Source organism: Phaseolus vulgaris, chromosome 9 (genome assembly GCF_000499845.2).
Source record: "Phaseolus vulgaris cultivar G19833 chromosome 9, P. vulgaris v2.0, whole genome shotgun sequence".
Taxonomy (NCBI): Eukaryota; Viridiplantae; Streptophyta; class Magnoliopsida; order Fabales; family Fabaceae; genus Phaseolus; species Phaseolus vulgaris.
Window position 1 is genome coordinate 6,899,010 of NC_023751.2, and position 144,179 is coordinate 7,043,188.

At 31.4% G+C, this 144,179-nt stretch overlaps 11 protein-coding genes and 1 non-coding gene across 13 annotated transcripts in view; 9 read left to right on the top strand and 3 right to left on the bottom strand.

The window, feature by feature from the left end:
• LOC137820930 (TPR repeat-containing thioredoxin TTL1) overlaps positions 1 to 1,322 on the bottom strand; it is a 4,383-nt gene extending 3,061 nt beyond the window's left edge. Inside the window, exon 1 of the mRNA XM_068625273.1 lies at positions 1 to 1,322. This exon is cut by the window's left edge and continues 315 nt beyond it. Coding sequence (XP_068481374.1) covers positions 1 to 599 — 599 coding nt within the window. The 5' untranslated portion in view covers positions 600 to 1,322.
• A 24,241-nt stretch (positions 1,323 to 25,563) lies between these two features.
• On the top strand, positions 25,564 to 27,558 carry LOC137822584 (uncharacterized). Its single transcript, XM_068627494.1, has one exon. The coding sequence runs from the start codon at positions 26,136 to 26,138 to the stop codon at positions 27,192 to 27,194; it is 1,059 nt and encodes a 352-aa protein (XP_068483595.1). The 5' UTR covers positions 25,564 to 26,135; the 3' UTR covers positions 27,195 to 27,558.
• Positions 27,559 to 36,637: 9,079 nt separating this feature from the next.
• Positions 36,638 to 40,639, bottom strand: LOC137821367 (uncharacterized methyltransferase At1g78140, chloroplastic). The gene is made up of 8 exons (XM_068625922.1): positions 40,321 to 40,639; positions 40,110 to 40,213; positions 39,872 to 40,012; positions 39,478 to 39,562; positions 38,231 to 38,424; positions 37,980 to 38,091; positions 37,491 to 37,598; positions 36,638 to 36,943 (listed from the first exon to the last, which is right to left on the bottom strand). The coding sequence occupies exons 1-8, from the start codon at positions 40,564 to 40,566 to the stop codon at positions 36,803 to 36,805; spliced, it is 1,131 nt and encodes a 376-aa protein (XP_068482023.1). The 5' UTR covers positions 40,567 to 40,639; the 3' UTR covers positions 36,638 to 36,802.
• TRNAK-CUU (transfer RNA lysine (anticodon CUU)) lies at positions 40,577 to 40,649 on the top strand. Its single transcript has one exon. It is a non-coding gene; the product is annotated as a tRNA-Lys (tRNA).
• Positions 40,650 to 46,676: 6,027 nt separating this feature from the next.
• On the top strand, positions 46,677 to 50,533 carry LOC137823119 (uncharacterized). Of its 2 annotated transcripts, none has more exons than XM_068628246.1 (6): positions 46,677 to 47,682; positions 47,811 to 47,946; positions 48,030 to 48,103; positions 49,056 to 49,182; positions 49,295 to 49,567; positions 50,037 to 50,533. In XM_068628246.1, exons 2-6 carry the CDS (start codon positions 47,827 to 47,829, stop codon positions 50,304 to 50,306), a joined length of 864 nt encoding a protein of 287 aa, XP_068484347.1. In that variant the 5' UTR covers positions 46,677 to 47,682; positions 47,811 to 47,826; the 3' UTR covers positions 50,307 to 50,533. The 2 variants fall into 2 exon arrangements, with proteins under 2 accessions (XP_068484347.1, XP_068484346.1); XM_068628245.1 differs by having other exon boundaries at positions 46,816 to 47,687; positions 47,816 to 47,946.
• Positions 50,534 to 63,242: 12,709 nt separating this feature from the next.
• LOC137821710 (uncharacterized) lies at positions 63,243 to 66,471 on the top strand. Its single transcript, XM_068626436.1, has 5 exons — positions 63,243 to 64,819; positions 64,954 to 65,116; positions 65,484 to 65,647; positions 65,843 to 66,098; positions 66,178 to 66,471. Exons 1-5 carry the CDS (start codon positions 63,438 to 63,440, stop codon positions 66,280 to 66,282), a joined length of 2,070 nt encoding a protein of 689 aa, XP_068482537.1. The 5' UTR covers positions 63,243 to 63,437; the 3' UTR covers positions 66,283 to 66,471.
• A 5,300-nt stretch (positions 66,472 to 71,771) lies between these two features.
• On the top strand, positions 71,772 to 75,305 carry LOC137823067 (sugar transport protein 5-like). Its single transcript, XM_068628181.1, has 4 exons — positions 71,772 to 71,958; positions 72,403 to 72,722; positions 73,984 to 74,613; positions 74,779 to 75,305. The coding sequence occupies exons 1-4, from the start codon at positions 71,817 to 71,819 to the stop codon at positions 75,217 to 75,219; spliced, it is 1,533 nt and encodes a 510-aa protein (XP_068484282.1). The 5' UTR covers positions 71,772 to 71,816; the 3' UTR covers positions 75,220 to 75,305.
• Positions 75,306 to 78,630: 3,325 nt separating this feature from the next.
• LOC137822172 (uncharacterized) lies at positions 78,631 to 79,246 on the bottom strand. The gene is made up of 2 exons (XM_068627074.1): positions 79,091 to 79,246; positions 78,631 to 78,981 (listed from the first exon to the last, which is right to left on the bottom strand). Exons 1-2 carry the CDS (start codon positions 79,244 to 79,246, stop codon positions 78,631 to 78,633), a joined length of 507 nt encoding a protein of 168 aa, XP_068483175.1.
• Positions 79,247 to 81,277: 2,031 nt separating this feature from the next.
• LOC137822098 (sugar transport protein 5-like) lies at positions 81,278 to 84,377 on the top strand. The gene is made up of 4 exons (XM_068627003.1): positions 81,278 to 81,558; positions 82,003 to 82,322; positions 82,986 to 83,615; positions 83,781 to 84,377. Exons 1-4 carry the CDS (start codon positions 81,426 to 81,428, stop codon positions 84,219 to 84,221), a joined length of 1,524 nt encoding a protein of 507 aa, XP_068483104.1. The 5' UTR covers positions 81,278 to 81,425; the 3' UTR covers positions 84,222 to 84,377.
• Positions 84,378 to 86,093: 1,716 nt separating this feature from the next.
• Positions 86,094 to 90,939, top strand: LOC137822173 (uncharacterized). Its single transcript, XM_068627075.1, has 8 exons — positions 86,094 to 86,280; positions 86,376 to 86,713; positions 86,927 to 87,881; positions 88,132 to 88,271; positions 88,533 to 89,093; positions 90,380 to 90,478; positions 90,532 to 90,594; positions 90,823 to 90,939. The coding sequence occupies exons 1-8, from the start codon at positions 86,094 to 86,096 to the stop codon at positions 90,937 to 90,939; spliced, it is 2,460 nt and encodes an 819-aa protein (XP_068483176.1).
• A 24,660-nt stretch (positions 90,940 to 115,599) lies between these two features.
• On the top strand, positions 115,600 to 120,168 carry LOC137821224 (sugar transport protein 5-like). The gene is made up of 4 exons (XM_068625716.1): positions 115,600 to 115,923; positions 117,705 to 118,024; positions 118,882 to 119,511; positions 119,618 to 120,168. The coding sequence occupies exons 1-4, from the start codon at positions 115,785 to 115,787 to the stop codon at positions 120,053 to 120,055; spliced, it is 1,527 nt and encodes a 508-aa protein (XP_068481817.1). The 5' UTR covers positions 115,600 to 115,784; the 3' UTR covers positions 120,056 to 120,168.
• Positions 120,169 to 131,966: 11,798 nt separating this feature from the next.
• Positions 131,967 to 135,576, top strand: LOC137822030 (sugar transport protein 5-like). The gene is made up of 4 exons (XM_068626910.1): positions 131,967 to 132,353; positions 132,994 to 133,313; positions 134,272 to 134,901; positions 135,010 to 135,576. Exons 1-4 carry the CDS (start codon positions 132,215 to 132,217, stop codon positions 135,442 to 135,444), a joined length of 1,524 nt encoding a protein of 507 aa, XP_068483011.1. The 5' UTR covers positions 131,967 to 132,214; the 3' UTR covers positions 135,445 to 135,576.
• Positions 135,577 to 144,179: the final 8,603 nt, after the last annotated feature.

Consider the following 144,179-nt stretch of genomic DNA (forward strand, 5'->3'; position numbering starts at 1 on the left):
ACGCCTTTGTTGCCGTTACTACTGTAAGCAGAGGAACCGGACTTGAAGTTCGACTCCTTGCTCTTGGTAACACTAGTTCGGGGGCTGCTATTCACAAGCAAATTCCCAGTTATTGGTAACACAAATTCTTTGGCTGGGGATTTGGTCTCGTTGTTCTGATGATGACTAGCACTTGTACTTATCCTAGCAAGTTCCAGAGAATTACCAGAGTTCTCTTTCTGTTGCTTACTCTCGTCATTTGGGTCATGGGCTTGTCGAATTGAGGTTCTTGCAGCGTCTGAGGGTCTCTCATTTGGAGTGTTTCGGTATGCAGAAGGTGCACGGTGACTAGAGCTACTCTTTCTCGCAGGATTCTGCTCCCCCTTCAGTGTAGGATTGATTCCAATGGCGCTATCCCGTGGAACCTTTGGTTCATGGTTTAGAGGGGATTTGAGCTCGTTTTTAGCCTGCTCTCTCTGTTGTGCAGTGTTGCAAGCCTTCATGGGTAGTGAATGAACAGAGGATTTTCTTGGCCTGTTATTGGTTTTGAGGTGGAAAATTTTCCCCACCAAACCGCAACCCACATCAAAGTCCACCCTGTCCTTGGTTTTCCCTTCCATGCTTGAAGATGATTCTGAATAGAGCAAATACGAGTTTCACAGAAAGAAGTGAACGTATGCAAAGAAGCTGAGAGAAATTTGAGAAAGGTTATGAAAATGAAACAATCAAGTAGTGGCTTGCTTGAATACGATGGAGTTTATGTAAGACGTGTCGTTTGCGGGTGGATATATATAAAGGTGTAGAAGCCTTCAAGAGTGGCTTCCAAGAAACCTACTTGAGCTCTTTTTGAGTCTTTGGAGAAACAATGCCAAGTGTTGTCGATTCAAAAGAATAGTAACTCACGCATGAATTTGTATCATTACAATCTTCTTCATGCTTTCTTCAATTGCTATAAAAAAATATAAACCCACAAATTTTAGCTTAGATCTCCTGTTCTTAACAGGATATGATCCTGCCACAAAAATAGCCAAATATAATTTTTAACCATAAAAAAGTACACCTCGTGATTAATTATCGTGGCTTCTACGCCCCAAAATTGTGAATTAAAGAGGGTTCTTTTAACAAGTTCATAAAACATATGGAAAGAAATTAAAAAAAAAAACAATGTTGAGATTTATCAGTGTAGAATGTTTGATGTAGCATTTGAGTTACAAATTTACATCTAGGGATGGATGAAAAATAATTTGAGAAATTTTAGCATTCCCTCAAACTTTTAGCACAAGCTTCTGAAGAGAATTAAAAAAGAAAATGTGCGGAGAGGAAAAGAGAGCTTAAAAATTTACAGCTCACGGTATTGCAATCCGCGGGATTTAAATGGTATGGTTGGTCCATAATTACTGGCCTATTTTAACACAAAGCAGTAACTTTTAATGACCACGTAAGTATATGTGTGTGATGTCACAAATGCAGAAAACTATTATTGTATTTTGTAGAGTTAATTTGACTTCCATTGTCTGTTAGAATCAATTGGTTAAAATGTACCCTCAATCCATCTCAAGGGCCCACCCTAAATTGATTTAATTCTAATTTAAGAGCAAAACTTTATTGGATCATAATAATTGAGTCTAATACCGCTATCATTAGGACCAAATAGAAGTAAACACATTTGACGTTTTATATTAGGATCCATAGAAATATATAATTAATCGTCTTATCAAGTACCGGTAGCACCTTATTTTCTTTCCACCTTCTCTCATATAAAAACAAATACCTAGTATTTCCTGCGTCTATTGTAACTAATCTGGATAAATAAATTATTTATTGTTATGAAACAAATCAAAATTTAATATAACTATGAAAATAAAATCAAAACTTACGGTTTAGAGGAAAAAATAAAAATTGATATAAAATGAAACTATAAAAAAATAGATAATAGCGGAACCATTTGCCATAAAAAAACAAAGAATCGAGAAAATGATTGAACGATATGTAACAAGTTTTACATTTAAGTACCCCATCTCGCCTTTTTGGATTATATATTATAAATTTTGGAAGTTAAATTTCTTTTTAATAATTAAGATATTGACACGTCGGTTTTCAATTAAAAAAAAGTGAGTGCAAATAATCTAATACAATGTCTTGGATCGGTTAATGTTTGAAATAAACGGTAATGCATCAAAACTTAATAGAATTATAGTATAGATAGGTTTATTCAATTCAATATTCTTCTAACAAATTCAATTATAATCATGTTTAAAAAAAATTCATGTCTTGTATTAAAAGAATGTTAATTATAAAAATAAATGAAAATGAGTTCTATCGTTGAAATTAAAATAAATAAGAATAATGAATTAGAAAATAGATTCATTCTCGAGTTCATTTATTTTTAAATTATTCATTAATTATCATATAATTATCATTCATTAAATGTTAATCAAATTTAATTAATAAAATAAATATCAACAAATTCATTTAATTAATACCTCACTCGTCTTCAAGTATCTATTCATGAGATTTGTAGTCTTTTACATCTTGAATTAAGAAAAAAATACATTTTTTATAATAAAGAAAAATAAACAAGAATTCTAATTAAATAACATAATTGAATTATCAACGGGTGTTCAAAAAATAATTCAAATAACAAAAATTATAATTAAAAAAAAAATCATAACGTTTAGCATAAATGGTTACAGAAATTTAAGAACAAAATTAAATTGAGCAAAACCTTATAATTTAACGTGAAATTACAAGAGAATCAACTAAAAAAAAGTTTAATCTTTCATGTGGATGACAAAAGGAAGATTACAAGAGAAGAAAGTAGAAAACTAAGAAAAACATTCAAGCAATGATAAAATGTCTCTAAGAAATGCCCTTCTCCTCTTTATGTATCCATTTGTAAATTTTTTTTCTTTATAATTTTCATATTGTGATTAAGTTTCAAATATTGTTTTTAATATACTTTTTATCAGATTTTCTTTGTGTGAATTTGTTTCCAATATTTTTTTTTTGATATTGTAGATTTGATTCTTCAATTTATTTCTCAAAATTTTACTTTTAGGTTTCATGATTTTTTAGTCTACCATGTCGATGGCAAGAATACTTTCTCATAAGATAAGATTGTCTATTGTGTCAAGAATTAGACCATTTGCTTATGAAAAATTTGAGATTAATCAATAATTACATTTAAAATTCAAATAAATCTGATTAAGTAAATTCCAATAAAATTATTCATAGTTATAGGCCAAAAAGACTAAAATTAAATGCTCTGAGTGTGAGTAGAAATCTGTTAATAATATATATATATATATATATATATATATAATCCAAAAAAATTAATAAGAAAACTGTTGAAAGTCCTTAAAATTGCTGTGGTTTAAGTAGTTTGTTAGTTACTCTCATTGAAGTGGAACCATAATAAAAAACGATGGAGGAGATGGCTCTTCTTTGTTTTAAAATTGAATAAATTAATTTTAAATTATTAAACACGATTGATAAATGTACTTAAACTATTTTCAAACATAAATTTGCATCTAAACACTTTTATTAAAAATTGAATGAATTAATTAATTTTCTGACTATTGAGACAGTCTTAGGCGCCTTACTAGAATTGAAAATTTAGATTAGCTTTATCGAAACTTTTATCTCTTCCCCTGGATCACAAGTTTCGAATCCTAAAACATCCACTGTTTCAATTATGTTTTGTAAAATAATAGTAGTGAAATAAATAGTAGTGTTGTGGTTTCCTTTTAGTTATTCGAGAACCATGCTGATGTTTAAAAATCACTAATGATTAAGGATTTGTCCTAACGCTGAAATAGAAAGAACCTTACTTTAATAACCATATTAAAAGAATCGCATGTCTGTCCCATAAAAAATTATATCTATTATGGTTTTTAATGTACTGAATGCGTGTTTGGTTCAAAGTTGTGAAACAATTTATCCATAACAAACTAAAACTATCATAAACAACTACTAAAATGTTCATGTGACTTCAATATAAAAACTGACGACATCAATCTAAATACACGAATAATTTAAAGGAAGAATAATCAGTTGTGTCTCCACATGTGTTTTTTTAAACAATGATCTCATAACTATTTTTTTTAACACTTAACTGATCACCTTCTATGAAATATCTTTTCTCAGCATTTTCATATTCAAGATTCGAATTTAAAAATATTTGGGTCATAAATAGAATATAAGGTTATTACTTACATTTTATAAGATCTCTCTGAAATTTAACACCAAAATGTTTTAAATAAGACTCTAAGTTATAAGAATTATTATTTTGTTTAGAAATATATATTTATGTAAAAAATAAAACAAAATATTAATTAGAGTATTAGAGATCATCTTCAAAAGTACAAAATTGAATGTTTAATCGATAATCTCTATTTAATTCTCTATTAAATTGATTAAAATAAATTAAACTGGTAGAGAAAACTTATGTGTGGTCTACGTTTGGTAGGTATATTTATATACACTGACTTTGAAACAGTCACAGTGTAGATGCTGGTAGCTATGAAACTTAAATTTGAAGCATGAAAAACTTGGGTGTAAACTATTACACAATTGTGTGCATTTGACATACCTTTGTGTTTTTTTTTCTCTGGTTAGAAGACATATATAATCATGTGTTATATATACTAATAGACGAAATTAAAAATACGTTTACGTGTAAGTTGGGGGACAAACCTTTTTGACCACAAATAAAGCATTGAAAAGCAAATATAAGATTCTCGTAATCACGGAAAACAATTAATTTGTTAGCATACTAAAGTGAGTCTTTTCAATTGTTGTGAAAAAAATAGCATCGCCATCCATTTGAAAATGTGGGTTAGTTGTGGGTAGAATATATATTGAATTGATATAATGGACACGTTGGCGAAACCATCAAATATGATTGCACATTTGTATCTTTCCTCGGAGGGTAAGAATCGATGAGAAACTTTGTTATAATAGCTGGTAACAACTTCCCCTATTGAAAAGAAAAGAAAAGAAAAGGGTCTAGGTTTGGTAACATCGCTGAATATGATGGCTGTTTTGATTTGTTGCCAAGGCACAACTACAGAGCCCTTTCCCAAATTCAACTTTTACACACATTCATTCATTCTTGTTTAATCTATTGCATAATAACTTTTCTTTTTCTTTCCATTGAATTTGGCAAGCAACAAATAAATTTTGTTTGGCCTCAAGACCCCACCAAAATATATAGGAGGAAGAGGGCCTGAAGTTGCATCCACATAAACTATTTTGGTTACTTTTGCTCCTAACTATTCCATTTTGGTGGTTGGTGAGGATTCTTGTTGCCTATTGATTTTGTGCGAGATTTAGGCGCGGAGGAGTTCATTCGTTTTCATTAGTTAGAAAGTGTTTGGGGCCATCCAATTACAGACAATTCAGATCTTATCTGAAGCAATTTGTCATACAGTTTACCCACATCCTGTCCCGTTTACTGTTCGTCGGTGCCGGCTTCTAAATGCTTGGCACCACCCCGCACCAGACGGCACGCCATATAATTCAACATTCTACATGCACTATAGCTAAATTCCAACCGTGCATTATTTTTTAGGTTCACCAAATTTCAGACTGTAATCATTGTAAGGGCTTCAAAACACTAAATTATGGCATGTTGAATTAGACTAGAAAGGAACTACAACTGCACCCAACTACACCAATTCAGATGGACATTCCTCTCAATTTTCTAAAATTACAATAAAATATATGAAAATTTTAAATAAACTCGTATGTTAACATAAAAAGGTATAATTATGCAAAAGATGTAGCAAATTTGTTGTTTATTACTTAATTTGATATATTGGCCACGTACGTTCTAACTTTTATATATTGGCTACGTATGTTTGGGGAGTGATTTGGGTTGGTGTTGTGAGTGGAATTTGAAGACATAGGAACTCGGTGACCTTCGATAGGAATAGGAGTTTGGTTGTTCCTTATTTAAGTTGGAAGGTGTTCCTTGGTTGGAAGTGGTAAGGCGCTAACTCTTTATGTATAAGGATTTGACCACCTCTAAAGTGGTTTCCATTTATTTATATTTTATTACTGATAAAAAAAAGGACGAGATACTTTTTTTAAAAAAAAACAAGATATTTCCATAATCGCTATGCATCAAACTAATGTTTTGCATGAAGAGATGCTCGATTTTATCTTTTTCAATAATTGGTTAAAAAAGGATAAAATATATATATGAATAATACCTAAAATAAAGCGATATTTAAGAGTATTGTTTTTAAGTTTTATTCATTAATAAAAGGTGCCGGAATCTGTTACTCATTTATCACGCGGCTTGAATTTAATTATTGGTTGACACCATTGATGTAAAGATGAAAGTCAGAATTGAATGCTAGAAGAGCTCATATATGCTTTTCAGAATCTTATTTCTCAGTTAGTTCTTCTGCTGTTAGGGTAAAAAATATGGAAACACGACGAGACAAACTGATTTTCTCTGATTCAGTGAAGTGGAAAGATGAAGTACACGTATCCCAACAAGGATCACGTGTGCATACACTTCAACACAGCATGTAGTCAAAGTTCTACAACGATCAGATATACATGTTCTTCTTCAAGATTTTGTCATTTGTTTAAAGGAAAATGAAGGTACATGCTATAAAGTTTATAGTATCAGTGTTGAAATTATAAATAGAGAGGAGAAACAATGTGTAGCCATAGGGCATATACGACGATGATACGCAAAAAGAAAACGAGAAATTTGTGGATAATTTAGGTTGTTCCTTGTTGTAACCTAACATAGACGGTAAGCAACAAAACGACACAGGAATATTGCAGTGTCGTCGGTGGGCATGATAATAATTGTGGTGGGTCTGTTTGTGAAAAAAAAGAGGTGTGGGGTAGGAGAAGGATGGGGGAGGAAAAGACACGAGTGATTAGAATATTTGAAGGTGAAGGTTTTGTAGCCATTTGTTTACTCTCTCATACACAGTCATTGAACCAATCAACTCACTTAATGCCTTTCCCAACTCCTTCTAAACCTCTTAATTCTTCCTCCTATCTCTTTCTATAAATTAATTCCAATGACGTGTCAAACACCAAAACCCTATTAAATAGAGAGTTAGAAGGTATTATCACAAATTAAAACTCTGAATTGCAATATAATCATAAAAATTTCTGAGCCATCTTTTCTCTCCTTTGCATTATCATAGAATTACAAATAAAATAATGCTCGTGTCAGTATTCACTGTACTAAATAATTAATCAAGACCTGACTCATCAAGACGTCACTGTGTCTCCATTAATAATCACTATTAGTTAGAAAACTCCTTATTATGTATGTTTATGGTAAATAGATATGTTAACGTTGTGGCACTTTTGGGTTTATTTTGTGGACTAGCTAGATAGCAAATATTATAATCATGTGTGTTACTAATTAAATGTTAAATTACATAATTACATTTAGGAACTACAACTTAATTTATAAATTTTTAATAATAAATTTAAAATTAATTTGAGGTTTTCAAAATTAAATACAATGAAATAAGAATAGATCTTTTTTTTTTCAAACCAATCCATTCTTTTAGGGTGTGGTTGGATTAGGGAGGGATTTGAGGGAGAGGATTTAGAATGATTTGAGAGTAAAGTGAGGTTGTTTGGATTGGGGTATATTAGAGTAGATTTGTGAGAAAAGTTTATTGAAGTTTGTAATGGATGTGATATTGGGAAAGATTATTTTAATTTTTTAAAATGTATAAAATATAAGTTTACAAATTTAATAAATAATAATTTTAAAAAAAAATTATTAAAGAATTTATTATAAAAGAATTTATTATAAAAGAATTTATTATAAAAGAATTTTAAAATATATATTAGAATTAAAATAATTTAAAATAAAAAATTAATATTAAATTAAATAAAAATATACATTAATAATTAAAATTAATATTTTATTTATTATTTATTTTATTATAATATGAAAATTAATATTAATAATTAATAAAGAAATTATAAATGTTATATATATATATATATATTAAGATATAATTTACATACTTAATTATATAAGAATTATTAATTTTAAAAAGAAAATAGTGCCATGTCATCTTTCTTAGCAAATCTTCTCATAGAGAAAGAAAGAGAAAATTTTAAGACATAAAAATTACATCGTTTTTTGTGTTTTTATTTTTATTTTTTTTGTTTTTCTAACTTTTTGTGCTCTCCTCCATTCTCCGCTTTTCCGCACCACGATACAAACAGACCCTTAATTTTCACAACAAACAAGTCTTAACATGAGATAATAAAATGTGTTGTAAGGACGCGTTTTTATAAATACATATAAGAAGATTCAAGATACTTAAAAAATAATATTTTAATTTTATAAGATTCTCTCTCTATATATATATAAAAAAAATTCATTCTTTATTTATTAAAATTCTTTTTTTCTTTAAATTTTATTTTATAAGTTGGCTAATTTATAATTTATTCAAAGAGAATCATTTCATTGATATAATAGGCTTCCATCCAATTTGTTCTTAGAATTCTTTATGAATATGTATAGTCTACCTTTGTATCGTTTTTGTTAATATATGTGTTTTTGTCTAGTCTCCCAATATTTGTGTATTTTCTTTTTAATAATATTTTTTTCATATGATGACAAATGATTGTTGTTACTTGAGGTGTCAATCTAGCTGAGATATCAAGTTGCATAGTGATGTCTAACATGAAAACTTTTATAAAAATAAGTGTAATTTTATATTACAAATAAGTTTTCTAAAGTTTCAAAAATTTATTTTAAAAACTCAGCAAAATAATCTTGAATAATAAGTATTTCAACAGTATTTGCATATTTTTTATGATTAATGGTAGATGATTTATAAATTCCTAGTTATTTTTTATTACGAGCTCATACTTCAAAAAACTTGACTTATTTTGTTTTAGTTTTTGATATATGTATATTTTATGTGCAATTTTAGTTTTAGTTATAATTGTTAATATTTAATTCTCATAATTTTGAAATATTTTAAATTAAGGCCTTTATTTTAAAATGCATATAATAATTAATTCACTGTGAAAGTGAGAAGTGATAAAGTTAATTTCTCCTTGCAATATGTTCTTGCAATCTTTAACCAAGAACACACATGTCTTTGAAGCCTACATCTGATAGATAATGCAATTATTTAGGATATATAAAGCAGTGATAAACATTAGTTGTTGTCGAGTTAGGTAACAGTGGCTTGTGACCAAGTTGAGGCAGTAAGGTGATGGAAGAAGCAATATTGGAGTAAGAAGAAGATAATGTCTTATTTAGTGTTTATTCTCCTTAGATATAATAAACATAAGTGTAGCTGAATTGTGATTCTTGATTGATTATTGATATTGTTGTTTTACTTTTAACTTTCCGTGACAAATTGAGAATCTTAAATCTGACCGAGAGGTATTTTTAGGGTTCGGACCTAAACATCAATACTTAGCATATTTGAGTGCTAGAGATAGACTTGAAATGTTAATTGTCATTAACGTCTGATTGTGATTTCTAAGTTGTTTTTATAAGTATGTGAGAGATCGATATTTAGGAAACATTCTTAAGAATTTTATATGCGAGAGATCGATATAAATGAATTTTCTATGGGCATCAATTTCAATCAAAGAACTTAATACTAACATGCTAATCAAAATACAAAAATACATGAGAGTGAGAGAGATGAAACCTAATCCTTATTTTTTTTCAATTGAAGCAACTAATTCTTTGTTTGTTTTCTTATTGATCAATGTCAACATAATCACTTTAAACTCTTCTTTTTATTGTTTTGTTGTTATATTTAACGAGTATTGTACTCGATAATTCACTGTTCCTTGTGGGATCGATATCCGTCCTTAGGGACAATTATTACTTTTGACAAACACGGTGCACTTGCCATAAAAAGTCATCAGGGGTGTCACAAGAGGGAAACTTTTTGAGATGGTGTGGTTGAAAGAATCAAATCCAGATTGGGGAGATGGAAAGGTAGATGTATCTCGATAGCTAGAAGGATTTGTTTGATCAAGTCAATTCTTTTGACTATCTCGTTGTTCTATCTTTCTACATTTAAGTTGCATGTAGTTGTGTTGAAAAAGATTGTGAATCTTCAGAGGAACTTTCTTTGGAGGTGGGGATCTGAAGAGAGGAAAATCGCTTGGGCTTCTTGGGAAAATTAGTTGCTATAATGACTAAATTATATATCATTTTAGAGACTAAAATAATTTTTGGTTTCTAAATTAGTTTCTATTATTGTTAAATAGTTTCTAAATTGGTATCTAATTAGCTACCAATGTTTTAACTACCAATTATTTAGATTATAAATTTGGTAGCAAAAACTTTGGTAGCTAATTAGATACCAATTTAGAAACTATTTAACAATAATAGAAACTAATTTAGAAACTACTTTTTAGTCTTTAAAATAGTTTCTAATTTAGTCATTATAACAACTAATTTTTTTTTAATCTCTAAAATGGGTTCTATTCAATGATTTTATTGTAGTGTTTATATATATAAAAAAATTGAAAGCATACAATTCAAAATATTATATCAATCATCTAACCAGAGAATATTTAGGAAGGCATGATATAAAAGATAGAACTTAATACTAGTAAATTAGTTGATTTATTGCTGATAAAAAAATAAAATAATTGATTGCATAAAGGTAGTCTCCACCACCTAGTATTGGTCTTCTTCTATAGTGTAATTGTTTTCAATCAAAAAGTTTCTCATTTTTTTTTCTTTTAAATTATCTCTCATAAATTAAATTAGATCAAACTTATACTAATATATAAAAATACATGTTATGCAAAAAATAATATTTCCTAACTTAAAATCTCCTTTCTAAAATGTTTCCAGAAGCATAGGACAATTCACAATCATCCTAATAATTTTTTTCAAATTTCCTTTATTCATTCTATTTGATTATAACTGTAATGTTTCTTCTTTATATTTCTTTCGAATCATAATTTCTGTTATTAAAACATTTGCTTACAATAATTTATCCAAAGTAAACCAAAAGATAAGGACAAACATGATAAAATAAATCAATTATTGTAATTATATATGGGTAAATAAACTAAAGTTGACTATGCATATGCATGTATATTCACACAAATTAAACACACATCATGGAACTAATGCTAGCTAGTTCTTTCACTATTAGTAGAATATATATATATATATATATATATATATATATATATATAAACATAAATAAAAATGGTAGAGGTGCTCCTATCTTTTTTACACTATTGTTAAGTTATTTTATCTTTGTGTATATTCTCTCTTAGAACAAAAATAGCCTACATCATCCTTTGAGGGTCTCAAAATTACAAACATATAAATTTATCTCCTATGGATACAATCCCAAAATTCCAAATCATGTTGAAACTATTCATTTTATTACCAAAATGTATATGTAGTTGTCCAAACTTCAAAAGATTTCTTTCTATATATTCCAATGTAAGCATGTGTTCTTAAACAATACTGTCTGGTTATGAACTTGTTGAACCTTGAACCTGATTGATAAAAAAGAAATGATGTAATAAGATGTATTCCTTTTTCTTCAAACTTGTGAAAGTAAAATATATAGACTAGGAAGATCGGAGTGTTAAGGATGCCATGCAATCACATAACTTGAATACATGTAGAAAGACACACAAATCAATCAGCATAAAAGAATGAAATATTTGATTTGTTAATTGTTATGCATGTTCATATTTTTACCAGAACTATTATAAAGATTTATTCATGATCTAAAATATGGTTATTAAAACTTATATTATTTATATGTATCCAGATATTTCACATAATTATAATCCAAACAATTTTCAAAATCTGATTTTGTTTTCTATTAAAACTTATAAACTCAAACCCCAAAATGTTGGTTAACAGTGGTCTAGAACATATATAATGATATTGATTAGAGTAAGTTTGGGATTTTTTTTTTGTCAACGTGGGATGCTATGTTGCAGAAAGGATACAGTCAAATGTAAACGGTCAACGATGAATGAAATGGAATTTTAAATTTAATTAGAGTGCACGATAATGGATATAAATCATTTTTACATTGTCATATAATTTTTGCATCCTCATATAATTATTTATTATTGTATCTAATAAAATTTATAATAATTTCTTTAAAAGTTAAACTCATTCTCCGTTATATAAAGTAGGTTTCAGAATTTGAAGAATTTGAAGGAGATGAATCTAACTTTAGATACTTTCACTAGTAGAGACCCGTGATCTTTATTCATTATGACAATTCAAACACTATTTCCACATGTATAATAAGCCCATGTTTGTTTCCAACCACGGAAAGACAGAGGAGCAGATTTAAGCAGAAAGTACCAAAAATGAGATAATTTCTTTTTCTTTTTGGTAACTTTCTGCTCAAAACAGCGACAAAAGTTTCAAAAAAGCATACATAGTTCGATTACAGGATAATCAACTATGCATATATATTTTATTATATTTATTTTAAAATTATAATATAATAAATATTTTAAAAAAATAATATTATAATAGTGAAGAATAATTTAAATTTTAATATTTAACAATTAATCTAATATAAAAATAAATTAATTATATATTTTATATTAATATATAATAATTAAATATTTATAAATATATTTTATTGTTATAGTAAAATGAACAATTAAATTAAAAAATTAAAAAATAATAAAATAAAATATTTTGTTAATATATTTTTTATATTAAAACAATTAAATAATTAAAATGAAAATAGTAAAATATTTAATAAAATAAATAAATTTTGATAATTTGTTTGAATATATTTTTATTGTAAAATATAATTTTTATTTATCAAAATTTTGTAATGATTTTGAATTTTAATTTTAATTTATATTTTCAAAACATATTTTAACATTAAATTATTTTATATATTATTTTGTAAATATATTAATATGCAATTAAATTTATGCCATTACATAAATCACATACACAAACTTCAGTATCACTTCTCATTCAAATTAACTCACTCTCTAAATTCAAACAACTTAATTCTCATTTTTTTTACTTCTTTTCTTTTTCTAATTTTACTCTCCCTTTAATTGAAAGACACAATAAGAGTAATTAGTAAGAATGTCAAACCACTGAAGTTTCTTTTCTTCCTATCTTTAATTTTGATATTTGTAAATGCAACTAAGTAAATTGTCATTATATTACAATTCAAAAATTATTTATTAAAAATCTACAATATATTTATATAATTAAATATATTTTTTATATAATGTACACTTATGACATAATTTTATACTAAAAATATTTATTTATAATAAATCGTATTTTACAAAAAAAAAATTATCCAGTACAATAAAATAAAACTACAATAGTTAAAGTTTTTTTTAAAAAAAATTCATATTAGGCATCAAAAATTAAAATTAATTTAAAAAATAATAAAGTACTAAATTGTAAGGTTTAACATTTGATACAAATTAAAACAAACCAACGGCTTATTTTGATGATGTCCAAAAACAAATTTGTACCCTGTAAATTATGATCACCATCTAAGCATGTATTTTTAAGGAAAAGATAAATTTTGAAGGAAAATATATACTTTTTTTCACTTCTACGTATGTGTTAAATTAACTAATATTTTTCCTATACAATATCGTGGAAGCTTTTAAGAAAAAAATATCTGTTTGAATAGACAATAAGCCAAGTATGGATTACTAGGGGAATTAGAAATTGTGTTATATTAAAAAATTGTATAAAAACTCACACAATTAAGTGGAGAAATAGAGAAAGAAGAGAGATGTAATCAAATTTATTTATTCAATACTAGTTTGAGAGGGAATAATACATTTATGGAATCTTTAATCATTAACATGAGTAGAAGTCCAACAATATTCAGTGATTAAGTCTATAAATGAAAGAGAAAGAGAGTATTAATTAATGTAGAAATGAGAGAATTTTTTGGGGGTCTATAAAAGCTATTTATATTATTTACTTATTATATGTTATATATAGCCGTGATTCTTACATGATGTAGTGTGAGAAACAGCATTGAGTAAATGTTGTGCTAACTTAATAAAGTTTGGCGTCAGATTCAGTGTTTCCTAAGTATATTGAGATTAGTGTGACACCAAAAGACCAGATAAAAAAGTTAATGATAAACTAAAAGATAATTAAAGCCTAAAATTTGGGCTAATGAATAAGTGCAATTGGATTTGCTTGGTATCGAAGTTGGAATCGCAAAAAGGAGGAAGATGGTTAGATTGGGGTGACAGTTGTAGCCATGGGGGCATTGCATTGAGATCCAAGTTAGGGTTGAAGGGTTGAGTGGGAAGAGGGTATAAAAATAAGCAAGGTAAGGCTTTGGATTCAAGTCTTCTAATCTTATTACAAACTCTACTGTTTGCAGAGACGCACATGCAATATTTTACGTAAAGAAAACCCAGGTGCTCACGTGATTCAAGCTCACTAATTGCAAAGCTGCTATACATACTTCCACTTTAAGCCTTTGCTGCTGCTTATGTATGTAGTTCACTTCATATTTCGATAAACATTTTCAATTTTCAAATAAACATTAGATTAGATTGGACATTATATAAATATTCCTAATCAACTAGTCAAGTGAAATTAATTTCTTCTGCTGCAGAAATGATGACAACAATTTCATCACATATTTGTTCTACCATTAGTGTATTTTTTTTTTTTGTTACCATCACTTCCTTTTTCATTACCTATGTGTTTTATAAATTTTTGTATCAATAAAAAGAATATATTTTAAGAGTGTTCTAATCCTAATAAAAAGATAATACAATTTTATAAATGCAGTTTCTGCACTCAATTTATTACACATATATGCTAACAACATTAGAAAAACTATAACGGTGCATATTGATACAAAAATATTTAACACATTTAATATAGTGCTCTCCTATACCAACATGATAGATATAGAATTCCTGTGATCATCCTTAGAAGTTTATGTATTAATCAAACTCCAAGTTGAGTTCTAAATCCATCATTCCTGTATTTTGTTGACCAAATTGCTGCACTTGAGACCATAAACCTTGAATTGAAGAAATTATATTTACTCATGTGTCTAACTCATGGTGTTTGTGTTATAAGTGGCTTGGAGTGTCGTTTGTATTTCACATTGATCCTATGTCCAATTTTGCTCAATTTAGGTTGAGTCAGACTTCTGACTCGATTAATGTTGTGTGGAGTACAATTTGGGCAGGGGTTGTGAGTGAAATTTGAAATCACAATAATTTTATCATTTTCAAAAGGGGGTGACTGATGTGTCAAAAGTGTTTGCGTTAATGCAAGTAAATGTTTGGTATTGGATTTCTGCAAAATCCCGTTTTGCTTCGTTTTCCTTTTTTGATTGGTATTTGAAACCTTTGGCGTGCATGAGGATGGTTTCTTGATGTTTTCAGGTTGTGATTTTAGTTTATGCTTTTGTTTGATTAGGTAGGCGGTTCTAGAGGATTGAATCACCCCTGAAATAGTTCTCATTTATTTATTGTTTATTGTTGATAAAAAAAACACCAACCAATGAACTACATCGTGCATACTTATCTCTCACACTAAGAGAAAACACTCTCACTATACTTTGGAAGATATTTGAATTACACATAACAAAGCACTAATGATGACAGTTAATCTCTCATATATTTGCCTCAGAATATGAAAACTTAGCATTACAAAAAACTTATAAACCATCTATTTTTCCTTGTTTAAAGATAATCATGTTTTTACGGTTACAAATCATGCTGACAATATCTACACGGACACTTTCAAATTTTATTTTGTTTCTCATTCAAATCCATTAAATTAAAATTTAGAAAATGTTGCAGCGGGCCATTATAGTGAACGAATTGAGTTGCAACCTATTACACAGATGGAATAAGATACCTTACATGTTAATAGCAGATGTGAATCCGTTTTTTGTGCTTGGTTACATAATTCACAGAGTATACCATGTATCCCCACCCTACTTACCAAGTCAACCTTTGTTTATACTCTACCCTTAATCAACCTCCATGGCACATGTGTAGCTGCTGGGGACAAGTTTATTTTTCAAACTAGGGTAACAACTACATGTTTAGCACTAGTGCATTGCTTATATGGTTCGCATATTTTCAATCAAGTGAGTTTTTGCAAGGTTTATTTCTTTGGTTGAGATGTTTGTTGTTTTAAGTTTATAAGAATTAGATTGGTTAGAAGGGGTTATGAGGGTCCGTTGTGTTATGATTATTTATAAGAGTTGAGTCACTATAAAGTGGTTCATATTTATTTATTTTTTCTTGTCGTTAAAAAAAGGGTAACAACTACCATCACTAAAATAAAATCATTAAATAGTAACTAAATTTAAACACACAAAATAGTTAGTCACTCTATTAACTAAATTAGATACTATTTTAGAAACTATTTTTTTTTATCTAAAGTGGTTTTTATTATTAATAAAAATTTATAAAATGGTTTCTAAAATTGGTATCAAACCTAGGTTTTAGTTACTAATATTTTAAATTATAAATTAGTCTCTAAAAGTCTAATAGAGACTAATTTAGAACATGAAGAAGTAGCTAAAATCTTGGCAGTTAATGATTAGATACCAATATAGAAACTATTTTACAAATTTTTATTAATAATATAAAATATTTTAGATATCAATAATTTTTTTAGTTTATAAAATAATATTTAATTTAGTCAAATAGTAACTAATTATTTTTATCTCTAAAATTAATTTCTATTTAATAATTATTTTTTAATAAATTCTTTGTTCAAATTTGATTCAAACATCACGTTGACTTTACATTATACCTTTTATTTTTCTCCCACTTGATCCAGACAATTTTATTTTCCTCAACTCCCGGTACCCATGAAAAATTTCTTTCTAGTTTTACAATCTTCCTCTTTGTTAACATTTGTATCATACTTTGACTTTGGAATGAGTATACTAATGCATTAACCCAAATATTGCAATATGATTGGTTTATCTTTCGATCACCATTAGATCATCGCGGAAGAAAATTTGTGAGAAATCCCTGCAAAAGAATTTTCAAAAGGAAATATAAAGAAGAAAAAGTAAAACATGCATAGATAAAAAAAAATCATCAATGGTCAATACGAAGGCACATGAAAATTGCCTGAAATGTTTAAGATGTGCTGCTAGCTATGACATTGTTTTTTTTTTTCTTCTATCAGCAATAAAAAATAAATAAATAGAAATCACTTCAGAAGTCACTACAAGAAAATCATGAGATAAAAACTAATTTTTAAATACCAAAATAATTAGTTGCAATAGTAACTAAATTAGAGATCATTTTATAAATTAAAAAAAATTATTGGTTTTTAAATTAGTTTCTATTATTGTTAAATAGTTTCTAAATTGGTATCTAATTAGTAACCAAGGTTTTAGAGACCAAATTTAGAAACTAAATAATTGGTAGTTAAAACATTGGTTGTTAATTAGATATCAATTTAAAAACTATTTAACAATAATAGAAACTAATTTATAAACCGAATTTTGTTTAGTTTCTAAAATTGTATCTAATTTAGTTACTATTGCAACTAATTATTTTGGTCTCTAAAAATTGGTTTCTATTTCATGATTTTCTTGTAGTGAGTGGTCCAACCTTTTTACTGGAATACACAAAATCATTCTCCTAACTAGACACGCCTACCAACTTGACTAAGGAACTACCAAAACAAACACTAACAAACTTTAAAGAATCAGTCTCACACAAGCCAAAGGATCCAAAACTCAACTAGGATAGAAAAAATAAGCAAAACGAGACTTTGCAAAAATTCAAGACCATACATTTACTTGCGCCGAAGCGAATACTTTTAACACATTTGTCACTCCCCCATTAAATAAAATTTCACTCACAATTCCAACTCAAATTGCGCTTCAAACATCATTAACCGAATACTAAATAAGTTTTAAGCTATAATCCCAAAAATAATGATATTTATAAAGAGAAAAACAAGTGGAAAGAGCAAACAAACCTTGGTGACTCTATTGGAATAACAAACAATAATGATTGAGCTAGACTATATAATGGTCTTTGTTTTTATTTATTTTGTCATTAACTGAGGTAACGCCGTGATTTGTAGATCTCTTATACATGAAGCCTTTTCTTAGCTGGATATTTATGCTATGTTGCCAAAGTTGACATTCTGTGTGCTTTCAAATCCTATAATAATACTAATTCACTACAACAAAATAATAAAATAAAAACCAATTTTATAGATAAATAATAATTAATTATTTTAGAAACTAAATAAAATTAGTTTCTATTAATAATTTTTAAATTGGTATCTAATTAGTAACTAAAGATTTTTCTACCAAATTTACACTACAAGAAAATCATGAAATAAAAACCAATTTTTAGAGACCAAAATAATTAGTTGTAATAGTAACTAAATTAGAGACCATTTTAGAAACTAAAAAAAATTGTTTCTAAATTAGTTTCTATTATTAGTAAATAGTTTTTAAATTAGTATCTAATTAGCAACCAAGGTTTTAACTACCAACTATCTAGTTTCTAAATTTGGTAGCAAAAACCTTGGTTGCTAATTAGATACCAATTTAGAAATTATTTAACAATAATATAAACTAATTTAGAAAACATTTTTTTTTAGTTTCTAAAATGGTTTCTAATTTAGTTACTATTACAACTAATTATTTTTGTCTCTAAAAATTGTTTCTATTTCATGATTTTCTTGTAGTGTTAGAAACTAAATAATTGACAGTTAAAACATTGGTAACTAATTAGATAAACTATTTAGTAATAATAAAAACTAATTTATAAATCATTTTTTTTAATTTTTAAAATGGTCTTTAATTTAGTTACTATTACAACTAATTGTTTTGGTATCTAAAAAAACTAATTATTTTGGTATCTAAAAATAGGTTTTTATTTGATAATTTTTTTGTAGTGATTAATGCTACACTTTTTAATGGTCCGTTTAACTCTTTTGGTAAAAATATTATTTAGTTAAAGTTGAATGAAATAACGATAATGTACAAAAGAAAATGCTTGTATATTTGGCTTTCTAGTTTTCTAAAATTAAATAATTGTGGTCTACTGCTATTAAGTTCTTCAATTTTAAAACAAAATGTTAATACACTGGTTACTGATAACAATGTTAGTTAATTATTTATACAAAATATTAATCCCAATGTTTAATTATAAAGTTTTATTATTGTTATCACGAAATATATATTGGTAATTTTTTGTTAGTGATTAAATAATATATATTATATTGAATTAAAATTATTTAATTTAAGAAATTTAGAGAACTAAATGTGATATTAAAACTTTTATACAGGCAATAAATTTACGTTGACCCAATTATGACGATTAAAATTATATTAAAGTCAAATAACAATAAAAAAACAAGTATAATATTTGTCATGGCTATACTATTTTTCTTGCCTCACTGTTATAGCGGTCCCATGACATAATATTCTGATTTATTTTTCTTGGCTTAGTGGATATAGGTTTTTTTTTTATATATTTTTGCTGTTATTTCTGAGGGTTTTTTTAGGGTTGTACTACCTGTTGGGTTTAATAGTGTCAAAGTTCAAGAGGGGTGAATTGACCTTTTAAAACTTTCTCGCAGAAACAGAGTTTAACACAGTTTACAGAAAATAAATCGATTTATGTGAAAATGAACAGATTTATTTCAGCACTGTTTTTGTTTGAAAAGCGTTTATACAGCAAGGTTAATCACAAGATTATGCAGATAGATTTTCCAGATGCACACACACTGATATTAGAACGAAAACCAGTGAAACACACAACAGCAAACTTCAATTTCAAGCAAGTGATTAAGGTTCGATTGATAGCATGCCAATTAATTGAGTAACCTTTACAATCAACCTGTTCCAGTGACTTTTAACAAATTATAAGTGTTCTTCTTGAAACAAAGAGTTTTCCAGAAATTAAGAACAGTGAATCACAGAACAGCAAGCTTCAATTTTAAGCAATTGTTTAAGGTTCAATTAATAGCTTTGACAATTTCTTGAGCAACCTATCACAATCAATCTGTTCCAGTGGCTTTTAACAAATTTTATATGTTCTTATCAAAATCAAACAACTTTTCCAGAAATTAAGAACAGGATGAAACGAGCCCAGAAAGAACAGATTTATTAATGTTTGAACAAATTTATTTCTTTGCTGTTCCAACAGTTATGCAGAAACTTAAGTGCAGAGATTAAGAGAGAATGAACACAACTGGTTTACTCAACTGAGCTACATCCAGTCTTCACCTAAAACCAAGGTGAAATTCACTAAATCACAGTACACACAAACACAATTCCCACTGTTCTTGAAACCTACAAGAACTTAGGTACTCTTGCTGAAAAAACCTATTTCAGCTCACACACACTCTCCAAGAAAACCTATCAAGAAGAGCGTTCAACCAAACTATTACAAGAAGTGAAAAGTGAAACGACTACACCTGATTGAGGAAACAAAGATCTGCCTTAAACCAGTAGGCAAGATTGCTAGAACAGTAGCAACACCTCACACCAAGCTTTTGGAACCAAACCAAGAACAAGCACTTTGTGATTTTCGAAATCTTTGAAGAACAAATGTTAATCCTTTGTAAAGTCTTAATTCTCTGCTGTAAAACTTGTTTTTACAAATGTATGAACGATGTTTAAACTCAGAAACAAGTTTTCATTTTATAGAAAACCAACTTATAACAGAATTTTGAAAAACAGTTAAAGTTGTTATAAAATGAACAGATTGAAAACAAAATGAACAAATTTATTTTCAAAAGCAGCTAGAGAATTTGTCAAGTGAGGAGACTTAGTCAACCATTCTGGTGCAGAGGTAAAACTGAAAAACGTTTAAGCTAGATATGGCACCAGAAACAAAAAGAATCTATTCATTTACAGATGAACAGATTTATTTTTCAAAACGAAAACAGAAAAGCTTAACTATTTGAAACACAGTCGTTTTGAAAGATAGAAGACTTAGTCAAAATACATGATGCACAAAATCTAATTTTCACAAGACTTAGCCAAGGCATCAGTGTAAAAATGAATCTGTTTATTTAGAAAAGAACAGATTTATTTTTATGCAGTAAACGTGTTTTTTGTAAAACATGTGAAAAACAGTTTAAGAAAACTTATGCTTGTTCTTATCACATGGCCAGTGGTTATGAGGTGAGTTACTCAGCAAAAAACCCACTCTTAGACAACCTCTAAGCACTACACACTTAAAGCAAAGCAAAATACACATGAAATGTACATAGAAGTCTTTATCAAACACAATCTTGAAGGGGCAACAACCATCTTCAACACTACCGGGTCGATAAGACGTAGAAGTAAGTAGATGATAAACTGCGATTAATCATAATTAAGTCAGTTTAATTATAAATTATGATTAAGGCACAAATGAACCTTCGCCTGAGTTCAAAAGAAGGTCCATAATAGCTAAAGCCTATAAATATCAGAAAGGATCTAATATCAGAGGTAATTTTCTAATCTCTAACACACTTATATATTATACCTGGACTGACTTGAGCGTCGAAGCGTTTCGCAGGTAACACACCTTGTCGTTCTTGGGGAAGGACTTGCAAGACGGAGAGACGCCGAACACAGGAGCGGCAAAGATGAGAAGACGAAAACTACAGGAGTCGTTATGAGAGGAACCCGACCTTGTAAGAATAAGAGTTATATATATATATATATATAAACGAGTTATAATAAGAATTAAATTCCTTAAATTCCTGATAAAAAATACTATTTATCAGGACAATAAAGTCAATATTCTAAAATCTTAACCAAAAGTTGAAATTTCTTCCTGCACCCCCAAAAATTTTTCATGCAGTCCCATAATTCTAAAACTCCTAAACATTACAAAATCTGGAATATAAAAATTTTGATTTTATGGATTTTGGATTGTGCGCATATAAAATTATATTTCTGATTGTGAAATTTAGAATAAAATTTTATATTTTATATTGCACAATTTGAAAGACTATTCTAAATCTAGGAATAAGTTTTGAATTGTACAATTCATACTACGTTTACAATATAGTTATATTTCATGGTTGGTGGGTGTTGGTGTTAGTGCTACTTTTGCACCTTCTCTTTTGTGTAATTAAAATCTGTTTAGGATTCCCTTTTCTTGATACAAGTGTTATTCGGAATCTCTCACAATATTACAAGCTCTTCAAAATCTCTCACATATTAAACGCTATAGACACTCTTCTTCTTTCTCACAATAGACGCTCCGTAACAATCTTCTTCTTTCTCACGATAGATGCTCCATGACTCTCTTCTTCTTCCTCACAATAGATTCTCCGTGACACTCTTCTTCTTCCTCACGATAGACATTCCCTCTTATCATGATGTGTATATTGCAAAGAAGATTGTTCCATATATTCAAGAAGATGAAAAAATCTGGTTGCGGCGAACCTATTAAAATATTGAGAGGATTCCCTTGGACATTGACATTTACTACAAGAACACCGAACTATCAAGACGAAGAAGATGAAAAGAAGGTGTTGTTGGTTTTTTTATTAAGGGTAAAATAGAATTTTCATCATCCTTATGGTGGTGCAGGAAACAAATTCCCCAAAAGGTTTGTCAAAATTTATTTGTTTTGGAAGCCCAAATTAGAAAGGGTTATGTAGGCTTCAAGCTTTGAAATTAAGGATGTTTCTTCCTGCTCCCTATCATTCTTCTTCGGGCACCCATCAAAATCATGAAATGACGAAAAAATTTCTTTTAAAAAACCCATCCGAATTATTTTGATTGGACTAGGATCAATTCAAATCAAGAGGCTTTAAACCAAAAAAAGCTCAATAAAAGAGATGAAATATTCGGAAATTCAATAATTAAATTATAACTTGTAAAATATCAGTTTACACTAATTTTTTTAAAGAAAACAACCGATCATATATATAAAGGAAAGTAAATTTATTCTAATAGAAATTCTAAAGTAATTATTTTTTTCGTTATTTACTTTTTGAATTCAACAATTAAATGAAAATAAAGAAGGGAGAATATAAATATATGATGAAGCAAAGTACTGAGTACTGAGGCAAAAGTAGTACGAAATATGGCTGGGGTTTTATGGGTAATCTTGTGGACCAATTATTGAATCACATGAGTTGTCCTCATTATTGATAATCTTGACTTTGGGGTGGGTGGTACTCCTTTATTTCTCATCTTCATCAATATTTTATTACATATTAAATATTTAATCATACTTTTTTATAAACGAATGCATGTTTTTATTTATAGTGTTTATGCAATGTTATATAACTTTCATTAAGAATTTCGTAACTGATTTTAAAATTATGATTCTGTTTACTATGTTTAAGGATAATACTTGTAATTCTTTTTATTTAAGTAAATATCTCCCTATCTCTCCCCTTTTTTCACTCGCATAACCCTCCCGTGATTTGTATAATAACGTAACCCCAAATATTCATTAATGACCTCTCCTAATTTCTTATACTGTTATATATAAATTTTAGGAAGTTTATGTGCAATTTATTTAGTTTTAGTCAAGAAAGATTATCTTAACTATAGTATTTAGTTGAACCGAGAACACTGATTTCGAATTGAAATATTCTATCTATTTTTTTTATTTTATTTTACACACGCATGTCTTCTCTCCTCTTTTGTATTTGATTAGTTCGTAGTTTCATTTATCCAACTCATTTGTCTCCCCCTCTTAACAAATAAATGAGATTTTTTTTCATTAATTTTAGAAATCAAAATTTGACCCATTACATATAAAAAAAATATTTACAAAATATAAGTAACTAAAGATATTATTTGAATGCAGAAATCTTCCTAAGTGCATTATATTGAATTTCTTTTAGATGTTAAAATATTACATGCTTCTACTTGGGAGATGGAATCTAAAGAACTATTGAAGTCTTCTTCTCCTTCCTTCGGTCGGTCGGGTGACAGGGCGGTGAATTGGGATTCTTCTCGTCCTCCTGCTTCTCCTTCGGCACTCGGTCTCGGGTGAACACCGGATGGTGGAGGTACCTGCGAAGGCACTCCGACGCTCAAGTCAGTAAAGTGAGTGGTCAGCTCTCTCATGTAGGTGAACAGTAATAAATGGCATACCTTACTCCTTGGGATGCGTGCTATTTATATTATTCTAATGGGTCTACCTTGTTGGGTTCGTTTATCGAGGTGGATACCGCTTAGGGTTGCATTACCTAATTCTTAATGATGGATTAGCTTTACTGATCTTGGTTTGAGCGTTAATGATAATAGGGGTCGGCCGTCGGCCAAGTTAACTTGTTGTGTGTCGGCCCTCGGCCAGATTTCCATGGTCTCGGCTTTCTCGGCCAGGTCTTCTAAGGTCTCGGCCAAGTAGGTCGTCGACCTCGTCGTCTCGGCCAAGTCTCTCAGGTCTCGATCAGGGTCTTGGGTAGGTTGAGCAGGTCTCGATCAATCACTTGGGTCTTGGATCTTGGGCAGGGAGATCAGGGTTCGGCCTCGCCCATACCAGTACACTACAAGAATGTAAAATTCATAAAGATTAACGAGTATGTACATTGCCAAACTTGTTTTTGAAATTAAGAAGAATATATAAACAGTATTAATTTATTTAAAGTTATACCATAAATAAATTTAGAAAATCTTTGAGAGAAAAGTATTTAGCTGAAACCATTTTTTGGGTTCTACAAAAGGTATTAATTGCTACGTGCTGAAAATGAAGCATAATTTGAAAAGGCAAAGCAGGTGATACTCTTGGTTTTTTGAGCTTACCCCTACAGAGCTTGCTATCTAATGGCTTACGCTACTTTTGGTTCAACTTTCTCTTTCACCACTTTTTGTTCCTTCTCTATTCCTATAAAAGAAACCAATTATTTATTTATATTTCCCTTTTTTTGGTAATGTTTCTTCCTCTTATATATGCCATTTATTATTATTTTTTTCTGTGTATCTTTCTTAAGTGATTGATGCTCCTCAATTAAAGTGATCTTAAATTACATGTTTTCTTCTTTTCATGAATAGAGATAGTTTTGCATTCTTTTGGGTTTATAGATAATCAGAGACGGTAATAAAATAAGAGAGAAATAAATACACAAAATAATTAAAATTGGAACAAAAAAATAAAATTGATATTTTGTTGGTTCTGATTGAAATTTGCACTATTGTTCAGTTGCAGTTGCTACATGCTCCTAAAAGTTTGAATTGCTGAATCTTTTTTTTTTTTTACTTTTATAATAACTGATAAAAGTACGCAACAATTTCTAATTAGATGGTTAAGAGTGTATAAAAAAACTATATTTCATACAAAATGTTAAGAATACATTTTTTAATGTACTTTTTATAATACATTATTAACTGCTCACTAGACATGATTAAAAATACACAACTATGTTTTACTCCTTATTAAATATATCTCATGGTAATTTTAATATCTTTTAAGACATTTTAAGTGATAAAAAAGTGTCTTACATTATTCAAAAATTCGGGTGAACAATAATATGAATATTTTCTTTCTTTAATCAATCAAAATGTTTTTTTGAATATAATATTGAAGAATTAGACACGGATAATATTTCAAATTTGATTATGAGTATAATCTTAGTTGAAGTAAGAAGATTATTTGAAGAGATTTAGTATATGACTTTTTTTTTATTGAATACTTGGAAGTAATGAGAGGATTAATAAGAGGTATCTTGTTAAGTAAAAGTGTGTGTAGTTGCATACATTTCACACCACATGTCGACATTCCTTTGGCTTTTTTACACCTCTCTTTCTCTCACTGTCCCTCTCACATTCACATCGACTTTGACCTGTTGCCAGCCACCGGCATCTCTTTTATCTCTACTCCAATGGCGACCCCACCCCTTCACTCTCTTCATCCATCATCTTCATCTTCTAAAACCCTCTTTTTCTCACCACAATAAGCTTAAATAACCTTTCCTCTCCTTTCATTTCCTTCTTTTCCTTCCCTCAAACCCTAATCCACTCCTCCTCGTAATTTACGCCTTCCTTTCCCACCCCTAATATTATGCATCATTATTAAGATCTATATGCATACTTTCCTTTTTCCTTTTTCCAGAAGCCCGCTTTCCCAATTGGATTTCGTGAAAACTTTATCTCCATACACGTAATTTAGTGTTCAAGTTCCACTCTTCTTATACTATTTCAAACCATTTCTTCTTTAGTGTTTCTTTTTTTGTTCAAGCAATGGATTCTGGTAACAGTGGAAGCATCTCTTCTAGCGATGAAGAATACGATTCATCACACGCTGATCCATCCTTCCTCAATCATTTCGGTTCCATCTCCCACCCCCAACCATCCCTTGTTCCTTCTCACCCCTCAATGTTTGATCTCTCCTCAAGCTACCTCCATGCTCTCTCACAATCCAACCCAAACCAAAACCCCCACAATTCCTTGTTAAACATGAATTCCCATGCCCAAAGATCTGAGCCCAATTGCACTCTCCCTGAAAGCCTGCCATCTTCTTCATCAGCTACACCAACAATAAACCAATGCTTGTCGGGTCCTCAACCCCTTGGCCACGACAACATTAGTGCAAGACAACTCTCGTCACCACCAAAAACCAGCAACCTCGTACGCAACTCCAAGAAACGAAGCAGAGCTTCAAGGCGTGCACCCACCACCGTTCTCACCACCGACACCACCAATTTCAGATCCATGGTTCAAGAGTTCACTGGAATCCCTGCACCTCCTTTTTCACCTTCCTTCTCCCGCCGCCTCCCTCTTCGCTCAAACTCTTTGCTTTCAACTTCTTTAAGGTCCTCGTTACACAACAACACCACCATCAATCTTTCTCCTGATAATAACCCCATTAACTACCAACTACTTCCTGATCTATCTTTACCCTATCAGACCCCAGAGAATATCATGCAACACCACCCTATTCCCACATTCCACCCCTCTTATTCTCTTCAACCTCTTGTCCCTGCAGGGTTTGGTGCAAAGTCTTTATTCATGCCCGCACTTGATGCGCATGATCTGGTGGTTGCACAGGGTCATGAACACGTGGTATCTGAGGGCATGCTTCTGAGGGGTGTCGGTGACGGTGATTGTAGAGATGGTGGCAACGTTGGAGGGGGGAGAAGAGACTCGTTTAGGTGCTTGGATGGGAACAACTATGGTGGCTGCAAGCTCAACATCTCGGTTTCTGCGTCGAGCAGCATGAACCACGAGAAGAACTTGGATAATGGTAATTCCCCTAGGGAAGGTGCCGTGGAAGCGTGGATTTGTTCTTCTCATCAATAGGATCCCGCGTGTGAGAGAGTAAACAGTATACTCAACAGGTGAATCATTGCAGCGTGGAATTTCATACACTGCAATGAATTAAGAGTGTCATGATGATGATGTTGATCCTAGTGGTGTAGTGTTGGTGGTTAGCATTTGCAGCTATCATTTTTTCTTTTGTTTTGTTTTTTGCTTTAATTTTTTTTATATTGTTGAAAGTATAGGTAGATAGGGTGAGATTAATTTAATTACATAGTATAAGGAGTATACTATATATACATATACTCCTGTTATTTGTATGTACTTTGATGCTCGTGTTATCTTTTCTTTAGTGTTGGGATCTAAAACTAATATTATTAATGGAATATTAGTTTCCCCAACCACATGATCGTACGCATGATTAGATCCCGTTATTTAATAATATCTCTATACTAAAAGTATATATAATGATAATCTTATTATGAATAATAATGATAATGGTGATGATAATTTATCATCTTCATTAGGGTTGCAGAGAGACTGTAACTAAAATACTACTGATGATGAGGAAAAAATGTATAGCTCAGTAATGAAATTATTTGTGCTTTCCCTTAGTAACTATGACAGTAAATGCCAATAAAAAAAACTATGACAGTACTGTGAGATATACCATAAAAGATATAGTCATGCATTTCTTTTTTAACAAGTTGATTTTACCATAAAAGTTAGAAAAAAAAACCTAGTACAGGGTGTGCTAAAGTCCAACGTATAATGTCTCATAATTTTATAACATACGTGTGATATAGAGTGCAGTTGTTGTTATATATGGTCATCAGTCATTAGAAATGACTAAAATTTGTTTAAATTTCAAAATTAAGTTAGTTCAAATGGAGACAATTTTATACTGTAAGGATTAACTACTTTGTAAGTTGATGTGGTAGTCTCTAAAGTATTGTATTTAACCTAAGATCAAATCTGAAACCGAATATATTCTGATACGAGACTAAAAATAAATTGGATTTAATTAAACTTTTAGAAGGCTAATTTAAAGAAAAGGTTCTTTATAATGATTGTTAATTAGCTTCGTTTTTAGTCATCTTGGCATTATTCAATAAAAAAAAGTTAATTGCATTTGCATGCGAGAGAACATAAGGTGTTAACTATATTACATGAATATTTTAAAATTTAAACAAATTAAAATAAAAATTTTCAGAAGATAATAGAAATAGAAGATTCATTATTATCATTGCCAATTTAAATAGATTAAAGTATAACAACGTTAAGAAATAAATCATGAAAAAAATTAAATCAAGACTGATCATTTTTATAAAAAGGGTATATCAAAATTCAAAACATTAAAACTAAATTCAAACTAGGATTATTTATGGCTATAAGATTCTTCAATTTTAATTTATTTAGAACCAAGGACAAAAAGTATTAAGATTAAAAAATAAAAGAAAATAAAATTTAAATTTAAAAAGTAGTATTGTAAAGAAATAAATAGCTATACACTGGAAAAATAGAATTAAATATTTTAAAAGTAAAAGACCTTAAATTATTTTTACAAATCCCAAGCATCTTTTGTTAGAGGCAATATGTTGAAATTGAATAAAATAATTATGTATCATGGAATTCTTTCATCAAAATTGAACGGTTGCATATTCAAGACTCCAAAAATTCTAAGTCTGAGATTACTAAGCCAAATCCGTTCACATATTTATTAGTACAAAAGAGATTACATGAATCAAGACAACGAAAACAAAAATATTTTTTATTACAAAAATAATAACTCAAAGGGATATGGAGATTATAAAATCTTGGACGATTGATTATACCGGTGGAACCCTTTTCTACTTATTGCTTTGGAAAACATAAAAAAAAAATTAAGAAGCCTACGTTGTTTGTAAACAAAGAAATGGTTGTTGGATTGAGTTTTGCCATGAACTACGAAGCAGCTATGATAATGGTATTTAGAAATGAAAGTAAAAAATATTTTAACGTACTATAAAATAATATGGCTTCCATATTTATTTATAATTTATAAGTTGTTATATTTTAATAAAAGTGTGTTTGCATGTTAGCATTTATTAACGGTAATAAGGACTCTCTTTGTGATTGTGGTCCAAATGCCTACACTTTTTTAATTTGGCAACAGATACTTTCTTGGTTTATGTAGGGAAGCCAGAGGAAAACGAAATCAATCTTTATCTTCTTTTTCTTCTTGAACATACACACGTTATATTGAAACAAAACTAATATATGAGTATAATTCAATTCACTAAGTGGATTAAATTAGAAAAATTGTTCTATTTACTCTCTAGTTGTGATTTGTTAAGACTAAAATATCTATCACCTACCTCATCGAATTTCTTAATCGCATAAGACTAAAATAAAATTTGCTTTCTAAATAAGATTCATGGAGCTTATTATGCTAAATTCTTAGTTTTTTTTTATCAGCAAAAAATAATAAATAATATATGTATTCTGGGAATACCTCAACTCTTATACAAGCAAGTCAACCTAAGACTTCAAACTCTCCAACACATAAGACAGAGTTTAAAATCAAAACAACCACCCAAGTCTTCCACTACCCCCACCTAATACTTTTTGATAGATTTCATGTAAACCAGCGGCTCAAGACACCAGTCAAAGTAAGAAAAACTAGCTAGACGAATTTTGGAGGAAACTCACGACCATACCTTCAATTTCACTATTGTGAAGATTTCAATGTGGTCTACCTCCCATTCCTAAAATCTTCTGATTTCTATGTCTCCACAATTCGGTTTTTTGACCATGATGGGGTTATTTTTTTTTGTTTTTACCAAAATGGGGTCTGTTTTAAAAAAATTACAAATTTAGGCAAGTCGTGCCTAATTGGGACGACTTCATATGCAGAAGTCGTCCCAATTAGGCACGATTTCTGCCATGTCATACTAAAGTCGTGCCAACTTGGTACGACTTCTGCCCTGTCATACTGAAGTCGTGCCAAGTTGGCACGACTTCTGCCCTGTCATACTGAAGTCGTGCCAAGTTGGCACGACTTCTGCCTTGTCATACTGAAGTCGTGCCAACTTGGCACGACTTCTGCCACGTCATAATTTTTTTATTTTATTGTTTATATATTGGGTAGTAAGTTATGTAATGTTAAAAATTAATTTATTCTCATCATTACGTGTTCTGTAAAATCATTACTTCTCAAACTATTTATTTTGCAAATTCACAACAATAATTCTCTATTTATTTTCCAAATATAATAATTTTTCATTTATCTATTTATTTCCAAATTCAATAACAATTTTCTTCATTTTTTAATTAATCAAATAATCAAGTTATTGTATTACATTACTGTCAAACATGATACATACACAATTATCCAATTTTTTGTTCCTTAAAACTAACACTCTTAAAAAATTATGTATCAAATTAATTTTTAACATTACATAACTTACTATCCAATATATAAACAATAAAATTTTAAAAAAAAATATGACGTGGCAGAAGTCGTGCCAACTTGGCACGACTTCTGTATGACAAGGCAACCTCACCTTCTCATAAGATTTAGACCACACCTGCCAAGTTACTCTATGTACAAAAAAGATATGACGTTGTTTCCTCTACCTCCCCATGTAGACTACACATATTGCTTCCCGAACTTATCCCCTTTCTCTCTAGATTCTCTTTAGATGCAATCTTATCTTCCATGACCCTCCATGCTGCGAAATGAGATAATGGTAGTGCTTTTATCCTCCAAAAACATTCATATGTAGCTACCTCATCCCCCTGAACTTCCTCTTTAAGTATTATGTAAACAGATTTAACCGTCTTGACAAAAAACATATTTATAGCATATTTTGCACCTAATATCATTTAATTTTACGAGTTAAATTCAAGTTCAAGTATAAAAGTAATAACATCACAACCACTTGTCAAATTCAATTCAATTAGCCCTAATTATTATATTAACATTCAAAATCAACTATGTTGAGTTCTTGAAATAGATATTTAAGAATATTTAGCATGAATGTGTTATCAATTAACCCATATATAAGATTAGAACACCACCTCTAACTTATAAATTCAAAGTAATGAATTTGTGAGTCTTCTTCATTAGAATCTAAATTTGATAGCAAAAGCTTTGGTAGCTAATTAGATACTAATTTAGAAACTAATTTAGAAATAAATAAAAAATAGTCTCTAAAATAGTCTCTAATTTAGTTAATATAGCAACTAATTATTTTTTGTTTCTAAGATTAGTTTCTATTTAATGATTTTCTTATATTGATAATGTTATTTTATATGATAAAAGACTAAATAAATGTTATTTGTTGATTTAAAAAATATCAATTTTTCATTAAAAGTGGTATTAATTTAATTTTCATGATTAAAAACTGAATTAGTATTAGTATTAAAAGTCTTTATAAGTTATGCCACTTTATGTGTAGGGAGGGAAAACTAACGATATTTTTTTTAAATCACTAAATTAATGTAATTTACTTATATGGTATTAATGAATGTTTTAAAGTGGTAAGATAAAAAATTAATATTTTTTTTTATTAATAACTATGGATAGAATGTATTAATAATAATTTTTTTTTTTTACTTTTAACTACTATTTTAAAAGAATTTTTCAACAATTTTCAGATAATTTTTCAAGATGGTATGTAACTATATTGTTCATCTTATATGTTTTTAATGTATCTTTCGAAGTAATTAATTTATTTGTAGAGATTAACATATTTTTAATGTATATGTAAAACGTATTAGAATTATAAATTAATTGTAAATATTTGTGCAATTTATGAGTTTTAATTGATAAATTTAAGCAATAATAAAGTATATATTAAAAATTTCATTTTATGTTAATTCTTTCTTAAACGTTTTTCCTAAGTATTACCAACCATTTTCGTGGCTCCTTATTACCTGCTAACTCTATTATGAATTGATAATGCAATACGAATAGATAGATGTTGGACCACGTAACTACAAGTTAAAAGGAGGGTTAAGTGCAAGTCGTTCACATTGGCGGTTCAGTAATTTATTACATTTTTTAAAGAGTTGTAGCAAAATCATATATAATTTTTAAAAATATGTTTTTAGATTACATAAAATTAATGAATTTTGATTTTGGTTCCTATAAAAGAATTTCATTATAAAATTTGTTAATTTTTTCTTTAGTCTTTTTATAAAATATTTGTATTTCATTGTCATTCCTCTAGAAATTTAAATCACTCCATTTGGTCTCTAATATTGATTAACATTAATTTACAAATATTGTAACAACTTGTTTTTAGGAGTATTAGACTATAAAATTAAAGTTAATGAAAAATGATAATTATGTTTTAAATAAAAAAAAATTATATATAAAAACCAAAACAATTTTATTCTTCATTTATTTAAAATTATTATCTCTCTATAATTAAATTTTTTAACTTTGATTCACGTTATCTTTAAGTTTTCTTAAAGGTGATTTGATATCACTACAAGAAAATCATAAAATAGAAACCAATTTTTAGATACCAAAATAATTAGTTGTAATAGTAACTAAATTAGAGGTCATTTTAGAAAATAAAAAAAATTGGTTTCTAAATTAGTTTATATTATTGTTAAATAGTTTCTAAATTGAATTTTTCTTGTAGTGAGTGGAAGATGCTAGTCATCCTTGCAAAATTGTGTAATTCAATGGCTTGGACATTATTCTTATCACTACAAAACAATCATGAAATAGAAATCAATTTTTAGAGACCAAAATAATTAGTTACAATAGTAACTAAATTAGAGGCCATTTTAAAAACTAAAAAAAAATGGTTTCTAAATTAGTTTTTATTATTGTTAAATAGTTTCTAAATTGATTTCTAATTAACAATAATAGAAACTAATTTAGAAACCAACTTTTTATTTAGTTTCTAAAATGGTTTCTAATTTAGTTACTATTGCAACTAATTATTTTGGTTTCTAAAAATTGGTTTCTATTTCATGATTTTCTTGTAGTGTATGGATGAGTTAAGTGAAAGTTGTGCCTTAAAGAAGATTTTTAAGGAGTTTAAACATTTGAATAGTCTTAATATGATTGAATATTGTATACATATATGTTGTAGTTTTTGTTTTTTTTACTATGAAATATATATGTATTGTGTAAAGTTGGGCAGTTAAGTATATCTGAAATAAGACTTCTTAGCAGTTGGTCATTTATGTAGTTATTAATGGAGCAGAGTTTTGAAGGAACTTTTCTAAAGATGTTGGTTATGGGACACAAGAATATTAGTTATCTTGGGTCATGTAGGTTTAGTTTGTGGTCCTCTTTGTTAAACCTTCTTTTTGTAATATGATTTCATATTTATTTATTTAGTATTTGCTAATAAAAAAACAAGAAAATGAAAAAGAATATAGACTTTTGTTTTTGAAAGATGTGGAAGAAATATAGAGAAAAAAATGGTAGTTTAAAGAATGGAACGCGTTTCCATTATTTTCGCAAAGGAAGGAAACACATTTTTTTCTCTTTTAAATTTCTATTGACACTTTCTGCTTGAAGTTTACATCCTTATTTTTTTTTATTATAATATAAGAAGCTATATATATCAAAGTCCAATCTTAAACATCTAACCCCTTTTAAACCCATTTATGTATACTTATACCAAATAATACAAATACTATATATTATAATAAAAAAATTATATTATTATTATAATTAGGAGAAACATATATACAGTAATGTTTGTGTGTTCACATGTTATTTTATTTTAATAAATTAAAATTTAATATTTACGTTCATTTTAATTTATTTTTTTGTTTCAACAAAAATACGTATCATTATTTTTATATTTGACGAGTGAATTATAATTTGAATGAAAATAATATTAATATAGATTACAAATTTTTATGAAAATATGAAGAGCAAATTGTGAATAACAACGTTTAGTTATTTTAGTTAATGGATGGTTTATCTTTATTTTTTATTATTACTCGAATATGCAATAGAATGATAGTTTTGAGTTTCTAAATATTACGATTTTAAAATATAATTAAAATAAAGACATAAAATATATATTATTATTATTATTATTGATAATAACATAAGAAGATAACACACTGAGAGGACATGGTGAAATGGTGAAATGTGAGTGTAGCCATTTTAGAATGATTATGGCACATGCGAAGGTAGAGGAATGGAGAAAATTCTGTTCTATAGCAATGGTGATGACGTGCCATGAAAGAATAAGCAACTATAATCACTTTTGGACAAAACATATGTAAATGGTTCCACACTCTCATAACAAAATAATCTAACAGCTCCAGCATTAATAATTAGGAAAATTTTTGTTTCATGTTATTTTTTATATTTCCGAGATGAAAATGAGAATATGCACTCATGATTCTTAAAAGGTCATAAAAAAAATTATTTCTAAGTATGTTTATTCATAACAAAATTACATCTCGTATAAAATTTATTCATATACACAAGGTTGGGTAAATTATACTCTCATGAGAGGTTTTTTTTAACTTCCATTATTATGCTTATCATTTCTTTAATTTTTATTTTAATTAATTTAAAATTTGAAAAGTAGTCTTAAAAATACAAAAAATTAACAAAACGTACTTTTTTTTCTATCTAGAAATAATTTTCCGATCATACTCCTCCTGTGAATTACATTCTTGAGAATATAAAATCTTAATTTTAAACAAAACACTTCCTATGGTTATGTTGATATTATGTTTAAAAATAACTCAATCCTACAAAAACTAGTTTCTGAGTTAAAAGATGTACACTGGCTATATAATGTACTTTAATTATATGTTTTCCAACTATATATCAAATTCAATGCAAATAAGTGGTTAATTTTAAAAATTTCACAATTTCATTATTTTGCATGCCGATATTTTCAGTTATACATGTGCAAAGCTTCGAGGCTCCAATAATTTAACAAATTTTGTTATAGGCACGTGTTACCAGTCAGTCATCTACTCTTATTTTAGTTTTCAAAGATGTTAATTGTATAATAGATTTTATAACAAATTTTACAAAAATGTAAAATAAAAAAAGAAGAGAAGTGCATGATGTGATGGGAAAAATTGTAGAGATTATTTACGAATAATACATTTTTTTTTAAGTATATTTCAGGTTGTAAGTTGAAAATGTTAAAATGGGTTAGGAATTGGACAATTTGGAAGATATTTTGGATATGAGTTTATTTATTTTTGAATTGTATAATCTGAAATACATATGACATTATGCAGATTCTTCTTGAACCCCTACGTTTTTCTTTCTACACTCCTACATTTTTCTTCCTGCACCCCTACAATGTTATGCAAAGATAAACTTATCCCTAATATTTTTTAAAAATCCTAAAATGCACACAACACTCACACTCTACACTTTCTTCTTCCTTTGTACATAGACAGACTACATTGCTCTCTCAACGGCAACACTACTCCATTTCTTGGCACATAAAGGCATTTCTCTAGGTGGTGTCTCCAACAACTTGGTGGTGGTTCGGTGGTTTCTCTTGGTGGTTCTCTGTTCAGAGAAGAAGGTAAGTAATTTTTTTTTGGTTTACGAATTTATAGTTCCTTCTTATTGCGGATTTTTATTTCCACAGTACATATATTGTGATTCTAGACAATGCAGTCCGCTAGGTTTATTGAATAGGAAATCCGCATTTTGTTTTTTGTCTTCCAGAATATTGAATCCGCAAAACTCCCAGATTGGTGCATTTGTAGATTTTCCAGATCGGTAAGTCCGGTAATCTTCCAGATTTGCATATCAGTAGTTTGTTTCCAGATTTCAGAATCCATAATTCAAAAACACATTCCAGATTACAAATCCATAATTCAAAAAATACAGGTGCCCTTTATTAAATAAAAGGTTAAGGTTAGTTTCGGAATTTTAAAAATTGTGGGAATGCAGGAAAAAAACGTAGGAGTGGAGGAAGAAACTCCCATTACATTAAGGCATTACATTAAGGGATGTTTTAGATTGTATAATCTGGTATACACGAATTTTTTTTTTTAAAAAAAAGAACAGAAACAAACTCTATACACACCGCAAAATTTATCTCAACCACCAACGTTCATTACTGCCAACCACCAACCTCCAACCACTAAACCACCACCCACCACCATCACCACCCACCACCAGAAGCAATCACAATCAACCACCACAAGCATCCAACACCGCTTGAAAATGTCACACCCTCTCCACTAATATAAAATACTCTTAACATATATTTAGAAGGTTTGGGTTGGAATTTAAAAAAAAAATATGGAGGTGTGGGAGAATTTGCCTAGGATAATTACACAAATGTCAGCAGTATCAGTAAAACATTGGGCATTTTGCTCCCATGTGGTTTGAAGCTGTGGATCAACTATCCCTAGCAACAATTCTTTTGCTTGCGGATAAAAAACAAACAATTCTTTTGCTGGATTTACCAGATAATCCATCTGCTGTAATATGGTTTGATTATTGTGAGGTTCTTCATATCTTGGTTTGATTATTGTGAAGCCTAATTTATATTACCAAGTCAAACCACAAATTTAATCAGATCAACATACACCATTTTGTCTGCTTACAATTGAAAATTTTGATTATGGAAAGAAATACACAGGCTTCAGCAAAATGTGTTCAGGGCAGCAGAGAGCATGGGGAAACTCAAACCTTAACTGGGCTTTCTAGCAGATATCATAACAAAAAGCCCATTTCTAATGCATTTAAACCCAACCAGCCCACACGCCCTGCAGAGATCTTCAAGTTCACGTTCAGAGAGAAAGATGTAGCTCCCAGATGCTTGCCTTATATTCTAAAAAACGTGAAACAAATATTCCACTGCTCAAAACTTTTAGAAATAAAAATAAATGATAAAATTTTATAGAATAAACATTCATTTTAGTGTCTGAAAGATTGAGTTGACAATACTTTAACCCTGTCATGGAATCTGAAATTAAAATCACTCTTTCTTCCACGCAGAAGCGTAGTACTGAGACTAGATTGATATCTTTTCATATCATTAAGGAACTAAATTAATACAGACTTCCTATAATTGAGAAACTGAATTGAAGCTGGCAAATTAAGAACAAAAGCAACAAAAACAACTAAGCAAAGTAAATCTGGTTACTCTTACTGAGTTTATCAATTCAGTTGGAGCACGCCAACAATTGCACACAAAAATTCCAAGCTAAAATATTTTAGAGAACTTATCATCATACAACAGATTTATTTTACAGCAAAGAGAAGAAAGAGAAGTGTGGAATAAAATGGTTGATGTAAGGGAGGCAGAGATAAAAAGTAATACTGTAGTAAGTGTCGAGAAAAAATGTTGTATAAAAAACATTATTCAAAATTAATACCTGCCGTAATGTACTTCGAAATGGGATAACAGACAAAGGACCATCAAGTATGTAGGTGGTTGCGACAAATACACCACCAGGTCGTAAAACACGACTTATTTCAGCCACCTGTTTAAAAGATCACACAAAAAGAAAGTGAAGTCGCAGAGTGATGCAAGGCATGGACATCTGACTAAACTAGGAATACTACTAAGTGATAACTCAGCTGAAGTAATTTATCCATAATATAAAGGTATCCCTTGCAGAAAATGCTTATATTTAAAATCAGCTAGCATGATTAAAATTTTGAAATATGTTCTTCTCGTTGTTGACACGGCACTGCATACACATTAAGGGATTCCATTTTCTACTTCAGATTAATATAAAAACGTTGTAAACAACTCAAATACCATGGCTAAATAATTTCCCAGAAACCACTGTCACAGGTATTTTAAACAAATGAAACATTTTTCTGCAAAATCCAAACATGGAGAATAATTATTCACTTACAGCTGCCAATGGTGAAGGCCAACAGTGGAGAGCTGCGCCAGCATGCACAGCATCAACGGAATTAGAAACAAAGGGAAGCCTAGATATGTCTGCTCTAACCAAGATGAAGTTCCTAAAAAGAGAAATATTAACTAAATATAATTGTAATATGAATAAAAGAAAAAGAAGGCTTAAATCGATCCCTTAGAGCTATGAAATCAAAATTTAGATAAAAAAAATTTCTAATTAATTTAGAAATATAAACTTTTTACCCTTTTGGAAAGTTCTCATCCTGCTGAATGAATTCGTAACATTGCTGTAACATGTTTTCTGAGTAGTCTAGAGCAACAACAAAAGAAAACAGTCCACTTTTTGCGAATAATCTTGAAAACAATCCACTTGCACAACTAGCATCAACTATATTTCCTCCCAATACTGGCTTTAGGAAACCCTTCATCAATTCAAACTGCAGACAAATTCAGTACAAAGCGTGGTTAAGTGTTAAAGCACATCAAAAGGAAACAACCATAACGAAGTCATACATTAACAAGATAATTCTTCTAATATAGAAGTAAATAAGACAATAGAAGACAGATTCATTAGTATTTCATAATTTCATCTTATATTTTGCAGCATCATATCCAAATTCATATTCTTTCCACCAATAACCCAAAGGTAAATAAAACAAATTGATTGATATATCTCTCTGGACATCCACGAGCTAAGAGTGGGCACATTGGCTAATATGGATAGCTTTTGACACTCAGATTGCGTACTCACCTCCGTGAGGAAGCGAGATGCATTTTGACTGTTCTTAGTCTCCTCAGAAGATGGTGCCAAACTTTCATTGTGTACCTTGAACAAAACTCCCCAAAAGAAGATTTTGAACAGATGGCATTATAGATTGAACGGTTCAAGACTTTTGTAGAGTTTTGTACAAGTTACGCTGTGGAGGCTTTGCACCATCTAAGGAGATTAAAACCAATTATGATGTTAAGATTGATTTTCTCAAGAACACAATACCAAACATGACAGAAGGCATTATCTTCATTGTTGTCACCTCCAATAGGCCCAATGTCTTGCCTCAATATATTTTGCTTCTTCATTGAAGCAAGTAAACGATCAAAGCTTTAGAAGCTAAACAAACCTTATTTTTATCACAAAGAAGGATGTGTAGCTTCCATTGACAAATAATTAAGTTTTAATCTTGTGTATACTACTTACAAATGGAAGCATGTGTATGAATTATACAACAAAGTTTATTTTATATAAATTGATACATGATATGATATGCCTACAAAATAAATTCTAATAAATCTAATTCTAATCAAATTTCCTTACAATTACAAATATCCTAATTAAATAACAAAACAAATAATAAACATAAAAGAAGAATAAATTTTAAGAGATCATCTTAGATACTCTTAAGAAGATATCACCACATATTTTTCATATTTTCTAACAAAATAAAATTTAAAAAAAAAGGAATTGTTATTGGGAACAGGGACATTTGGTTAACCTCTTTCTCAGGACCTGGAAAACCACCCCACACAGAAAAGGTTTGACGCCAACCCCTCTCATAGAGAAATGATATCAATGGCACCCTGATTCAACAAACAATCAGTATGCATATAAGTGGCGAATCGACTCCACAGCATTTAGACAGCAAAACAACTATACAGTTAAGCAGCAGAGTGCCATTATTAACAAACTAATCTTCATATGCATGTGATATCTATGTTCAGCGGTAACAAAATTCGCTAATAAAACTGAAGAAAATAACATATCAAATGTAGGAACATGACTAAAAGGAAAACAAAACCATCCTCTAAGATCATCAAATACAACTAAAGATTGAGCAGGAACAATAAAAAAAAACTTCATATCAAGAAAAAGACAGAGAACTAAAATGCCTGAAAAGCTCTGTGGAAGCTGGCATCGTTTCGCCATAGCTCTTAGCTCCACCTGTAGCGGTGAGATCAATGTGCGTTTGGTTACCAACATATGTTTTCTGACAGGTGCCACATTGAAAACTAGATCCACTGATCGTATCTCTGCTTTAAAAAATTATCACAATGAATACAAAAGAGCAGAAGAGACCAAATTCTCACGTATAGCGGAAGGAAATAACCGATTATTAAATTGACTAACATGGACAAACCAGGACCACCATTCCATGCCAAGGAATCATAACAGACAGGACAGGCCAACGAGTTGCAGCTATTGCCCACTTCCTTTTCAACTACGACAGATTCCTAAACACAAAATTGCATTCCTCGGGCAAGTGTTTGACAAAAAGCGCCTAAAGAAAATTAAGATGTGCGTCAAAGGGAAATTCCATAGGAGGGAGAAGAAGTGTTACTGTTGAATTGGTTTCGGTGTTGATGACGGCAGTGGAAGAAGCTCGAAGTCGAATTGAAGGAGGAAATCGAAGCTTTGCAGCGAAATCAGAGGCTGAGAAGAGGCGGGTGGGGTGCTTGAAGGAAGAAAGTGTTGGAGAAAGAGTGCACATACCGGCAACTGCTACGCCCATGGGCATTAGGCAAGATTGGTAATCAGAGACGGGGAGGACGGTATAGATACTCAGTATTTTTGTAACATGCAACATTTCATGGAGTGCCCGTCTAGCTCAGTTGGTAGAGCGCAAGGCTCTTAACCTTGTGGTCGTGGGTTCGAGCCCCACGGTGGGCGATATGAAGAATTTTACTTTTTTTTATAATTTTTTTTTAATTTTGAGTAATCTAATTATTCTAACAAAATTCTAAAATTTTAAATTCTTTATAATCAAAATTCATATTAACTGATAAAATAAATATATTTTATTAAAAGTAGCACGTTTTCTATTTTGCTTATATTATATAAATATGTTAATTTATATATAAGTAAAAACAAGTATTCTCTACTTACAACTCCTAATTAAAAAATAAGAAACAAAAGCTCAACTAGTTGTATTTTTATGAATATATTGCCTTATTATATTAAACCCACCACAACTGAGTCTCTTCGCTGTACTGCAATTGAAATGAGTACAACTCATGCATGACAATTAAGCAATATTATTAAAAACAAAATTTGAAATATAGATTTGTGATACTCTATGAATTAAAGCATGGAGGACCACAAGCAACTAGTAATATCATGTTGCTCACCGACCCGCTATCTAACTCTTTTAATATTCAAGTTCGATAATTCAATTTCATTATGATATTCGCCTAAACTGGTGAAGAGCGCATTTTCTTCATAAATTTATTTCAAATTCAAACATTTGTGGTGTGTGCTGGATTTAAATACGTGAATTATACTTTCTCTTGTAGATTTAAATACGTTGAATCGAGTTGATAATACTAGTAAAAACTTCTATTTTTCAAGTCTGTAATAATGAATTAAACAGAGTGGCAATGCCTTAAAATAAAATAAAAAATTTACATCTCTTTTAAGGTGAAGTTATATAGATTTGTAATGTTTAACTTTTATTAACAATAGATAAATAAATATATTAAAGATATTTAAGGAATACTATGACCTTTATAATATATTTGTCTCTAAAGAAAATATTCGTATCCATGCGTGCCAACGTAACGTATAAGGAATCCTTTGATACATGTAAATTTGGTCTCGGCCTCTCATCTACAATGAGAGTTGATATTTTCTTTTCGTAATTGCTTATTGGAGATTGGAAATGTGAAGGTTTTTTAAAACTTGTTATACAACTAATAAAATTCACTTTTTTTTTGCATGTTTTGCATCTTACTCTTTCTCAAGACTCAATAATTTTAAAGCTGCCTTTGGGTATGATTTTGTAATGCTAATGGAAACTCTTTTGGGAAACTCAGGAAAGTTAGCTTCGATGGCATTTCTAAGACATAACAAATGTCTGTTTCGAAGTTCCTTTTGTCTTTTATCATGACCTACATCTTGTTTCGTCGTAAGATACTAATTTGTGAATCCGATAAGCATTGGAGCTATTTATTTACATAAAATGTTTCTATTTCTCATCCCAAGGCTTCTATCTAGTTCAAATGCTAACACTTTCTGTCGAATAGTTACGCTACAAATACTGCAAGGGGAATCTCGTGAAAATCATCTAACAAAATTATAATCTACAACAAACGGTGTTTTTTTTTAACAATAATACAACAAACGGTGATAATTAAATAATAAAATTCAAACCATACAGTTTATCAAAATATCTCTTGAGTTTATTACTTTTAAGATTCTCATAAATTATTATTTTTTATATTTTCGAATTAAAATATAATTATCAATTTTCTTTATTAAATGTAATCAATAACTTTATATATAAATATATAAATAAAATTGTTAATTTGTAATATGGCTCCATTTTAGTAAGAATACGTTGACAATACAATAGATCTTAAAACTTATCCAGATGTACATATAAGAAAATATTTATAAGTTTATTAACATAAGCTCATTTATCTTAAAAGAAATAATATTAGCAAATTTTAGCTATCTTAAAATACGCTTGCGAATACAACTTTCCTATCCCTAATTCTATTTTTTATTCTAATAATTCATAACTTATTTTTAATTACTAAATTAAAAGAAAATTGTATTGATAAGATCCATATGACCGACACTCTGATTCGGCATCTGGTCCAATATCAATCGACACAACCAAAACCGTTATAACTAAATAGCATTAACAAAACCTAAGTAATGTACTGAATTCTCACTAAAGCATCAAAATGTCTTTTGCCGGTACAATCTGAGTTTGGAGTTCACGGAAACAAGAAATAGAGCAACGAAAGGAGAGTGAGGATTGTTTCAAGATAAAGAAAGAAAGAGCCAACCGATCGAGATCGTTCTCTTAGTTCCAATCACATTAAAAAAAAATCAATAGAAAAACGGAGGATAAATTGTTGATTAAATTAACACGTCAACTCATAATAGTAATTTATAGTGTTAAGAAAAACGCTCATGCAGAGAGTTCATTCCTCAACAAGTTTTGTAGTTTCTCTCATCTTGAAATAAAAATAAAATAAAATGTAGCAAATATTACTTCCCCAATGGAATTATCAAAAGTAAAATCCAAAATATATACAAATATTGCTTACCAGCTAAGAAATTCAGAAATATTGCTTTGTCACAATAAAGTTTTAAAATTTTGCTGCCATTCTGAGCAAGCTTTTCTGGTGTCACTACCAGACCCTGATGCAGACTTGGAGGTGAGTTATTGAGTTAATTAGGATGAAAGTTCACCAGCTGGTAAACCTTTATTGCAGATAAATGGAAACAGTGCTAAGATGAAAATGATGCTAATTAATTGTCATAGTGTATATTATTTTAAACATGAACTGTACAGCTTGGACTGTTAATTTCGTACAGTACAAAACTATATATCCAATTATGTTTCTTGCTATCTAAAGATCATCACGATGGTAAGAGATAAATGACAATTGGTAGATGGTGGAGGGAAATCAAGAGTCATAAGAACCTAGTAGAAGACTGACCTTATGGCTTCTTTAAGGAATGGTTGGGTGTGCTTCAAGTTAGGTTAGCTCTAAAGTATGGAACATGATGTCATATTTTTTTCACACATGGTTTCTGGTCCATCTTTCATTCGCCCTAAAATGCAACTAATCTCCCCAACCTCAAACTCTATAATCATCAAAACCCTATGCTTTGAATATGTATCCCTCTCTTAAAAGATGAACTAAAATCTGATACCCTTATTCAAAGTTTCAAACATATTATGCCTTTTGTTTTGATGGAGGCCATAGGATTGAAGAAACCTCGACATAAGAAATTTGTTCATGATGGAATTAGCGTGAGAACTCAATTCCAACAGAAGCTATACTTCCCTGATTAGAAAACCTGAAAAGAAATCACGTTTATTTTGAACCATGGAAAACAACCATTGGATTTGGGGGTTATTAGTTGGAAATAACACAAAGTTCTGGCTATAGATGCAAGGTTGCTTGGATCCAGTAAGTTGTTCATTATTAATATTGATATATTTTTAAAAAATATTAGGGTACATGTTAAATATATTTCTAAAGAAGAGAAATTGTGTTTATTAAAAAAGTTTATTTTGAAAAAATGGGAAAAGTGACAACATCGCTTCTTAGGTATTCTCATTTACCAAAAATGTATATATTAGTGTTGCAATTACAAAATAATTTATCAATGTGTCATTGGAACTTAGGAACTGAGCCGTATATTTTTTAAGTGAATCTCAGTTTAATATTTTCTATTTTTTTAATTATTATTATAAGGTTAACATAATCATCATCGTTTTCTCTTAAAATAAAAGGAATAGTGATGATGAATAATTATTTTAGAAAGAATGTGATTTAGTGACCATCTCACAAATGTTTGATCATATAACTTATATGCCAATGTGGTTTGGGCCAATCTTGATATTCACACGAAATATTCATATTTATTGGATATTGATTGTTTAGATATTGATTATACTGGACTTTTTTTAAGCTGATATGTAAAAAGATAAGTTTATACATATCCACTTCCTCTTATACTCTATCACTCTAACTTCATTTAATATTCTATTTTAAAATTTATCTAATTATAAATTATTTATTATCATTTGACATTTTTTTAATATTTAATAAATATTTGTATAAGTACCTATATATTCATTGTCCAAATGGCAATAGGAAAAAAACATAAATTTTATAATCCTCATGCATGAGCGACAGGAAATTTTTTTTGTCAGCGACGGGAATGATATGAACAAATATGAGTTTTAACTTAAGACAGACACTAGTATGGTTAAACTTACACTAATCTAATTAACCTGTTATATTTTACAAACTCTCAACATGATTCTCCTTCTAATTGTCACTATTATCTTAACAATAATCGTTATTATCTTCATCACTATATAACAAGAAACTCTTCATGGAAACTTTTAATCATAATCTATCCATCGTAATTTCAAAAGAATGCAATTCAAATTGAAAACTCTGTTATTAACAGTATTTCTAAAATTATTATATCATCACTTTTATCATTAGGAATAGTAGAATCATCTATTACTATTATTATTATTATAATTAATATAGCTTCTAAGATTCAAATTTTTATTTAACGGATGATTTAAAAGATAATAGTGACATATTATTATTTTTAATTATTCATAATGAATTTAGAAAAATATTGAAACTCAAATTAAAATTAAAAATATTGAAAACGATAGATTAATAGAGATAGAAAAATTTAAGTTTTTGGTAACAAATAATAATCAAACTGAATATTAAAAGCATAAAAAGGAAAAATCGTAAGAATGTTATAAGTTTTACACACACATATATATATATATATTGCTTGTTGAATCGTTTATTTGATATTAAAAATATAAAAAAAAAACATTAAATTCATATTAGGAATTTATTTCTACTTTAAATGTGAAATAAATATTTAAAATAGGTTTAGGATATTTAATCACAACTTGTTAGACTGGTTTATATTAAAAGTATAAGAGTATATACTTTGATGCATCTTATGGTTGTAAAATATACTACTTCATGAAAGGAGAATTGTCACACATGCAAATGAATGTTAAAAATAGTGAACACAATATATTAATTATTATGATAGAAAATTTGAAAATGTTAATAAGAAGTGAATGACTAACAAATATTAAAAGTTACTATATTTCTTAATGTTACAGTTATATATATATATATATATATATATATATATATATCATTTTAATTTTTTAGTCCATTTTATATTTCATTTATAGTGATTTAAACGGGTTTTCTTATGTGAAAAAAATAGTTGTGTTTTCTATGAACATAATATTAAAAAATAGTATTTATTAAAACTTGTTAATGTTTATTAATAAATTTTAATAATTTAAGTTTTTATTTATCTTTCTTATATGGTTAAACTTTGTCTAGTTTGAAGGTTGGAGGAAAGAAAAAAGAATTAGGGACACAATAGTAATTTCGTTTCATTTACTTTTAAAGGTGCGATTAAGAGGACAGAGGTGCAAATAACACTTCCCAAGACATATTAAATATTGAAATAGGATAAAATCAAATTTGAAGATAACGAGAGACTTAAAAATAATTTACTTAATTTAAATTTGTAAGAAAAGCTGATGTTATTAGTATTATACTAAAAAAACAAAAAAGAAAGAGGTCACTATCATCCGCAACCTAAACATTGTTTTGAAAAAAGAAGTAAGAGAGTATGGGAAGGAGATTTGTGGAATTGAGTTGCAAAAGAATTTTAAAATTTGAAATATTGGGGAAATAAGTGCTTCAAGCAGCTGGTTGGAGTTTGGATACCGTTAGGTTGGATACCGTTACATTCCCACAATCACCTAAATTATGATGAGAGACGAAAATGCCCTGGCCATTGTTATTTAGCAATGTTTATTAATTTGATTAGGGAGTGGAGATTTTGGCAAAGAAGGAAAAGAAAAGCTGAAAAGGTAAAGGTTGTGTCGGGAGCATGTGAGGAGGGGATTTTGATCTTTGAGAGCAGCAAGTCGATAATTATGAATCACAAGGTTGATGAGAGATGAGAGATGAGAGATGGGCATTTGGCACACGTGAAGGCTCTTCATGTTTTTTGCTTGTGTCCCACGAATGGTTTATGATTCAGTGAAATATAATAAAAGAGAATTGAAGCTCAATCTCACAATTCTGGGAAAAGCTCACTTGATTGAGTGCTTCTCCCTCCATTCTTTCGAAGAATAAAATTTTATAAAGTCAGAAATTAGTTGGCAGGCCTTGACTTTTTGCACATGAACATCACGAGATATCTGATCCCATCGAATGTGTTTTGCTTCTATGTAGAACCCACTAGTTGCCATTTCCCCACACCCATAAGACCACCCACATTTTTGTTTCCTGCCAAAGAGGAATACCATCACCCACCCACATACATGCCTTTGCCTTCTTAATTTCAATTCACTCATTCTTCTCAAAAAACTACCTACCATTTGCAAATAAACTTCATCACCGCTGCCAAAAATCCCTGTTTATGAAATCATCTTTTGCTAAATCAGACTCCACAAATATTACATTATTTCCCTTTACATCATGTTTTTCAGTAGCATTTGGCTTATGTGGCTAATTTTTTACTACATTTAGTAGGAAAGAAAAAAGAGGGTAAAATCACTCCAATTCATCATCATCTCCACAAAGTGGGTGGGTGATTTGCTTAAGAAGGAAAACAAAAGAAAAGAAAACGGGGACAACAAAACAGTAGCATTTGGGTTTGGGTTGAGGGCAAAGAAGTAATATTTCTGTGCTCCCTTGTAACAACCGACATGTGGCGGTACATGCGGCGCACATGCTTACAGTCCCTAGTTACAAAATATACAAGGGCGGTTTGAGATTCAAAAAATAGGGAGAGAGAGTAGTAAATAGTAATTAACAGGGAAAATTGAAAAGAAAAGAAAAAGTTGAAAGAAAGATAACGGAAGGGTTATATAAGAGAGAGAAAGAGAAAGAGAGTGTGTGCGTGCGTGGTTGGGCTTTGCTTTGTTTTGAAACAGAAGAAGAGTAGCTTCTACTTTGTTTGTACTACTCTACACTCCAGTCTCTTTTTTTCTACACATTAAGATTACCTGCTCTTATATATATACATAAATAAATAAATAAAGTTTCTGGTGTGTTCTCCCTACCATTGAGCAAACAAAAAGAATCTTGGAGATCGGGAGGTCATCGTCGTCATTTGTGTGCTGAAGATTAACATAACGACCTTGCGCACCCAGGAACAGGCACGGTCCCCCCTTCCATTTTTTTTGTTGTCATTTTTTGTGTTTTGTTTTATTGGGAGATTTTGAAGACTGAAGAGGGAGGGAGGAATGAGTGATAGCTAATAACTGTTGATTAATTGGTCGAGCAGGGCAGTAGTCGGCAATATGGAGAGAACCACTCCGGTGAGGAAGCCGCACACTTCAACCGCAGATCTGCTTACTTGGTCGGAAACTCCTATTTCTGATTCCCCACCTCCTCCTTCCTCCGCCTCTCGTTCCCACCAGGTATATTCCCTTTCTTTCTTTCTTTCTTCTTTCGCTAATTTTAAAACTTCTTTATTTATTTTTCTTCTATTGGGGAATTTCAGCCGTCCGATGGGATCAGGAAGGTCGTATTTGGGGGTCAGGTCACCGATGAAGAAGTCGAGAGCTTAAACAAACGGTGAGATCTAGTCTATTCTCTCTCATCATTTTTTTTATCATTCAAACTTTTAACCCGTTGGGTCTTGTTTTGAAATTTCAAAAGGGGCTTCTTCTTTTTTCTCCAAAATATACACAATTTGTGTGTGACTCTGTATATTTTCACCGTTTCTTTCGGTCATTGATGTATGATCAATAATTTGTTTCTGTTTTTGGTCGCAATCTTTCTTTGGAGTATCTTCTAATTTTACGTATTCACCCCTTAATTGAAGCGGGTGTTTTGAAAAAAGGGGCAAATGAGATTGGCTGATTTTGTTGGATTTGGATGATTGGATCTATCGTTTTAACCTTGCTTTCTTGTTCCTCCTGATTTTCACCACGTCTTATTCTTTGGATGAAGAGCTAGCTCGGTTCAGCTCGGCTACATGTATTCCTTACCATTAGAGTGGGGAAGTCACATTTACAACCTGAGGCTAGATTTAAATAGTGACGAGAAATTAAATTCAAGCTGTGTTCATTCTCACTCTTGTCCCTGCAAAACCCACAACTCTAGCACTCATTCATATTCTGTTTTCTAATTCCTCACTGTCACTTTCTGAGCTACCATCATCACTCTTTTGTGGAAATGGGTCATATCACTGAAATTTCCTACTATATACTGTCTCTGAGTTAAGAAAACACTGTTTGTTCGTCCATCTTTTATCCCCCTTTCCCTTTGTTCCAGTCTTGGAGGTTGCGTGAAAATAAAGAAGTATAATACATACAGAACATTGATTTTCTTTTCTTATACTTTGTGTTTTTCATTTTCTTGTCCCTACTTTATTATGATTCTAGACTAGATTAAAATGAATATGAATTCAAATTTTTAATCATATTCCTTCCGGTCCTTTTTATAAGGACGGGAGGCAGTGTTGTGAATCCTAGATCAATTTTGCTGTGTTGCATCTGAAGTTGTCTAATTGTGGAATTTCCAGAAAGCCTTGTTCGGAGTATAAGATGAAGGAGATAACTGGTAGTGGAATATTTGTACCCAATGGAGAAGACGACCCCTCAGAAGCTGGCAGTACGAACCCAAATAAGACTGGAGTACGAATGTACCAGGTATTGATATATATGTGTGTGTATACATGCAAGAACACAGATGATTTTACATATTGTGTCAGTCATGGATTTTGGCTAACTTGGAGCTTTCTTGTTCATTGTTGAATTAAAGCAAACGATTGCTGGAATCAGCCATATCTCCTTTGGTGAGGAGGAGAGTATTTCTCCAAAAAAACCCACTTCCTTGCCTGAGGTGGCCAAGCAGCGTGAGCTAAGTGGAACTTTGGAAAGTGAAGACTCGATATTGAAAAAACAACTTTCTGATGCGAAGTGCAAGGAGCTCAGCGGTCATGACATATTTGCTCCACCACCAGAAATCAAACCCAGTCCAATAACTCCTCGCATACTTGAGTTAAAAGGGAGCATAGGCATTGGAGAACGTCATGTATGCACCACTCTAATTTGCTAACCCTGAATATTTTTCATATATTTATCACTCTCGAGAAATTTAAAATTTGGATACTTTAATAGCATCTAAGGGCACAGAGTACATATAGGACTCTGTTAATCAACTCTGGTTGGCATGAGTGGCAAGCGCTCTCCTCCCCCTCAGCAAGAGATTGGGTTCCATATCCATCTCTTGTGAATGAAGCAAAATTGGTTTGGGACGGATCCACCGTTTGCCTTCAGTAGAGGAGATTAGGTCTTATGCTTGGTGGGGGAACACACTCCCTTGAGAAGGGAAAAAAATGTATATTGAACATTTTTTAGATAAACACGTCACCTGTGAAATGATTTTACAAGGAAGTAAAGTTGATGTTCTTCATGCATAGTGCGTACGGTGATGTTTTTGTTTAGCATTTTTGATTGGCCATCTTTAAATAAGTGGCTTGTGTTGTGATCTTGGTGTACAGGCCGATGGAGATCAAGGCGAAACCAACGCTGCTGGGGAACCAATGAAAACAGCAAAGAAGATCTATGACAAGAAATATGCAGAACTTTCCGGGAATGACATATTCAAAGGTGATGTGCCACCTTCATCTGCTGAGAAATCATTGAGTGGGGCCAAACTACGAGAGATGAGTGGCAGCAACATCTTTGCAGATGGAAAGGTAGAAGCAAGAGACTACCTAGGTGGCGTACGGAAGCCACCCGGTGGTGAGAGCAGCATTGCCTTGGTATAATTTATTAGGTCTAACTTATCTTCATACTGTCTTGTTTTGTTTTAATTAATTTTTAGTGGGGATGTGTTATTATATTATTTGACCTTGTATTCTGGGTTTTGGGAATTGGTGTTTTAGGTTTCTTGATGTCTTGACCAAAAGAACCATATGCTAATTGGTTGTATGTCTATAATCCTGTGTTTCCCTGTGTTTGCTTTTTAATGAAGTGATTTGAACTGTTTAATTGATCCTGTGATTCATTAGTTGCTTTTATAGTTTACGTTGATCTGCATTCAGAAGTGTGAATACCTGCAAAGGATTCCTACACTTACTCATATGGGAATGAGGAAATGGAAAAATATAACCCTGCTCTCACGCAAAATGCAAGAATATCTTTCCTGATATTTTTTTCCTTTGCTAAACATTGTGTTATAACTAAATCTTTTACTTTGGAAATTAAATAAAATATTCATAGCCATTAATGAAAGGATAACGTTGTTTAAAAATAACAGATAGCAACCATAGGTTTCTTTTCTGTTGTTAGTTTAGAGTAAGTTATGCTATTTAGAGTAAAAGAACCCGGAATATCCTCGAGCATGATGATTTGGTAATGGAATCTTTCGTGATATTTTCTGCTCATTTTAATTAACATTGTATTTTTTATTCGCAACTAACATGTTTTTACAATTAATTATATATTGTCAATAATATGGATATTTTTCATGTAATTCCTTTTCTTTATATAATTGATGTGCAAAAGCATCAGCACCATAGATCTATTAACCATAAAAAAATGTACACAAATCATGGGAAACATAAACCAAACCCATGAACCAAAAAACACCTATGTCCAACACAGAGGCCCCAGCACTCTCATTCAAATAATCTATCTAAAGTTAGGAAGGTTATACCTATTGTGAAAGAAATCTTGCACAGGAAAATTAGGAATTGAATTCCACCAAACCTTTCTTTGTGTAATTTAAGGCAAGTTTTTCTCCACAAGAAATTGCCTTAAAAATTCATATTTTTTATAAATCGTATACAATTAAACCATCTATTTCTAATCTTGGAAGCTACCAATGTGGGATTACTAAAATTAAAAGCCTTGATGACCAAAATGAATCTAATTCCAATCAGAGAGCACACCAACCCTTTTGCTCCGCTATTTCTATTGCCATCAATGCATCAACAAAATGCATAGTTTAAACCAATACACTTCGCTCTTTCAAAATGCTCTACAAGGAGAAATACCTAGTACACCTTTGGCAGCTCCATTGGGGTTAACCTTTATCCAATTACTTCTAGGCTATTGCCAATCCACTTAAACTATTGGTGGAGATCTCCCAGGATCTAAAATTACTCCATACAAAGGACCTGCAATGACACAGTAATACGGTGGTAATAATTCCTCAATATTTGTTTATCGATTCTGCAAAAGCCAAAAACCTGAAAAATATTATTGAAGGAATAATAGTGTGTTACAAATAAAAAGCAGAATAGAAAAAGGAATAGATGGACTCAGAAACAAGCAGTCCAAAGGTGTCGAAAGTAAAGAAAATTCAAATAAAAATTTTATTTACATAATTTATTATCCCTGAAGCAGGGATATATATTTTTCATTCCCAGCTAGCTTAGATGGAAGAATCTTGAATGTAGACAGAGGTAGAGACTTGGTGAGGATATAAGGAGGAAGAAATGATTGAAATAGTGTATTTAAAATTAGAAGATAAAGTATGATATGCTACAAAGTTATTGATAGGGTATTTAGAACTTATAGTGTGTATAGAAAACAAATTAGTATGAAACTCTTCAAGGTAGGCTGAAATTCTCTTAGAACAGGTGGACCTCCATGGTGGATTAGAAACAGTGTTCTTAGTAGAAAATCATATTCTCAGTAGCAACAATATAGTTATATGAGAAAAAAAAAATCATACTTGGAGTTATAAGAATGGAGATAGATAAAGATAAATTGTTGGAACTCTTAATAGTATTTTCTTTCAATTTAAAAGAGAAGTGATTTTTATAAAAGATAGTATGTCTTGAGACCTCAATTTTATGATTTTGAAGATTAAGAACAAATATAATGTGGTTGAAAGCCTAAAAAAGAGTTTCAGAAACAAATTGTACATCTAATTTTTTTTCTTTGAGAAGTAATAATGTTGGAATACAGACTGCCAAAAACTCGTAGTAAGGAAATATCATATAAAGATCCATGTAATTTTTTATAAGGAGTTAATAAAGGAGTGTGAATACAATTAATAAGAATAAGAATATGTAATACAACAAAATGCCAAAAAATAGGAGGTAAATTCGCTTGAAAAAGTAAAACACATGTTACATTGAGAATATGTTGATATTTACATTTTACAATACCATTTTGTTCCGATGTTTCTATGCAAGTTCTTTGATGAATAATGCCTTTAGAAGAAAAAGATTTGTCATGACAAATTCAGCTCCATTGTTAGAGTGTATTATTTTAACAATGGTTTGAAAATATTTTCAACATAAGATAAAAAGACTAGCTATATATGTCATAACTTGAGATTTAGTATGCATAAGAATAACCAAAGTATAACGAGAAACATCATCCATAATAGTAAAAAAAATAGAACAGGAATCCCAAATATCCATATGTAAAATCTAAAAAATTTTAGTAGTGGAGGAATTGCTTAAAGCATTAATGTTACTAGTTGGAAAATCTTTGTGATTGGAATCAACAGTGAAAGAGCCTATTTGATTCACTTGCACTGAGGTTGAGTCACGATATTTTTTTGTTGTATTTTGTTTAATCAAAGAAGACAAGTAGTGTTGAGTTGTGAAGACAAAACCATGTCTACATCCTCTTGTTCTTGTTGACAATTCTTAAAAGAAATATCATTAGTTAAAACAGTGCTAAGCACTTGAGTAGTCCTACCATTAGAAGAATTGTAATCAAGGGGAGACTCTTTTTCTTGTAACATGCATCGATGGCATGAGTATTTCTACCACAATAAGTACAAATTTTTCTGTTGCTGTTAAATCTAAAGTTCTTGGTTTTCTTGATTGGGAAAACCAACTTTTCTCAAACAAACTTTTTTAGTATGACCCAATTTTCTAAAAACAAGATAACAACAATATTATGATTTGCACTAGTGTAATTAATACTTGTAATAAAAAATTTACTTGCTAATTTACATTCTTGCTAAGCCCTCGAAGGAATTGCATGGCTTGATCTTCACATTTTCTCTTACTAATAAGAGAGGTCACAAAACAATTACACTTATGTTGACAAACATATATAGGGTTAGGTCGAAAATTATCTAGTTCGTTCCAAATTATTATGAGTTTTGTAAAATAATTTTTATTTAAAGAAGAAGCCTAAAATTGCAAATCAGAAATTCTAAAGAGATCACCTTCAGAATATCTTGTTTTTAAATCATTCCAAATATCAACGGCTACATTCATCCAAATTATGCTTTGTCTAATAGGAAGAGAAATCAAGTGTACTAATCATGATACAATCATTTTGTTACATCTAACCCATGCTGAATAGGTAGGGTCACTTTTCGGTGGACACGGATGAGCATCCAAAACAAATTTCACTACGCACTTAGTGTCATTATAACTGACCTACTTCGAGAGTGGAAGTACGTTGAGTCAAGAACAGGAGAGACCAACGAAACGGCGAAATTCTCATCAGAATAAAGATATAGGTAAATATGGTAGTCAATTTTGTTGATCGATTACGTGGAAACCAAAAAAACAATGAAATAGAAAAAGCAACACATAAAGTGATCGAAACAGAAAACTGAGAAACCATAAGCAAAAACAATAGGGAAGATGAGGTGAGAGGTAAAAGAGAAAGAGAAAACTGAAAAATATTATTGAATAGATAATAATTTGTGTCACTAAAAGAGTAAAGAGGGTGAGAGAAAAGATTAGGAAGAAGAGAGAGAGAGATTGAGAGAACTTTAGTATTTGAGATTCTGATTTACATGTAGAGCAGCCTGAGTATTAATAGTACCCAGTGCAGTATGGAATACAAGTGAACAGTTAGGACTGTTATAAACAGTTATTACTGTTATACCTAATATCCCCCCCTTAAATTGATGGTTTAGGATACACCATTAATTTATGTGAGAAGGCTGAAAAAGGGCCAGCACTTAAAGGTTTCGTGAAAACATCCGCGATCTGTAAAGTGGCAGGGACATGTAGAAGGTGCAGTTGCTTTTGTTGAATAGCATCACGAACAAAATGGAGGTCAAGCTCAAAATGCTTGGTCTTGGAGTGCATAATAGGATTGGATGCAAGAAGAACAGCGCCAAGGTTATCCGAGCGAATGGTGGGTAGCGTAGGAGGAAGACGAAGTTCAGTGAGCAGATTCTGGATCCATTTGAGTTCAGCAAGCGTAGCAGCAATGCTGCGATATTCTGCTTCAGTGGAGCTGCGAGAAACAACCTTTTGTTTCTTTGAAAGCCAAGCAATAGGGTTCGAGCCGAGAAAGACAACAAGGCCGGAGGTGGATTTCCTGTCATCAGGATCAGAACCCCAATCAACATCAGCAAAGGCATTGAGAGTGAGTTGAGAAGGGCGCCGAAGATGAAGACCATGAGTGGTAGTGCCAGCTAGGTAACGAAGAATACGTTTAACAGCATTCCAGTGGTGATGTTGAGGGTTGTTCATGAACTGGCATGCTTTGTTGACGCTATAGGCGAGTTCAGGACGAGTGATGAGGATATATTGAAGAGAGCCTACCACTGAGCGATAGAATGAAGGATCATCTACAACAGGCGTCTATTGTTAGACGAGTAGTGGAGAGCATAGGTGTTGGTTGAGGCTTGGAAGAGAGCATGTTGGTTTTACGAAGGAGATCCTGAATGTATTTAGTTTGAGATAGATGTAAGCCGCCATCCAACGTCCAAGTGGCTTCAATCCCGAGAAAGTAATGAAGAGTCCCAAGGTCCTTTAGGGCAAAGTGCTGACTGAGAGAGTGAATAAGACGCTGAATGGCACTGTTAGAGTTCCCTGTGATTAGTATGTCATCAACATAGATTAGGATAAAGAGCGTAATATTGTTGTGGAAGTGAAGGAAAAGAGAGGTGTCACTTTTAGTAGGATGAAAACCAAGAGAAAGCAAAGTGGTACTTAGCTTGTGAAACCAGGATCTAGGTGCTTGCTTCAACCCATAGAGAGCTTTGGTAAGTTTGCAGACAGTGTTGGAGTCACCAGTTTCAAAACCAGGAGGTTGACTCATGTAGACAGATTCCTCAAGGTCACCATACAAAAAGGCGTTATTAATATCAATTTGATTGACAGACCATTTTAGTTGAAGTGCTAGAGTGAGGATAATACGGATGGTGACAGGCTTTATCACAGGACTGAATGTTTCAAAATAGTCAAAACCATATTGCTGATGAAAACCTTTGGCGACAGGCGAGCTTTATTGCGCTGAAATGAGCCATCTGCATTGCATTTTATTTTGAAAATCCATTTGCAGCCAATGGGTTGAACTTCAGGAGGAAGGGTAGTGAGAATCCAAGTGTTGTTTGTGTTTAGAGCAGCAAGTTCTTCTTGCATGGCAGCAAGCCATTGGGGAAGCTGTAAGGCCTCTTTGGTGGATTTTGGGAGAGGCAACACAGGGACAGCAGTGAGAGCACTTGGACCAAGTAAGGCAGCCTTCGCACGTGTAAGCATAGGGTGAGTGTTGTGAGGAGCAGAATGTTGTGGGGGTGAAACCATGGAAGACAAATCAGAGTGAGAAGATGTGGATGCAGAGGAAGCAGGTTGGCCATATGAAGAGGCAGGGGCGATGGGTTGTGAGGCAGGAAGAGCTGGTTGTGACACAGAGAAAGTTGGTTGCTGAAAAACAGTTAAACTAGGTGAAGCATCGGAGGGGCTATTTGTGGGTGGAGAGACAGAAGAAAAAGGGTTAGAAGAATCAGCATAGGGAAAAACAGATTCATTAAAGGTAACATGGCGAGTAATATACATACGCCCAGAGGGAGAGAGACACATGTAGCCTTTGTGATTGGATGCATAGCCAAGAAACACACACAAAGATGAACGAAAACTCATTTTATGTTTATTATATGGGCGAAGCAAAGGATAACAAGCACATCCAAAGGTTTTATAAAAAAACATAATCAGGGTGTGTGTTAAACAACAAATAGTATGGGCTTTGATTATTTAAAACAGGTGTGGGTAAAACATTAAAAATGGATACAGCAGCAGTGAAAGCATAGCCCCAGAAATGCATGGGTAATTTAGAGCAAGCAAGTAAAGTCAAACCAATATCAACAATATGTCTATGCTTGCGTTCCACAGAACCATTATGTTCATGAGTGTGAGGGCAAGTGAGACGGTGAGATATGCCATTGGATAGCAAAAAGGATTTAAAACAGAGAAATTCTTTTGCATTATCAGTCTGAATGCTTAACAAAGGAAAACCAGTCTGTTTTTCAACATATATTTTGAAAGATTTAAAAACAGTGAGAACTTGTGATTTAGCATGAATTAAATAGAACCAAACATATCTAGTGTAAGCATCCACAAAAGAGATATAATAAGGAGCACCATTAGTGGCAGGGGTAGCCGATGGCCCCCAAATGTCAATGAAAACAAGTTATAAAGGTTTAGAGTATATAGTTTGAGAGGCTTTAAAAGGAAGCTGATGGGACTTGCCAACAACACAGGATTCACAAAATTCATGTTTAGCAGTAAAGAGTATATTACACATCTTCATTATTCGATGAATCACTCTTGGTTGGGCATGACCAAACCGGGAGTGCCACAAATGATAAGCAGAAGAGCCAGCAGAGAGTGCAGTATTGTAAGCAGAGTATGATGCAGTTTGAACTAGATTGGGAAACACATAAAGACCATCCTTAAGCTTGCCTTGGAGCAGGATTTTGTTGGTTCCCTGACGTTTAACAAGGCAAACATCAGCATGAAACTCAAAGAAAACATTATTATCACGGGCGAACCTGGAAACACTTAATAGATTTTTAGAAATAGTAGGAACATGCAGAAGGTGGTGTAAAGAGAAGGTATGATGAGTATTAATATCTGTAAAAGTTGCAGAACCAATAGAAGTAATAGGAAGCTAGAAACCATTACCTACAGCCACCTTTTCCGAACCTGTGTAGGGAGTTGTTGTGGAAAGATTGGTGCCATGAACAGTGAGATGATGGGAAGCACCGCTATCAGGGTACCAAAGGGGATCATGGAGATTTTTGGGAGTCCCGAGGATCGAAGGTTCATCATCTCAAAAAGATGAAGGAAAATGAGCAGTATTAACAGTAACTTGAGATGGAGTGGAAGAATCAAACCTATGCCAATAGTGAAGGGCAGTATGCCCATATTTTCCACAGATTTGACATTGAACCCGAGAAGAGGAAGCAGTAGAAGATATCTTGGGGAAGTTCTTGGATGACTGAAAGCGGGGTTTAGAGTAGAACCGTTGTTTGGCGTGACCAGAGGGGCGGAAAAAGGAGGAAGAATGTGTAGAACTGGAGTTGTAGGGAGAGAAGGAGGATGGGACAGAAGCAACATTTGCCTGCAGAATGTGATCAACAGATTGTTTGTTTCGTTCAATACGATTTTCTTGAGCAAGAAGCAGTGCTTCAATGTCTGCAACCGTGTAAGGGTCAAGACGGGATGTGATAGAGGTTATAAAGGAGTCGTATTCTTCAGACAGCCCATCAAGAACAGCTTCAATGTGATCTTCGGTAGAGATGGGACAACCCACAGCAGCCAATTGATCTACAGTTTTCTTGATATCAAGAAGGTAGGTAGAGATGGAGCGATCCTTCTTGGGTGTACGCAGCTGCTGCTTGTGCTTCTTGATTTGAGCACGGGTTTGGGACGCATAATGGGTCTGGAGCTTTTCCCAGACTTGGGCTGACGTGTCCATGCCAACCATCTGGGTGAGGACACCTGGAGTCATTGATGCCAGTAACCAGGCCAAGATTGCTTGATCTTGACGATCATACTGGATGTATTTGAAATTCACAATTGCAGAAGCGTCTTCTTCGATAGAAATGAGACGTGGAGGAATGCAAGACCCATCCAGAAAATAAAGAAGATCTAAACTGCGAAGAGTGGCATTAACTTGCTGCCGCCAGACAAGGAAGTTTTCTGAGTCCAGTTTTAGAGGAATTGGCGTATGAAAGATATGAGGGGGAAGGGCTTCCGGCTTGGCAGAAAAAGTTTCAGAATTGGGTTCAGTGGTAGATGATGAGGTCATTTTTGGCTCTGGATACCATAAAAGAGTAAAGAGGGTGAGAGAAAAGATTAGGAAGAAGAGAGAGAGAGATTGAGAGAACTTTAGTATTTGAGATTCTGATTTACATGTAGAGCAGTCTGGGTATTAATAGTACCTAGTGCAGTATGGAATACAAGTGAACAGTTAGGACTGTTATAAACAGTTATTACTGTTATACCTAATAGTCACAAATAAAAATGAGGTATAAATTGTTGAGACTCTTAGTAGTATCATCTTTCAATTTATAAAAAAAATAATTTTCATAAAAGATAGTATGTTTTGAAACCTCAATTTTATGATTTTGAAGATTAAAAAAAATATTATTTAATTTGAGGTTGAAATAAAATAAAAAAAATCTCAAAAACAGATAGTTGATCTAATTTCTTTATTGAGAAGTTACACTAATAGGATAACAAAAACAACCAAAAACTTGTAATAAGAAAATAACATAATAAACATTTTATTATTTCTTAATAGTAAACATTATCTTTATTTAATAAATACACTTAATAATTTTATTGTATCTCTTTTTTATTTCAAAATTAATACTTTACAATTAATAAATAGTGTTTTAAAAATATATTTTTATTATTTATTTTTTTAATTTAATATTTTTGAAGTTGTATACGTTAAATCATTATTTTTTTTATTTATTTTGAAATCATGAATTAAAACATAATTTAACCTCTTTGTGTTTAAAAAATATAATTCACTAAAAAATAATTTAAATAAAATTGATATTTAATTACACTACTTCAATAAAAAAAAGAAAAACAAAATAAATTAGAGAGTTGTGTTACTAAACAAAATGTATGTTACAAATTTGAAATAATTCTTTTTATCAGACAAATAAAATAAAAAATAAGTATTTTAGGTACTCCATATCATGTACAAGAACGTTCAAAAAATATGTAAACAAACAAATTTTAACCATAAGTATACATATTCTAACAATCATATTATTTTCAAATATGGGCAAAATGACTCTCGAGACTACGTGATACTCTGCCTATAAATCAAAGTCTTAATGGAGAATTTGAAATATACAAATTTATGGTCAAGGATAATAGTGCTAATTTTGTATACTATGAAAAAATTATTTTGAAAATAACTTTTAAAGTATTTATTTCAAATGGTAATAATTTTGTTATATATTATCATTTATTATAGTACATTAAATTTGAATACTTTTATTATAAAATTTGTTCGGTAAGTTATACTATTACAGAATTTTTAAAACTTAATAATCACTATAATAACTGATTATATAAATTAACTTTACATAATCAACAACAAATTATAATATACATACTTCTTAAAAAAAAAGCAAGAGATTTAACCTTCTAAGAAATATTATCCTCTGTCTGCCACACACTAATTATAACCTTAACCATATACATTAATGCATTTATACATTGAGAATATCCTACTACTACTACAATAATTAATGAAAATGTGAAAAGGATTTAGATTGAACTAGTTGGAAAGTTAGAATATCAAATTGGGAGGAATTAGTTAAGTAGGTAAAGAAGTACTCTAAAAAGAGGATATTTAAATTATGTTATCATAAATTAAGTAATATGCAGATAGAAGCAGTAATAAAATATCATGAGTTGATCAATAACATTTTAGAAGTAATCAAACGAATTATGAGAAATATGATAAAGAACATAGTGTATATGTATTGTTTTTAATTTCATACTTAAACATAGATGTGATATATTAATGAAGATAGCATGGCATTCACAGGTTACAAAAGAGTGACCTAAAGCCACAGACCCAATCTCATAAGAATGAAGTCAAAGGTTGAAGAAGGTCCTTTTTATCTTTTTAAATCTTGAAGAAGGTCCTTTTTGTCTTTATAAATGTTTAGTTAAAAAGTACTGCCAAATAGTAGAATTTTGTGCATTTGTGTGTAAAAAAGTAGGAGGTTACTTTAATACACCTTTTATTTAAAATGTTGTTTGTTTTGAGAAGATGAGATGTAGAGAGATTATCTCCTTAATTTTAGTGTTTAATTTATATATTATTATTACATGTGTTATTCTTTTGTCAATAATAAAATTATTTTTAAAAAGTGATTATTTATTATTATAAAAAAAAATTAAACACAAAAAAGTATTAGATACTACATTAAATATTATATCAGTTTTATTTAAATTTTATACTTCTTCTTCTTAATCATATTTTAAAAGAGATTAATGGTCCATTTTTTTAATTTATATAATATTAATTGTATTACTTATTTCTATTAAATATTTTGAATAATTATATTTTTTTTATCAATGAAGACAAAACAATTATAAATTGTTAATAATAAATATATGGTAACATTTTTTCAACAGTCAATAAACTAAACTGAATTTATTAGTTTTATTCGTTTATAGGTTTATAAATTCTATTAATAGTGTCTTATAATATAAAGGGATGATATATAATAATATAACTAATTTATGAATTTTAACAGTTTGCCAAATCACTTTCTTGTATCGTATGGTTCAGTCCACACTAATATTTAAAATTTGAAATCAGAATTCCCGCATTTATAGCACTTTTGTTTCTGTTTCATTGTGTTCCTGATTCATTGTGTTAAGTTCTATTGAGACCAAATCTACCAAGATCTTCAACGGATATTTGCTTAAAATATATATTTTTTCAAGAATTTTAAGGATACTATTGCTAAAAATATGTTTGATTGTCATTTAGTTACTTATAATTAAAACTTATTTAATTATTTTTTAGAATTTTAATTTATTAGAATAATTATATTAAATAAGATAATTTTTTTTTACCTAAATTAGGTGTTACTGTTACACAGGTGTTTTTAAACCATGCTGCAGTCTTTCTTATAAATCTGATTTGACAACAAACTAACTAATCTATTTAAGGTATTGAGATAGGTTAATATTACTCTTAAACAAGTTACAGTAGTTTTAAAGAAGAATTAATTTGTTATTTTTAATGTATAAGAATGATAAAATATTAAATTAAGTTCACACATTTTCTAAAGTAATTAAGAGTTAAGTGTTAGAAGAGTTAGACATATTAACATCTTATCCATGACCATAAAAAATAATATATCTATAAGAAAATAATTAAATAAAATTAATTTTAGATAAAAAATAATTAGTTATTGTATTGACTAAATTAGAGGTAATTTTAGAGAAAACTTACTATATTGATTAAATTAGTGACTTACTAAAATATTTATTGGTTTCTAAATTAATTTCTATTATTGATAAATAGTTTCGTATTTAATTAGCTACCATGTTTTTTTTCTAAAAAATTTAGAATATAAATAATTGGTAGTTAATACTTTGATAGCTAATTAGATACCAATTTTGAACCTATTTATCAATAATATAAATTAATTTAAAAATCAATAATTTTTTTTATTCTCTCAAATGGTCTTTAATTTAATAATTATTGTTGGTTTCTATTTAATGATGTTCTTATAGTATATATAAATATTAAATTGTAAAACGTTATTTATCAATTTTCCTAAAAAAACATTTAAATAAACAATCAATCAAATTAAAATAGGCTTAACTTACAATTTTAAAGATATTACAGAACATTGTCTCAAACTCGAATGAACAATAAACTCAATTGAAATACACTAAAACAAATATAAAGCAAGCAACTAGAACATATTAAGCACTAAAAGACTTCGAATCTTATTCATTTATGTCCTCACTACAATAAAAAAATAATTTTATTTTTTAATTTTTTCATCAACAATAAATTAATAAAATAAAATGGAACATTTAAGAGTGTTCCAACCCGTATAGAAAAAAAAAAGTTTGTAGCTTAAGCAAACAAGAATGCAGGACAAAATAAAGATAAAACTATTAACAAAGAACTTGAGCTATTTAAGGTCCCTGCCCCACATAAGAGTGATATACACTTAAAACATATAATTGTATATATAAAATATTAACAAAAATAAAAAATTTCAAACTTTATTTTTAAATTATAGTTATGCTGTAGGTAAGGATAACTCTTTTAAACTCATAGTTGTTATAAATTTTTTTGCATATATTCTCTTTATCAACTCTTTGTAGTTGATATATAACATTTAATTTGTGAAACAACATTGTACTTGTTTCACGTACAATAATGAACGATTTATTTTTCAAAACTATTACAATATACTATTTTCAAAGCATATTTTTATATAAGCCAAACTTATTAGTAAAATTAACATGTTAATCATGTTATTTTGTTTGTTTTGGGATGATATAGTCAGTTTGAGTCCATATTACTATTTAAATAATCTAATAATTATTACTGTTATAAATTTTTGTCAAATTTAAACCCACACATTAATGATTTAAAATATTTTCCCAACTGAGAAATTGACTAGTTTCCTTTGTTAAAAACTTTTACATTATGTTATATATGTGAAAATAAGTTAACGAGATTTGTGTAATATTTACTATTTTTAAAAGAGAACCAAGTAAATCTGTTTTAGCCCAAAATAACAGAATTGAAATCACATTTTATATTAAATAATAGAAGATCATTTGAATTATTGATACAGTTTTAACAGATTAAAAAACTCAAATTTAATTGATTAGTTTCGGTTAAATAGAAAGAGAAAAAAAAGAAGATATAAATATTATTGGAGTAAGTAGGGTAAGTTTTGCTGAATGTGAGACTGATATAAGTAGGATTAGAGGAATAAAAGGATTAACAGAGGTGATGGGTGTTTTGTTAAACCTGCCTCAGTGATTCAGTGTCAGTGGTGTAGCAATCAATCAAAAACCCTCTCACTCTCTCACTCTCACAGATCCCTATGGAATCAAATTCACCAGATTCATAGGCCAACCTCAGTGCTGCAGCCGCCAATACTTTCTAATTCCGTCTCACTCCTCTACACCTCAAAACAACAGAAAAAACCCTGAATCATGGACGCACGCATCAGTGTCAACATGTCAGAGGACAACAAGAGAAGCGCAGCAGCAGAGGAAGGAAAAACCAGGTTTGTTGGGATTCCCAATGCACCCAATCCAACACGGACACCACCATCCTGTCTCCGCGTCCTTCACCCTGACCACGTGGCTGTTGGGTCCCCCATTACCAAGGTTCCTCCTCCATATTCACCACCACCACCTCCCTCTCCCAAATTCTGGTTAGACCATGACCCTTCCACTCTCTCTCACACCCACACCAAATGGGCCAATGATCCCTCATTCATATCAGATTTCTCCAAAATGAATCTCCTTGATCAAACCCAAGCCAATGTGGACCCCTGTCCTTATTTTAATCAAACAGGAACCCTTCCAAACCCTTATGATTCTTGTTTCAATGAAACTGGAACCCTCCCATACGATCACCATGTCAGCAATGCCCGCTTGTTCAATGAACAAGGAACCCTCTCCTATCATGTTAACAATGCGGGTTTGTTCAACGAGTCAGAGACTCTTCCTTATCACCACCATGTTAATAACGTTAACATGTTCAATGAAACCGGGCCTCTCCTCCCGTATCACCACCATGTTAACAACGTGGGGCTGTTAGATAAAGGTTACACCTTTGATATCCCAGATGATCACGTTAATCATGTGTATCCTCATCTCGTAGACCAGAGGAGGAATCAGCTACATGCCAGTGGCAATTATCACATTTTTCGTGATCGTTATATGGCTCCACACTCTCCCAGAGGCTTCAAAAACCTCGTCAGGTTATCCCCAATGACGGCTATGAATTCCAATGCTAGTAATCCTTCGCATTATTATGTTGCAGCGAAAGAGAAGACGGAACATCCTCACTTCCTGCCTCCGAGGAGAGTCGGGGGAGACCCTGCAGCTTTTAGGTGTGACAATAGCATTATCTTACAAGGGAGAGATTCAAGGCGCTGCTTTGAGAAGGGGCATAGTTCTTCTTATAGAAGGGGTCCTACCCATGACGAGTTTTGTGTGGGTGGTAGTGTTTCCAAGAACTTTTTTCCTGGGGGTCCTTCTGGTCAAAAGATTGGGGAAATCTCACTGCCCATGCCGCTGGATTATTATTCTGTTCCTGACTCTCAGTGTTACATTTACAACCTGGCAAAGGATCAGAACGGTTGTCGTTTCCTGCAGCGGAAGGTTGATGAGGGAAGCTTCGAAGATATGTGTATTGTATTTGAGGGAATCATTGGGAGTGTAGTTGAACTTATGGTGGACTCTTTCGGGAATTATCTTGTGCAGAAGTTGCTCGATGTTTGCACCGATTTCCAACGTCTGCAGATTGTGCTCATGTTGACCAATCGACCAGGCCAGCTCGTTAGAATCTCTTTGAATACTCACGGGTATATCTCTTCCTATTTTATAAAAAGTTTCTACTTCTATACAGGAATAGAAAAAATAAAATAAAATGAAGCATGTGTTTTGTTTTGTTTGTTGCTTGGTTTGGTCACTGAGCTAACAGTGTCACTGTAAACAGCACGCGTGTGGTGCAGAAGTTGATTGAGACCCTCGATTCCGATGATCAAATTTCACTGGTCAAGTCTGCCATTCAACCGGGTTTTCTTGATCTTATCAAGGATCTGAATGGAAATCACGTCATTCAACGCTGCTTGCAATGCTTCAGCTGTCAAGATAATCAGGTTTAACTCTCTCCCATCTTTTACTATTTTACAGTCTTTTTAGTTGTTACATCATACCTGTATATAATGTTTTGTACAAATTGAATACATTTTAATTTATTAAACATTGGGACGCAATTACATGGCAATGCAATATGGAAAAGTATTCTTAAAACAGTCACCATCATAATATTATCCTTGACATTGAAATAGGAATTATTAATATATAAAGATGCCATATTCTTAGGACTTAAGGATGAACACAGTACTGTTTATTTTCACGACAGTATTCAGTCTATTGATATGTTTATTTGGCGGGATAACCCAAGACTGTGCTTGTATATATTACACAATGTTTGATATTTAATGCATATCCTTTCTCTTGCAGTTTATCTTTGATGCTTCTGTGAAGTTTTGTATTGACATAGCTACTCATCAGCATGGATGCTGTGTACTGCAACGCTGTATTTATTACTCTATGGGTACAAATCGAGAGAGGCTGATCTCAGAAGTATGCAAACATGGACTTCTCCTCGCCCAGGATCCATTTGGGTAACATATTTGATATTATTGGATCCATTTGATATATATTATTCATTTAGAAATTAGAAAGTTAGGCGTGACGTATAATTGCCTAGTTCCTTTTGTAAATATTTTGTTGGTTATAGAGATTTATCACATTCAAAAAGTTTCCTAATCTATCCATTTTTTTGATATACTAAGTGACAGACAAAATATTTGTTGCAGAAATTATGTTGTTCAATATATTATAGAGACTGATACTCCAATTGCCGTAGCCAAAATGCTTGGTCAGTTTGAAGGGAATTATGTACATTTGTCTACACAGAAATTCAGCAGTCATGTGGTCGAAAAATGTCTGAGAAATGTTGCAGATACCAGGTCCAGGATAGTTCGAGAATTGCTGTCTGCTTCTCATTTTGAACGGCTTTTGCAAGATCCATATGCCAATTATGTCATTCAATCTGCTCTCACCTTCACCAAGGTTTGAAAAATTACTCTCAAAACATATAATAGTAATTGTGAGAATTCTTATTAGTTACTTAAAGATTTATGTGTTACAGGGCCTTCTGCATGTTTCTTTGGTTGATGCAATTCGTAATTACAAAATGTTGCGCACCAGTCCATTTTGCAAGAGGATTTTCTCAGGAAATTTTCTGAGGAAGTGATGCTTATCGGTCGTATGTTGTTGTTTTCAATAGTCTTCTTACTTTTATGTCTGTCGGTCTAAGTATGTGTGTCCACAAACTAAAGGCATTGTCGTGTATTATTATTTCCTTGTTGTTGTGTGATGTATGGCACATTTCCTTCTGAGTTTAAGTCCTGAAACATTGTGTTTAATAAATTTGTTTAGGCTGAATTATTGGTACTTCATTTTCATATTTGTATGTTTGTTATATTTTTATTTTTATTTTAAAGCTACTGAAATATTTTTTAAATGTTTATATGCAGCTCAGTTTTTTATTTGATTTTATCAACATTAGTTATACTATGCACGAGTAAACAAGATTTTATTTTATATAATTATATTTTAAGTTGCATATAAATATTTGTTGGTGTAGGTATATATAAAAATTTGAGTATTGATATAAATTTTAAGAAGATATATTTAAACCCTAAACCTTTACCCATACCAAAACACCTACTCATATTGTATCTATGTTACCCTCATCACATTGTTTTATTTTTCTAATGGTTTTATTAAACATATAGTTCATAGGTTATACATTACCATCAGGTTACAAATTATATATTACGTTACCTAGAATTTCATATAAATACAAATTTTTGGTATGCTTTTCCATAAACCTTTTATAAATAATTTCACATTTATTTGGTCAAAATTAACTATCGACTTCTCCTGCATTTTTGTTGTATCCTTCCTTATCTATCTTTTCATTCTTCGTGCTTGTCTACTCACTTCCAGATGTTTTCCACATGCATACACTAAACCACATATCTCTCTGACATAATTTCATCCTCACTATTATGATTTATAAAATTTCTTTTAAAGTGATTTTTAAAATATTTCTATTTGTATATAATATTGATATTGATTTATACATAATTTCAATAAGAAATCTATTAAATTATTTTGTCAAAAAATATTTAATTATTATAGTTTTTTCATTAATTACTTTACATATTAATTTTTCTTAATTTAATCTTAAATAGTAGATATTAATTCAAGTTTTATGCAGAAAAAAAATATAGATAAAAAATCTGTGTATATAGTATATTTTCTTATATTTTTCAAAATATATTACGGAAAATAAGAAAATATTGATAAATAATGTTAGATAATAATTTAAAAAATATTTTATAAAACTTCAATAATAATAAAAATTATTTTAGATATTTTTTAATTTATAAAATAATATTTATTTTAATTATATTAATAATTAATTATTATTTAAAGTGTTTTGTTTTTTGTGTAAATTCTGATATAACACTGTTGTAAGTGTTGCTTAGCTTCATGCTCAACTTTATAAAATAAAATTGTAAAATTATAACATGTTGCTTTTTTCCTCTAGTAAAATATATATGTTTCAATCAAGCTTATTAATCTATTTGTAATATTTTATATATACGATAAAGCTTAAATAGTTTTATTGACATTAAGATAGTTCGATTGCATCGAATTTGTTGTCACGAACTACTATATAAGATTAAGAGTTGGATTTTTAATGTTTATATTTTTAATGTTTATATTTTTAATATTTGTTAGTTTTTCTTGTCATTTCTGGTGAACATGCATGCATATGATTCATGGGTGGTTTAGGATAAGGGCAAAACACATTTCTCATTCCCATTTTATTTTGTTTGTATTATATCTTTATTCATATTAATGAGATTATATAGTGAGTTTTTAAATATATAATACATTACATTTTTATATGACTTTGCACCTTATGTATAAATAAAACACCTACAAGAAAAAATAATTAGGAATTTATTTTTATATTATTTAGGCAATAAAAAACTTTGATTACACAACACACTAAAGTAACACACACTAAAGTGGTGATCTTGAACCCTTCAAGAACACATACCATCTTTGGCAAAACACCATAGATTTGAGAACAACCTATGAATCTGCACTACAAGAGTTCTTACAGAAATATAGTAATCAAAAGAAAAGGAATGGAGTACATATGAGAATAATAAAAGATTAAAGCAAACTTGATACAACACAATCCTATTCCACTTTTAGAAAAGATTCAAAACTTGAAGCAATCTTGGAAAAACTGATTTGAAAGAGTTATTTTGAATCATTAACAACTAGGAGCATACATCCACTTATTTATACTCCAAACAGTTGTTAAAAACAATTAATTCAAGATCCATAATCAATTAAAATCATTTAAAACATATTAAATCAACTTAACAAAATTATGTTAAGGTTTTTCAGAAAATCAACCAATTGAAGACCAGAATCAATCGTTTGACAACAAAGTCAACCAAAGTCAAGTTTTTTCCAATTCTTTTAAAAAACACACTAAGTATAAAACAACCGTTGAATCAAAATTTCAACAAATTGATATTTCACTTTCTTTAGAAAACATATATGTTTTAAAACTTAAATCAAACAACCTTGGATCATTACTTTGACTGGATTAATAAATTCAAACTACACAAGACACACACACACACACAACCGGTAGTAGGGTCTTCAAGCAATCCTCTTGGATTTAGAGACATCAAAGCATCTTGTTCAACAGATAACAAATGTTCCAAATTTAGCAACAATAAAAGGGTTTGTACATACAACAATAGAACTGTTCATACTATTCATGTTTGCTACAAGAAACATGGGTATCCCCGATCTTAGTATAGTAAGCCTCCTCAATTCAACAACATCACCACTGCCACACAAGAAGAAAATTCTGGAGGTTAAGATCAAAATAAACAAAATAGTGGAGGAGATCTCCACATCAGTCAACATCCATATCAAATTCTCTCCGACCTTATGAAGAATTTTAACAATTCCAATAATCAAGCGTAAGTGAACCATGTTGGTTCCATCGTGCTGATCATCAAGATCAGAATTTAGCTATCACTGATAATATCCATAAACTCAAAAACTCCAAATTTAATGAATATACTTGGGTACTAGATTCTGGTGTCACATATCATGTTTGCTTTTCTATGTCTAATTTTACATCATATATTCATATCAAACCTATTACTATTAAGCTTCCCAATGGGAATTTTGTTATTGCTTCTTGTTCCGACACAATTTTCTTTAATAAAAAATTCATTCTTAAAAATGGTTTATATGTACCAGACTTCTCTTTTAATCTTATTTCCATGTCCCAATTGAAAACATCTCTTAAATGTGAACTTATTTTTTTTCCTACTGAGTATTTGATACAAAATTTCATGACTAAGGACAAGATTGATACAATTGACATTGTATATGGATTATACATTCTCAATAAAATTGATAGCAACATTTTGAGTTGTAATACAAAACACGTTGCAGGTGATTTTTAATCAGTGTTCTACCTAACGCATTTGTCGAGAGTTGAACACCCCCAGACTCAATAGCATATCAATTACTGAGGGTGGAACACCCTCAGACTCAATACAAACACGATAATTCTATTCTAAACTAACAACTAACATAATATAAATTAAAATTAAAATAAACACTAAATAATATAAATTTTAAAAAATAAAAATTATAATACATAAAAAAAATTATAACATTAATTTTTTTCAAAAAATACAACCAACCTTGTGTGAAGGCAACCCATAAAAAAATTGCAACAAAGGATGATGTCACAAGTGCGACTATTTGTAAATGAATTTAATTTCAAAAATATTACTATATTTTTTTACAGAGTGCTTCTGTTTGTAAAGACGCACTTAATAAGCCGCTCTTATTTGACATTTTATGCACTACTGTTAATATCTATAGGGATCCTTTTGGAAGGGGAAAGGGTATGCAAATATGGTATGGGATGCTGGAACTTGGAATGAAAAGAATTTAGATAGAAAGGAGAAGGCAACGACAGAAAGGAGTGCTGGTGCCCAATTGAGTTAGTGCTTACCGATACAGGAAAACTTTGAGTACTAGTGAAGTACAAAAACTTATTTTAGTTTATTTGAGACAGTTTACTTATGCGATTTGTTGCATAATTTACTGGTGCATAATTTTGCTTTAGGTTGTGACTGTTGTTTTGAAGCATATAAAGCTCTTCTGAACTTAAGTTAGATGGAGAGGTGTCGTTTTTGTAAAAGGATTTGAAGTATCCCGTTTTTAATTAATTAATTTTTTTGTTGATTAAAAAAATACAAATCAATTAACACAAAATTTGGAAGAAACTTGTGGTGGTTAGGGTTTATAAAAACCAATTTTTTTATACACAGTTCTCCTTAGTTAAAAACCTGTTTAGTCATAGGTTGTTAGATATGTAAACTGAGCGAAACCCATGAAAGAATTGCCATAAAGGATGATGTCACAAGCAAAACGTGTGGCTATGATTCTTGAAAATCTGAACTTTAATGCCCACAATTCCTATTGTTTGATTTTACAATTGACGATTATTTTCCCCAAAACGATTAGAAATTTAGATTGTTTTTTAAAACTGGGTTTTGGTGGTTGTGAAAAATCTCAGAAAATTAATATATACCATAGAAAACTAACTTTTAAGCTAATTTATATTTGAAAACTTAAAAGCCATGAGCAAAGAACTGAAAACTAAAAACTTGTAAGCTAGTTGATTAAATTAAAAGAGCTTAACAAAATTAACTAATCAACGTAAAATATCCTTTTTTTTCATTGGTTAATTATATTTGTAAAAGTAAAAGCAAAAAGCTTATAACTTATAAGTTACTTTATTTTTCATAAGTGAACTAAATAAATTTAAAAATATTAAAATAAACGTGTATCAAGCAAGTTTGCACATATTCATGTACACACGATTCCGGTTCTCAATAAAATATTATCACCTCTCATTACACGTGTTAATGTTGATAGTTTTTTTTGTTCTTTAAAAATTCAAAAAAATGAGCCAATGGAATAAATTCAATACTGGTTGCACAACCACAATTTTTAGACCCTGTATTATATTCATAGTTGATATTTTTTTTTACTTCAAATCAAAATCTACATTAAATCACACCTTGTTTAATAGCTGGCTGCGCTTTTATCTTGAAAACTAAAAATAAAACAGCGGATGTTTGAATATAACATGTATTTAAATTAATTAGTAATCCTAACTAAATTATTCCTTTTTTTTTGTTGCTCTGACTTTGGAAGATAACGTTGTAACTGAGCTGTATTAAATCAGCAAATCACAACTCCTTGTCCAAAAAATATGCTAGATCAAGTATGTACAAATTTTTTAAGGATAATGATAAATTGAGAATCCACACTTTACCTACAATCATATTATAATTTTCAATATTATTATTTTAATACTTTTTCACATTATTTAATTTTAAACCTACTTTTTATTATTTTAATACTTTTTCACATCATTTAATTCTAAATCTATTTTTTATTTCTAAACCACTACATCAAGAATTACAACTCCATAAGTGGTTAAAGTATATTTTTCAATTTTTAATATCTCATGAGTTGATACAATAAGCTTAGCCTATAAATTAGTAGCCACGCACACACGCTCTTATTATTCGGAGCCTGAGAACCACTGCGCAGAGTTAGAGTGAGTAATACAGAGAGCATACTCAGATGTTCAAAATGGCCGGAGGGGGCTTCGCTGTGGACTCACCAAACAATGGTTTCGCTGGCAAGATGACGCTCTCAGTTATCATCAGTTGCATCGTTGCTGCATCCAGTGGACTCCTTTTTGGATATGACATCGGAATTTCAGGTTATTATCTTTTCTTACTGAAGCTTTCTTCCTTTGATATTTGCTTTTAGGAAGTCTGCTATAAGTTCTTAATTATAAGCTGACTCTCGTGATTTCACACATGGTTGAAAAATCAAGAAGAAAAAGATACAATATTATTTTGTTTACCTCCCACATGTTGAGTAGTTTACATATGACCAAAAGTTTCTGCTAACTCCTTCAAAACTCAAATAAGCTTTTACCATCCCCTCCCTGTAGTACGTGCTTGATTCCCATTTTAACGTATTTTACTTATGTATGACCAAAACCTAGTCCAGCATAAAAACCCTTTAAATTTACTTGCAGGGTTGAAGATTTTAAGAAAAGAAATACATGCTTAGATTTATAGTGCATAAAAGGTTTTAAGTGAATTGGATGTGCAAGGCTGACCCTCTTCCTCTGAATGAAAATGTCCATAAATTTCAGGAGGTGTGACAACAATGGTACCATTTCTGAAAAAATTCTTTCCAGAGATACTGAGAAAGGCTGCTAGTTCGGAAGTAAATATGTATTGCGTTTACGACAGTCAAGTGTTGACGTTGTTTACGTCTTCTCTTTACCTTGCTGGGTTGATAACATCTCTTGCAGCTAGTCGGGTGACGATGACACTGGGACGGAGAAACATCATTCTGATAGGTGGTACCATCTTTTTCGTTGGTGGTGCCCTCAATGGAGGTGCTGAAAATATTCCCATGCTCATTTTAGGTCGTATCTTACTTGGATTTGGAGTTGGTTTTACTAATCAAGTGAGTTCACACATACATTTTCTTAAACCACTACTTGCTAAAATTCATAAATATGAATCTTTACTCTATCTTCATATTTATGTACTCTATATTTAGTATAAGAGTCTATTTGCTAAACTTCTATATACATACTTTAAGGAAAAGAAACTAAAATAATTTATTTTATAAAATAAAACTAGGTTTTATATAAATAAAAATATAAATTTGATAAAGTTATTATAAATAAACTTATTTAAGATTATAAAAAGAAGTTTATTTTATGTTTCTTTTTCTAAAATTATTTATGGAAAAATTTATCTAACATATGCATGATGACATGACTGCCATAATAAGAATGGACAAAGATACCCACTATGATCTTAATTCAGGGAAAGGAAATTCATGCTAATTCTTACAGTTTTTTAAATATTTAAAATACTCCAACTTATATATATATATATATATATATATATATATATATATATATATCCTAATTTCTATATAAATAATCGTGAAAAAATGCTTAATAGATAAAATTCATTCAAAAAAACAAAATTGTAAAACAAAATATTAAATCTGCACATCCCATAAGTAGTTGATATTAAAATCTGAATAACTAATTAAATATTAATTTAAAATTTATTTATTAATAATAAAATTATTGTATATCAATAATTTTTAGAATATTATTTAATTTAGTTAATATAATAATTAATTATTTTATTTTTAAAATTAATTTTTATTTAGTAATTTTTATTATAGTATAAATAAGTTCTATCAAATTAAATATATTCTTTTTTATAATTAACAAGTTGTGCCTTAGTTTCTTTCTATAGATTTTGGTATGAACAAAAAAATTTTAACTAACAATTACCTCTAAATAAAGTCATGGTTGAAGTGATTTTTAGTCAAACATAATTTCACTTTGGAAATAGAAATTCAGTAGTCACTGACATGAAAATCCATGACAATTTGCACCATCATTCACATATTTTTATATTTACAGGTTAAAAAGCTCCACAAAAATTCAATTACTCCTCAAATAAACAAATTCAAAAGAAACGTCTCTCTTTTAATTTATTTATAAAAAAATGAATTATTAACTCGAAAATGTTTTGTTAACGCAACCTTCAACAACCCTTTATAATAATATTTCAATATTTTAAAAATTAAAATGAAATTAGTTAAAATATTAATTTATTTGTTTGTTAAGAGTATTTACTGTTTAGAGTGTTAAGGTACGAGGTCCTTATTAACTACATGTTGCAATTACTTGGAAAAGGCAACGCCCTTGTACCTTTCTGAAGTCGCTCCACCAAAATGGCGAGGAGCTTTCAACGCAGGCTTCCAATTCTTCCTATCACTTGGAGTGCTCGCTGCAGGCAGCGTAAACTACGGAACCGCAAAACACACGTGGGGTTGGCGAGTCTCTCTTGGCCTGGCCATGGTGCCTGCCGCAGTTATGACAATGGGTGCCTTGCTTATAACAGACACCCCAAGTAGCTTGGTTGAACGTGGCAAAATAGACCAAGCCAGAAGAGCCTTGCACAAAGCCAGAGGATCCTCCATCGATGTTGAACCCGAATTGGAAGCACTCATTAGGTTGTCAAAAATTGCAAATTCTGTAAAGCAGGAACCCTTCAAGACCATGTTTGAGAGGAAGTATCGACCCCACTTGGTCATTGGTTTTGCTATCCCTTTTTTTCATCAAATGACTGGGATTAGCATTGTGGGTTTCTATTCTCCTAACCTCTTTCGTTCAGTGGGTTTCGGACACGATGCCGCTTTACTTTCTGCCGTTATACTCGGAGCAGTCAACCTTACTTCTCTCCTTATCTCTAGTAGTATTGTTGATCGGTTTGGGCGAAGGTTATTGTTCATAACTGGTGGCATATGCATGTGTCTTTGCCAGGTAACCAAAGTCAATTATAACTTCTTTTAATTCACTTTTGATTTATTCTTAAAGGATGTTATGTTTAGGTCTAAAAAATGAGATATTGATTCTAAAACTAATGTCTATATATTTGAAATGTGGATTGTATTAATAATAACAAATTTTGGAACCATTTCTGTGAAGGTTGCGGTGTCTGTTTTGCTTGCAGTGGCGACTGGTGTTGATGGTACAAAGGAAATATCGAAGAGCAATGCAGTTCTGGTGTTGGTGCTACTATGTTTCTACACTGCAGGTTATGGTTGGTCGTGGGGTCCTCTCGCCTGGCTAATTCCAAGTGAAATTTTCCCCTTAAAACTTAGAAGCACTGGACAAAGCATAGCTATTGCCGTGAAGTTCATAGTCGTATTTATATTATCCCAGACATTCTTGTCAATGCTTTGCCACCTTAAGTTTGGTGCCTTCTTGTTCTATGCGGGTTGGATTGCAGTGATGACAATCTTTATTATATTTTTCTTGCCAGAGACAAAAGGGATTCCTTTGGAGTCAATGTACACCATATGGGGTAAACACTGGTTTTGGCGTCGGTTTGTGAAAGAAGAAGCTGACCAAGAAAATCTTCCTTGAACTACATATAACTTTAGCTATGTATACTGTTTTTTTTTTTTTTTTTTTATCATAAATAAATAAATAAATTAAAGAGACACTTCATAACACAACCCCCTTGTACAAGAACTCACTACCTAATAACAAACGAAAAGCAGCAAACATAATTGGAAAGAAATGAGTTGTACTGGTTTTTATAGCTGCATTATGCATCAACTCTACATAATTTCTACTGCAACAACGCTGCATAAATTCTGCATAATTTCTAATGCAGCAACGCTGCATAATTCTAATTTCGTGCGGCATAACAGTTCTAATAAACCACAATACCATTACATGATCCATGCTGGTTCATATACTTGTGTAGATATGAAACCAATTGCAAACTGTCATTTCATTTAATTGGGATGCTATGAATCTGACATTGAACTGAATAACATGAAGCTCAGAATTATGGACGTATTGAATACTCCTAATAAAAAGGAATTGGTTTAGGGTCAATTCAGTAAAAAAAAAAAAAAGAAATTAGAAAGAAATTTTTTTAACTGAAATTATGTTCCAAATAAATCAATATATCATGGTTGCTAAAGTATATATATCGTTTATAGGTTGTCCTTTATGTTTCAAATAAGTCAATATATTCTTGGTTGCTAAAGTCTATATATCATTTATAGGCTTAAGGACAGCCTGAGATAACTACCGAGGCAGCGTTTGGACCTGCTCTTACAAGCTGTGTTCAATTCAATTGTATTCCTACAAATCTGTTCACCAACAGGATGACCTTTGACCATAAATATCAGCTGCCATTAACACAAACTGCAGCACATATTCAGGGAAAGTCAAATCTCCGTTTGTACTAGCTATTTTCTCTACATTTGTTGGAGTTGGAAACACATGGTTGCTCATTACTTCATTGTCCCGCGCCTTCACTCCACTCTTTCCAACTTTGATTATGATCCAGCAGCTGTGTAAGCTGCTCCTTTTCAAGCCCAAAACCAGAACCAGAACATCTGCAACTGCATTGAAGATTGTACAGGCACTCTGTTATAGCTCCTTAGTTACTTCCATCTTCATCCTCCCTGATGACCACCTAACCTGCATATTTTCCAGCATTATAAGAACTAAACTACGACAGATTGTGCAGCAAACTACAAAGTTTCCCCCCTGCACCTCGTCCCCACAAGTGTTGCACACACATAACCCCTGCTCACCCAATTTGATTGCTTGCACCTTCCCTGCACCTGATTCTTCTGAATAAATTACATATCCATATAACATTGTTGCCACTTAAAAGGATCTCTTTCACTAATCTTATAGCAAGCTCCTATCCTCCGTTCTGCCCCTTGCCCTTAAGCTTATGTAGAGACCATCATCCTGATACATTAACAGCATATGTTTTGCTGCAGGCAACATCATCAGACCAGAGCGGAATGGTTATGCTCCACAAACATCATTTCTCATACATAACATCTGCAACTTACTTCAGCTAACCATTGATTACAGCAAACACAATGGTAGTAGGTGGATCTGCTCCTCCCTTCTAATATGTTGTTGCCATGACATACTACAACATAAACATTGGTGCATTTAGATACCTACTACACCTTGCTATAGGTACTAAAACAAATGTGCTGCAATGAATATGATAGAATAAACACAGATTTAGTGCCACGGAGCATTTAGCAGCATAAACTCTGCATAAACTCAGCACCAACGTCACCCGCAAGCTATTTCCAAAACTGCATAACTTCTGCACCATCCTTTATGAATGTGCAGGATCAGTAACAAGTTCACATTGCCCTCCTCATAACAGATAAGTCTCTAGCTTTCTCCCTGCTCCTCCTCTCACATAATGTTCTGCTATTGTAAATCTGCAAATCAAACGTAATAATTCATTATTGACTCACCCCTTCCACTGCAAAGATGAATCCTATATCAGCATCTAAGCTTTCCACCAAAGGGAAGCAATTAACTGCAACTCAAACTCAAACTTGCATTACCATCATTTTTCCTGCATCTTCCAAGATTTCTATGCAGACAACATCTCCTCTTCACTACCCCTCCCCTTTACAGAAAACTTTTTAAGCATTGTAATGAGTTCAAATGCAGTTTGAAAAGAAATAGCTGAAAGAACATAACTTATATTTCATCCATAACTAGGATTTAAGTTATGTCCTTTAAAAAAAATTATTTTGCATCGCAACCTCTTGCTTAAAGACTATAAAATTTCTTTGTTCTCAAATACACCGCACAATAGTCGCCCATATACCTTTTCACACTCAATTCTATTTGAGGTTAACACATGTCAAGTAAAAGCTCTCAAAGTGGCACTTAAGGTCCATATGTTGGAAAAAAGGATATTGAACCATCTAAAGCGCATAAACCACACACGCTCTCTGCCAAAATTTGCATTCTAAGAACAGATGTTGAGTTGTCTCAACCTTAGTTTGGCATAAAGCACATGAAGTTGTACTTACCATCACCCCTCTCCTATTTAAACTGCTTCTAGCTGGGATTCTATCCATCCTCCAAGCAGTAGTTAGTACGTTAGGCAAAGCTTTGGCCTTCCACAATTGTTCGAAGTTCAAACACCCCATTATGGCAACCACCTCCCTGATTAGAGAGGTATCCTTATCCTCCCTATTTAGATTGACCATAGAGATATACCTAAATATTTCATCTTCTCATTCAAACCTGAGTCTCCTCCATCTCAACCTCCACTACCATCCTGATTCTTCCAACATGCCTACCTTTCCTGCCGTTCGCCCCTGATATAAAGATAAAGAGTACGACCTAGGGTATAGAGTTATAAAATTATTTTTTGCAAATCCAAGCATCCTCCCATAGTGTAATTTTATCCCCAATACCAACTTTTCATCGTATTGCTTCATGAAACCACCATACTTCTTCTCCTTCTCCACATAATTTAGATAAGTCTCTCTACCACCACGATTGAAATTTAGAACTGATTTTTCTTCGATGTGATTCCCTTCTATATTTTGATAACATGATTTCTTTCCACTTTCCTTTTTATTCACACAAAAGATGTCATTTTCATTTGGCCATTAGAGCCCCATTAAACTTTCTGATATCTTTGATTCCTAACACTCCCTCATCCAAAGGTTTGCACAGATGCTCTTAGCTAACCCAAGCGATAGACCTGTTAACCCTCCCCCAACCTCAAAAAGCTCCTTTGAATACTAGTAATTCTCTTACACACCGATTCTGGAGCTTTGAAGAAAGATAGATAAAAAGGGGTAAGGTTGTAAACACCAATTTGACTAGGCATATTCTTCCCGTCAACGACAAGAATGTTCCCCTTCCACGCACTAAGTCGAGCACTTATTTTATTTTGAATTGACTCCCAAAATTGGTTCTTCCTTGAGTTACCACCAACTTCTAGTCCCAGGTATTTAAAAGGAACCCTCATTATCAATTCAAAGATTTTGCGAAGAAGTCAAGAGCAATCCTTTCAACATTTATGCCTGTCAAATTCGATATATGGAAGTTCATTTTTAGCCCATGAGCAAGCTCATAACATCTGAGGATGTCTTTCATTGTGAACACATTAGAGAATGATGCTTCACATAGAAAGAGGGTATCATCAACAAATTGTAGCATGAATGACTCAACCTCATCTCTACCCACCTTTACTCCTTTAAGTAAATTACCCTTCAATACATGTCTTACTATCCCAACCAAACCTTCACCTTGCCTCAACCCTCTCGTTGGTTGGAATTTTGTTGTAAGACTTCCCTTAACCAAAAGTGAAATTGACACGAACTGCATGCATTCTTTAATCCATTAATCTATTTATTGTGAAAGTCCAACCTCTACATGATATCATACAAGAAATCCCACCTAACCGAGTCGTACACCTTTCATAGTCCACCTTCAAACATAAACCACTACTCTCATTCCTCATGAGCTCCTCTACTACCTTATTGTTCATTGGAACAATATCAAACATCCCTCTATCCTTCAAGAATGCCGATTGACTCCCATCAATAACCGTAGGGAGGACATTCTTAACTCGATATGATAGCATCTTCGAAATGATTTTATATAGAGCACGGACTAGAAAACTAAAGCTAGGAAAGAAGCATTACAGGCTAAATAGATAATGCCAAGACCGCCCGCTTCTTGAGACTCACAAACCTTATCCCAAGTAGCCCAGCCAATCTACAAGTCATTATTATTTCAAATGTACATCGGTAAAATATATGAATGAATGACTAACACAAAGTTGGTTAATCGGTTTGATATATTATGAATATGGTTTTATGCAACAGAAAGATAGAACAAATTGGTAACTATGTGGCCTATATTATAGGGTGCTTTAATTAAAAATTATTTTTTGTTGAAGTTGTTGGTAAGGGATTGGATCTATTATGATGATTATTTTGTTGTTTGATATTGGCTAGAAGTATAGGAAGTTGTTAAAAGATTATTAATGTAAAAGGATTGGAACATCCCCGAAATGTCTCATTTATTTAATTTATTCATTATTGAAAAAAAATGTATTGTTTTGATTATAGTATGTTGGTGCTTCCATGACAACAATGCTGCTTATGCAGTTTTGGATTGTTATATCTAGTATGTGGTGTTATGAGAAACCTAAGCTTATGGGTGGAGAAGATATTTTGTTATTTATATACCGGTTGGAACATCTTAAAATGTTTCTTTTTTAATTAATTTTATTTTTTATTGGTAAAAAAAAAAATCCGGTTCTTAATAAAATATTCCTACCTCTCATAACATGTGTTAATTTGATAGTTTCTTTTTCTTTAAATTTATAAAAAAAATAGTCAATGGAATAAATTCATACTGTCGCACAACCACAATGTTTAGTCCATGTATTATACTCATAGTTGATGTTTTTTTACTTCTAAATCAAAATCAATATTACATCACGCCTTGTTTAATAGCTGCTGTGCTTTTATATATCTTGAAAACTAAAAACACAGCGGATGTTTAAATATAACATGTATTTAAATTAATTAATAATCCTAACTAATTATGCCTTTCTTTTTGCTGCTCTGACTTTGGAAGATAACGTTGTAGGTGATGTATTAAACCAGAAAATCAGAACTCCTTATCCAAAAAATATGGTACGTGACCAAGTAAGCAAAAAATTTAATATCTTAATTGATGCGTACCACGAGTTGACCCTCAATTTTTGGAGGAGCAGGTAATGCAATTTGCCATGACTGCAGATTTAATAGATATTCGTAAGTAGTGTAAATTATTGGTGATTGATTCCAAAATTAGATTGCAAAAATTTTACACTCGATAACATCCCATTTTTACTGTCAATATTTTTTAATTTCACTTTTTTATATATAAGTTAAATTAATTAACTTCTTTGAAATCTCACTATTGAAGTAAATTTGAATAAAATTATAAGGACTTGGGCAACACAACTTCCATATGCGTTAAGTACCTGAATTAGAAGTTGACCAACAATTATTAATTTGAATCGTGATTATCATAACGTACGAACCGGAATTGCCATCCATAATTTTGAGTGGGGTTAGTGACAGGAAGATCTTCATGGCTCATAAACAAACCAAGCAAATAAGTATGCGATTATAGCCATTCTACAAATTAAACCTCTGACTGTTTCTTACTTACGTATTATTCAACATATAAACATTGGTATTCTAAGATAACGAGTGATACTACCTAGCTATAATAAACGATAACTCAAGATTGAATAATTATTTTTTATCACATGGCATATATTATTGGTTTGCCGACTTATGCATAACTCAAGGTTATTAAAAAATATTCCCACTAGGGTTTCACCACTAACTGGATTCGTGGATTCGTGATTGAGTTGCATGTATTGTGACAATACTCGTGAGGGATTTTAGATAGTGTACATGAAAACTTTTTAGTTCTATTTCTGTGGTCGTTTCTGTACACAAAGAAAATATCAAAGAGAATGTATCATAGTGAACAAGTACTAAAATAATATTAGTTAACGTTGCCGTGCACGATTAACAACACAATCAGCATAATGACAGTTGTGTTACAAAAAAAATATAAAAGAAATATGCCGCAGAATTTCTTCCACCAGGAGCAACTTGCAAAAGACAGCGTCCATACAAGTAACTTAGCCTATAAATTAGGAGCCATGCACACACGCTCTTATTATTCTGAGCCTGAGAGCCACTGCGCACAGTTAGAGTGAGTAATACAGAAAGCATACGCAGAGGTTCAAAATGGCCGGAGGGGGCTTCGCTGTGGACACACCAAACAATGGTTTCGCTGGCAAGATCACGCTCTCAGTTATCATCAGTTGCATCGTTGCTGCATCCAGTGGACTCCTTTTTGGATATGACATCGGAATTTCAGGTTATTATCTTTTCTTACTGAAGCTTTCTTCCTTTGATATTTGCTTTTAGGAAGTCTGCTATAAGTTCTTAATTATAAGCTGACTCTCGTGATTTCACACATGGTTGAAAAATCAAGAAGAAAAAGATACAATATTATTTTGTTTACCTCCCACATGTTGAGTAGTTTACATATGACCAAAAGTTTCTGCTAACTCCTTCAAAACTCAAATAAGCTTTTACCATCCCCTCCCTGTAGTACGTGCTTGATTCCCATTTTAACGTATTTTACTTATGTATGACCAAAACCTAGTCCAGCATAAAAACCCTTTAAATTTACTTGCAGGGTTGAAGATTTTAAGAAAAGAAATACATGCTTAGATTTATAGTGCATAAAAGGTTTTAAGTGAATTGGATGTGCAAGGCTGACCCTCTTCCTCTGAATGAAAATGTCCATAAATTTCAGGAGGTGTGACAACAATGGTACCATTTCTGAAAAAATTCTTTCCAGAGATACTGAGAAAGGCTGCTAGTTCGGAAGTAAATATGTATTGCGTTTACGACAGTCAAGTGTTGACGTTGTTTACGTCTTCTCTTTACCTTGCTGGGTTGATAACATCTCTTGCAGCTAGTCGGGTAACGATGACACTGGGACGGAGAAACATCATTCTGATAGGAGGTACCATCTTTTTCGTTGGTGGTGCCCTCAATGGAGGTGCTGAAAATATTCCCATGCTCATTTTAGGTCGTATCTTACTTGGATTTGGAGTTGGTTTTACTAATCAGGTGAGTTCACACATACATTTTCTTAAACCACTACTTGCATATATAAAATTCATACAAAAACAATAAAACAACATATTAAATTTACTTATTTTCGGTACTTAAAAATTTATGTAAGTCACTGTTAATTTAGAAATTATTTATTAATAATAAAATATATATTAAAGATTTTTATAATATTATTTAATTCAATTAATTTTTATTTTTAAAATTAATTTTCATTTAATAATTTTGATGTATGTAAATAAATTGTACCAAATTAACTATATTCTTTTTTATAAACAAAGAAGTTGTGCCTTAGTAGTCTTCTAATTCAACTCAATTAAAGTCCTGTTTCTTTCTGTACGATTTTGATATAAACAAAAAGTAATTAACTAGCAATTTCCTCTAAATAAAGTCATGGTGGTGGTACAAAACTTGGTCACAAACACAGAAGTGTTTTTAGCCAAACATAATTTCACTTTCGGGATAGAAATTCAGTACTCACTAACATGAAAATCCATGAAAATTTTCACCAGATTAATAAATCTCCCTCTTTCACGTCATTCACATATTTGTATATTTGTAGGTTAAAAGACCTGCACAAAAATTCAATTACTCCTCAAATAAACAAATTTAAACTAGAAAAATGAGTTATTAACTACATGTTTCAATTACTTGGAAAAGGCAACGCCCTTGTACCTTTCTGAAATCGCTCCAGCAAAATGGCGAGGAGCTTTCAACGCAGGCTTCCAATTCTTCATATCAGTTGGAGTGGTCGCTGCAGGCTGCATAAACTTCGGAACCGCAAAACACACGTGGGGTTGGCGAGTCTCTCTTGGCCTGGCCGTGGTGCCTGCAGCAGTTATGACGATGGGTGCCTTGCTTATAACAGACACCCCAAGTAGCTTGGTTGAACGTGGCAAAATAGACCAAGCCAGAAGAGCCTTGCACAAAGCCAGAGGATCCTCCATCGATGTTGAACCCGAATTGGAAGAACTCATTAGGTGGTCAAAAATTGCAAAATCTGTGAAGCAGGAACCCTTCAAGACCATGTTTGAGAGGAAGTATCGACCCCACTTGGTCATGGCTTTTGCTATTCCTTTCTTTCAACAAATGACAGGGATTAACATTGTGGCATTCTATTCTCCTAACCTCTTTCAATCAGTGGGTTTGGGACACGATGCCGCTTTACTTTCTGCCGTTATACTCGGAGCAGTCAACCTTGCTTCTCTCCTCGTCTCTACTGGTATTGTTGATCGGTTTGGGCGAAGGTTCTTGTTCATAACTGGTGGCATATGCATGTTTCTTTGCCAGGTAACCAAAGTCAATTATAACTTCTTTTAATTCACTTTTGAGTTATTCTTAAAGGATGTTATTTTTAGGTCTAAAAGATGAGCTATTGATTCTAAGTCTAATGTCTATATATTTGAAATGTGGATTGTATTAATAATAACAAATTTTGGAACCATTGCTGTGAAGGTTGCGGTGTCTGTTTTGCTAGCAGTGGCGACTGGTGTTGATGGTACAAAGGAAATATCGAAGAGTAATGCAGTTCTGGTGTTGGTGCTACTATGTTTCTACACTGCAGGTTTTGGTTGGTCGTGGGGTCCTCTCTCCTGGCTAATTCCAAGTGAAATTTTCCCCTTAAAAATCAGAAGCACAGGACAAAGCATAGCTATTGCCGTGCAGTTCATAGTCGTATTTATATTATCCCAGACATTCTTGTCAATGCTTTGCCACTTTAAGTTTGGTGCCTTCTTGTTCTATGGGGGTTGGATTGTAGTGATGACAATCTTTGTTATATTTTTCTTGCCAGAGACAAAAGGGATTCCTTTGGAGTCCATGTACACCATATGGGGTAAACACTGGTTTTGGCGTCGGTTTGTGGAAGAAGAAGCTGACCAAGAAAATCTTCCTTGAACTACATATAACTTTATTATGTATACTGTTGTTTGTAAGAAATAGTTGAAAAAAAAAATAGCTTTCCTCAGCCTCAGATGAAAGCCTGTGTAAATGAACAAAAACAGTATCATAAACTCTTTTGCCACCATCTAAATGTATTATGACTTTTTTTTATGACATTGGTCAAGTCACTAAAGTTTAGTTTATATTTTGTTTGGAGTAAAAAGATGAATTTAAGGAAATGAAAAAAGAAAAAAGAAAAACAGATTTGAAGTGAGCTGTTTTGGATAAAAAAAATTAAAAAATAAAAGAAAAATTTATAAAACTTTATAAGTAATTTGACAGATATAATAAATTTAAGAAGATAATAAAATAATTTAATATAAAAAATTAAAAATAAAATTAGAATTAAAATAAAATAATTTTTTTATTAAAAAATAATATTAAATATTAATAAAAATATATATTGATAATTAAAATTAAAATTATTTTTTATTTTAGTTATTTATTTTATTATAATTAATAAATATATATTAATAATTAAAAAAATTATAACTAGTACATATATATTAAAATATAATTTTTATATATAGAATCAGTATATAGTGCATTTAATTTTTATAAAAAAACAAGGTATAATCAAACTTTCTTCACAAATCTATTAAAAAATGGAAGAAAGTGTCACTAAATCATTGTTTTTAGTGCTTTTTATTATTTTACTTTTTATTTTTTTAACTTTTTATATATTATTATTTTAATGATAAGTTGATACCGATTAAATTTATTTAAATTTAAATGAATTATTATTTTACTATAATATAATTTTTATTTCAGAAAGTAGTTATAAAATACTATTTACGGTGTTAAAGAAAACTTTATTCTTTCTTCTCTTATCTTCTAGATACAAAGAAACCCTTAATGGAATATGTTTCATGTACCTAGATACAAATATACTTAAAGATAAAAGAAAATGTTCAATTCCAATCAAAAAAATCATTAACACATACACATATTTACTTTATATATATATATATATATATATATATATATATATATATATATATTCAGAAACCTATTGTGAGAAGTGTTAGTCTTGTTACGTCAGATAGTGCTATTGAAAATTGTAATAGAATTTTTGAATGAAAAATGATAAGAATGAGGCTTCCAATGTTTTGGGTGTTGGTAAAGAAGCAGGGTATTCTCATCCTGGGCGGGAAGACGTAGTTATCAATAGTTTATGTGCTTTATCTAATAGGGACGGGTGCAAGGAGAAGACGATAAGGGGGGAGAACAAAACAGTTGTAGATGAAAATAATTAGTCTGAATGTTAGAGGGGCAGGAGGCACTTTGAAAAGAAAATATTTAAGTGATCTGGTTAGTAAGGAAAAGGTGGACATGGTGTGTTTACAAGAGACGAAGTGCTCTAAGTTTAGTAGGGAGAAAGTTTGTCTGCTTTGGGGGAACAATGAAGTTGGTTGGGTGAAAAACAAAGCTATTAATAGTGCTGGTGGGGTCCTTACGATGTGGAGTAATAAGTCTTTTCAAATGGTTAGCTTTGTTAATGGGAAGAATTTCACTATAATTGAAGGTTTGTGGAAGGTTGGCAGTGGTTTACTTGTAACAATTGTGAACGTATAATGTTCTCGTACCTTACGAGAAAAGAAAGAGGCATGGGAAGAGATCAACGGCTATAGGTTGAACCAACTCTCAAAGGCTTGGTGTGTTATTGGTGATTTTAACTGAATCAGACGTCAAGAGGAGAGGAAGAGTTTGATCTTGGTGTCAGACTATTCTAGAGAAATAAGAGGCTTCAATGATTTTATTGAAAAATCAGAATTGATTGATATCCTACTGGTAGGCAGGAAGTTTACTTGGTATAAGCCTAATGGAATGGTGAAGAGTAGAATCGACAGGGTTCTCGTATCAAAGGAATGGCTTGAAGCTTGGCCTTGTTGCCAACAGTTTGTTCTAAATAGATCTATCTCTGACCACTGCGCAATTGTGCTTAAAGATGTGTCTGTTGACTGGGGCCCGAGAGACCTTTTAGGTGTTTGGATGTGTGGCAAGGAGACAAAAGGTTTAAAGATTTTGTGAGAGTGAAATGGGCTAGCTATGACGTTCTAGGAGGAGGGATCTACATTTTTAAAGAAAAGTTGAAAAGACTTAAAATAGATTTAAAAGTCTGGAACAAAGAGGTATTTGGGGATGTCAACCTTGCGATTGAGTTATTGCAAAAGAGGATTAACGAGTTAGATGCGCGTGATGATGAAAGAGGACTAGAAGAGTCAGAAAGGGAGGAAAGAAAGTCTCTTTTAGCTGACCTTAGTAATGCTATGTTTAAACAAGAGGCGGTCTTGCATCAAAAAGCAAGACAGAAATGGCTGAAACAGGGAGATCTTAATACAAAATTCTTCCACTCCTCAATTAAGTGGAGAAGGGCGAGGAATGAGTTGCATGGGATGTTTGTTGATGGCTGGTGGTGTGAGGATAAGGATGTGATCAAGGATAAGGTACGTGTTTACTTTGAGGATAAATTTGCAAGGAATGAAGCTTGTTAGGTTAGATTGGATAACGTAAGGTTTAATTCTATTTCGTCAGAAGAAAATGAGTTGTTGGTCAGTGAGTTCTCTGAAGAAGAAATTAGGGCAGCAGTATGGAATTGTGATAGTTCAAAGAGCTTTGGCCCTGATGGTTTTAATTTTGGTTTCTTAAAGTTCTGCTAGGATATTATAAAAGCGGACGTGTTGTCAGCAGTGAAGGATTTTGCATCTAAGGGTCACTGGCCTAGAGGTACAAATGCTTCATTCCTATGCCTTGTTCCAAAAGTAGAAAACCCTCAGCATCTTGGTGAGTTTAGACCTATTTCTTTAGTCGGTTGCTTGTATAAAATCATCTCAAAAGTGTTGTCTCTACGCTTGAAAAAAGTGATAAGCAGAGTTATTGATATTAGGCAGCCAGCGTTCCTTGAGGGAAGGGGTCTACTGGATAGTGTACTTGTAGCAAATGAGGTGTTGGAAGAATACAAAAGAAAAAGGAAGAGTTGCATTTTCTTCAAAGTTGATTACGAGAAGGCGTTTGATTCGGTAAGTTGGGATTTTATCTACTACATGCTAGAAAGGTTGGGTTTTTGTGCCCAATGGATACGGTGGATAAAGTGCTGTTTAGAATCTGCTTCTGTCTCAGTGCTTGTAAATGGTAGTCCTACTAGGGAGTTTCTTCCTAGGAAGGGACTCCGTCAAGGTGATCCGCTTGCTCCGTTTCTTTTTCTTATTGTAGCAGAAGAGTTGGCCGGGGTGTCTAGGATGGCAGAAGAGAAACAGTTGATAGACAGTTTGGAGGTTGGAAAACCTAAGGTGAAGGTAAATATGCTACAATTTGCTGATGATACTTTATTTTTCTATGAAGCCAACACTAAAAGCGTCTTTAATATTAAGGCGATTCTGCTTTGCTTCGAGCTTGCTTTTGGGCTTAAGGTGAATTTCTTGAAAAGCATAATTGGAGGGACGGGGTTGAGTCAGAACTCGCTTTTGTGCTTTGCGACTATTCTTAATTGTAAAGTGATGAGAACCCCTTTCACTTATTTGGGGTTGCCGGTAGGAGGTTGTCACAAGCGTGGAGATTTTTGGAATGGGGTTGTTGTGAGAGTTCAGGGTAAACTTTCAAGGTGGAAAGGCAAATGTATGTCGATGGCTGGAAGGATTTGTTTGATTAAGTATGTTCTCTCCTCAATCCCGTTATTCTTTATGTCTTTATTCAGACTACCTTCAGTGGTGGCAGATAAGTTAATTCAAATACAAAGGAATTTCCTTTGGGGGTGAGGTTCTGAAGGAAAGAAGATCGCTTGGGCGTTTTGGAAAAAGGTGTGAGCCTCGTGAATTTGGAGGCCTAGGTGTTATCGACTTAAGGACGTTTAACTTGACACTCTTAGGTAAATGGATTTGGAGGTTGGGTTCGGAAAAGGGAGGCATGTGGAAGGAGATTCTTGATTCTAAATACGGTGGATGGAGAAGTTTGAGAGAGGATGGCACAAGTAGGAGAAGTTCCCTCTGGTGGAAAGATTTGAAGGAGGTGTGGGCGTCGGAGGGTTGGGGGAGGAGTTTTGAAGACGGCTTTGAGTGGAATATTGGTAATGGTAAGGATATTTCCTTTTGGGAGGATAGCTGGTTGAGTTGTGGAGCTCTAAAATGAGTATTTCCAAGATTGTTCTCAATTTGTTCGGCCAAAGATGCAAAGGTGGCTGAGCTTGGATATTGGTCTAATGGTGTTTGGGTGTGGCAGTTTGTTTGGCGTAGACCCTTTTTTGATTGAGAGAAGTCTTCGGTGGACCAGTTGGTTCAGTTGTTACAAGGGGTGAAGTTGGATCTGGGAGAGGTAGATAGTTGGGGTTGGAAGGTTGGGGGTTGTCAAACTTTTACAGTTAATTCCGCTTATGTTCAGTTAAGGAGGGATCGTGTAGGGGAGATTTTTCCAGTTTACAGTATGTTGTGGAGGTGTAATGCGTTACCTTCTGCTTTGTACACTGCTTGGAGGGTGATGGAGAATAAGATTGCTACTAGGGTTAGCCTGGTAAGGCGCGGGGTGGTGGTTGAAAATTCTTTTTGTTGTCTGTGCGGGAAGGAGGAAGAGTCTTCTAGTAATTTGTTTTCTACTTGCAACTTTGTCTGGCGTGTCTGGAGTCTTTGTTTTGAGTGGCTTGGAATTTCGTCTGTAATCCACAAGGACCCTAAGTCAAACTTTTTACAATTCAGGTTGAGTCAGACTTCAAATTCGTTCAACGTTGTGTGGAGTACAATTTGGGTTGGAGTAGTGAGCGAAATTTGGAAACACAGGAACTCTGTCATCTTCAATAGGGGTGTGGCAGATGCGGTAGAAGTGTTTGCTTCGATGCAGGTAAAAGTTTGGTCTTGAATTTTTGCAAAGTCCAGTTGTGTTGTCTTTCCTTACTCTATGTGGGTGATGAATCCTTTGGATTGTATGAGGATGATTCATTAAGACCGTTTGGACCTCTGGTAGGTGCCTTTTGTTAGGAGGTTGGTAAGGTAATCTTTGTATAAGGGTTGAACCACCCCTGAAGTGGTTCCCATTTATTTATTTTTTATTGCTGATAATATATATATATATATATATATATATATATATATATATATATATATGCAACGAATTACGTATGTACACAATATAAGAAAATCATTTTTCACATTTTCTAATAAAAATATATGTTGTAATGGAATGTGAATTTATTTATAATATGATTATAACAAAATTTTCATCACATATATTTTAACTTTATTAAAATATAATGATATATCAGTGTATAGTCATATTAAAGTTTTTATAATATCAAGTATAAATTAAATTAAGAAAAACATTATCATTTTTATCAACATCACATTCTTCTTCTTCTTTTTTATCATCAATAGAAAGAATAAATAAATACGGAACATTTTACTAACGTTCTACTCCTACTCATGTTATAACCCTATTCGTATTCAACTTATAATATTTTGAAACTTTAAATATTTTTTCAGTATTTAAAAATAGAAAAATATAGGTTAAATATTAAAGTATCTGTACATTCATTATTGAAATTTATGCAGGAATAAAAGTGTTATGCAAAGAATTTGAAATAAAAGGAGAAAGATAAAGAATGGTGGCAATTCATTCGAAGAATTGAATTCATTGTGCGAAAGATTGGGTAGAGAATAAGGATTGCTCATGATGAGAAATCACTGAGTTAAATAAACCTACCGAACAAAACTAGGGTTGATAAAATCAAATGAACTACGTGAAAAAATTTGAAAGTCTGTTTGACGTAGGATTTTTATAAGGTTGATACACTGCAAAATGTTTCCTTAATTAAATTTATTCATTCGTAAAAAAAAAATGAAAAAAATTGTTAAACGAAAAGAAAATATTACTTTCGTAATTTTGGCAGAGACTAATCTTAAATGATGTGTTGACATATAGGCAGTAGAGGAAGTGTCTTCACATAATATATGGACAAGCAGTGGTGTCACTTGTTCTTTGTTTGTAGGTTTGTTTGACGTATTTGATGTTTGTGCTTTAAGTGGCTTGGAGTGTTGTTTGTTTTTCACAAGGACACTAAGTCAAATTTTGCACAATTCAGGATGAGTCAGGCCTCTATTTCGGTTAACGACGTTTGTGGTTCAATTTAGGTTGCCATTGTGAGCGAAATTTGGAATATTAGGAACTCGGTCATCTTTAATAGTGGAGTGGCAGATGTGTCTGAGGTGTTCGCTTCGGTGCAAGTTAAGGTATGGTATTGGATTCATGCAAAATCTCGTTTTTCTTATTTTCCGTATTCTAGTTAGGTTTTAAATTCTTTGGATTGTATGAGGTTGATTATGTAATGTTGGATAGTGTTGGTCTGGTAGCCCATTTGACAAACTGGTAGGCAGGCAGGCGTTCTAATAGGAGTTATTGTCAAGTATTTATGTATAAGCGTTCAACAAGCCCTAAAGTGATTTCTATTTATTTAGATAAAAAAAAAAAAAAAAAACATTGGTCTTCTTCTTTTTGAAAAACAACCTACATCAAGGTACTGCTTTTCTTACCCTGTATCTGTTATGTAAGTATGCTGTCAAAAGGAATTATGCAGTTGTTACTGCATAATTCTGCAGCAACTATAGCAGCTCAAACATCTATTCTAGTTATGATTGTAATCGTTATTTTGGTTGCCTATGATCTTCGTGCAGATATGATGGATATTGTATAAGAGTTAGAAATTTTCAAAATTAGTTTAATTTTATTTTTTATCAATAAAAGAATTTCATAATTTTGAAAACCAGTTTATAATTGTGAGATAAAACACTATAATTTAAATTATTTTATTTTAATAAAAATATTTCTCCCTTTACTTATAATCTAGTACTAAATTATCAGCATATCATTTAAACAAAAGTTGTCACAAAAATGAGATGAGGGATACTAATAAACTTAGGAGTCAACTACTAATAAACTTATCATTGTTTGGCAACGAGTAGCTGGTAGGAAGCAATAATGGAAAAAGCAGTGTATCATGAACATCACCTCTTGTCAGATTAGAACAGTATAATAGGCCTATTTTTGCATCTAAATTAATGAAAACTGGAGAAATACAACAATAAAATGTATAAGGTTTAAGGTTTGACGCTTTTGAAGGATTTTGCTGTCCTTGTGAGCTGTTCCAGCGCTGAACTAGGAAAAGGGAAGTAATCAATAACCAAGAATCTCTTTTATGCAATTTTTTTATATTGACTAAAATCTTTGAACTCAATGAAAAATTACAAAGAAATCAACTAAAAAGGTTTAGCTTTCCATATAGAGATAAAACAAAAAAATTATAAAAAAAAATAAAAATTAAGAAAATCCTATGAAACTCCTCCCTTTCTTCTTGAGGCTTATGCCTTTTTATATATAGGCTTTTTTGCTCCAAGAATTTTGGGAAAATATTATAGTTTAGATTTTGTTCACCGTTTCCAACTTTCCAGAACTCTTAATATTTTGCAGAAGATTTGCTTCCAATTCTGTTTCTGAGATATTGTGGATTTTATTTTCTCTTTCTTCTCATCAAAATTTTTTTTCTGTTTTGATTCAAAAAGCAACTTGGACTTTTGCATTATTTGGCCCATTCACAAAGGTAGACTGTGAACTAGGTCGGAGACTGTGAACTGTCGAGGAATGACCTTGGTTTTCTGCTGTCTTTCGATCCTTCTCTTCAGGGCCTCGAAATGTATTCGAGAATTTTCCCGAACTTCCTCTTTAGCCAAGTCGGCCTAACACCCTTCGTTCAAGGCTTGTTCATTGAATTTTCATACACGAAGGGAGGATTCCAGTATTTCTACGGGGATTATGGCATCAGTCCTGTATACTAAGCTAAAAGGAGTCTCTCGGGTGGTGGATTGTGGTGTGGTATGGTAGGACCATAGTATCCTTGGGATTTTGTTAGCCATCATTCTTTTGTTTTTTCTAATTTCCTCCTCAACCCTCGTAGCATTATTCTGTTTGCTACTTTTGCCTGGTTCGTCTGAGGGTGTTCGAATGACGAGAAGATTTCTTGTATGCTGAGCTTTTTACATGTTTCTCCTAGTTGCCAATTTGCAAATTGAGTCCCGTTGTCAGAGATTAGTTGCTTAGGTATGTCGAAGCGACATACCACATTCTTCCAAAGAAAGCTTTGTAACTTATGTGTTGTTATTACTGTCATAGGCTCTACTTCTATCCACTTCGTGAAGTATTCTATGGCCACAACCAGATATTTTAATTGGCGAACTGCTTGAGGAAAAGAATCAAGCATGTTTATTCCCTAAGTGTGGAAAGGCCAAAGGATGGTTATGGAATGTACTTCTTTCGCAGGTGCGTGGTGCTAGTCGTCATGCTTTTGGCATGGTTCCCACTGTTTTACGTACCAATGATTGTCCTCCTTCAGCTTTGGCCAGTAATAACTTGCTCGGGTTACTTTGAGGGAAAGGGCTATGCCACCTATGTGACTCCCGCAGATGCCCTCATGTAGCTCGATCAAGATCTGATTGGCCTGTTCGTCGTCCACAGAAGTTAACAATGGGTGAGAGTAGCCATACTTGAAGAGATGTTCGTCGATGAGGGTGTATCTCCTTGTATTCCTCCCTAGCAGATATCACCACCATGTCATCTACATAGGTTTGAATGTTTCTTCCGATCATGGGTTGTAGGATTTTACCCATCAGGTGTTGATATGTTGCCCTTACATTTTTAAGACCAAAAGACATTACCTTGTAGCAATAGTTGGTCGTTTTGGCCATGAAGGTGGTCTTGTCTTCGTCGAACGGATGCATTCGAATCTGATTGTACCCCGAGAAAGCGTCCATGAAGTTGAGGAAACCATGACCTGAAGCGTTGTCCATCAGGATGTCAATGTTTGGGCAAAGGATAAGAGTCCTTTGGGCATGCGTTATCCATTTCTTGTTGGCCTTTTTCACCATGACTATGTTTGACAACCACTTTCGGTACTGGATTTCTCTTATGTGGCCGGCCTCAACCAACTTCCTGGTTTCTTCTTGCATTGCCATCTTTTTCTCCTTGTTGGACTTCCTCCTCCTTCGACCGATCGATTTTACTTGAGTTTTAATCGTTAAATGATGACACGGAAAATCATGATCAATACATGTCAGCAACTGACTAAGCAAAGGCGTTCAAGTTCCTCGATAGCACTTCTTTCAAGGCTCTTTTGAAAGTTTTTTCCACGGACACCCCAAGTTTGAACTTCCTTCCGTTTAGGTTAATCTCCTTTACCTCTCCGATTGGCTCAGGTCATCTTTTTCGTTGATCTATCCTCGGGTTCGCCTCCAAGTATGGAGTCTTTTTAAAGGTTACAATTGTGTATGATCCGCGTGGGTCTTCAGACTGTTCTCATAGCATTTTCTTGTCGCCTTCTGGTCCACCCTTAGAGTTATCATGTTCTTTGTTGGGGATGGTAACTTCATCTTCAGATAAGGGGTGGAGACCACCGCCCCGAGCTTGTTCAACAAGGGTCGTCTTATGAGCATATATTTATTCACACTCAATAGCTTTAATCATAGATTATTGGATTATAATAATAAATAAATCTTTTGCTTTAATTAATATTCATATAATTTTGTTTATTTTGGCCCTAACTACTATTTTTGTTAATTTTTTGTTTTTATAGTAGATGGTCTGAAGGAAGTGTCTACCCTTGTGAATGGGTCAAATATGAAAAAGTCCAAGTTGTTTCTTTGAATCAAAACAAAAAACAAAATCTAAGGAGAAGAAGGAGGGAATAAAAGCTACAATATCTCAGAAATAGAATTGGAAGCAAATCTTCTGCAAAATACAAGAATTATGAAAAACTGTAAACCTTAAAAAAAATCTAAACTACAATATTTTCCCAAGATCCTTGGAGCTAAAAAAGCCTATAAAAGGATACAAGCATCAAGGAGAAAGGGGGAGTTTTTTCTTAGTTTCTTTTCTTTTTAGTAATTCTTTTGTTTTGCCTCCGCATGAAGGCTAAACCTTTTTTGTTGTTTCCTTTGTAATTTCCCATTAAGTTATGAGGTTTTGATCAATAAAGGTTTCGTTTTTTTAATTCTCTATAGCAGTTGTTTTTATTTTCTAATATTTTGGAAAACTGGTTTTTGTGAGAGGTTTTACTGGAACGCATGATTGAGAGTCTTCCTTATCTTAAACTTTAGTTTCTTAGTTAGTTTGCATTTGTCTAATTAATTTCTTGGGCGCATGATTCAAAAGAAAGGAGATAAACATTTCCATGGAGTATATACATGGAAAAAGTGGGTACTGATTAAACCAGTAGACACATGCTTTACTGGTGAAATTCAATTGAATAAAATTGTACATATTCAATCTGATTTAGCTATATTTGAGAAAGGATTAATTTTTAAAGAACATGTGAAGAATTAAATGGTGGAAGAACTTGGGAATCAACCGCTTTTCATTTTTTTGTTTTAATCTCTTATATTTTTTGCACAACTATCTCAACCCCCTTTTTATTATTATTGTTATTGCTAACTTTTATTGTTTGCGGATAGATTCTAAGCACAAATTTATTGGTTTTACAATTAGATTCGTTGGGAGATGACTTGGGGTCATTTGCCTACAATTATATTATCATTTCTCTAGCGTTAGACAGGTATATGCTGGAATCATTTTAATTTGACAATAAAATGACAGTTATCATCGTCCCAACAACATATTGTAGGAGGAGGGAGTGTTTACCACGATGTACTTAATGGTAATGGTGCTTGTGTTTTCTCCATCGGAAAAGGTCGTCCAGAGCTCCATCTTATCTCCTTTGAAATCTACCAGAGTTCCATCAAATTGCTTGAGTTGGTCCTTAGGAATTCGCAAGCCTTCGAAGGTGCTAAAAAATATCACGTTCGTAGAACTTCCTTGATCAACCAATACTCAGTGCACGTTACACCCCATTGTCACTATAGTGATGACCACGAGGTCATTTCTAGACGTCTTCCTGGTCAACAGTCGAGAAATAAAGTGTAGGCTCTGCTACCGACCTCAATTCCATTGTTTCGAAAGCTAACCAGAGCTCAGAAATAGAGCTTTTGACTTGTGGTTGTCGTTCCTTCACCCGAGAATCCTCAGGCGATGGTATTGAAGTCCCCCAAAACGGGGTCACATGATCATTACCCTTTGGCTTTACTGCCCGAGAAGTTGTACTCCTATCTTTGAACTATAAATATTTCTTGAGGTGGTCGTTTTCCACTAGGCCCCCCAACTGGTAAATCAAGCTTAGACCCCTTTTGTGTCATGTCCTCGTGCCTGGTTGAACATGCACCAGGAAGCCCAGTTGTGGCCTAAGACACGCTCGGTCTTCCTAGGATATTTCAATTTGGTGGAGACATCATAATTTTCCAATAAGCGTTTAAGCGACATAGTGAAAGCCGGAATAGGTGGTAGTGGTTGTAAGAGAGGCGTGCTCCTTCTTTCACTTTCTTTTTGCGCTACGTAGAATGAGTACCCTTTATCTGGCCATTTTTTGATAGTCATCTCGACCAATCTTAGGTGGGCTTCCGAAACACCCCCCTTATATCTCCCTTCGTCGTGACGTTCATTCGTCCTCTTTCTTCGGATAGCCTCCTTGGATTAAAACTCGTCCTGAACCTCCGTCATTGACATGACCATATTCCTGAGCAGGGAGTCACTGAATGGGTTTTCCTGAAGGCCTTTGACGAATGCATCCACCACCATTTCATCCCTCGGGTCCTGGATGCACTCCGATACCTCACAAAAGCGGTTGAAATATTCCTTTAAAGGTTCACCCTCCTTTTGCTTGATATCAAAGAGGTCATTCATGTGTGATGGTTTTACCTTATTGGCTGCAACTTGCTCTTCAAATCGTCTAGCAAAATCTCGGAAAGAGTTTATTTTTCCATAAGGAATTCCACTAAACCATTTCAAGGCCATCCTGGTGAAAGTTCCTTGTATTATCTTGCATCGGACCGAGTCCGAGCCTGCTAAGATCAACATCTGGGCTTGAAAAGCCTTGAGGTGGGTCTCGAGGTCTTCGATCTTAAAGAAAGGAGGCATCTTGTGTATCAGATAATGTGGTGGAATGGGTTCCTCCACGATGGCTTGGGGGAACGACTTGGGATTCTCCTGCCATTCTCTTTCAAACAGGTTGATGGGTCCCTGCCTCTGTTGCTCTAGGTATGTCCTCATTAACACCTCGTTTGCTTTCTACAACTCTTCATATGCTATGATGGCGTCCTCCATCAATCGTCTTGAGGCATCGGCCTCGTCCCTCAGTCTCTGCTGCTCGGCTTGGGATTCTTCACAGATGCACTCCTACTTAGTTTGAAATTCTTGGGCCTATCTCCTTTCCTCATTCTCGCACTGTAAGGCGCACATCGCCTCTACGATCCGTTGTAGATGGCTTCTTCGCCATCAGGTGCGGTTGTTGCTTGTCCAGTGTTTCTCGTGATTCCGAATTTTGTATTTTAATAGAAGAGATGGTTGTAGGAACAGTTTTACCTGTCCCACGATGGGCGCTAAATGTTCTCGACAAGATGAGATCGATCAAAAATTAGGTGAGCTTTGAGTGGTCTCCCTTCATGCTCTAGTGATTCAGCTTCTAAGGAAAAAGGGGTGATCCACCTACAGAAAATACTTTGACGCTCCAGTCATTAAGAATACCAAATTTTGTGTATATAATGAGTATAGTGTTGAAATTCGAGTTTACTTTACTTCCTGTAAATGATCATCTATTTATAAGTCTTCATGAACATGTGTCTTTGATAACGGTTTCTCCAAAGTTTAATATAACATAACATAGTATTATGTCATAAAATATAAATATAATGTATATAAATCAGAGTATTTTATAACATAATCAGAATAATATTTATGTAATATAATAAAAAAGATTATGTTAATAAATCAAAACATTTATATAATCAGAAATGTTGTTAGGCAAATTAAAACATTATGCGTTAATAATTTTGATTCCTATAACTATAATATATTATCTAGGACGTTGTGTATTTCCTTGATTGGACTTGTCTAGCCATGTGTCTATCCGGCTGGGACTCAGTCTTAACATTACATGGTACTGTCCTTGTTGGGCCACCAAACGTGTCAGGCTGCTCGGTCCAAGTCCAAGGAGACCGAGACAAGACAAGGAGTATTAGTAATTTCTAAAAAATCAAACTACTTGCATAAAATATTAAACAAAAACAAGTATGGATCAAAATAAAAATGTTAAACACAAACACTTTTTTCTTTAAAAAGTATTCTTGCTTCTTTGAAAAACAAAAAGTAAACAAGTGAATGAAGAAAATGTATTAATTCAAAAAACAATAATTTTATTTATTAATATCTAATTTCTAATAAGAGAAATAAAAAAACACTTATTTTTTATTTTTTTAACAACATAACTGATTATATTTTTAAAATAAGTTTAACTGTTTTCTTATTTCTTTCTTTTTGTTAATTTTTTACACATCTATTTATCTCGAGTAATAATATATTAACAATCCTATTTAAATATGAAATGATAAATTTAATTTATCAATAATCAATTATATTATTACATTATTATTATATAGTACTTAAATAAAAAATTTAATTATCAAAGTATTTTTTAATATTCTTCCTTCAATATTTGGATGATGCTTGTACCATACTTTCTAATTGTGCCACTTGATGGTGGCCCTTGTCTTAAATTAATTAAGCAGAAATGTGGGATCTTATCGTGTTTTGTTCATTTTGGAAGTGTTGTGTGGTGTCAACTGTCAACTAACCCACATTTGGTTTTATACTGTTACTAATTTTGTTTCTTTTGTCTAATTATTATTTCCATGGAGATATTTGGATGTCATGTTCTTGTTCTTAGTGTTTTAGCTTTATTCATTGTGAGTTGACTTACCTATTCAATAATTCATGGGTTGATTAGAATGTAATTTGGTTTTATTCATTATAAGTCAAATCATATGTTTTCTTAGAAAGAGAAAGAAAGGAGAAAATGAAGGGAAGAAAGTTATTTATTTATAACAAGGGTTAATTTAAATAAAGTCTTTTTTTTTGCAATTTTATCAATGCCAAAAGTAAAAGGATTTTTAATAATAAATTGGATATGAGATGTGACAGCTCTTTGTTAATTTAAAAGACACTGGAAGGTGACAAGGACAACTTTATATATTTAAAGTTATTCTTTAATAAATTTCAATAGCCATCAAACGATAATTTATTTTATGATAAAATTCTTCAATAATAATAGTAAGAACAGAATAAAATGTTAATGCAATCTTAAACAATTATTTTTTATAATTACTGAAATCTGGTTTGAAATTTAAATAGTACTAATTACTAATTAGTTACAATGGCGAGTTAAGGTCAAATAAGCGTTGACGATGGCAATGTAGGGGTTGAGTCCTACATTGCCAAGGTGCGGATGTAGCAACAGTGAAGAGCAGATCGAACTCACCACCTAGGCGGCGTAAGAAGAAAGGGTTTGTAGAATTGGGGGTCTCTTGTCCGCATCTGAGGAGGTCGGTAAGACTAAGTGTAAAACACCTTCGAGCTGGGTCACTGGGGCAGAACAGGGAGGTTTCGCCTTCTATCTCAATTTCTGATACAGACATAAGAACCTGTAATTCCAGGTTGTGTGACCCTGTTAGTGTGGAGGAACCTGTAAGGTTGTGGGTAGATGGCAGGAAAGTTGGCTTATTCTGTCAAGGGGACGAGAAGGAGGTGGTAATGGAGTATGGGCGAATGGAAGCACGTGATACTAAGGTCTTGATGGAGTCTAAGCTGGGGGATATGGATGTTATCCCATGATAGTCGTTAATCTGAATATTAGAGGTATGGGGGGAGTATCAAATCAAGATACTTGAGTCATGTAATTGCCTGCGAAGGGGCAGATTTCGTGTGTCTGCAAGAGACAAAATTAAAGGAGATTACTGAGGCAAAATGCTTTTCTGTGTGGGGTAACAATAGAGTGGGATGGTTACATAATGAAGGGGTAAATGGGTGCGGAAGTCTGTTGTCTATGTGGAATGTTCATGCTTTTAGCTATAACAGCCATATAATGGGGAAAGGATTTATAGTTGTCTTTGGTATTCATCTTAATTGCCATATAATGGGGAAAGGATTTATAGTTGTCTTTGGTATTCATCTTAAAACTAATTGTAGTTGTGTTATGGTGAATGTCTACGTCGCCTGCACAATTAATGATAAGAAGATCCTATGGGAGGTATGGTGCTTGTGTGGTGATTTCAATGCTGTTAGAAGTCGTAGTGAAAGGAATGGGATAAGGGAGGGGTCTGTTTATTCAAGTGAGATTATTGGCTTTAATAGTTTCATTGATGCTAATCTTTTGTTGGATCTACCTATTGTGGGAAAGAATTATACGTGGTTCAAGTCTAATGGGTCGACAAAAAGCAGAATAGACAGAGTACTGGTCTCAGAGGAATGGTTTGTAAGATGGCCTATGAGTAAACAATATGTGCAGCGGAGGGAAGTCTCTAACCACTGTGCCATAGTGGTGAAGTCTGTGGAGAAGGATTGGGGACCCAAACCGTTTCGTACCAATGATGCTTGGTTCCTGGAAAGGGGATTCAATGAGATGGTAAAGGAAAAATGGTTATCTTACCCTATGAAGGGGAATTCCCTGGTGAATGTTAAGGAGAAGTTGAAGAGTTTAAAGGGTGACCTAAAGATCTGGAACAAGGAAGTGTTTGGAAATGTTTACACTCGCAAGAAGGAGATCCTACAGGAAATTGAGGAATTGGATTGTATGGACTGTTTGAATGACCTGAATGAAGGTGATAGGTTGAAAAGGGTTGCCCTGGTAAGTCGGTTGAAGGAAAATGACAAAAAGATAGAGTCCCTCACTTGTCAGAAGGCTAGAGCAAGGTGGTTTAAGTATGGTGATTCTTGTACAAGATTCTACCACTCATCCTTGAGATGGAGAAGACTTAGAAATGAAGTTAAGGGGGTGGAGGTAGGGGGTCAGTGGTGTGAAGAACCTTGTACTGTGCGATCCGAAGCCAAGAAGCTCTTTGATTCTAGATTCAAAGCCACGAAAGACTTTGGGGTTAGACTCGATGAGGTTGAGTTCAAGTCCTTATCTCAAGAGGACAATGAGAGTTTGATTATGGAGTTTACAGAGGAAGAAATAAGGGACGTAGTATGGCTTTGTGGTGGGACAAAGAGCCTTGGGCCTGATGGCTTCAACATGAACTTTATTAAGGAGAGTAGGGCAGTTCTTAAAGATGAGGTAGTACAAGCGATGTCCCTCTTTCATGAATCAGGGTGTATCCCTAAGGGGTGCAACGCCTCTTTTGTCGCTCTAGTTCCAAAAGTAAGAGACCTGTCCAATCTTGAACATTATAGACCAATCTCTCTGGTGGGTGTGATGTATAAAATCATCTCTAAGGTGCTAGCAGAACGGATGAAAAAGGTGTTACCAACCGTCATTGATGAGTGCCAATCAGCTTTCCTCAAGGACAAAGGGATTCTTGATAGTGTTTTAACGGCCAATGAGGTGTTAGAAGACCTTAGGAGGCGACGAGTGAGTGGGCTGTGTCTTAAGGTGGACTTTGAAAAAGCTTACGATTCTGTCAGATGGGAGTTCCTTATTGACATGCTTCAGAGGCTTGGTTTCCATTGTAAATGGATTATGTGGATCAAAGGATGTCTGGCTAGTGCAACTGTGTCGGTGTTGGTTAATGGAAGTCCAACAGAGGAATTTTATTCGTCACGGGGGCTTAAGCAGGGTGACCCCTTCGCTCCTTTTCTTTTTATAGTGGTAGTTGAAGGGCTTGCAGGGCTAGTAAGGCAAGCTGCGAAGGCTAATCTTTACAAAGGCCTTAATATTGGAAGGAAAGAGGTGGGGATAAGTATACTCTAGTTCGCTGATGACACGTTGCTTTTATGCCAGGACTCATACTCTAATGTGTTTATACTGAAGGCCATTCTTAGGGGTTTTGAGCTAGCGTCTTGGCTGAAGATCAACTTCCATAAGTCTAAGCTAGCAGGTGTAAATGTTAGGAAAAGTATCATGGATTGTTATACGAAGACCCTAAATTGCTCTCAGATGGAGGTACCTTTTATCTATTTGGGTATAGAAGTGGGGGGTAATCCGAGAAAGAAGAAATTTTGGGAGCCTGTGTTGAGTAAGCTAAAATCCAGGCTTAGTGTGTGGAAAGGGAGATTTCTGTCTATGGCAGGAAGATTGTGCCTTGCCAAGTCAGTCTTGTCGACGGTTCCACTTTACTACTTGTCCCTATTTAAAGCACCTGAGGTGGTCTGCAAGAGTATTACTAGCATAAAAAGGAGATTCATGTGAGGTTGGGGGAAGGGAAATAGATCTATCTCTTGGATTAGCTGGAAAGATATTTGCAAACCGAAAGGGGATGGAGGTTTGGGCATCAGAGATATAAGGAAGTTTAATTATGCGTTGTTGGCAAAGTGGAAGTGGAGGACCATCTCTGGTCACGAAGGGAGATGGAATGAAGTGTTAAACTCAAAGTATGGATTGGATATAAGTATTGGTCATATACCTGTGAAACTTCAGTCATGGTGGTGGAGAGATCTGTTGAAGGTGTGTAAAGAAGGAGGAGGTGAAGGGTCGTTCCAAGAACAAGTCGGATGGAATCTAGGGAGTGGTGATAAAGTTAGATTTTGGGAGGATGTGTGGGCTGGTAACTCGACCTTGAAGACATTGTACCCAAGGTTGTATTCTCTCTCTCTAAATCAAGGTCAGAAGGTGGAAGAGGTAGGAGTATGGGATGATTTGGAGTGGAGGTGGACCCTTAATTGGAGAAGTAGATTTGAATGGGAATCGGCTTTGGAATCTGAACTTGGAAACTACATTTCCAGGGTCAGAGTTAGGAAGGATGTGGAGGAGCAGTGAATATGGCGATTTTTCGATAAGTGCAACATATGAGTGTCTGTCTAAGCCTGAAAGGGTTCCACAAAAAGAGGTGTATACCCTTCTCTGGAAGGTGAAAACTTTTCCTAATGTTATGCTCTTGGTCTGGAGGGTATTGTTGGGGAGAATCCCTACAAGACTGAGTTTGAGAAGTCGGGGGGTTATTATGAACTCTACCGCGTGTGCGTTATGTTTGTCCGCGGAGGAGTCGTGCCAACATCTTTTTATGGAATGTGAACATGCATGGCGGGTATGGTTGATGTGCTTTAAATGGATCGGTATTTCATTCACCCAACATAATGACATTGCGGTACACTTTGAGAGCTTCTATCTGACAAATGGTAGTCGAGAACAAAATTTTGTTTGGAAAGGGGTATGGACAACAATAATTTGGAGCCTGTGGGAGCATAGAAATGCAGTGGTGCTTAGAGAAGGAGTAGTGGACGCTGAAGAAGTGTTGCAGAAGGCCCAACTCAAATCATGGTTGTGGTTGAAGCATAAGGGACACAATTTCTCTTATTCGTTCTCTGACTGGATGTTAAATCCTTGGTCCTGTATCTGTAGCTATAAGTAAGCTTGTACACGATACAGGTAGAGGATGGAAGAAGGGTTCCTTAAGCTTAATGCGGAATTTGAGAAAGTTAGGATTTACTTGGCTGAGTAGGAAAGGAATTTTGTTTGCTATACTGTGTGCCCTGGTCATGCTACTGTTGTTCCGGTTCCATGGAGGTATAACTCTTAAGTGGTCTTGGTGGGGCGAACGTAGTATAAGACGGTGGTCTGAAGTGGAGGTGGGAGTTTTTGGGGGCTTGGTGTGGTTGTTGGGGGGAATGTCAATAGGTGTTGGAGTTAGATGTGATGCTGATGGAGGTGCTGGTGTTAATTATATCCACTGTCTTGGAGCTGTCATAAGGCATCACTGGTTGGTGTGGTGTTTCGTCTGGTTTGTGCAAATGTTTATGAAGAGTGGTCACTTAAGATACTGTAGTGTGGCATTAAGGTGTAATGCAAAAGGGGAAGACCAATTCACGGGGATTGGTTTATTTGGTATAGTCCTGTGGCTAAGATGTTTTGTTGTGTTTGTGGCTTTTTCTCTTGAGGTTGTCATAGTAGACCCGAAGGTCCAAGGCCGGAGTAATGATTCCTATAAGGAGTGAGAAGTATGTAGTGGTAAGGGTTGATCAGTGGTGGATTAATGGTGAAGTATGTGTAACTCATATGTTGTACCATAATCCTTGGTTGGCTGCTGGTTTGCTCGAAATAGAGCACGATTCTCTTGGAGTTAAAATCTGCAGTAGGTGACCTCCAATGTCACGTCTACTTCTCTGATAGGTGGTGGACTGTAGGAGAATAGGGAGTGCAGGAAGAAATATCTTGACCAAGTCATATCTGATTGAGGTAGAGGCTTGAAGGCCAAGGTTTGAGCCCCAAGTAGCTGCTGGTTCTTGGAACTGGTTTTATCTGTGGCATTGTTTGGTGTAGATTAAGTTTGCACTTTGCTGGTTTCTATGTTTGCAGCTGGTGTAGAACCATGTCAGAGCCCACGTGTGGCGTTTTTGTCACTGAAGCCAAATCCTTTGTTAACACATGACAAATCTGAATCCATGGGAAGTGACTTAGCTGTCAGCGCTGGTGTTGATTAGCAGGTTTTATTGGCTGGACTGATTATGGATGGTGTTTTGAGGACATATTTTTATGCATGGGACCCTGGAAGGAACATTTGCTGTTATGCCAAAGCTGGGAGGGGAAAGGGTTGTTGGATTACTTGGATGTAGGCTCAACTCAGGATGTTGAATGTAAGAAATTATGTATATTAATTTCTATAAAGTGACTCACATGACTTAGAGTTTGGGCTTTGGGCCCAAATATGATTTAATAATAATAATAGAATTAAAGGCCCATTGGTTAATGTGAGAAATATATATCTGATGATATACCTAATGAAAACCTACATCTGATGGAGATTGGGTACTAAAGCTATAAGGTTCTGTCTCTGCAAATAATAGTTGTCTCACTGTTAACCATCACGAAAGTGTGAGACAAGAACGGAATTGCAAGAGATAGATTGGGATAAAGGAGATAAAGTAACTGCTCAATTAGGATCACTCATGGATCAAGGTAAGTGCCTATTCCTTCTTGATTATATGATTGTGTGAGAATCATGATATGATAAGATCTATTTTGTGAACATAAATTGTATGTGTTCAATTTACGTTTATTCATGTTTTGACTTACATGTGGTATCAGAGCCTTGTTGCTCATTTTTGTGATTCTCCATTAATGTTTTTCCAAAATTTGAAGAACCCTAATTTTAAAAATTATTCCCAATTTAAGAACCCTAATTTAAAATTAGGGTTTATAAATTAAGGTTTTCATTCCTCTAGTTCCCTAATTGTCCTAAACCATCAAAATTAAATAACCCTAGTTTTAATTAATCCCAATTAAAGAATCCTAATTTTAAAATTAGGGTTTATGGATTAAGGTTTCCATTAACACGACCCTAATCTTCCTGCACCCAACGGCACCATTAACGGTGTTGAGAAAAGAAACCCTATAATTTTTATTTTTATTTTCTTTTCATTACGTAATTTGGCTGCCTTTTGATCGTGTATAATGTGGGTAGCTTTTGGTCCAGTTTAGGATCAAAGACCAGACTCCTGGCTTTGGAGTAGGCTGGCCAAACAAACACAGTGCCTTGTTCCATCACCCTTTTGTTCCAAACAAACACAGTCCCAGTTTTTTTTGTTTTTTTTTTTTAACACTTTACGTCATTAATTTTACTTTATTTGATTAATGTTTAATTAAAGTTTTTAATTCAAATTTACGTTATGTTATAATGTAATACAATTTATATTTAAATTAAAGTTTAATTAATTAATTAAAAGTGAGTAACGGAAAATTAATTTTTCTGTTTATGTATCATTATTTTTTTTAGTGTAATTTAATTTGCATTAAATTAAAGTTTTAATGATTATGTTCATTAAATTAAAGTTTAATTAAAGTTTTTATGAAATTTTATAAAGTTTTAATGTAATTTTATTTGCATTAAATTAAAGTTTAATTAAAGTTTTCATGAAATTTTATTATGTCATAATGTAATTTAATTTGCATTTAAATTAAAGTTTAATTAATTGATTGAAAGTGAGGAATGGAAAATTATATTTCCGCTTTATGTATTTAATTTTAAATTGAAATTTTGGAATTACTTGTATGATGGATTTGTAATCACCAAAGTGATCAAATCTTTAAGTTTTATTTAATTCCAAATTATGGATGAAATTTTATTTCATATAATGATATTATTTATGGAATTATTTGTATGATTGATTTGTAATCACCAAAGTGATCAAATCTTTATGTTTTATTTAATTCCAAATTATGGATGATGAAATTTTATTTCAATTAATGATAATATTTATGGAATTATTTGTATGATAGATTTGTAATCACCAAAGTGATCAAATCTTTAAGTTTTATTTAATTCCAGATTACTGATAAATTTTATTCCAATTACCTATAGAAATGAATGCTAAATTATGAAGTATATGGGTAAATGGAAATTCATTATTATAGGGCATTATGGATCACCCAAAGGTTGATTAGTTGTCCTTATAATTAATGGATATGATTGTTGGTAGTGAGTATGTGTTATTAGTTTTTGCTTGTATATCCAAAGATAACAAGTGTTTCTAGTTAATGCATATATCTTACCAAATAAAGTTAATACTATTAGCATCATTATGTTTTGTGTATTAATGGATCTCCCAAAGGAGAACGTTAGTATACATATAATGTTTTCTGAATCTGTATAGTATGTTTAGTTTATGACTCGAAGTATTAATGTTAAGCATGTGTGATTGCAGTATCTGTTCCTGTAGCCTTACGTTCGCAGGTTACGTCTGTTCCAATCTTTAATGCTTATTATGTATGTTTTGAATCAAACTTAACTGAAGTTCCACATAATTCTTGGTGGATTGATTCTGGATGCACAACTCATGTTTCTAACATGATGCAAGGATTCCTTTCAACCTGAACCATAAAGCCAAATGAAAAGTTTGTCTTCATGGGAAATAGAGAGAAGGTTCCAGTGGAAGCAGTCGGGACTTATCATTTAATCCTCGACACTGGATTTTATTTAGACCTGATGGATACTTTTTACGTACCTAGTATATCTAGGAATTTAGTATCATTGTCTAAACTTGATGTTGCTGGATACTCTTTTAAATTTGGGAATGGATGTTTCAGCTTATATCAGCGTACCCATTTGATTGGATCTGGTACTCTTTATGATGGATTGTATAGATTGAATCTCGATAATCTATATGCTGAAACTCTTATGACCTCGCATCATGATGTTGGCATTAAACGAAGTTTGGTGAATGAATGTTCTGCTTTCTTGTGGCACAAACGTTTGGGACATATTTCCAAGGAAAGAATGGAGAGATTGGTAAAGTATGAAATACTTCCAAGTTTGGATTTTACTGATCTGAATGTATGTGTGGATTGTATTAAAGGCAAACAAACAAAACACACAAAGAAGGGAGCCACAAGAAGTACTCAGCTTCTTGAAATTATACACACTGATATATGTGGACCTTTTGATGCAAGTTCTTTCAATAAAGAAAGGTATTTTATCACCTTCATTGATGATTTTTCACGTTATGGTTATGTCTATTTACTGCATGAAAAATCGCAAGCGGTGAATGCCTTGGAAGTTTATATAAATGAAGTGGAAAGGCAATTAGACAGAAAGGTGAAAATTATCAGGTCAGATAGAGGTGGTGAATATTATGGAAAATATGATGAAAGTGGACAACACCCTGGTCCGTTTGCTAAGTTCCTTGAGAGACGTGGTATTTGTGCTCAATACACAATGCCAGGTACACCACAACAAAATGGTGTTTCAGAAAGGCGTAATCGAACCTTAATGGATATGGTTAGGAGCATGTTAAGTAAGTCAACTGTACCTGTTTCATTGTGGATGTATGCTTTAAAAACTGCCATGTACCTGTTGAACAGGGTTCCTAGTAAGGCAGTTCAAAAGACACCTTTTGAATTATGGACAGGAAGGAAACCCAGTTTGAGACACCTGCATGTTTGGGGATGTCAGACAGAAGTCAGAATATACAATCCGCAAGAGAAGAAATTGGATGCAAGAACAATCAGTGGATATTTCATTGGTTATCCAGCAAAGTCGAAAGGGTATATGTTTTACTGTCCTACCCATAACACACGAATTGTTGAATCTGGAAATGCACGGTTCATTGAAAATGGTGAAACCAGTGGGAGTGATACTTCACAAAATGTGGAGATTAAGGAAGTTAGAGTACAAGTTCCTTTAACTAGTACCTTTACTTCAAGTATTGTTGTTCCTAATGTAGTTGAGTCACTCAACGATGAAGAAGAACAACAAATTAATGATCATGAAGAAAACAATGAACTTGTAGTAGAACAACCACAAGAAATAGTATTAAGAAGATCTCAAAGAGAAAGAAAGTCTGTTGTTTCGAATGATTATGTGGTTTATCTACAAGAGTCAGAAAATGACTTAAGTATTGATAATGATCCAGTTTCATTTTCAGACGCCATCAATGATGATAATTCTGATAAGTGGTTAGATGCCATGAAAGATGAGCTTAAATCAATGGCACAGAATGATGTATGGGACCTTATAGAATTGCCAGAAGGATGCAAGAGAGTCGGGTGTAAATGGGTCTTTAAGACTAAACGTGACTCTCATGGCAATATCGAACGTTACAAGGCCCGACTTGTTGCCAAAGGTTTTACTCAAAAGGATGGCATTGATTATAAGGAGACATTTTCACCTGTTTCTAAGAAAGATTCCTTTAGAATTATCATGGCATTAGTAGCTCATTATGATCTTGAGTTGCATCAGATGGATGTCAAAACTGCTTTTCTGAATGGGGATTTAGAAGAGGATGTTTATATGGACCAACCAGTGGGGTTCATTGAAGAAGGAAAGGAACACATGGTGTGTAAACTTAAGAAATCAATATACGGGCTTAAACAGGCTTCTAGGCAATGGTATCTTAAGTTCAATGATACTATTGTGTCCTTTGGGTTTAAGGAAAACATCGTTGATCAGTGTATATACCTGAAGATCAGTGGGAGCAAGTTTATATTCCTGATTCTGTATGTTGATGATATCTTGCTTGCAACTAATGATCTTGGTCTATTAAGTGAGACTAAGAAGTTTCTCTCTAATAACTTTGAGATGAAAGATATGGGTGAGGCATACTATGTGATAGGAATTGAAATATTCTGTGACAGGTCACAAGGACTGTTAGGTTTGTCTCAGAAAGCATATATTAATAAAGTTTTAGAGAGATTCAGAATGGATAAATGTTCGACATCTCCTGTTCCAATACAGAAAGGAGACAAATTTAGTCTCATGCAATGTCCAAAGAATGACTTGGAACGGAAACAGATGGAGAATATACCTTATGCATCTATTGTTGGGAGTTTAATGTATGCTCAAACTTGTACACGACCAGATATTAGTTTTGCAGTTGGTATGCTTGGTAGATATCAGAGTAATCCAGGATTAGATCATTGGAAAGTTGCAAAGAAAGTTTTAAGATACTTGCAAGGAACGAAAGATCACATGCTTACTTATAAAAGATCTGATCACCTTGAGGTGATTGGATATACAGATTCAGATTTTGCTGGCTGTGTGGATACACGAAAGTCTACATTTGGTTATGTGTATCTTTTAGCCGGAGGAGCGATTTCATGGAAAAGTGCGAAGCAGTCAGTCATCCCTGCGTCCACTATGGAGGCTGAATTTGTGGCATGCTTTGAGGCCACAGTTCAGGCTAATTGGTTGCGGAATTTTATTTCAGGACTTGGAATTGTTGACAGTATTGTCAAGCCGCTGAAAATTTATTGTGATAACTCCGCAGCAGTCTTCTTTTCTAAAAACGACAAGTATTCCAAAGGTGCTAAACATATGGAATTGAAATACTTTGCCGTTAAAGAAGAAGTTTAGAAACATAAAGTGTCAATAGAACATATTAGCACTGATCTTATGATTGCTGACCCTTTAACAAAAGGGTTACCGCCCAAAATATTTACTGGTCATGTTGTAAATATGGGCATTATGTTTACTAGTGAATTATGAATGTTGTTAATGCTTATTTGACACTCTGAGCTCATTGATAAATAAAGTTTCTGAAATTTATGTTGTTTTCTACTTTATGTATATGCATGCAAATTATGTTATTATGGTGTGGAAAACAAATTATGTTGTTATTGATGACAATGACATTATGTTTGAACCTATTATGGATTTCTCACTATAAAGTCATATTAAGGAGAAAGAATGATATAGTAGTACATGGAAGGAAATGTGTTGATTCAAATGACATGTAACCGCCATGACTCTTATTATTTCTGTATTCTTGATTATGAATAATGATAGAACCAATTTATGTAAGGCCTTTTAAATGCGCATTTATGTCATTATTAAATCATGAAAGTATTATAACTCATATGAGTCAAGTGGGAGAATGTAAGAAATTATGTATATTAATTTCTATAAAGTGACTCACATGACTTAGAGTTTGGGCTTTGGGCCCAAATATGATTTAATAATAATAATAGAATTAAAGGCCCATTGGTTAATGTGAGAAATATATATCTGATGATATACCTAATGAAAACCTACATCTGATGGAGATTGGGTACTAAAGCTATAAGGTTCTGTCTCTGCAAATAATAGTTGTCTCACTGTTAACCATCACGAAAGTGTGAGACAAGAACGGAATTGCAAGAGATAGATTGGGATAAAGGAGATAAAGTAACTGCTCAATTAGGATCACTCATGGATCAAGGTAAGTGCCTATTCCTTCTTGATTATATGATTGTGTGAGAATCATGATATGATAAGATCTATTTTGTGAACATAAATTGTATGTGTTCAATTTACGTTTATTCATGTTTTGACTTACAGCTTTTACTAAAGAAAAGAAGGTTACACTCAAGGGTTATTTTGCCAATGATGTCATAACTGCTGGTGTTGATCTCAAGGCAAATAAATCTTATGTTGGGACTATCTTGAAGGAAAGCCTGTGCCGGAACAAACTTAAAGACAACAAGTAGCAGCTGCCAGAATTTTGTTAATTAACGTTTGTTTGTAGTTTGTGCAGGTACAACATAATCAAACTGTAGGGATGCAGGGAGATACACGTTGAAGTGCTGGTGCGTCTAGTTATCTCAGTGGTTGTTGCTGTTATAAACAAATTGATGGCAGCCGAGGTAGCTTCTTTCAAAGGTGCAAGCAAGAGTTATGCAGGATCAAAGTAGAGATCATGACATGAAGAAAGAAGGAAGAAGTACAACTTTTTTCAAATGCATAACAAAAGTAGGGAAGTAGGGTGCCCTGCTGGTTGTTACCTTGCTGTATATAGCAGGTTTTGCTTAGCCCGGTGATGTATTTGTGCATTCCCCGTTCTGATGAAGATGCAATGGACTTGCTGGTTGTTTTATTAGTGCAATGAGCTTTGAAGGAGTTGGTATGTTGCTGGAATGGAAAGTGAACCTAAATGTGATGTGCTCGTTTATGCATGTGGCTTGTTGTTTTGATGCATTAAATTCCAATTTTGTGTGCCTGTAAGCTGAGGTTCAGTGGTAAACTAGTCATAGGCAACTTAATCTTATGCATAGGGTGAAGAAAGCTCTCTTTTATGTGGTTATAGCTTTAGTAAGCAATTCTAGTAGGGCTGGTTTAATGTGTTTTTTCCTTTTGGGTTTGTAAGGGGTGAGGGGGTCTCTGGTAATTAAAGTTTTTATCGCGCTTAAAGTTTTGTTTTGCTGAGCCCTTAATCTAGAGAATGATATGTATAAGGGTTGGGACACCCCTTAAATGTCTCATTTTATTCTATTAATTCATTGCTGATAAAAAAAAGAATATATATTAATGAAGAAAATGTTATTTGGGTGTAATATTTTTCTAATATTAAAAGTTTAACCTGATATTTTAAAACTCTTATCTAAAGCGGCAAGTGTTAAATAAAAGAAAAATATAATTATTTAGATTTATTTAGTGATTAGAATATAATATATAAAAGAAGGAAAAATATAAAAGAAACATACAAATACAATAGAATAAGAACATAATATTATTAATCATTAACGTTTGAAAACTTAAATTTGTGCGATAATAAATATATTAGAATTTATTAAATTTAGTTAATTGATTAGGAGCAACCCTTATTCCATGAATCTGGTAAGATATTTTTTTTTCTTCAAAAAAATGTGGTTATTATAATTTGGCACATCCTGGTCCTAAGCCAGCTTAGCCAGCTGTAGTCTTAAAGTTATAGTGATGAATATTAAGTTTGTTTTCTTCAAACTAAACATTCGCCGTTTTTCAAGCAAAAAAACTTAACTATTTAACATATTTAATTTAAATTTTATAAAGTTAAATAATTTTTAAAAGTTTCATTATAAAGCTGTATGAGTTTTCTAGAGTATTTTTACTTCATTTTTTTAGTGAATTATAAAAGCACTCCTTTTTTTTTATTCAAACGTGTTTTATATAACTTTAAAAAAAATGGAGTTGAGCACTTAGTTTGACGAGCAACTTATTAATTTGAATTGTGATTAGAAGCCGTACAAAAGCTGAATTGGCATCCCAGGTTTGTTATTGAATGGAAAAGTTTTATAAGTACAAAAAACTATTAGTAAAGATTTAATAATTAATTAATTATACCATGATCCATATATCACTATAAGAAAATAATAAAATAAAAATAAATTTTTAAATAATAAAATAATTAGTTGTAATAGTAACTAAAATAGAAATTATTTTAGAAACTAAAAAAAATTGATTTCTAATATTGTTAAATAGTTTCTAAATTGGTATTTAATTAGTAACCGAGATTTTAACTACCAATTATTTATTTTCTAAATTTTGTCTCTAAAACTTTATTTGCTAATTAAATACCAATTTAGAAACTATTTAACAATAATAGAAACTAATTTAGAAACCAATTCTTTTTTTAGTTTTTAAAATGGTTTCTAATTTAGTTATTATTGCAACTAATTATTTTGGTTTCTAAAAATTGGTTTCTATTTCATGATTTTCTTGTAGTGCCCACATGTGGATACCCAAGCTTAACTAAAATAAATTTAAGATATTTCTAGATTTAATTAAATTTGGTTTTATAAATATTATAATTTTAAAATGGTGCTTTTGAATCTTTTATAATTTGAAGAGTATATTTTGTTTTTTCTAAGCTTGATTTTATCAGCAAGAATTCTAAACTAAAAAATAAAGTATAAATTTAAGGATGATATATTTAATGAATACAAGAAACAAAACTATTAATTTTGGAATTAGTCTTTTAGCATTACAATTGTATAAGACAATTTTTCGTATTCTATAATTTAAAATTTATAATAAATAAATACATATTTTCTATTTATGATAAAAAAAAATATGCCAGAATTTATTAAAACATTTCTCTAATTTGTTTAAAAATATTGAAATTAAATTTAAACTAATATGAAAATGATATATAAAAGAAGATGAATGTTTTTCTAAAACTTTTCTCTCTATATAATTTCTCACCACATTTCTCTATCTCTAAAATTGTTTATTTTACACGTATCTTTGTATTAAATAGAACTCTTATTAAACATGTTATTACTATCCCTCTATCCTATAAGTTATATTTAGCTTGTACTACTATATACCATAATTCTCCACCGCCATTTATTTAATAGAGCTTGGATTATTATAAATAAGTTATTAATGTTGAGATTTTTTTTTTTCTTTGTTCATTGAATATTTTAATTAAACTCATTTATAATGGATTTGGTGATGGATCATGAACAGTGTTGGACTTCCTGTGGATTTGGGTATATGAATGTGACTACTATGTAATGCAATGGATGATAACCATTGTAAGAGTCAAAATTGAGAGAGGTGGAGACCAAGGTAAATCATCCTTAACTAATTATTGTGTACTTTATAAACTAATTTGAACTTATTATGTGATGTAGTATTTTATGGATGTTCAACCAATGGATTCAAAATCAATGGACTGTGTGAGGAACATTCAAAATCAATGGACTATGTGAGAAACATTGGAGCCATATATTTCATTATAACACTCTAGGATAGATGATGATCAAAATATTTAAATCATATGTTGTTTAGTTTTAGTTTTGGTTTATATGATTTAGTATATAGAAATCTTGACATTACATATTAATTTATAATTTCGTTTGATTCATTTTATATTGTTTTATAAGTATTTATAAGTTTTTTGTATTATTATTGAATTTGGCTGAGCCAACGGTTTTGACTAAAATCATTACCTATGTGAACCTTTTTTTTATACACAACAATAGCATAAATGACGGTTCAAACGAGAACCATCACATATGATTACCTATGTTCTTTTAAATGACACACGTTAGACGACAGTTAATTGTTGCCTATATGGAAAAATATAAATGACGACTCAAGTCGTCATTTATATTGAATTACTTTAGATGATGTTTGCATAGACTACAGTTTTAAAACTGTCATCTAACAATTCTAAAAATTGTAGTCTAAATGTCTTTTTACAATAATTTTGTCCAATTATATAAGTTAACAATTTAGATTAATTAAACATATAGAGTGAGTTAAGATGATGCTAAAAGTTTTTAATATTTATTAAATACAATACCAGTTAAATCGATGTTAAGGTGTCATATTTAAAAATAATATTAATTTCAATATGCATGTTCACCTTTATTTATGAACCATTTTTTTATAAAGACTAAAAAAACTATTTAGAAATGGTGTAATAAATTGAGAACCAGATTTGTAAAGGTGAAAAATAAAAATAAAAATGTTAAAGAAAAATAAATATATATAAATTTCATGTAGTATGATCCACCTAATTAAAAATCAAAAGGAGTTATGCTTGAGTTATTCTTGCCGAGAAGAGGTCAGTCGAAATCCGAGTGAGCTCCGAGTGATCTCCCTTCAAACTTTAGTGATTCAACTTCAGATAAATGAAAGGGTTCCACCTGCAGAAAATACTCTGATGCTCAAGTTAGTAAGAACATAAAATTATATGTATATAGCGAGTATTATTCCAAAATGTGAATTGAGATTACTCCATTTGAGCGGTTATCTATTTATAAGCCTTAATGAGCTTGAATCTTTGACACTAGTTTATCCAGTTTTTTAATGAGGCATATTATCGTATACTCTCATAATGGAGTTTTGGACAAAGTTAACACTAGTATGAATGAAGGAGATGATTTTAAATGAATGAGATAATTGTGGGTGAAAGAGATGAGTGTGAATGAAAAAGATGAATATGAATAAAGGAGATGTGTGTGAATGAAGGAGATAAGAAAAGAATGTTGGTGAAGAAGATGAATGTGTAGAGATTTATAAAGAAATTGAGAAAAAAAAATTATGAATGACAAAATTTGTCATATTTAAATTTAAATATTTAGATTAAATATAATTTATTATTATTCGTTATCACGAAGTCACACGAATCCGTAACATATAAATTAATTGACGATCTTACATAAATATTAAAAATATATTATATTAATAGCAACCTAATTTCAATACATATTAAAAATAAATAAGACTATCGTGGTTTACTTAATAAATAATTAAGCTAACATAATAAATATATGTAAGAATCAATTAGATTTTAATTTTTTTAAATAGTTTACTTATTTATGAAATATGATTTCAGATAGTTTACTTATTTTTGAAATATGCACAAGATTTTGTTTAAATAAAATTATTATTATTTAATAAAATTATTTAATAATTTTGACAAAGTAAATGGTAATTATGTAATTTGTGATATAAAGTTGGTTTCCCACGTATTTCTCCGCAATTCTGAGCTAAAGAGCAAAGAAGGTCTTTTTCAATTTTTGAACTTTCCACAATTTCATTTCCTCACAAATTGCTAGATACTAACAAGAGTGAGTGATTCTTCAAAATCCGTCCGGTGAACAGTGAGAGTTCATATCATCAACAAACTCTTGAGAGTTCATATCTTTGCCCAAGATTTATCTTTCTCATTTATGAAACAAGAAAGATGACTTTTATCTAAGCATACAAATATATCGATATCTTAACTTGAATAATTAATATCAAAACACACCCTTATATTGCGACGCAGAGTAATATTTTTACTTTTGGTAATTTATTTTCAAATAAATTTAAATTCAATTTAAAAATAAATAATAAAATAATAAATTAAAAAACAAGAGGCTAAAAAACTTCTTAAAACATTATTATTGAAGAAAAATCCTAAAATATTATCCTTACAAAACAATTTTTAAAAACACTTATATATTTATTAAAGAGTTTATCTCAGTTGATTGTGGGTGTAAAGATATTCAGGGCCTACGAATCATTTTATATAGAACAACTTAAAATGTATTTGATCCTAAAATTAATTAACTTTGGCGTAAATAGACAACATGCATAGTCAACACATGGTGACTAAATTTTAATAGAAAAAAAAAAGATGCAGTACCGTTCTCTTCCACTTGTTATAGTACCACATTCTTTGGCCTATAAATTAGTGGCCAGGCCATTGGCCATTGAGCCATTGCACAGAGAGCAATACATAACGCAGAATTTAACCTAACCTGAGAAAGAGATCAAGAGGTTCATCAACATGGCTGGTGGGGTGTTTCCTGTGGATTCATCACCAATTACCAACGACTCCGTTGCTAAGATCACGCTCTCAATTGTCATCACTTGCATCGTTGCTGCATCCAGTGGACTCCTTTTTGGATATGACCTCGGAATTTCAGGTTATTTTCTTCCAAAGTCTCCTTTTCCTTTTCTTCTTACAACAACCATGTCAATTCCGAACAAAGCAACACTCTATAGCTTCTGCGTTTTTCTAATATTTTCATCAGAAAATCTCAGTAGAGAAGCAGCATAATTGCTTTTACAAAGTCTGCTTTAAATTCTCAATGATTTCAAACATATGGTTGAAAATCTAAAGATCTAGCAGAAATAGGAGATATACCAGATGTTACTCTTAATTAAGACTATTGTTCATACAGTTTAAGAGTAATTATTCTAGCTCAACTTCTCTAAGAATTATTAGACTCGAACTTTGCTTTATTTTAGAACTTTTCTTTACCTTAGACATTACTTGTTTTCTTATTTAATTAACGCCAACAATAAGATATATGCAAATATAATTTTTGAATCAAGTATAAATTTAATTGTAATTATATATCCCTGAATTCAAAGAGAATCAGCTATTCCACCAATGTTTTTATTGGCACAATTAAAGGAACGTAATTGATTCTAAATATAGGAAGAAAAATTGCATTTCCAAGCACGGAACTTCGGTGTTTAAGTAAAATAATTGAACCATATTTATGGCGCATCAACTAGTTATATCCTCCAAAGACAAACCTAACATTAATGTTAAAAAATAATGTAGTATCTTCTTACGATAATGTTTATTAATTATTACAATAGTGTAGTTTAATGTTATAGATTTGGAGGAAATGTTAAAGAAGCCTAAGCTTATGCAGGTGGTGAAGGTTTCTTGGTATTATTATAAGGTTGATAATTTTTAAAGTGTTTTTTTCTGATAAAAAAATATTAATTATTATAATATTTCACGAAAAATTAAATATATTTAGCATCTTAGAATACAAAATACACTAATAATAGAAAGGACTAAAAGAAGGTATTTTAAAACTATTTAAATTTAATCTTAGAAAAGTACGCGCCACAAAAATGACTTTTAAAAGAGAAATTTTAATCATAGATATAGATAATAAGAACAAATATCAATGGCCACACAAATACAAAAGACCTTCTTTTGTGGATTGCACATGGTTTGAATTTGAAAGTATTTCAATGTCCTTGACGTGTGCGTAACTTTGCACACGTCACATTGGGCCCACAAAAACATTTTTTGACATGGTATCAAAATTACGGGCAATTCTTCCTCACTTTCATATTTTCTTTTTATCAGAAAGAATTGAATAAAATAGTCATACTTCCTATGTCTTCATATTTTCAAAAATATTAAAATTGTCTATTTTAAATTTTAAAATTTAAATTAAATTTTGTATTTCAATTTTACCATCTAAAATACAAAAATTTTATATCTTAAATTATAAAATTTAAAATACTCTATAATTCTAAATATAAAATTATATTTTGAATAGTAGAGTTCAGAAAGTATTTTTTAAATGAGGTAATAATTTTCAAATTTTATAATTTAAAATACAAAATTATATTTTATATTACAGAATTTGAAGTATTTTTTAATTAAAAATTGAATTTTAGAATGAAAAAAGATAAATTAAATTTTTCAAAAAAAATATAGAGACATAAAGAGAAGGTAAGGAAGTATTTAGAATTTAGGATTAGAATTGGCACAGATGGTATTTGGATGAGTGGTGAGAAAATATTTGATGAGAGTTTAAAATAAAATTTGAAATTGTGTGATTTACTTTGGAAATTTTTCAACATAAAAAAAAAGTTACTAATAAAAGTGAGTATGAGAATGAATACATAAAACTGACTCTTGCTTGGAATAAAAATGTTAAACGAATTTCAGGAGGAGTGACAACAATGGTGCCGTTTCTGGAAAAATTCTTCCCAGATATATTAAGAAAGATTGGTGGTAGTGAAGTAAACATGTACTGTGTGTATGACAGTCAAGTGTTGACATTGTTCACCTCTTCTCTGTATCTTGCGGGGTTAGTATCGTCTCTGGCAGCTAGTCGAGTAACAACATCATTGGGTCGAAGAAACACCATCTTCTTAGGTGGTGTAGTTTTTCTTCTTGGTGCTTCCCTTAACGGAGGTGCACAAAATATTGCTATGCTCATTCTGGGTCGTGTGTTACTTGGATTTGGAGTCGGTTTCACTAATCAAGTAAGTTCAATTCCTACTTTTTTTAAATTTCATAAACTACTATACTACATTTTTATTAATCAAAATACCTATTATTAATCACAATAGAGTATCCATTTTTTAATATATACCCTACCACATAAGCAAAAACTCGTCAACCCCCCGTTTTTGTTTTACTAGTTTTAATTAACAAGTGGCCATTAATATTCTATTTTATTCTAAGATAAAATGTCCCATATAGAGCCTTAAATTCAACTATCTATCAGTGTCACAACATTATTTTTATAGCGCGAAACACATGCACTGAATTAAATTACTATACAAGTCAAAAACTCAAATCTTAGAAAAATAAAATTGAATATACCACCTCATTTAGAGCGGTTTAAAAGCAACTAATCTGAACTAAAATTTATAAAAGTTGAACTAAATTAGCCTTAAGATAACTAAACAGTTTAAAATAAATTAAATCTAAACTGTCTTTTAAAAACGAACTATTATAAATTTTCTTTCTTTCTTTCTTGGTGCTTTCCTTTAGTAAATGGCTGCGACTCAAGGTATAAACTCTTCCGACAAGGACAGTTAAATTCATTTTTTTAAGCAATGAACCGGTGAATATTAATCACCACTCTATGTTTATTATTGTGATAAAAAATATTACGAAAGTTTATTGATGTATTGTAAATCTATCTTTATTATTTTTTTGGAAACCAGTTTGATGTAATTCACAGAACTTATCAGTTGAAGAGAAGAAAATCAGTTGGATTTAGTTTGTCAGTTCAGTTCAATTAAATTATTAACAGTTTAGTTAGTTTAGTTCTTTTTTAACAACACTGACGAATAGTACGATGTTGGAATGTCGCAATAATTTTGAAAAACAGGCAGCGCCATTGTACCTTTCTGAAATTGCTCCACCCAAATGGCGAGGAGCATTCAACACAGGCTTCCAATTCTTCCTAGGAGTTGGAGTATTGGTCGCTGGCTGCATAAACTTTGTAACAGCGAAGCACACATGGGGGTGGCGAGTTTCGCTTGGCATCGCTGTGGTGCCTGCAGCGGTTATGACAATTGGTGCCTTGCTTATAACTGACACTCCCAGTAGCTTGGTTGAACGTGGCAAAGTAGAACAAGCAAGAAGAGCCTTGCGGAAGGCCAGAGGATCCTCCATTGATGTTGAACCTGAATTGGATGAACTCGTTAAGTGGACACAAATTGCGAAATCTGTAGAGAAGGAGCCATTCAAAACCATATTTGAGAGGAAGTATCGACCCCACTTGGTCATGGCGATTGCTATCCCATTTTTTCAACAAATGACAGGGATTAACATTGTGGCATTCTATGCTCCTAACCTCTTTCAATCAGTGGGTTTGGGACATGATGCCGCTTTACTTTCAGCCGTTATTCTCGGAGCAGTCAGCCTTGCCTCTCTCCTCGTCTCAACTGCTATTGTTGATCGATTTGGTCGAAGGTTCTTGTTCATATCTGGTGGCATTCTCATGCTTATTTGTCAGGTAAACAAAATTAATTAACTTCCTTATGTTATTAGTATCTGTCCAACGTCCTTGGCTGGTAGTGGTACTAATAATACAATTTTTTGTGACAATTACTCCTATGAAGATTGCGGTGTCAGTTACGCTAGCAGTGGCAACTGGTGTTCATGGTACAGAGGAGATGTCAAAAGGCAATGCAATTGTGGTGTTGGTACTGCTTTGTTTTTACACTGCAGGTTTTGGTTGGTCATGGGGACCTCTCACGTGGCTAATTCCAAGTGAGATTTTCCCGTTAAAAATCAGAACCACTGGACAAAGCATAGCTGTCGCGGTGCAGTTTATTACCATATTTATATTATCCCAGACATTCTTGACAATGCTGTGTCACTTTAAGTTTGGTTCCTTCCTGTTCTATGCGGGTTGGATTATAGTGATGACAATCTTTGTTATATTTTTCGTGCCAGAAACAAAAGGAATTCCTATGGAATCAATGTACACCATATGGGAAAAACACTGGTTTTGGCGCCGGTTTGTAACTGAAGTTACTCAACAAAATCTTCCATGAACTAAATATCACTTTAGGACTGTTGTTTGTTAAAAGTTGTTGACTTTGCCTTCCAAAGTTACAATATTTTCTGTATATGTAGAAAATGTCTATAATAAACGTTTTTATGATCATATATGTTTTTAACTATACTTATTATAACTATTTGTATAGCACTGATCCAGGCAAGTTTAATATATATCAGTTCTCTATATCTCAATTTTGTGTTGAATGACCAAAATGTTACGAAGAATTAAGAGGAAAGGATGCAACTATTTGGAAATTGTAACCATTCAGAAGATGATATTGGGTTCCAAATAGCATTATGGGTCAGTCAACAAGAATTTCATGCAATGAAACAAAGGAATCTCTCATCTTTCATCTTTATATTTTCGTGTTAAGCCATTTTTCCAATACTTAAGAGGCTCTTCAAACCTTCTTATAAAACCCTTTAATCAATCATAATTCTCTTATAAATATAATTTTTTTAATTAAATTCAGTTATGTTGGTGAAAACTTTAGTATAAATTAGATTAAATTAAAATTTGATTTACAAGTACGAATTCGGTATAAATTAAAAACAAAAGTAAATTAAGTTTAACTTCTAAACTTATTAAAAAAAAATTGTATTGTAAAACATAATCTGAAAGTGAAATGCGAGAGTCGATTTTACAAGAAAACATTGTCCTTCTAAGTTACCCATTTACATAAATATTTTAAAAGTTATCCTAATAATTGATTAATTAGGATGAGAAAAAACTACTATAAACTTAATCTAATCTCTAAAAATAGTTTTAACAATTTGTTTAGACGATGTTAACTATATTATAATTTGAATTAGTTAAATTAAATTATCTAAATTATTATTAATCAATTTAAATTATCTGAATTACTTAAACTATTATCAATATATATTTTATTTTAAATTATATTTTTTAATAATATAAATTATAATTTGTAGCAATTATATATATATATATATATATATATATATATATATATCAACAGTTTATTTCTATTTTAGTTCAGTGAAATTTTTGTCTGTGTATATATACTTCGTTAATTCCGATTTCCTTCAAATGACGCTAACACGGCGTAACTCTTATCTCAAATTAATTAATAGGAAATGTGGGCTCTTATGGTGTTTTATTAGGGTTGTGTGGTGTCAACTGTCAACTAACCCCACATGGTATTTTTATATTATTATTACTTTTTTTCTGTTACCTCATTATTATTTCCATTAGACACTGGAAACGTCATGTTCTTGTTCTTAGTGTTTTAGCTTTATTCATTGAGAGTTGACTTACACATTCAATAATTCTTGTGGGTTGTTTGGGGTGTAACGTATGTTCTCACAAGTTATATGTTTTTTTTAAAGAGTTCCGATATATTGACACTTTCTGTATTGGACACATATTTGACGTTGCAAACGTGATAATGACGAGATAGAGTGAGATTGCGCATGAATGAACAACATGAGTTTTATAATAGAGTAAAAAAATATATATTACATCGGTTCTTAGAAACAACCGGTGTGATATATTTTTTTTACTCAAAATGACCTATATTACATCGGTTAAGTCATTTAACCGATGTAATATATGACCCATATTAAAAAAATTGATTTTTTTTCATAAAGAGTGGGTGGGTCATAAACGTCACATATGTAACCACTTACAGACACACGGGTAATCAGTTTTGTGTGTGACAATATATGTGGAGAAACCTACATCGGTTAAGTCATCTAACCGATATAATATATGATTTTTACATCGGTTAAGTCATCTAATTGATGTAATATATGGTTTTTATTAAAAAAAATTGATTTTTTTTTTCATGAAGAGTGAGTGACCATAAATGTCACATAGGTAACCACTTACAGACACACGGGTAACCAGTTTTGTGTGTGTCAGTATATGTGAAGAAACCTACATCGGTTAAGTCATCTAACCGATGTAATATATGATTTTTGCATTGGTTAAGCCATCTAACCGATGTAATATATGGTTTTTATTAAAAAAATGATTTTTTTTTTCATGAATAGTAGGTGACCATAAACATCACATAGGTAACCACTTACAGACACACGGGTAACCAGTTTTGTGTGTGCCAGTATATGTGGAGAAACCTACATCGGTTAAGCCATCTAACCGATGTAATATATGATTTTTACATTGGTTAAGTCATCTAATCGATGTAATATATGGTTTTTATTAAAAAAAATGATTTTTTTCATGAAGAGTGGGTGACCATAAACGTCACATAAGTAACCACTTACAGACACACGGGTAACCAGTTTTGTGTGTGCCAATATATGTGGAGAAACCTACATCGGTTAAGCAATCTAACCGATGTAATATATGGTTTTTATTAAAAAAATGATTTTTTTTTCATGAAGAGTGGGTGACCATAAACGTCACATAGGTAACCACTTACAGACACACGAGTAATCAGTTTTGCGTTTGCCAGTATATGTGGAGGAACCAATTTTGCGTGCGTCACATAAATAACCACTTACAGACACACGAATAATCAGTTTTGTGTGTGGTACGAGTCATATATTATAATATAGAGCCAGTGTCACATCCTCACCAAATGTCTCGTCTGCAGCGTCAATTAATGTCACGCAAGCGGTGTCAAGTCTGTGTTAATGACAGAGGGTGTTAATTAAACATTTTTATTTTTTAAAAGAGGAAGAATAAAACAAACAGAAAATATTTATTGTTTTTATATAATAAGAACTATTTTGTTTTAACCAATACCAAATATTTTGATTAATTGATAGGGAGTAAGAGTTACTATAATCGAACTTTAAGTTTTTAATATTTTTCAAATTTGTAATAGTTTTGAATCCAAAATGTTGTTTCAAAAAAGACCTTTTATATTTTTTACATTATTTTTTCTTACACAACTCCCTATTCGAAATTGTTATCTCAGTGCTACTCAATTATAACAAAATATTAGTGGACAAACAAATTTTAGCAAAATATAATTAACACTAAAAAAATAGTTTTACCGTTATTTGTTTTTCGATTACAGGTTTGGTTGGCGTGTTTAGTGTTTACGCTTTAAGTGGTTTGGAGTATCGTTTGTGTCTCACATTGATCCTAAGTCAAACATTGATCAATTCATGATGAGTCTGTCTTCATATTTGGTTAATGTTGTGTGGAACACAATTTGGGTTGGGGTGGTGAGTGAAATCTGGAATAGGAATTTTATCATTTTCAAAAGGGGAGTGGTTGACACGTCTGAAGTGTTTGCTCTAGTGCAAGTAAAAGTTTGGTCTTGGATTTCAGTTAAAATTCGTTCTGCTTTGTTTTCCTTTTCTAATTGGTGTTTAGAACCTTTTATGTGTATGAAGATGTTCTCTTGAAGTTTGCTTTTCAGGTTTTAGCACGGGTAAGGTTTTATTTTAGTTAAATGGTGGTATTCGTATGAAGTTGGTTTTAGTGTGCACCATGTACGAGGATTAAATCAATCCTGAAGTGATTCTCATTTATTTATTTTTTTTATTGCGGATAAAAAAAACTAAAGAAATCTTTAAATAAAAGCTGATTTTAAATTTCAAAATAATTAATTATTAAAATAATTAATTACTATTTTATTAAATTAAAAATTATTTTATAAACTAAAAAGTTATTCGTATATAAAGTAGTTTTTATTATTAATAAAAAATAATAGAATAATTTTTAAATTGATATCTAATCATTAGTGATTTACTATTTTATATTTAAATTAGTGTTTATTAATTTTTAAGAGATTAATTTAGGATATAAAATAATAGTATTTAAAAAATTGATAGTTAATTTAGATGACAGTTTAAAAATTATTTAGTTAATACAGTAATTATTTATTTTTTAATTTTAAATTTAGGTGTTATTTAATAATTCGTTTGTAGTATAAATAATGATTAAATTTCTTCTGTATGGATGAATTTAACATTAAATGTATATAATTTAATAAGTAATCTTGAATTTAATTCATAGTATAAAATTTAGTTAAATATTTTTAAAAAATATCTAACATATAACTGTACTTATCAGGATTATTAGTGAATTGTAAAGGATATTGTGATGGATTCTCAAATGAAGTTGTATCTTCTTTCTTTTCAACCATCTATTATGGTCAAGGGAAGGAAGAGTAAAATAAAGTAGTTTGCTTATACTAATATGTGCTAAAATGCGTCGATTGAAACTAACAGAATGTGAGAACATTGGTCCCCTCACCCATGGGCTGAAAGAAGAAGAAACATATTGTAAATTACTAATTTGTCCCTTCATCATGCAATGTGCACATGTGATTGAACATTGAGTCCTCCCACCTATATATATTCATACAACTATACAAGTAACTTTTGTATAAACTTTTAATTCATATTATTTTAATGTTAGAATTCTAATTTTAAAAGTAAATACCTATTATAAGAATTAATTTAGAATAGTTAGTATGTTAAGGAAGGGAAGAGAAAAATATCAATTGTTCAACCTGTAACCTGTATTCTTCAAGCAGTATATAAGTACAATTTCTAATTTTACCAATAAATACAAATTTACATAAGAGTTCGAACAAATTATTCTCAATCTTAAAAGATAGAATTAGCTACTCATGACTATCACACACAAGAATGACATGAAAAGAAGATCTAGAGTGCTTCTCCTTGACGATTGCCTCCTCTAATGTTTCCTACACCTCTTATTCTCCCAATTACATTACAAATCACTCAATGGTGTTTTCCTTTCAATCTGTCACCCTAGGTTCGAGCCTTAAGCCCCCTATTTAACCTAATTTGCTAGGGCTAGGTGACTTCCTGTGTCGCGTTGATGGACTTGTTTATTAAAAAATAAAATGACCCAATGTTTTTAGCGCTTTCTTGCTTAAGCAAGATATAGCTCACTAAAGCGAGAAAGACGTCAATTTTTAACACTGTCACTGGAGCATTCTCGCTCAAGTGAGAATTGGCTCGCTTGAGTGTGTTGCTTTGCTACTGAGTTTGTTTTTTGTGCTTCTGTATGTTCTTGGACCTTTCAACATTCTCCTTGTAACTTATATTATTCCTTTTTAGCTCAGTCATCTTTATTTTTCCTAGAAACCCGAAATTAACACCAAATTTGAGAATAAAATGTTTTTATTCAAATAAAGATCATAAAATATGTAAAAATGTATAAATTAAGGAGTATTTTATATGTATTTTAGCAATTAATACTCATAAGTGTCTATATTTTAATATGAAATATTACTGAAATTCGACACTTATCATATTCGGATCACAAAAACTTCTTTTCTCCCCTGCAACAAGACCTTGGGGATTCCATTTTTCTGCCTTCAATATTTTGACCTTGTAGCCACGACCATTAGATGTCGAGTGAGTAGTCTCTACAACCATAAACTCTTCAATGGTGCAAAAAGGTTAAAAGAGGCCGACTATTTTCACTTTAAAATGAAGGTTTTCTAGTCGCATTTGATGTACACACAATCTTATGTCCAACAGAGAAGGAGACGGCTATTTAGCCGCATTCTTAAATGTCGATTTATAAGGGCGACTATGATAAATAGTCTCATTCTTATATGCTTAGATTGATTTATAAAAGGGATGTGTGATGCATTTAAGAATGCGGTCATTTACCATAGTCGCACTTATAAATTGCATTAAGAATGCAACTATTTACCATAGCCGCCCTTATAAATCTTTGTGCTGCATATAACAATGTGACTATGGTAAATAGCCACGGTTGTATATGGTTATTTTTTTAGTACATTTTGTTTAATGTTTTGTTTTTCTTTTTTTTTATCGGCTCTGTTTAATGCTAACTCCCATCTAAATTGACCTGTTCAATTATAACCCAACCTAAAAGGGATGTGTAATGCATTTAAGAATGTGGTTATTTACCATAGTCGCACTTATCAATTGCATTTAAGAATGCAACTATTTACCATAGTTACCCTTATAAATCTATGTGTTGCATATAAGAATGCAGCTATGGTAAATAGTCGCCGTTGTATATAGTTATTTTTTTCAGTACATTCTGTTTAATGTTAATTCACATCCAAATTAACCTGTTCAATTATAACCCAGTCAAACAAATACATAAATTCAGATAATCAAATTATATATATTGATAAAAAGGTAGTACAAACACTAATAATATATATCTTTACCTATATTCCTATATATTTATCTAATTCCTACACTATTCATTAGCTATTCTAGAGTTATAAAAATTAAGGAAATATTTGGACCAAGAATGTCTCACATATGCTATAATGTTATGGCTTCCGAAGACATTGGTCACTCATCCGTGAAAATCTGCATTACAAAATAAGGTTCACATAAATTAGTGTTAATATATATATATATATATATATATATATATATGTTAAAGAATTATAAAAATAATTTACCATCATGTTACCTGATCTCGATCACTTTTAAGACCTAATCTTACAATGGTAACCATTTATTGCATAACGTAACTCATAGCTTACTAGTTATCTATTACACTATAATTGAATAAAAAGTAAAAGTAAATATTGATAAACAATGAAAAAAAAAAGACAAAAATTATAAACTTTTATTGTTATCCATTCAGATTTTAAAATTTTGAATTAGATCGACCTTTTAAAATTTTATATCCACGTCATGAACTAATTAATACAAAATAATTTGTATCTTAAATATCCATGTCATAAACTGATGTCAATTGTCGTAATTTTTTTTTGAAAAATAACTTTTATCATCAATATTTTTTTTCTTAAAAAAATGTGGTTATTATAATTTCGCACATCCTGGTCCTAAGCCAGCTTAGTATATTGATAAATATAAAGTTTGTTTTCTTTTTCAAGAAAAAAACTTCACTATTTAACATATTTAATTTAAATTTTATAAAGTTAAATAATTTTTAAAAGTTTCATCATAAAGCTGTATGAGTTTTCTAGAGTATTTTTACTTCATTTTTTAATGAATTTTAAAAGCACTCCTTTTTTTATTCAAACGTGTTTTATATAACTTTAAAAAATGGAGTTGAGCACTTAATTTGACCAGCAATTTATTAATTTGAATTGTGATTAGAAGCCACACAAAAGCTGAATTGGCATCCCAGGTTTGTTGTTGAATGGAAGAGTTTTATAAGTACAGAAAACTATAAGTAAAGATTCGACAATTAATTAATTATATCACGTTGCATATTGGTGTCCCCCCACTTGTGAATATACCCAAGCTTAACTAAAATAAATTTAAGGTATTTCTAGATTTAATTAAATTTGGTTTTATAAATATTATAATTTTAAAATGGTGCTTTTGATTCTTTTATAATTTGAAGAGTATATTTTGTTTTTTCTAAGCTAAGAATTCTAAACTAAAAAATAAAGTATAAATTTAAGAATTATAAGGTAAAGTCTTATTCTCAAAAAAAGTGTTTTATTTAAGTATGTGACTTTATCTAATAGCCGCATTCTTAAAACAAAACACTTTGTTTAAAAATGCGGCTATAACAAATAGTTGCCCTCTTATATGAAGTTAATTTAAATAATGTCATCATGTTTTGAATGACAACATCCATTTGAATGGGAGAAGCCTCAAGTAGGCCAACTTTTTTATGAGATTAGAGGGTTGAATCTTGTTCCAGATTTTGATGAGTTGGGGGTTTGGAGAGTTGGTGAATCTCCTGAATTCTCGGTTAAATCTGCCTATGGTGTTTTAAGGGAACATAGTGAGAAGGAGTTGTCAAATTTGTACAAATTTTTCTGGAATATAAAGGCTTTACCTGCGGCCTGGGTTCTGGCGTGGAGGGTGTTGGAAAACAAGATTGCTACCAAAGTTAACTTGGCACGACGCGGGGTGAAGACTGGCGTTTTAGTTTGTTGCTTTTGCAGGTTAAAGGAGGAATCTACTAGTCATTTACTCTTTGACTGTAGAATTGCTTGACTCGTTTGGGTTCAATGTTCCGTGTGGTTAGGAGTGTCGTCGGTAGCTCCCATCAATCCTATTGCTCATTTCACACAATTTTGTAATGCTAGAAAGCCTTTCAACTCTATCTTGGGAAGCGTGTGGATTTCAATGGTTAGAGAGATTTGGTGCCATAGGAACAAGGTTATTTTTAAAGGAGGTGTGGTGGATCATTAAGAAATATTTACTTTGGCTCAATTGAAGGCTTGGTCCTAGGTAACTTCTAAAATACCTTCTTCTTGTTTTTCCTTCTCTGATTGGTGTTTTGCCCCCTTGTCTTGTTTGAATTCAATATAAATGGCCTGTTACATTTTAGGGTGACAGGTATATGTATTTTGTTGGATGTTGGTTTTTGTGAGTTGTTGGGCTGGTAGTTGGGTTGGCGGGTAAGGCTTGTTGCTATTTTGCTTCTTGATATGTTCGTAGTGAGTTTGTACTAGGTTTGTAATGTGCTAGTATGAGGTTTTTAGTGGTAGATTAATATGGGCTCTTCCATTCTGCTGGTTTGGGTGGCTCAAAAAGTTGGATTTTATTGTATAGGTATGTATAAGGGTTGAATCACCCCTTAAGTGATTCTTGTTATTCAATTCTTATTGCTGATAAAAAAAAACCACAACATCTGAATGTAAAAATGTCTTAAATGTAGGATCGTTGTTTTTATATTTTGTACTAGTACTTGCACAATTTTTTGATCTCAAATTCTCTTAAGTTCAGGATATTAGGTTGTCCCCCAAACCTCATTGCAAGCCATGATCACTGTTCCGACCTCAAGTTCGAGAGATAACATCGCTAGGGTCAATCACCGCATCTGAGGTATTGTCCGCTTTGGAGGTCGGTACTCCGTCATGGTTTTGTCCTTAAAAGGCGCCTCAGTGGGTTGAGAGAGTATATAAACTGTCCTTAGCCTCGACTCCTAAGCGATATGGGACTATATTGGCATACGGGAACAACCCCCAGTCGAGGTCTAAGGGAAGTGGATTCCCCCTAGCTGAGGGGCTAAAGAGCCTTTTCAGCCACGGTGGGTGCCAATGTTCTGACCCCAAGTCGAAGAGATAGCATTGTTAGGGTCAATCACCGCATCTGAGGTATTGTCCGCTTTGAAGGTCGGTGCTCTGTTACGATTTTGTACTTAAAAGGCGTCTCGGTGGGTTTAGGGAGGAGGGAGTATATAAAGTGTCATTGGCCTCGACTCCTGAATGATGTGAGACTATATTGGCATACTGGAACAAACCCTTCTAACATTTACATAAATATTTTAAAAGTTATCCTAATAATTGATTAAGTAGGATGTGAAAAAACTACTATAAACTTAATCTAATTTCTAAAAATAGTTTTAACTATTTGTTTAGATGATCTTCACTATATTATAATTTGAATTAGTTAATTAAATTATCTAAATTATTATTAATCAATTTAAATTATCTGAATTACTTAAACTATTATCATTTTATATTTTATTTTAAATTATATTTTTTAATAATATAAATTATAATTTGTAGCAATTATATATATATCAACAGTTTATTTCTATTTAGTTCAGTGAATTTTTTGTCTGTGTATACTTCATTAATTCCGATTTCCTTCAAATGACGTGGCGTAACTCTTATCTTAAATTAATTAATAGGAAATGTGGGATCTAATGGTATTTTATTAGGGTTGTGTGGTGTCAACTGTCAACTAACCCTATTATTACTAATTTTGTTTCTGTTACCTCATCATTATTTCCATAAGACACGGGACACGTCATGTTCTTGTTCTTAGTGTTTTATTCATTGAGAGTTGACTTACACATTCAATAAATCTTGTGGGTTGTTTGGGATGTAATTTATGTTCTCACGATCAAATTATATGTTTTTTTAAAAGAGGAAGAAGAAAACAAACAGAAAAAAAATTATTGTTTTTATATAATAAGGATTTTTGTTTTGTTTTAACCAATACCAAAGATTTTGATTAATTGATAGGGAGTAAGAGTTATTAACCGAACTTTAAGTTTTAAATATTTTTTAAAATTGTAATTAAGTTTTGAATCCAAAATCTTGTTTCAAAATAGACTTTCAAAATAGACTTTTTTTTTACATTATTTTTTCTTTTACAACCCCTATTTTGAAATTGTTAACTCAGTGCTACTCAATTATAACAAAATATAATTAACCCTTAAAAAATATTTAAATAAAAGCTGATTTTAGATCTCAAAATAATTAATTATTAAAACAATTAATTATTATTTTATTAAATTAAAAATTATTAGTATATAAAATAGTTTTTATTATTAATAAAAAATTATAAAATAATTTTTAAAATTAGTATGTAACAATTTATTATTTTATATTTTAAATTATTTTTTATTAATTTTTTAGAGACTAATTTAGGATATAAAATATTGATAAATAATTTAAATGTCAAGTTTAAAAATTATGTTATAAATTTATTATTAATAGTAAAAGTCATTTTAGATATAAATAATTTTTTAAAATTTAATTTAATTAATATAGTAACTATTTTTATTTTTTTTAAATTTAAGTGTTATTTAATAATTTGATTGTAGTATAAAAAATGATTAAATTTTATGTATATGAATTTAACATTAAATCTATATAATTTGATAAGTAATCTTGACTTTAAATCATACTATAAAATTAGTTAAATATTTTTAAAAAATATCAAACATATAATTGTACTTACCAGGATTATTAGTGAATTGTAAAAGATATTGTGATGGATTCTCAAATGAACTTGTAACTGTTGGAGATCCAACATTGACTAGAATTAGAGTCTTTCATTGTATATAAGTGGGTGCAAATCCCAACCTCATGAATTTGTGCGTGGGATAATATATTATGGATGGTGGCCTGATAAACCCAATAAATACTCGTTAGGATAGACTCAAAATGACATTGATACCATATTACAAAGTGGACTTTAAGTCTAACTCAACCCCATAAAATCGATATTACAAAGTGGACTTTAAGCCTAACTCAACCTCATAAAACCGGCTTTAATCTCTAGTCGATGTGGGATCTCTAATAGTATTTTCGGTTTCCTTTCAACCATCTATTATGATTAAGGGAAGAAAGCGTGAAATAAAGTAATTTGCTTAATATCTAATAAAATGTAGACATTGAGTCCTCCCACCTATATATATTCATACAACTATACAAGTAACTTTTGTATAAACTTTTAATTCATATTATTTTAATGTTGGAATTCTAATTTTAAAAGTAAACAATTATTATAAAAATTATTTTAGAATTTGGAATAGTTAGTAAGGAAGCGAAGAGAGAAACGTACAAACAAGAAAAAAATATTAATTGTTCAGTCAGTAAAATATTCTCTAAACAGTATATAAGAATAATTTATAATTTGATCTATAAATACAAATTTTAAGAAAGTTCCTATTTGAACAATTTATAAATTTAAGCTCAATCGAAAATAATAGGAAAATTTTAATTGAAATATTAAAATATTATATTGAATTTTTTTATTTGATATTAAGTTAAAATTTAAATGTATTCATTAATAATTTAAAACCTTTAGAAAGTCTGCGTGTTGTTTATCCAACCTAATCACAAAAAACATATTTGAGAGTAATATTGACGAGCGCAATTGAGCTTGTGGGCAATATTTAAAATAAATGATGGTGAAGTGTGTGTGAAAAATTATAAATGAGGTTCTTTCACTAATCAAAGAAAATTTAATCATTACACCAAACAAATTTTTTAGTATTATTATGATTTTTATTATACTTACTATTATTAATCATATTAAAAATATTAATAATATTAATATTAATAATATGAATATAATTTTATTATTATTATTATTTATATTAATATGGATAAATTATATTAATAATAATAAGTATAATAAAAATATAATATGAACAAATAACTTGTGAATATTTTTAAACCAGTCTTTAATCATTTCGAAAAGATATTGAATAATTTAGAGAGTATTTTATTATAAATTAATCATCACTGACTTGACTTGTACAATTGAAAAGATAATAACACATGACAAATTTTGTATAGAAAAATGAAGTATCGTTCTCCTCCACTTGCAATAGATTGCGCTCATAATTACTGCACCGCTTATCACTAATTAGGAATTAAGTTTGCTGTTTTTATTTTTCTTTCATAGTTTTGAATCCTTGGCCTATAAATTAGTGGCCATTGTACAGACAGCAATAGAAAAAGTAGAGTTGAACTGAACCTGAGGAGGAGACTGAGAGGTTCATCAAAATGGCCGGAGGAGTGGTTCCTTTGGATTCATCACCAGTGGTCAATGGCTTCGCTGGCAAGATCACGCTCTCAGTTATCATCACTTGCCTCGTTGCTGCATCTAGTGGACTCATTTTTGGATATGACGTCGGAATTTCAGGTTAATTGTTTCAGTCTCATAGCTTAATCCTGTTCTTAGTTCACCGTTTTCTAAGTTTCTTATGTGAGCATCATATTCTCTTTTAAAAAGTTTGCTTTATGTTTCTAACGGTACGTTGACTTCTGTGATTTTATACATATTTTCGTTTATCTCTACTCAATATATAACTTCCAGTTCCACCTTTAAACACAACTTACTTTTCTCAGATTTTACTCGTTTTGTTTGATTTAAGGAACAACTAATAGTCCAACTTAATAAACATTTAATTTTAATTGCAACTCCGGTACTGATATCCTTAGACAACTATAAAAAAAATGCACAATTCAAAATAATAATATTTATTTTAGTTTTTAATTTAAAATTTTAATACATATTATTATATTATTAAAACGGTGATTTTTTTAAGGGTGTCAAACTATTATTTTCCATGCAACTCACTGTCTTAACAAAATAGTTACAGATGATATGTGGGTTTTTAGCACCTGATATAAGTTAAAACTGTTTTTGAAAAAAATAAAAATAAAAAATAGACAAGAAATAAAACTCTATAAAGTTCTTCCAGTTTAAATAGACCTTTTATTAAATTGGATGTGTAAAGCTAATTAGTCTTTCCCTTCAATAAAATGTGAACAAATTTCAGGAGGTGTGACAACAATGGTACCATTTCTGGAAAAATTCTTCCCAGATATACTAAGAAAGATGGCAAGTGCTGAAGTAAACATGTATTGTGTGTATGACAGTCAAATATTGACACTGTTCACCTCTTCTTTATACCTTGCTGGATTAGTGTCATCTGTGGCAGCTAGTCGAATTACGATAGCATTTGGTCGGAGAAACGTCATCCTCTTTGGTGGAATCGTCTTTCTTGTTGGTAGTGCCTTAAATGGAGGAGCTGAAAATATTGCTATGCTCATATTAGGTCGTATTCTACTCGGATTTGGGGTTGGTTTTACTAATCAAGTGAGTCTAACAAATTCACATTTCATATACTCTTGCTAACATCATAAAACATTTCAAATTTATACACCGATTATTTTATATATATATATATATATATATACAAATATTATTTATGAATTTTTATCTAAAGATATATATGTTTTAGGTAAATTTTATATTACATATAAAATATTATTTATAAATTTTTGTTCATCAATATTACATAGATATATATCTATAAATTTTTATCAGTAACTAAATATAACATATGATCATAGATAATATAACGGATTATGATAATAAATAATGTAACTAATTATTACATAGAGATTATTTCATTTAAGATTTAGAAACATAAACTCTAAACCTTATTCATTACATATTATTATTAATAATAATATAATTTTACTTATTATTATTATTATTAATATAATTATTAATATTTTTAATATTATTATTAATATAATAATATGTTGTATTTTTTTCTAGTTCCCTCTAACACAGTATACTATCGCTACAAAATGATTTTTTTTAATTAAAATATTTATTTTATTCATCTCCATTTCAATCTTATCTTTCTCGCTTTTCTCATCACCTTTTTCCTGTGTTTTACTAATTGCAAATGTAATAACAGAAAATGGTTGTAAAAATATAATTTCTCAATTATGTCATATTCACGTACCACATTTATATACTGATATACTATTAAATATCCCACGCATAATCTCTAATGATTTAGAGTTTTGTCCTCCGATCTATAACAACCAAATCATAAAAAAATACATTGACCAGAAGACATCTATTATATTCTTATTTTTGTTTCTGTTAGTGTCATCTAGTTTACTTTAGTATTCACAAATCTTTTTTCAAGATAAACGAAACAACGAATTGAGTTGAGTCGTCAACTTTATATCAACCATTTTTTTTTTGGTAATTATTGGCATATTATTAGTTAGTAGATGACGTTGATCTGTTGCAGGCTGCGCCACTGTATCTTTCTGAAATCGCTCCACCAAAATGGCGAGGAGCTTTCAACGCAGGGTTCAATTTCTTCGTAGGAATAGGAGTGGTCGCTGCAGGCTGCATAAACTTCGGAACCGCAAAACACACGTGGGGTTGGCGAGTCTCTCTTGGCCTGGCCGTGGTGCCTGCAGCAGTTATGACAATGGGTGCCTTGCTTATAACAGACACCCCAAGTAGCTTGGTTGAACGTGGCAAAATAGACCAAGCCAGAAGGGCCTTGCACAAAGCCAGAGGACCCTCCATCGATGTTGAACCCGAATTGGAAGAACTCATTAAGTGGTCAAAAATTGCAAAATCTGTGGAGCAGGAACCCTTCAAGACAATATTTGAGAGGCAGTATCGACCCCACTTGGTCATGGCAATTGCTATCACATTTTTTCAACAACTCACAGGGATTAACGTCGTGGCATTCTATGCTCCTAACCTCTTTCAATCAGTGGGTTTGGGACACGATGCTGCTTTATTTTCTGCCATTATACTCGGAGCAGTCAACCTTGCTTCTATTGTCTTGGGCACTGCTATTGTTGATCGGTTTGGTCGAAGGTTCTTGTTCATAACTGGTGGCACATGCATGTTTGTTACCCAGGTAAGCAAATGGTCAATTAACTTTTTTAAGTTATTCATAATTTTATTGGGATTATTTGACACGTTACTGGCACTGATAATCACAATTTTTGTGATGACTACTGTGAAGCTTGTGTTGTCCATTGTGCTAGCAGTGGTAACTGGTGTTCATGGTACAAAGGATATATCAAACGGAAATGCGATTGTGGTGTTGGTGCTACTCTCTTTGTACACTGCAAGCTTTGGTGGGTCGTGGGGTTCTCTCACATGGCTCATTCCGAGTGAGATTTTCCCCTTAAAAATCAGAAGCACTGGACAAAGCATAGCTATTGCAGTGCAATTCGTAACCATATTTATAGTATCTCAGACATTCTTGACAATGCTATGCCACTTTAAGTTTGGTGCCTTCGTGTTCTACGCGGGTTGGATTGTTGTAATGACCATCTTTATTATATTTTTCTTGCCTGAGACCAAAGGAATTCCTTTGGAGTCCATGTACATCGTATGGAGTAAACACTGGTTTTGGGGCCGGTTTGTAAAAGTTCCCCAAGAAAATCTTCCATGAAGTAAATATTACTTCAGGTATTGTTGTTTGTAAGAATAGTTTAAAATCCTTGGCTTTCCCCTCCTACAGCAAGGTTTTTGTGTCTATGTAAATAATATCCTAATAATTAATAAACGCTTTTATGGTCATAAATGTACATATATATCTAGTTACAACTATACACTACTACAAGAAAAAAAAAGTTTGATTTAGTTTTCAAATTTTTGCATGGACCATTTGCGGACGCTACTCTCGTCGGCCAAAATGAGTAAAAACTCACACAAGATTTACATTGGACGCAAAACGGACGTATATATTGATTTATTTTATTTTTTAAAAAAAAAAAATTTACGTCGGTCGCGACCCACGCATATGCGTCTGTTTTGCGTTGCCCACAGAACCCACACATATGCGTCCGCTATAGCCCACGCATGTTTAGAATTTTAAAATTTAAATATTTTTAATGTATAATAAATATTTTAATATTTAATTCTTTATTATATTTATTTTAGAATTATTTCTTTAATGTTATAATAAATTATTTAATTTATCAATTTTGAATATAAATTAATTAAATTAGATTTATTAAATTAAATAAGTGTTTGATTTAAAATTAATTGAGTAAAATAAAATATATATTTAAATTATTTAAATGTTATATAAAATATTTGTTTATTTTAAATATTATTTATTTTAAATTTATTTTATTTATCTATTGTCATAACTATTTTATTTTTGAAATTATGATATAAATTAGTTAAATTAAATTTATTAAATTGATGATAATAATATTAAATTTATTAAATATTAATATTAATATTAATACTAATAATATTAATAATAATGTTAATTATAATATTAATTATAATGTTAATTATAATGTTAATTAATAATGTTAATAATAATATTAATAATAATGTTAATAATAATTTAATAATATGAGTATAATTTATTTAATTTCGTGTGGAATTATTAATAGGTATAAATAGTAATTATTAAGTTTCGTGTGGTCATGCTCGTGTGATGGAGGACCATTCAAAAGGACACATATTGGACATTTACCTAGGGTCATGGCTAGAATTAATTTTTAATTAGACTTTATTTTATACTTGTATTGAGTCTAGATAGAGTTACAATTGGGCCTCCTTTGATCCAATTCTTACGAGTTGGTCTAACCTCTCTTAAGCTTCACTATCATTCTCCCTACACCAATACTTCACAATTTCTTTCACTCATTTTAGCCACCAAATCCCACCAAATTCCACACCCCAAAACACACAAAAAAAAGACTCAGCAATGCAAGCTAGGATTGCATCAATGTGGTTTAGGAAAGGTGAAGGGGTCGTGGTAGAAATCCACACATTTCTTGTTATTTAGCAAATAAATTAAAAAATTAATTAGGAAATTTAAGGGATGTCTCAACCCATATACAAAACACAAAAGACATATGAAGGTCAAACATAATACTAACCATACCTCATAAACAAAAAGTCCTATTTCTGAATACCATATTGTTAGAATTTTAGGCCTTAAACAAGAGTGGTGAATTGTTTTTAAAATATGTTCTCAAACTTTGAAGGTATAGAGAAAGCCAATGAAGAATCAAAGAGAAAGGAATCAACTTAGCCAAGAAACAAATTTGTTTTATTATGTTTCCATAAATTCAACCGGTTGTTTATGCGATTCAACCGATTGTTTTTATAAATAGTTAGTAAAAATAAGTCAAAACATATTTAAATGAGGTTAAGGATAGAAAGAATCACACAGCTGATTTATACTGGTTCACTCTTATACCAAGAGTTACATCCAGTCCTCAGAAACCACTAGGTATTGTACTAATCAATCAACAAGCTTTATTACAAACCACACACCAAGGAGGTGATCTTGAACCCTTCAACAACACACACACCTCCTTTAGTAAACAACACACTACAAACCCAACACCTCCACTTCCCTGTCTTCTCCGCATTCATTATCATCTCTACACATCTCCATCTTCTTCTCTTCCTCCCCTCCAAAACACAATTGTTAGGAGCATATCACATGTTACATTTGGCTACTAAATTAGGATTTCTTTTGCACCAATTTTATCATATTATTCAAACACAAATCACTATTTTTAAAACAAAATATTAATAATAATAAATATTAATAATTAATAATAATAATTAATAATTAATAATAATAAATATTAATAATTAATAATTATTATTATTATTATTAATAAATATACATAATTATTGATAATAAATATTCAAATTTATATTATAATAATAATATTGATTATAAAAGGATAATATAGTAATTTATTTTATAAATATCTTTTGTTTATTAAAATAAATTTAAAATATATTAAATTATTTATAATAATAATTATTATTATTAATATTATTATATATAATATATAAATTATTTTTGTTACTATTATCATTATTAATATAATTATATAGTTATATATATATATATATATAATATATAAAATTAATATATTAAATATTACATAAATTTATGTAATGAAAATATTTAATTATACTATTAATAACAATATATAATTATAAATAATAAAATGAAATTATAATATCAATAAAACATATATAATTATACAAAATAAAAAAATTATATAATAATAATTATTATTATTTTCATAAATTTTAATATATTTACTAATGTCATTTTAATTTAATACAAAATTATTTTGTATTATAATTTTTAAAATTTTAAATATTTTAATTATTTATTTTTATGTAACAATTTCCAACTTTTATATATATAACTCTCATTTTTCATTCAAAATACTGATACTTATGGATATTATATATTACAAAAATTTTGGTTATTTATTTTTTGGGTTTGGTGCTCTCTCTTTAAGGTGGTTCTGCCCCAACCATAAAGAAGAGCTTCCATTGTGGTTGATACAGAAGTCTTTATTCTGAGTATTGTATATGGGTTGGGATACCCCTGAAGTATCCCTTTAATTTTATTTATTCTTTGCTGATAAAAAAAAATATATTACAAAAATTTAATTAACTCAAATATAAAAAAATATCATACTTTATTATTTAAATATTTTTTAATAATAAGGATAAATTTGTAAACTCACGTTTTACACCTTTAAAATATTTTCTAAATTCTCTTTTAACTATCACATCACTCACAAATTTCAATAAATCATCCTCACAAATTCATTTTCAATCCAAACAACCTAACACATCATCAAACATCCCTTCTAATCCTCACAAATTCACTCCCTCTCCTCCTCACAAATCCTCTCCTCTATCCAAACACAGAGTGCCAAAATAAATGTTCTCACAACAACTTTGAAAATGAGATTGGTTAAAGATTTCCACTTATTGCACGCATGAATGTATAATAATAATTAAGGTAAAACACACATAATCACAAATGAATACAAAATCATTAAAAACATAAATATATACATAGAGTGCATTACTAAAATTCCTAAATAACAACAAATGAAAACCTAAAAACATAGCAGAGGACTATGAACACATATCATCAATAAATTGAACCATAACACAAATTCAACCATAACATGTATGTAATAATGATCAACAATAACACAATTATACAAAACTAGAATAAATTGACCCAAAAAAAACTGATATGCTTACAACAATAAGATACATTCAACAATGAAAACCAATAACCACACCCAAAAAATACCACATGAAATGTGAATAAGTTATTGTTGTAGCTTCAATGATTTTGTGTTGAGCATATTATTTGAATACTCAACAATTATATGTATAATGCATGTAAAACAAACACACAAAAAGAATATCATACATAAACAAAAACACATCATACAATAAAACTGATAATTAACTATTTCAGGTTATAACATATCAAAACAGAACAGAGAAAACACTCACAATTAAACATGAAATATGAAGCCTCTATTGTTGTAGGTGGCTTATTTTGTGTTAACAATATTATATTAAAACTTAACACATTTTAAATAAGCCACACGTATTCTTAACTTAAATAATAGTGTTTTATGTACTCGAAGGTTCTTAGTATTAGACAGCTAAAATAATAACAACACATTATTTGCAAAACCAGATATTACATGTACATAAAATGTAATAAAAAACAATCTATCTAAAAAATAATATACATAATTTCTTTTAAACTCAAATAAAAAACATTATACAACATATTATGAAAGCAAACCAAATAATAATAAATAAGGTGATCAAAAATTAAAACATGAACAATAAGATTATGAACACTTACACTTCCATGTTTTGTAAAACCCTATTTCTTTCTTTCTTTTCTCTCTTTTCTTTTTCTCCCTTTTTCTTTTCCTCTCTTTTTTCTTTTTTCTCTCCTCTTTCTCTCTCATCTTCTTCTCTTTTTTTCTTTTTCTTCTCTCATTTCTCTTTCTTTTCTTTCTCTCTTTTCTTTCTCTCTTTTTTCTCTCTTTCTTTTCTTTCTCTCTTTTCTTTCTCTTTTTTTCTCTCTTTCTTTTCTTTCTCTCTTTTCTTTCTCTTTTTTTTCTCTCTCTCTTTTCTTTCTCTTTTTTTTTCTCTCTTTTCTCTCTCTCTCTCTCTCTTCTTTCTCTTTTTTTCTCTCTTTTCTCTCTTTCTCTCTTTTCTTTCTCTTTTTTTCTCTCTTTTCTCTCTCTCTCTCTCTCTTCTTTCTCTTTTTTTCTCTCTTTCTTTTCTTTCTCTCTTTTCTTTCTCTTTTTTTTTCTCTCTTTCCTCTCTTTCTTTTTCTCTCTCTTTTCTTTCTCTTTCTTTTCTTTCTCTCTTTTCTCTCTTTCTTTTCTTTCTCTCTTTTCTTTCTCTTTTTTTTCTCTCTTTTCTCTCTCTCTCTTCTTTTTCTTTTTTTCTCTCTTTTCTCTCTTTCTTTTCTTTCTCTCTTTTTCTCTCTCTTTCCTCTCTTTCTTTTTTTTCTCTCTTTTCTTTCTCTTTTTTTTTCTCTCTTTTCTCTCTTTCTTTTCTTTCTCTCTTTTCTTTATCTTTTTTTCTCTCTTTTCTCTCTTTCTTTTCTTTCTCTCTTTTCTTTCTCTTTTTCTTAAATCTTTTTTTTTTTTCTCTCTCTTTTTTTCTTTCTCTCTTTTTCTATTTTCCTCTCATCTTTCTTTTCTCTCTTTTTTTTTTCTTTCTTTCTTTCCTCTCTCTCTCTCTCTTTTTTCTTTATTTTTCTCTCTTCTCTCTTTTTTCTCTCATTTCTCCTTTTCTTTCTTTTTTTCTCTCATCTTCTTCTCTTTTTTTCTTTTTCTTCTCTCATTTCTCTTTTTTTTCTCTCTTTTCTCTCTTTCTTTTCTTTCTCTCTTTTCTTTCTCTTTTTTTTTCTCTCTTTTCTCTCTCTTTTTTTCTCTCTTTCTTTTCTTTCTCTCTTTTCTTTCTCTCTCTTCTTTCTCTTTTTTTCTTTCTTTTCTTTCTCTCTTTTCTTTCTCTTTTTTTTCTCTCTCTCTCTTCTTTCTCTCTTTTCTCTCTTTTCTCTCTCTCTCTTCTTTCTCTTTTTTTTCTCTCTTTTCTTTCTCTCTTTTCTTTCTCTTTTTTTTCTCTCTCTTTCTTTTCTTTCTCTTTTCTTCTCTCTTTTCTCTCTTTCTTTTCTTTCTCTCTTTTCTTTCTCTTTTTCTTAAATCTTTTTTTCTCTCTCTCTTTTTTTCTTTTTTTCTCTCTATTCTCTTTTTTTTCTCCTCTTTCTCTCTTTTTTTCTTTCTCTCTTTTTCTATTTTCCTCTCATCTTTCTTTTCTCTCTCTTTTTTTTTCTTTCTTTCTTTAACTCTCTCTCTTTTCTTTATTTTTCTCTCTTCTCTCTTTTTTCTCTCATTTCTTTTTTTTCTCTCATTTCTCCTTTTCTTTCTTTTTTTCTCTCATCTTTGTCTCTTTCTTTTCTCTCATTTCTCTTTTTCTTTCTTTTTTTCTCTCATCTTTGTCTCTTTCTTTTTCTCTCATTTTTCTTTTTCTTTCTTTTTTTTCTCTCATCTTTGTCTCTTTTTTTTCTCTCTTTTCTTTTTTCTTTCTCTTCTTTCTTTCTTTTCTCTCTTTTTTTTCTTTCATTTCTCTTTTTTTCTTTTTTCTTTTTTTTTCTCTCATTTCTCTTTTCCTTTCTTTTCTCTCTTTTTCTTCTTTTTTATCTCTTTTTTTCTCTCCTCTTTCTCTCTCTTCTTCTTCTCTTTTTTTTCTTTTTCTTCTATCATTTCTTTTTTTTCACTTTTCTCTCTCTTTTTTTTTCTCTTTTTTCTTTCCTCTTTCTCTCTTTTTTTCTTTTCTCTCTTTTTTTTTCTTTCTTTTCTCTCCTTTTTCTCACTCATTTGTCTTGTTCTTTCTTTTTCTTTTTTCCTCTCTTCTTTCTCTCTCTTCTTCTTCTCTTTTTTTCTTTTTCTTCTCTCATTTCGCTCTTATTCTTTTTTTTTTCTCTCCTCTTTCTCTCTCTTCTTCTTCTCTTTTCTTCTTTTTCTTCTCTCATTTCTTTTTTCTCTTTCTTTTCTCTCTCTCTTTTTTTTTCTTTTCTCTCTCCTCTTTCTCTCTTTTTTCCTATCTTTTTCTTCACTCATTTCTCTCTTTTTTTTCTCATCTTTCTCTCTTTTTTTTCTCTCTATTCTTTTTTTCTTTTTCTGTCTTTTTTCTTTTTTTTCTCTATATTCTCTTTTTTTTCTTACTTTTCTATCTTCTTCCCCTCATCTTTCTCTCTTTTTTTTTCTTTCTTTTCTCTCTTTTTTTTCACTCATTTCTTTTTTTTCTCTTTTTTTTCCTTTTCTCTCTCTTTTTTTTCTTTCTTTTCTCTCATTTCTCTTTTTCTTTCTTTTTTTTTTCTCTTTTTCTTTTTTTTCTTTCCTCTTTCTCTCTCTTCTTCTCTTTTTTTTCTTTTTCTTCTCTCATTTCTCTTTTTTTTTCTTTTTTTTCTCCTCTTTTTCTCTCTTCTTTCTTCTCTTTTCTCTCTTTCTTTTCTTTCTCTCTTTTTTTTTTCTTTTTTCTATCCTCTTTCTCTCTTTCTTCTCTCTCTCTCTTTTCTCTCACTTTTTTTTTCTTTTCTCTCTTTTTCTTCACTCATTTCTCTTTTTCTTTCTTTTGTCTTTCTTTTCCTTTTTTTTCTCATCTTTCTCTCTTTTTTTTTCTTTTTTTCTCTTTTTTCTGTTTTTTTTTCTGTTTTTTCTTTTTTTCTCTCCTCTTTCTCTCTCTTCTTCTTCTCTTTTTTTTCTTTTTCTTCTCTCATTTCTCTTTTTTTTTTCTCCTCTTCCTCTCATCATTCTCTCTTTTTTTCACTCATTTCTCATTTTCTTTCTTTTTCTTTTTTCCTCTCATCTTTCTTTTCTCTCTTTCTTCTTCTTTCTTTCTTTCATTTCTCTTTTTTTCTTTTTTCTCTCATCTTTTTCTTTTCATTTACCTCTTTTTTTCTTTCTTTTCTCTCTTTTCTCTTCTTTCTCTTTTTTACTCACTATACAGTAAGTAGTGTATATATAGTATATAGGGCATAAAATGATCCAAGAAACAAGAAACAAGAACATGCTTCCCCTTCACTCTTTATAATCTAAAAGTAAAAAGAATATCACATCACACATAATTTATAAAATACAAAAATCTAGCACAATTATAATACTTTAATCAAATACTGAAGAAAAGATATAATATAAAACGTTTTTGCAAAGAAAAACTTAATCAAACCTGAATCAAAGATGACCTTCATTCTTCTGATGACCAATTATGACAATAATCATATCTCTCTCTTTCTTTTCTCTCTAATCTCTTTCTTTTCTATCTTTTTTTTTTCTTTCTTTTCTTTTCTTTTTCTTTTTTTCCTTCCTTTCTCTCTCTCTCTCTTTTCTTTTTTTTTCTCTCTTTTTTCTTTTTTCTCTCCTCTTTCTTTCTTTTCTCTCTTTCTCTCTTTCTTTTTCTTTCTTTTCTCTCTTTTTTTCTCTCATCTTTCTTTCTTTTTTTCTTTCCTTTCTCTCATTTTTCTTTTTTATCTCTTTTCTTTCTTTCCTCTCTTTTTTTCTTTCTTTTCTCTCTTTTTTTTTCTCTTTTTATCTTTTCGGTCTCTTTTTTCTTTCTTTCTTTTCCCTCTTTTTTTCTTTCTTTTTCTTCTTTCTCTTTTCTCTTTTTTACACACTATACGATGTATAGTATAGTATATAGAGTATATGATGATCCAAGAACCAAGAACATGTTTCTCCTTCACTCTTTATAATCTAAAAGTCAAAAAGAATATCACAACATCACACATAATTTATAAAATACAAAAATCTAGCACAATTATAATACTTTAATCAAATACTGAAGAAAGGGTATAATATAAAACGATTTTGCAAAGAAAAACTTCATCAAACCTGAATCAAAGATGATCTTCATCCTTCTTTCCCAACTCCAAAAGTTATCTTTCATGACCAATTATGACAATAATCATTCCTGACGAGAGACACAACAATAAGAAGAAAAAAAGTCTCAAATTATTGTGTTAATATGTGAGGTGAAACTTATATATAGAGAAACAAAACCTAACTCTCAATCATTTTGAAAAGAAATATAATTATATCTTATCTACTCAAATATGGTTATAACAAATTATATTATATCAAAATCTAATTTAATCACACACATATATTTAAAATTTAATGGGTTTATAAAGCCTTCAGTTTAGTTTTAAATTTAAAATTTAGAAAATTGGAAAATTTAAAAATTTTCAAATCCTAGAATTTTTTTCGAAACACTTCCAAATTTTCAAATTTTCAAATTTTAAATTTTCTCTCTTTCTCTTCTTTCTCTTTTTTACACATTATACAG

What these genes read in the sequence shown, in the direction of transcription:
- LOC137822098 (XM_068627003.1), top strand. Translation starts at nt 81,426, where the DNA reads ATGGCCGGAGGGGGCTTCGCTGTGGACACACCAAACAATGGTTTCGCT. An exon ending in ATATGACATCGGAATTTCAG is followed by an intron (nt 81,559 to 82,002) that starts GTTATTATCTTT and finishes CATAAATTTCAG; the next exon opens with GAGGTGTGACAACAATGGTA. An exon ending in GAGTTGGTTTTACTAATCAG is followed by an intron (nt 82,323 to 82,985) that starts GTGAGTTCACAC and finishes TACTTGGAAAAG; the next exon opens with GCAACGCCCTTGTACCTTTC.
- LOC137821367 (XM_068625922.1), bottom strand. Translation starts at nt 40,566, where the DNA reads ATGTTGCATGTTACAAAAATACTGAGTATCTATACCGTCCTCCCCGTC. An exon ending in GGTGGTCCTGGTTTGTCCAT is followed by an intron (nt 40,013 to 40,109) that starts GTTAGTCAATTT and finishes TTTTTAAAGCAG; the next exon opens with AGATACGATCAGTGGATCTA. An exon ending in GATGAGAACTTTCCAAAAGG is followed by an intron (nt 38,092 to 38,230) that starts GTAAAAAGTTTA and finishes TTCTCTTTTTAG; the next exon opens with GAACTTCATCTTGGTTAGAG.
- LOC137823067 (XM_068628181.1), top strand. Translation starts at nt 71,817, where the DNA reads ATGTTCAAAATGGCCGGAGGGGGCTTCGCTGTGGACTCACCAAACAAT. An exon ending in ATATGACATCGGAATTTCAG is followed by an intron (nt 71,959 to 72,402) that starts GTTATTATCTTT and finishes CATAAATTTCAG; the next exon opens with GAGGTGTGACAACAATGGTA. An exon ending in TATGCATGTGTCTTTGCCAG is followed by an intron (nt 74,614 to 74,778) that starts GTAACCAAAGTC and finishes ATTTCTGTGAAG; the next exon opens with GTTGCGGTGTCTGTTTTGCT.
- LOC137823119 (XM_068628246.1), top strand. Translation starts at nt 47,827, where the DNA reads ATGGAGAGAACCACTCCGGTGAGGAAGCCGCACACTTCAACCGCAGAT. An exon ending in CCGCCTCTCGTTCCCACCAG is followed by an intron (nt 47,947 to 48,029) that starts GTATATTCCCTT and finishes GGGGAATTTCAG; the next exon opens with CCGTCCGATGGGATCAGGAA. An exon ending in GTCGAGAGCTTAAACAAACG is followed by an intron (nt 48,104 to 49,055) that starts GTGAGATCTAGT and finishes TGGAATTTCCAG; the next exon opens with AAAGCCTTGTTCGGAGTATA.
- LOC137821710 (XM_068626436.1), top strand. Translation starts at nt 63,438, where the DNA reads ATGGACGCACGCATCAGTGTCAACATGTCAGAGGACAACAAGAGAAGC. An exon ending in TCAGCTGTCAAGATAATCAG is followed by an intron (nt 65,117 to 65,483) that starts GTTTAACTCTCT and finishes TTTCTCTTGCAG; the next exon opens with TTTATCTTTGATGCTTCTGT. An exon ending in CTGCTCTCACCTTCACCAAG is followed by an intron (nt 66,099 to 66,177) that starts GTTTGAAAAATT and finishes TATGTGTTACAG; the next exon opens with GGCCTTCTGCATGTTTCTTT.
- LOC137821224 (XM_068625716.1), top strand. Translation starts at nt 115,785, where the DNA reads ATGGCTGGTGGGGTGTTTCCTGTGGATTCATCACCAATTACCAACGAC. An exon ending in ATATGACCTCGGAATTTCAG is followed by an intron (nt 115,924 to 117,704) that starts GTTATTTTCTTC and finishes AACGAATTTCAG; the next exon opens with GAGGAGTGACAACAATGGTG. An exon ending in TTCTCATGCTTATTTGTCAG is followed by an intron (nt 119,512 to 119,617) that starts GTAAACAAAATT and finishes ACTCCTATGAAG; the next exon opens with ATTGCGGTGTCAGTTACGCT.
- LOC137822173 (XM_068627075.1), top strand. Translation starts at nt 86,094, where the DNA reads ATGGTGAAGAGTAGAATCGACAGGGTTCTCGTATCAAAGGAATGGCTT. An exon ending in GGTGGAAAGATTTGAAGGAG is followed by an intron (nt 88,272 to 88,532) that starts GTGTGGGCGTCG and finishes TCGGTGGACCAG; the next exon opens with TTGGTTCAGTTGTTACAAGG. An exon ending in TGTTGGATAGTGTTGGTCTG is followed by an intron (nt 90,595 to 90,822) that starts GTAGCCCATTTG and finishes GGAATTATGCAG; the next exon opens with TTGTTACTGCATAATTCTGC.
- LOC137822030 (XM_068626910.1), top strand. Translation starts at nt 132,215, where the DNA reads ATGGCCGGAGGAGTGGTTCCTTTGGATTCATCACCAGTGGTCAATGGC. An exon ending in ATATGACGTCGGAATTTCAG is followed by an intron (nt 132,354 to 132,993) that starts GTTAATTGTTTC and finishes AACAAATTTCAG; the next exon opens with GAGGTGTGACAACAATGGTA. An exon ending in GGGTTGGTTTTACTAATCAA is followed by an intron (nt 133,314 to 134,271) that starts GTGAGTCTAACA and finishes GATCTGTTGCAG; the next exon opens with GCTGCGCCACTGTATCTTTC.
- LOC137822172 (XM_068627074.1), bottom strand. Translation starts at nt 79,246, where the DNA reads ATGCTATCATATCGAGTTAAGAATGTCCTCCCTACGGTTATTGATGGG. An exon ending in GTAGTGGTTTATGTTTGAAG is followed by an intron (nt 78,982 to 79,090) that starts GTGGACTATGAA and finishes GAATGCATGCAG; the next exon opens with TTCGTGTCAATTTCACTTTT.
- LOC137822584 (XM_068627494.1), top strand. Translation starts at nt 26,136, where the DNA reads ATGGATTCTGGTAACAGTGGAAGCATCTCTTCTAGCGATGAAGAATAC.